At 44.0% G+C, this 142,360-nt stretch overlaps 3 protein-coding genes and 1 long non-coding RNA gene across 11 annotated transcripts; 2 read left to right on the top strand and 2 right to left on the bottom strand.

The window, feature by feature from the left end:
• Nucleotides 1-5,288: 5,288 nt before the first annotated feature.
• On the bottom strand, nt 5,289-10,019 carry LOC118944843 (acidic leucine-rich nuclear phosphoprotein 32 family member E-like). The gene is made up of 7 exons (XM_036966468.1): nt 9,792-10,019; nt 8,417-8,566; nt 8,054-8,176; nt 7,780-7,939; nt 7,634-7,669; nt 7,399-7,514; nt 5,289-7,012 (listed from the first exon to the last, which is right to left on the bottom strand). Exons 1-7 carry the CDS (start codon nt 9,843-9,845, stop codon nt 6,890-6,892), a joined length of 762 nt encoding a protein of 253 aa, XP_036822363.1. The 5' UTR covers nt 9,846-10,019; the 3' UTR covers nt 5,289-6,889.
• A 60,562-nt stretch (nt 10,020-70,581) lies between these two features.
• Nucleotides 70,582-75,264, bottom strand: LOC118936613 (chromatin target of PRMT1 protein-like). 7 transcript variants are annotated; one of them, XM_036966463.1, is made up of 9 exons: nt 75,127-75,264; nt 74,741-74,825; nt 73,692-73,839; nt 72,799-72,988; nt 72,579-72,719; nt 72,296-72,498; nt 71,182-71,222; nt 70,998-71,083; nt 70,823-70,902 (listed from the first exon to the last, which is right to left on the bottom strand). In XM_036966463.1, the coding sequence occupies exons 2-6, from the start codon at nt 74,821-74,823 to the stop codon at nt 72,314-72,316; spliced, it is 747 nt and encodes a 248-aa protein (XP_036822358.1). In that variant the 5' UTR covers nt 74,824-74,825; nt 75,127-75,264; the 3' UTR covers nt 70,823-70,902; nt 70,998-71,083; nt 71,182-71,222; nt 72,296-72,313. The 7 variants fall into 7 exon arrangements, with proteins under 7 accessions (XP_036822337.1, XP_036822358.1, XP_036822351.1 ...); XM_036966456.1 differs by having other exon boundaries at nt 72,817-72,988; nt 74,741-74,836; nt 75,127-75,235; XM_036966429.1 differs by having other exon boundaries at nt 74,741-74,836; nt 75,127-75,230.
• Nucleotides 75,265-76,739: 1,475 nt separating this feature from the next.
• Nucleotides 76,740-135,338, top strand: LOC110507598 (SNF-related serine/threonine-protein kinase). 2 transcript variants are annotated; one of them, XM_036966418.1, is made up of 6 exons: nt 76,740-76,965; nt 78,441-79,115; nt 103,934-104,075; nt 123,250-123,462; nt 130,445-130,579; nt 132,953-135,338. In XM_036966418.1, the coding sequence occupies exons 2-6, from the start codon at nt 78,527-78,529 to the stop codon at nt 134,346-134,348; spliced, it is 2,475 nt and encodes an 824-aa protein (XP_036822313.1). In that variant the 5' UTR covers nt 76,740-76,965; nt 78,441-78,526; the 3' UTR covers nt 134,349-135,338. The 2 variants fall into 2 exon arrangements, with proteins under 2 accessions (XP_036822313.1, XP_036822304.1); XM_036966409.1 differs by having other exon boundaries at nt 76,755-77,109.
• On the top strand, nt 81,094-82,330 carry LOC110507662. Its single transcript, XR_005040212.1, has 2 exons — nt 81,094-81,726; nt 81,772-82,330. It is a non-coding gene; the product is annotated as an uncharacterized LOC110507662 (long non-coding RNA).
• Nucleotides 135,339-142,360: the final 7,022 nt, after the last annotated feature.

Genomic DNA, 142,360 nt, shown 5'->3' with positions numbered 1-142,360 from the left:
CCTATGGCCTGGGTATTAGGCCCCATGACCTAGCTTTTGTTGTACTGGGGTGGATGTACAGTATTAACAGATGTTGAGACGGATCACAGAACACCACCATTATCGGACTATGGAGGGGCCAGGGATGATGATTGCAGATAGCTACACAGCATTACACAAACAGGGCTAATCAGTCATATGCTTTTAACTAATGAAATCCTGCTGATTTAGTATTTAGAGGCAGTGGGAACTCTTCCTGGTGTTCAAACAGGAAACAACACAACAAATAAAATACATAGTTTAAAGTGTTCAACTATACTACTATAAACTCCCCTTTCAACAAGTGTTGGGGTGACATATTCTGATATACAATGAGCGTACAAAAGATAAAGATATTGAGTTGCACCCCTCCCCCTTTTGCCCTCAGAACAGCCTCAATTCTTTGGGGCATGGACTCTACAAGGTTTTCAAAAAGTGTTCCGCAAGGATGCTGGCCCATGTTGACTCCAATGCTTCCCACAGTTGTGTAAAGTTGGCTGTTAGTCCATTCTAAATACACACGGGAAACTGTTGAGCGTGAAAAACCCAGCAGTGTGGCAGTTCTTCACACAAACCGGTGCGCCTGGCACCTACAACCATACCCGGTTCAAAGGCACTTCAATCTTTTGTCTTGCCCATTCATCCTCTGAATGGCACACATATGCAATCTATGTCTCAATTGTCTCAATAATTAAAAATGATTCTTAACCTGTCTCATCCCCTTCATCTACACTGATTGAAGTGGATATAACAAGTTGCATCAATAAGGGATAATATCTTTCACCTGGCTACACCTGATCAGTCTACGTCTGGAAGAGCAGGTGTTCTTAATGTTTTGTATACTCAGTGTATATGATATTATATACAGTACCAGTCAAAGGTTTGGACACACCTACTCATTCAAGGGTTTTTCTTTATTTTTACTATTTTCTACATTGTAGAATAATAGTGAAGACATCAAAACGATGAAATAACACATATGGAATCATGTAGTAAGCAAAAAAGTATTTTAGATTCGTCTAAGTAGCATTTTCTCAACAAGCTTCACCTGGAATTATTTTCCAACAGTTTTGAAGGAGTTCCCACATATGCTGAGCACTTGTTGGCTGCTTTTCCTTCACTCTGCAGTCCAACTCATCTCAAACCGTCTCAATTGGGTTGAGGTCGGGTGATTGTGGAGGCCAGGTCATCTGATGCAGCACTCCATCACTCTCCTTATTGGTCAAATAGCCCTTACACAGCCTTGAGGTGTGTTGGGTCATTGTCCTGTTGAAAAACAAATTATAGTCTGACTAACTGCAAACCAGAAGGGATGGCTTATCGCTGCAGAATGCTGTAGTAGCCATGCTGGTTAAGTGTGCCTTGAACTCTAAATAAATCAGACAGTGTCACCAGCAAAGCACCCCCACACCACAACACCTCCTCCTCCATGCTTCACGGTGGGAACCCCACATGCGGAGATCTTCCATTCACCTACTCTTCGTCTCACAAAGACATGGCGGTTGGAACCAAAAATCTCAAATTTAGACTCATCAGACCAAAGGACAGATTTCCACCGGTCTAATGTCAATTGCTTGTGTTTCTTGGCCCAAACAAGTCTCTTATTCTTATCCTTTAGTAGTGGTTTCTTTGCAGCAATTCAACCAACAAATCAAAAACTGAAAAATTGGGCGTGCAAAATTATTCAGCCCCCTTAAGTTAATACTTTGTAGCGCCACCTTTTGCTGCGATTACAGCTGTAAGTCGCTTGGGGTATGTCTCTATCAGTTTTGCACATCGAGAGACTGACATTTTTTCCCATTCCTCCTTGCAAAACAGCTCGAGCTCAGTGAGGTTGGATGGAGAGCATTTGTGAACAGCAGTTTTCAGTTCTTTCCACAGATTCTCGATTGGATTCAGGTCTGGACTTTGACTTGGCGATTCTAACACCTGGATATGTTTATTTTTGAACCATTCCATTGTAGATTTTGCTTTATGTTTTGGATCATTGTCTTGTTGGAAGACAAATCTCCGTCCCAGTCTCAGGTCTTTTGCAGACTCCATCAGGTTTTCTTCCAGAATGGTCCTGTATTTGGCTCCATCCATCTTCCCATCAATTTTAACCATCTTCCCTGTCCCTGCTGAAGAAAAGCAGGCCCAAACCATGATGCTGCCACCACCATGTTTGACAGTGGGGATGGTGTGTTCAGCTGTGTTGCTTTTACGTCAAACATACATTACCATGCATTGTTGCCAAAAAGTACAATTTTGGTTTCATCTGACCAGAGCACCTTCTTCCACATGTTTGGTGTGTCTCCCAGGTGGCTTGTGGCAAACTTTAAACGACACTTTTTATGGATATCTTTAAGAAATGGCTTTCTTCTTGCCACTCTTCCATAAAGGCCAGATTTGTGCAATATACGACTGATTGTTGTCCTGTGGACAGAGTCTCCCACCTCAGCTGTAGATCTCTGCAGTTCATCCAGAGTGATCATGGGCCTCTTGGCTGCATCTCTGATCAGTCTTCTCCTTGTATGAGCTGAAAGTTTAGAGGGACGGCCAGATCTTGATAGATTTGCAGTGGTCTGATACTCCTTCCATTTCAATATTATCGCTTGCACAGTGCTCCTTGGGATGTTTAAAGCTTGGGAAATCTTTTTGTATCCAAATCCGGCTTTAAACTTCTTCACAACAGTATCTCGGACCTGCCTGGTGTGTTCCTTGTTCTTCATGATGCTCTCTGCGCTTTTAACGGACCTCTGAGACTATCACAGTGCAGGTGCATTCATACGGAGACTTGATTACACACAGGTGGATTGTATTTATCATCATTAGTCATTTAGGTCAACATTGGATCATTCAGAGATCCTCACTGAACTTCTGGAGAGAGTTTGCTGCACTGAAAGTAAAGAGGCTGAATAATTTTGCACGCCCAATTTTTCAGTTTTTGATTTGTTAAAAAAGTTTGAAATATCCAATAAATGTCGTTCCACTTCATGATTGTGTCCCACTTGTTGTTGATTCTTCACAAAAAAATACAGTTTTATATCTTTATGTTTGAAGCCTGAAATGTGGCAAAAGGTCACAAAGTTCAAGGGGGCCAAATACTTTCGCAAGGCACTGTATATAGCCCTTCGTACATCAGCTGATATCTCAAAGTGCTGTACAGAAACCCAGCCTAAAACCCCAAACAGCAAGCAATGCAGGTATAGAAGCACGGTGGCTAGGAAAAACTCCCAAGAAAGGCCAAAACCTAGGAAGAAACCTAGAGAGGAACCAGGCTATGTGGGGTGGCCAGTCCTCTTCTGGCTGTGCCGGGTGGAGATTATAACAGAACATGGCCAAGATGTTCAAATATTCATAAATGACCAGCAAGGTCGAATAATAATAAGGCAGAAGAGTTGAAACTGGAGCAGCAGCACGGTACTTGAACTCCGTGAAGCATTTATTTGGGCTGCAATTTCTGAGGTTGGTAACTCTAATGAACTTATACTTTGCAGCAGAGGTAACTTTGAGGTACAGGTGAACTTGTAGCCATATTACTTCAACAGCATTTGACATGAGCTCCTCTCTAGGCTTTATAGGAATATGACTCTGAATATCAATAGCAATACCTCTCTTGCCATTTCTGTCTCTTCTGTAGATGTTATAACCATGTATTGCTTGCTACCACTGTATCATCAAAGGAATTATCTAAGTGAGTTTCAGATATAGTCAGTATATGAATGCTTTCTGTTGTTAGCAAGTTGATTTCATTAACCTTGTTTCTTAGGATACATATGTTAATGTATTTTTTGCACTTTTCTGAGAATCTTGATTGTTTGCATTGCTTTACTGGGATTCTTATCAGAGGAAGACATGACAGCGATATTTATATTAGAACTGATAGCGCAGGGTTCACTGTTCAGTGGGCTTTTTGCTATGGCAAAATGTCTCAGTGCTAACAGTATAACTCAGGTTCATAGGCACATGATTACTGCTGACAATAGCTGTCGGATTGACAGAAGCATTTAGAGTAACATACATTTGGTTACTTACATTGTGACTGCCAACACCCCTGGGAAAATGTACATTTGCAGCAGCACTACGACAACTCAGCAACACAATAGTAGGGATAATCTGAGCAGGGCTTCGGTCACTGATAAGTCACTGTCTCAACGCGGCCTTAAAATGCGAGAGAAAGGGCCCAGGCACCAAGATGACATGGATGGACTCTAACGTTCCTGTAGAGCATCTTCTGTCTCCAAAAGTTGTGTATAAAAGTTATGCCAACAAAGCTTTTATACTGTAATGCCAGTAGCCTGCTGAATCGTTTGCTGCTGTAGCCCAGCGATGGCACTGGGCCTGGAATAACCGCACTTTTGCAGTCTTTCGGTTGAAATTAGTTCCTTTAAAATCCAGTTTCGGCAGTTCCAAGCTAGCCCTCCTAATGTTTGACCCCCCCATATGATTGTTTAAACACAAAATCTGATTTTATCAAAAACACATCTGTGCTGTGCAACATGAAAACAATTGAACAATCTTCCTGTGGTTTGGTAAAAAGATGACACCTGTTTCAGAATGTACTTTTTTTACTGCTCTAATTACTTTGTTAACCAGTTTATAATAGCAATAAGGTACCTCCACGTTGCATCACACCTAACAGCCCTTAGAGGTATATTGGCCATATACCATAACTCTGGCCTTATTGCTTAAATATAACTTATGACTCATGAGCTTAGTTCAACTGTCGTACCCATCGGAACCCAAAATAGCTTGTTTTTCAATGCTTATTAACAAAACTATATTAGGATATTATGGATGATGCTTAGCTTTGTATGAACTTGAGGTGTGACATTTCTCCAACCCCTTCCCTCAGCTTTTTACCAAAACAAGGGGAGTGCGTTGTTAGCTTCAAATGCTGATTGCCACTTAAAACGTAAAACCTAATTTAAAAAAAAAATGACCTGATTAAAATTACAGCTAGCTATGTTCTTTAAAAAAATATATATATATATTGGGGGCTTTTAGGTTTCATTCAGCACCCAAATCCAATGCAAAACATAATGAATGTTGCCAGGATTGAGGTTTCTGGGCCTTCAATGTTAAACTGCGGGCTATAGCACCACCACCTGGTTCATGTCTTCAACTGGCCTCTCTTCAGAGTTCAGACCTACTGGTGGGTTACACATCCATTAGATATCAGAATAAAACTGACCCGTGCCCCAGAAACACTGTTATTCATCTGGAGGGTCAAAGTTAGTACTACGCCCATTAAATAACTTGATGGAAAAAAATTAACATAAGAATTAACAGAATTAATTTTATTTAAAAACACTTCAGAAGATTAATTAACATAAATTCCAAAACATGACTTTCTCAACAGCTGAGGCCAAAAAAATAAACCAATGTTGAGCGTCGGGGTCTGAAGCTTTACATCCTGACATGTGCTTTGTGTTTATTAAAAATTAAAAAAGGACAGATATTGCATGTTTAAAAAAAAACACAAAAAAACAAGCAAATACTACACAGAAAAGATAAAAGGTCTATTTACATAGTCATACAAGTTTAAAATCCTTGCACAGTAAAACCATAAAACTGCAAACAAACAAAAAGGAGACAGAAAAGTCTTTTTTTCCATTGGGATATGACAGAAGTCCAGGGTACCAAGTTGGATTCAGGACAGAAGAGACCATTAACTGTGTTCCTGCTTATCACCAGGTCCTTCTGAGAGATTGGGTCCACCTGAGCTTTAGAATGTGACTAAACTGGTCCAAAATTACCTCCGTGTAGCCTGAATACGAATTAGCTCTTTAAACCCACCTCTAGGGCTTCTTTGATGACGATCAGAGCTAGAGTAAGAGACCTGAAAACTACATTACCCAGAGATGTGAAAACTACATCACCCAGAGTCATCTGCAGCCCTAGCACAATACATTAAAAAAAATAAAACTTACAAATCGGCTGTTTGTGGAATTAAAAGTGAATTGATGACACCGCGATCGGACAAAGTTTAAAGGTATCAAATCCCAGGTCCTAAACAAAGTACTTAGGAAACAGTCAGCAATCCCTACAATACAGCGGGTACATATAGTGTAGGTGAACAGATAGAAGGGGCTAACGACTCACTAAGGTTCTTTTTTGCCCGGGTCACTGTTAAACAGTACTCGTTGGCCACGTGTAAACCAGTGGAGGCTGGTGGGAGGAGCTACAGGAGGATTGTAATGGCTGAAATGGAACCGAGTCAAACGTGTGGTTTCCGTATGTTTGATGTGGTTGATACCCAAGTGGCACAGAGGTCTAAGGCACTGCATATCAGTGCTAGAGTCGTAACTACAGACTGTGGTTCAATTCCAGGCTGTATCACAACCGGCTACGATTGGGAGTCCCGTAGGGCGGCGCACAATTGGCCCAGCATTGTCCGGGTTAGGGGTTGGCCGTCATTGTAAATAAATATTTGTTCTTAACTGACTTGCCTAGTTAAATAAATGTTACATTTTAAGCCATAACAATGAGCCTGTCCTCCTATAGCTCCTCCCATATAAACCTTACTATGAGCCAACCAGACAGCACATGGAGCTTTTCGCTTGACAACTAAAGTCTTGGGAGAACATGGCATAGGAGACAATCACAACCAGATGGACTTGAAATGGGCCGCTACAACTTCTCACCAGAGTTAAACATCACCTTGTCTGAATGCTATAGCCCCTCCCCACATGTCATGTTTCAAAACCACATTCCATTTTATAATTCTAACCCGCTTTTCTTTTTATATGGAACATTTACAAAACAAATTAAAAACATTTAGATTCTACAGTAATATCTATGGTATACAAAAAAAAAAATTCACAAACTATTTCCTGTTCCTGTTGTTCTAGCCTAGTTGTGATCCCATGCTCGGTTACAGGAGGAGCTAGTCGTCATCTCCATCGCTGTCATCTCCCTCATCCTCTGCATCCCTCTTCCTTTTCTCTCCCTGGACTCCTACTCCATCCTCTTCCTCCTCTTCAACATAGTCATCATCATCTTCCTCATCCTAGGGCCAGAGAACATTTCAATCAACATGACTGGGAGTTCTCTTTTCCTGTAGGTCTTTTAGACCCAACATACCAACGGCTAGAAAGCAGCAGGCGGTAAGGCCGCGGTAATCCCCTAACCGAACGTAGCAGGTGTAGAAATATACCTGAGCGGAGTCCCTACTTCTATGTTAAGGGGAAACGGAACATAGATTGAAAATACTCCCATCCCCGAAGATCTGAAACATCCTCTTTCTGTCAACACCACCAATCAATAGCTTTCTATCAACGTGTAGAATCAAGAAATAAATGGTGTGTCTCCTCTAAGAGACTTGGACTATACACTGTCTCATGTGTATCCTCTAAGAGACACTGTTGGCTGCACACGGGTTTGATGAATGATTACCTGAATGCCATCCTTCATCAGGTAGGACAGTCCCACCTCTTCGCCTTCGGAACCCTCATCATCCTCATCATCGTCGTCATCCCCATCTCTGGTGGGGCCAGCTGTGTGCTCGTCATCTGTGGGGAGGATAACATTGGGTTAATTCTTTGTAATGGTCTAGGACAAAGGCACATGTCTTAAGTTTATCCTCCCAGCCTTTCCTCAGTCCGTCCCCTCCCAGCCCTGTGTTGCTCACCATCATCAGCCTCTGAGTCTAGCCCCTCGTTGTCATCTATGGGGAGGACAACATTGGGTTAATTCTTTGTAATGCTCTAGGACAAGGGCACACGTCTCAAGTCTTTCCTTCCACCCTCAGCACATCCCATCCCAGTCGTTGCTCACCATCGTCAGCCTCGGAGTCTGGCACCTCGTTGTCTTCGTGGTCATAGCCGTCCAGGAAGGTGACCTGGGGCAGCAGCTCAAAGACACTCTCCCTGTAGTCCTCCAGAGTGGTGATCTCACAGCTGTACAGGTCCAGACTCTTCAGGTTCTTCAGGTTTTTCTGCAATCACAATGTGATGCTGTTAAGATTCTGTAATAATGACTGTGATTGGAATCCATTAAGTGGAATGTACTTTGTTGGGTCTACCAGGTGTGTTTATGGAGGTTCCCTTACCAGAGGCTTCACAGTGCTGAGCTCCTTGATCTTGTTGCCGCTCAGGTTGAGATACGTCAGGTTGGGACACTTCTCAGACAGCTGGTCCAGACCTCCAACGATCATGTTATCACTGATCTCCAGCTGAAGAGGACAGATATTGATTCATCTGAAAAAATACTACGTTGGCAAGTATCATATAGTACATAGACAAAAAAATGCTTAATATCTTATGCGTCGTCCACTTGTCTACTATAGTATGTGGCTAGACGGATTAATACATTTTTTACTTGCATTACATGTTTATTTTTTATGTGGGTGAACCATCTTGACCTCTCCATGACCAGTGGCAAAATAGGATCTTGGACCGAAGATGATGCTCACCTTGAGCAGTTTTGGCAGGGAGGGCAGCTTAGCCAGGGAGGTGAGCCCCACGTTGACCATGCTGAGGAACTCCAGCTCCTTGTAGTCATCTGACAGCCCTTCCACCTCTCCATCACTGGACCGACAGTTGTCCACCACCAGCTCAGCCACCTGTGGAACAATTTGAATTACTGGTAAATGATACAGAATCATTGAGTTTGTTTTTATGAACGTGTTGCTGCTATATTGTGCAAGAAATAGAGAATATGAATAAATGACGTAGCATACTAGTATTCGTTTTGAACTACGCTAGAGAATGTCAACATCCTTCCTGCCTGCAACTCCCCCTCATCATACTGAAGTTAGCTCATGATCAGAGTGCGCGCGGCCACTATCCCAAGCCAGATAAGTCATTAATTGTTACTGTCGCGGGAACTATAGCAAACTAACGTTACAAAGTAACACTAGCTACTAGCGGACGTAGTTAGCTAACCATAAAGTAACGTATCTTGGTGAGGTTCAAATTGATCATGTGCTATTCATACCCCTTACAAAGTCAACGGCTCAGCGTATAGCAATTGGCCAACACTTTCATAGAACTTCAAATCAACCGATGCAACATTTGATGCACGAAGAAGTGTTAAAGAACGCAAGGCTACAAAGTAATTATCCGCACGATGGGCGGCATTCTGCACAACTTTACCTTGCAAAACGCCACGCGGGCGCATAGGTTGCATGAAATGCATTCCAAAGACGGGTAGTTACAATATGTACCTATGTGATTGATAACCTTGTATTTGCGGAGAAGGCAAACTCAGTTAGCTCGCTGTTTAAAATACCAAACAAACACTACTTTCACACAAGCCACTTCTATTCAGTATGCGCAAACAACTCCATTGTGTTTTTCAAAACAACTCGTGGAGCTGGTCGGCTCTACGCTAGCAAATCCAAGGATAATTTATTATAGGGCATTGCTGGCTAACTAGCTAGGCTACTAAAGTCCATATAGGCTAGTGTTTGATAATTCTTAACATCGCCATTATTTGGGTTGGGAAAACTTGAACTCCATTAACTAACTAACGTTACCGGTTAGGAGTCTAGCTAGCCAGCATTGGCCTAGCTGATGTCCTTGGTAGCGCTAGCTCAGCCAGAGCAAGTCGCGCCACCATCAAGGTTCTGATTCCATTTTATTCCGAATCGATTTCTATCGCATCCTCGTTGTGGTAACCACCCATATGTGATTTATTATCAGATATTTTGTTGGCACATCAGTTGTATACTATAAATTAGCAAGCTAAAGAGTATCAAGCTTCGTCATTTCGCATCCACCATGGTTGAGTCGTCATCCTTCACAAAATGCATTGGGAAATAAATAAATAAAGACGTAATACTATACCTCGGCTGGGGTCTTGTTCCTCAACTCCAAACTGATCCTCTTCTCCATCTCCATTTTGAAGACAAACGAAAGCACAAAATCAAAGGAAAAATGAAAATAAAAAGCCGACCACTCAAGCGTTCAGTCACTCCAACCTTCTTCTGTCTATGGCTGATAGGCGATAACCAAACCACCATGTTACCTCGCACCCAGCCCCCTTTCTAAGACACGCCTTCGTCAACATGAATATTACGTTTTTCTGTTTTTAATCATGCTATTGGGCCAGCTATGCGCCATTCAACAGGGACCGCCCTACTTTACATAATATGGCTTGGTGGTAGTTGTAATTGGTCAAGATTGCGTGGTCATTTAATACACGTCAACCAATGAGATGATTAATACCGCACTTTTAAACTTAGGATACGCCCCCTCTTTGTTCTCATTGGCGCCATTATCAAGTATCGACAGTTGATATAATGCTGTGTTCATAACCAAGTGGGGAAAGGGGTCATTTCTAGTTGAGTAGTTTCAAATCAAATTGTATTTGTCACATGCGCCGAAATGCTTACTTACAAGCCCTAACCAACAATGCAGTTAAAAATAATAATAATTACAGAAAAAAAGAATGAGAATAAAAGTTACAAATAATTAAAGAGCAGCAGCAAAATAACAATAGCAAGTCTATATACAGGGGTACTGGTACAGAGTCAATGTGTGGGGGCACCGGTGAGTCAAGGTAATTGAGGTACTATGTACATGTAGGTAGAGTTATTAAAGTGACTATGCATAGATAATAACAGAGAGTAGCAGCAGTGCAATGAGTCTGAGTAGCTGAGTAGTCTGAGTAGCCATTTGATTAGATGTTCAGGAGTCTTATGGCTTGGGGGTAGAAGCTGTTTAGGAGCCTCTTGGACCAAGACTTGGCGTTCCGGTACCGCTTGCCATGCGTTAGCAGAAAGTACAGTCTATGACTAGGGTGGCTGGAGTCTTTGACCATTTTTAGGGCCTTCCTCTGACACCGCCTGGTCTAGAGGTCCTGGATGGCAGGAAGCTTGGCTCCAGTGATGTACTGGACCGTACGCACTACCCTCTGTAGTGCCTTGCTGTCGGAGGCTGAGCCAGGCCCAGACAATCAAAATACGTTTTTAGAAAAATGAGTTATTCAATTCTCTGGCAACAGCTCTGGTGGACATTCCTGCAGTCAGCATGCCGATTGCACCCTCCCTCAAAACTTGAGACATCTGCGGCATTGTGTTGCGTTTTATTGTCCCCAGCACAAGGTGTGCCTGTGTAATGATCATGCTGTTTAATCTGCTTCTTGATATGCCACATCTGTCAGGAGGAGAAATGTCCACTGTGTGACCAAATTTGTGCTCAAAATTTGAGAAATAAGCTTTTTGTGCATATGGAAAAATTCTGGGATCTTTTATTTCAGCTCATGAAATATGGGTTTATATTTTTGTTCACTATAGAGTTTTCCCAGTATGTGGTAAATACCACCTTCCAAATTGGTTAAAAACACAGCGTTAGAGTGTTCCGCTATAATAAATGTAATGTATAATCCACATTTTGACTCTATGAAAATGTTCAATATAAATACATTAGCATTTTGATAAGTTACCAGAAGCTCTTATCCACTTGACTTTACAGTCAGTGTATTCAAGGCAGGTCAGACAACCACACATCAAAGTCATTGCAAGTAAAACTTTTCTCGATAAAGCATCTATCAGCAAAGTCTGTGCTAGTAAGAAAAGACAAGTATTTTATATTATTACATTTTTTTAAATGTGGTCCTCTGTGGCTCAGTTGGTAGAGCATGGTGGTTCGATTCCCGGAACCAATCATATATAAAAAATGAATGCATACTGTAAATTACTTTGGATTAAAACGTTTGCTAAATGGCATATATTATATATATATATATATATATATATATTATATATATATATATATATATATATATATATATATATATATATATATATATATATATATTATATTATTAATGTAATTAAAAACTAAGTAATCAACCCAACTTTCAAAACAAAGTCATTGAATGCTAGGCTTGGCAAGCCAGGCTAGCCTGGTCCCAGACCTGTGTAGGCCATTGCCTATTCCATTCTTTCATGCATGACAATGAGTGGCAACTGCGAGGAGTGGCATGATGGCACAAAAAGACTGAAACACAGGCTAAAACCAAGCTTATTATGCTGATTTCCCTCCAGTGTGGCAAAAGTGTCTATTGAGCTTCACCATCTTCCTTCATAGTTCCCTGTGACGCCCCGCCCCATTTCAACACTAGCCTAGTTCCCAGTAGGAACCGATGCATATAAATTATAACTACACAATTTACTAGATGAGGTATGGCATCTCTTCCTTATATCAATACTGCTATTAGACAATATTCATTCCATTTTACAACATGTATCTCTATTTGATGATGTGTTGTACTGTGTTTATGTTGTAGTATCAGTGATGCTCACTAGCTGTCAGGCAACACAATGTAGTGGGCTGATGGACTAAACTGCCAGATGGTCATCTAGATATCAGGCAACAGATAATATTAATTACATTTTACACCATGAATCTCTATTTGATGATGTGTTGTATGGTGTTTATGTTGTAGTATCAGTGATGCACACTAGATGTCAGGCAACACAATGTAGTGGGCTGATGGACTAACCTGCCAGAAGGTCATCTAGATGTCAGGCAACACAATGTAGTGGGCTGATGGACTAACCTGCCAGAAGGACATCTAGATGTCAGGCAACACAATGTAGTGGGCTGATGGACTAACCTGCCAGAAGGTCATCTAGATGTCAGGCAACACAATGTAATGGGCTGATGGACTAACCTGCCGGACGGCCACGGTCTGCTGACCTTGAGTTCAATGGCTTGCCTCTAGAGGCCTCTGCTTACTCTTTTTTTCCACTCAGACAAACTTGCTGAAAGGTTCTATTAATCAGAAGAATCAGACAGAAGCTCAGACGGCCGAACATTTGATTCATCTCCCAAAAATCGGTTTGGGGCTACAGCTGTTGGTGAGTTTAGATGTCTCACTTTTCAAAATTCAAAAGGCACTCGCACATCTGAGCTATCTTTGTTGCAGGTGCCTGGTAACAGATGAATAAGATGAGAAAAAATAAGAAACCAACACACTGCTCCTGATAGTGTCACTGCTCTTTATTTAGCTTTACGTATATCGACCTCAAGGCTTTCATCAGAGCTTCATAAAGAGCAGTGATACTAGCAAGAGCAGTGAGCAGGTTTCTGATTTTTTCTCACTTTTGACATGCTTTACGTTTTGAACTGTTTCTATACATTTACAGCCTTGTGTTTACATCACTTTAAAATATCTGACAGCTTGCGACACCATCTCCCATCTATGACTGTGCCTTAGTCCCGATTCTCCACACTTTTCCGTGGGGGGTGTGTGTAAGTGCACACTTTGAGAAAAGTGTGGAGAATCAGGGACGCACAGAGCTTGACCCCTAAAGGGTCAACGACAGGTCATGGGTATGCCTGACGATGTAATGATAGGCTCTTGAAATACATTAGAAAGGGGAATCCCACTGTCTATGGACTGGAGTGGGAGGTTCTGTATGTAACATTTAGACAGCCCCGAGTCAAACCAGTCTTGAAACACGTCAGGCACATGAAGCAAGCTTCTCATGACCTGGCTTTGCCTGGTAATACCAAGCCAGGGAGGGGTTATTTTACAGCGTAGAGCTTTTTCAACACTTTTTTCCTGAAGATAACGTGTCTGTCCATAAATTGCTCTGTCTTGTATCTCACTCAGAGAGATGAGAGTGTCAGAGCCCTGGTTAACGCCACAGTGAATACAGTGCTGCATCCAGATCCCTTCTAGAATATACTTTATCACCCCTCCTTCGTAACACATAGCAGCCATTAGGAAATGAATAAGTAGCTGAAGTCATAACTTTGTTAAAAAACACAAAACACCATCAGAAAAATACAACAGGTACACACACGACACACACACGACACACACACATTTTCCTACTCAATTGATGTCTTGTTTTACTCCTCCCATAGAGACTGTTTCCCAGCACCTGGGTGTCAGTCGTTTATGCCATGACCCCTGCCCCTTTGACCCCCAGGCCATTTCCATCAGTGTGACTCCTTCCAGATGTGTGTTACAATGGCTGCGGTGGTTTTCATGGACTGTGGTTTTCATAGAGGGTGCTGAACACACTGCTCATGGTTTACTCACGGAACAAACAGCTTTGTCAACAGAAAATCCCACTGATGACAGGATTCAGTGTGAACTGTGCACTTTCCTTTGGGAGCATAGGGGATACCTGCGAGTGCAATGTTTTTCCATCGGATAGGGTCCATGGAACAGCAAGGTTTGATGGTTAATTGTGCAAAGCATTTTTTTGTTTCTGTTGCTGTGGTCCTTGCCTGAGACATGAGTGCAGATGTTAGCCATCAGTGCAAGTCGCTAGCCTTTAGCTTGACATGTTAACACTGTCTCCTTCTGAGCACACTGCACTGCTGAGCCGTGTTTGATTCCTGGTCAGTTACAGGATGAGCTTGAAGAGCACTGGGTCCAGTATGGGAGAGACATTGCATTGCAATTCCAAAGACACAAACTCCTATGTAATCCCAGGAACATTTGTATTTTTGTACTGTGGTTTCTGAGCCAAAGATGAACATTGAACACACAGTGCATGTTGGAGCACCGTTTATGTGCCCACTTGCTCCAGACGGCAGATTTAGAAACCTACAAATTCTGTCGTGGATTTGAGTGTTTTACCCCAAATCTTGGTCTCGGAGTCCACGGTCCATTAAGACCACATAGAAAGTGTTACATAGTCAAAGGCATATGTCTTTGGAATTGCAGTTAATGGGAAGACAAATACTCACGTCACTGTGCATCAACATAGACATGCATCTGAGGGGAGGCGTTCTCAGGGCTCAGATGTCAACATGTCCCACATCAACTGGTCTAGTAGGGAGTGAAGGTAACAGAACTCAGCCGTGCTTCAAGCAAGGGCAGAGGCTAAGGGGGAATGAGCCTATCTACACTGAGTGTACAAAACACATGCCTTTGAGTGGGGTATGGTAATAGGTGCTAGGCGCACCGGTTTGAGTGTGTCAAGAACTGCAATGCTGCTGGGTTTTTCATGCTCAACAGTTTCCCGTGTGTATCAATAATGGTCCACCACCCAAAGGACATCCAGTCAACTTGACACAACTGTGGGAAGCATTAGAGTCAACATGTTCCTAATGTTTTGTACACTCAGTGTATATTGTCAAGAGCTCCCTAATCATAGACATGTCCACAGGAGCTGCTGAAGACGGCAAATGACCCGAGCGCCATCACCCAATACCAGTGGAGGCTGAGGGGAGGACGGCTCATAATTATGGCTGGAATGGAGTGTAAGGGAGTGAATGAATGAAAACCATGTGTTTGATACCATTCCATTCACTCCATTCCGCTGTGACTGAGATAATAAACCTGTGGGATGTGGTAGTTGATGCTGTGTATTTTAGTGTGACATGTGTTCATTTATCAACGTAGAGACAGTAATAATGTACCTTCTGGGTTGATCATCTCTCCCCTTCATTCTGCACAGTGTTTGATACGGTACATGTGAGTAAGTAGAAGTATATGTAAACCACTTACATGCTAGGATATTGGAACTCAAATGGTGTCCATAGCAACATACAGTGTGTGTTCTTTGACCTCAGTAATGCTTCCCCTGTTCCCATTAGGCTGCATTGTCATTATTCATTTGCTAGATGCTGAACAGAGATGGTGAAGAGAGAGAGAGATGAAAAGCAAAGGCCCTGGGACAGAAAGATTTCCAGGACGGTGGAACAAGTCTTTCTCCAGTAAATCATACAATTAGATGTCTCACTGGGGGACTGGTGTGAATGTTTCTGCTGCAGCATTTAGGGCACTCCTTGTCCAGGGATGTGTGTGTTTAGTAGGGTGGTGATTTAGGTGGTTGGATATTAGCTGTAATGTGGGAGTATGTTGGCTCGCAGGTGTTTGCAAAGGGAAAGTCCATAATTCTCAAAAATCCACAAATCCACAAATCCTACAAATCCAAGTAGTAAAAATGCTGTAGATTTTATTTATCCTTTATTTTAGCAGGGTGTCCCATTGTCTTGGAGTCCCATTGTCTTGGAGTCCCATTGTCTTGGAGTCCCATTGTCTTGGAGTCCCATTGAGACCAAAGCCTCTTTTTCAAATGTATAAAATGCTCAACATTCAAACATATAACGTCATAAAAACATACAAAACAATGAGTAATTTAAGAAGCAAACAATAAAAAGATTGAAAGATGAATACGAACAGTAAGACCAATAGTCCATCATGAGGCGGTTTGGGATGGAGCAGTTTAGTACTTCCTGTTATATTTCAGATTCTATACTGGACTAAGACTAAGAGAGGTCCTGTATGGATATACAAATAATCATCAATGCACTATTGTCCCTCTGCCAAGTCAGAAAGCACTACAGACATACTTTTTCATAGGGTAGTCAATGAACAGGCTCAAGTTGGGAAAATTCCATCATATGACAGATTCTAAATGATTTAGGCTACCAAATCAGCCCCCCACCCTCTCTTAAATTCAATGCAGACAATCCATCAGTTTGTCAATAAGGTCTTTCATATTGCATGGCATGACCGATTCCTCACCATAGCCGCAGGCCTAGCTAACACCGTTTTGGCATAGATTCATCTGCCTTCAATGACTCATATTCCCCAACAACTAGCCCCGTAATGGCAGTACTGGCCCTCTTTGTAGAGAGTGACTTCAAAGACTTGTTGAGACAGAGCCCTGTTTGAATAACGAAACCATGTTGCCTGTTTGGCTGAGGCTTGTCAAATAGAGATTCAATGATAAAGCAGAGAGAACTACGGTCACCGATGGGTCTGCTAACCACCAAAGACTGAATCTGATCAAGTGGTTACGACCCTTATCACAAAAAGCCTACCAATAATGCAGTGACACAGAACATGGCATGGAATGTTATGGGAGGGGCAGGAGGGGAAGGAGGAGCAGGAGGAGCAGGAGGGGCAGGAGGGGCAGGAGGGGCAGGAGGAGCAGGAGGGGCAGGAGGGGCAGGAGGAGCAGGAGGGGCAGGAGGGGCAGGAGGGGCACTTAAGTAGTAACATAATTCAGAGCCTTTCCACATGTGTAACAAAAGGAAAGTCGTTTTTAAATGTACCCATTTGTGTTCTGTGTATCAGTATCTGTCAATTGTTTTTGAGACAGAGAGAAAGAGGAGAGACAATGTGTCCTAAGCTTACCAGTGATGTAATTTACCCAATGATCGCTTGGCTGGCTAGAGAGATGAATATGCCTTTATGCCACTGTTCACGCTTCAACGATCTCATGACAGATCACAATAGTAAGGTTGTCTTGGAGAAAAGAATAGAAAGAGAATGTGAGAAAGAGAAAAAGAAAGAGGGAGCAGAGTTCAAACATCAACCAGCTGTTAAATGTTACTTTGACTTGATGAGCAGTTTTCCACTCAGCAAGTGAGAGACAGATGTCTGGTCATACTGTATTTCTCTCTGTTATGACAATATCTTTATTGTCTCCAACCAAACCCATGAAATACCAACTCTCAACACTATTTGAATGAGATCATACCAAATTTGCCTCAGCCTGTAAGAATACATTTTGAGCAGGTTGACATTTATTGTCATGAGTCTTGCCCTGGAAGCAGAACTGAGCAATTTCCCGCTACATGGGGCAGCTGCAAAATTGTCTATATTGTGAAAAATGATGGAAACCAAAATTAGCTTTTAGCTCTTAATTTAAGATTAGGGTTAGAAGTGTGGTTAAGGTTAGGGTTAGTCATTAGGGTTAGAAGTGTGGTTAAGGTTAGGGTTAGTCATTAGGGTTAGAAGTGTGGTTAAGGTTAGGGTTAGTCATTAGGGTTAGAAGTGTGGTTAAGATTAGGGTTAGTCATTAGGGTTAGAAGTGTGGTTAAGGTTAGGGTTAGAAGTGTGGTTAAGGTTAGGGTTAGTCATTAGGGTTAGACGTGTGGTTAGGGTTAGTCATTAGGGTTAGAAGTGAGGTTAAGGTTAGGGTTAGTCATTAGGGTTAGAAGTGTGGTTAAGGTTAGGGTTAGTCATTAGGGTTAGAATTGTGGTTAAGGTTAGGGTTAGTCATTAGTGTTATAAGTGTGTTTAAGGTTAGGGTTAGGTTTCAAATCAGATTTTATGACTTTGTGGCTGTGCCAGCAAAGGACCACTCTGCAGAGCTGCCTCCAGGGCAAGATTCATGACAATAAATGCCGACCTACACATTTTGAGGGTGGAATGAATGTTGTGAATAATAAGAACCATAAACCAGGGCATCAAACGGATACATTTTGTACTGTTTTCTCTTTGTTATCAATGTGCCTTGTGTTAAAAACACAACAACAACATGCAGAAAAACGCAGACAAGTTGAGACTGTAACTCTGGTGTCATCACTTCTTACTGGAAACGGTTGGCACCAGTTTTGCAACCCAGCCTTGACATCCCCGGGACACCGAATTCTCCTCAACTACTCTTTATACCTTCCACGATGGCTGCCGTGTCAACGGTACAGATAGACATAGCACCCATGAGGCTTTTCCCTCAGCAGCTACACAGATTACATGAGATACATTTAGTAGTCACAGGGAGCTGCCAAGTGGTGGCTATTCAGCGGCTTGATGGTCTGGGGGTAGACGCTACTGGCCAGTCTGACAGGTTTTATCCATGATGCTCCTATACTGCCCACGTCTGAGTGATGGAAGCGGAGAGAAGGGTGGCTGAGGGTGGCTAAGGTCCTAGAGGATCTTCTTGGCCTTCCTGCGACACGTGGTGTTGTAGGTGTCCTGGAGGGCAGGCAGTGAGCCCCCAGTGGTGCGTCGGTCTGAGCGTACCACCCTCTGTAGAGCTTTGCGGTCAGCGGCGAGGAAGTTGCCGTACCAGGCTGTGATGCATCCCGGCAGTATGATGTCTATGGTGCTCCTGTAGAACACTGTGAAGGCCCTCGGGGACAGAACACATTTCTTCAGCCTCCTGAGGTTGAAGAGTGGCTGTTGTGGTTTCTTCACCAAAAACATCAGAACTGGCAGCGTCTTGGCTGAGGCAGCTTTATCATGGTCATTTTCCATAAGCAGAGATGACGTCTCGGTGGCTTATTGTTTTAGCTGTCAGTGGGGATTTTCTTTAGGATGGAATTTCAGCCGGGCTCGTTGAGCTGTAGCATGGCCAGCCCATGTGTCATAGAGCTGCAGGTCATGCTGGTGGTTTAAGCCTGCTGTTTAGCTATTAGCAGCAATTAGGCTGGCACAGTGAGGATTCAGGTTACCAGCCCCTCATGTCATACCACGCCACTCTGCATGGTCTTTCTCCCGTGATGAGGGTCCACACTGTTTGGTTAGTACTGCTGTCGGCCGGTGGTCTTATCTGTTCATAGTCTAACTGCATGAGAAGGATTTTGTCTCCCTGGGGCCTTGGATTTACCAGTTATAAAAATATAGATGGGTACAACAACAACAACAAAATATTCATCATCCTGTGCTGCAGAGGGCAGAGAGAGGAATTGAGATATTATTTCATATCAAGTGATAAACCATACCACCACCTCCCTGTGGAGATATAAACCATACCACCACCTCCCTGTAGAGATATAAACCATACCACCACCTCCCTGTGGAGATATAAACCATACCACCACCTCCCTGTAGAGATATAAACCATACCACCACCTCCCTGTAGAGATATAAACCATACCACCACCTCCCTGTAGAGATATAAACCATACCACCACCTCCCTGTAGAGAGATAAACCATACCACCACCTCCCTGTGGAGATATAAACCATACCACCACCTCCCTGTAAAGAGATAAACCATACCACCACCTCCCTGTGGAGATATAAACCATACCACCACCTCCCTGTAGAGATATAAACCATACCACCACCTCCCTGTAGAGATATAAACCATACCACCACCTCCCTGTAGAGATATAAACCATACCACCACCTCCCTGTAGAGAGATAAACCATACCACCACCTCCCTGCGGAGATATAAACCATACCACCACCTCCCTGTAAAGAGATAAACCATACCACCACCTCCCTGTGGAGATATAAACCATACCACCACCTCCCTGTAGATATAAACCATACCACCACCTCCCTGTAGAGATATAAACCATACCACCACCTCCCTGTAGAGATATAAACCATACCACCTCCCTGTAGAGATATAAACCATACCACCACCTCCCTGTAGAGATATAAACCATACAACCACCTCCCTGTAGAGATATAAACCATACCACCACCTCCCTGTAGAGATATAAACCATACCACCACCTCCCTGTAGAGATATAAACCATACCACCACCTCCCTGTAGATATAAACCATACCACCACCTCCCTGTGGAGATATAAACCATACCACCACCTCCCTGTGGAGAGATAAACCATACCACCACCTCCCTGTGGAGATATAAACCATACCACCACCTCCCTGTGGAGATATAAACCATACCACCACCTCCCTGTAGAGAGATAAACAATACCACCACCTCCCTGTGGAGATATAAACCATACCACCACCTCCCTGTAAAGAGATAAACAATACCACCACCTCCCTGTAGAGATATAAACCATACCACCACCTCCCTGTAGATATAAACCATACCACCACCTCCCTGTGGAGAGATAAACCATACCACCACCTCCCTGTGGAGATATAAACCATACCACCACCTCCCTGTAGAGATATAAACCATACCACCACCTCCCTGTAGAGATATAAACCATACCACCTCCCTGTAGAGAGATAAACCATACCACCACCTCCCTGTAGATATAAACCATACCACCACCTCCCTGTAGAGATATAAACCATACCACCACCTCCCTGTAGAGATATAAACCACACCACCACCTCCCTGTAGAGATAAACCATACCACCACCTCCCTGTAGAGATATAAACCACACCACCACCTCCCTGTGGATAGATAAACCATACCACCACCTCCCTGTAGAGATATAAACCACACCACCACCTCCCTGTAGAGATAAACCATACCACCACCTCCCTGTAGAGATATAAACCATACCACCACCTCCCTGTGGATAGATAAACCATACCACCACCTCCCTGTAGAGATAAACCATACCACCACCTCCCTGTAGAGATAAACCATACCACCACCTCCCTGTAGAGATATAAACCACACCACCACCTCCCTGTGGAGAGGTAGTTCTTGATAGAGAGATACATTTTGTCATGTACTGTCATGTTGTCTTGTCTCTGTCCTTTCCCTTCACCCTGTCTCCCTCTGCTGGTCGTGTTAGGTTACCTTTTCTCCCCCGCTTTCCCCCAGCTGTCCCTTGTCTCCTCTAACTACCCATTCACCCCGTTCCCCACCTGTTCCCTTTTTCCCTCTGATTAGGTCCCTATATCTCTCTCTGTTTCTGCTCCTGTCCTTGTCGGATTCTTGTTTGTTTGTGTCATTCATGCCTGAACCAGACTGTCGTCATGTTTGCTGTAATCTTGTCCTGTCCTGTCGGAATCTGCCGGTCCATCTGAGCCTACCTGTGTGTGGTAATTAAAGAAGCTCTGTTTAAGTTGATTCGCTTTTGGGTCCTCATTCACGCACCGTAACAGAAGAATCCGACCAAGAATGGACCCAGCGACTTCGGATCCTCTCCACTCAGCCGTCGAGATCCAGGGAGCGATGCTAGGCAGACACAAGCAGGAATTGTCTGCTGCTCGACATGCCGTTGAGACCCTGGCCACCCAAGTCTCCAACCTCACAGAACAGGTTCACCATCTCCGGCTCGTTCCACTTCACCATTGTCTTAGTCCGCCTTATTGTCCGCCTCCCTGGCTTACTCACCATGACCACCCCTCTCAATGACCCCACTGGACAGAGGGGCTGCTCGGGACAGAGGGGCAGCTCGGGACAGAGGTGAAGCAGCTGCTCGGGACAGAGGGGCGACAGCTGCTCTGGACAGAGGGGCAGCTGCTCGGGCGGCCCCTGGCTGACTGACGGCACTGGCGGCCCCTGGCTTACTTGCGGCCCCTGGCTGACTGGCGGCACTGGCGGCCCCTGGCTTACTGGCGGCCCCTGGCTTACTGGCGGCACTGGCGGCCCCTGGCTTACTGGCGGCACTGGCGGCCCCTGGCTGACTGGCGGCACTGGCGGCCCCTGGCTGACTGGCGGCACTGGCGGCCCCTGGCTGACTGGCGGCACTGGAGGCCCCTGGCTTACTGGCGGCACTGGCGGCCCCTGGCTGACTGGCGGCACTGGCGGCTCCTGGCAGACGGGCGGCGTTGGCGGCGCTGGGCAGACGGGCGGCGTTGGCGGCGCTGGGCAGACGGGCGGCGTTGGCGGCGCTGGGCAGACGGGAAGCTCAGCTGGCGCTGGGCAGACGGGAAGCTCCGGCAACGCTGGAGAAAAGGAAGGCCCTGGTAGCGCCGGAGCGGCGGGAGACTCCGGCAGCGGCGCCGGACAGGCGGGAGGCTCCGGCAGAGGCGCCGGACAGGCGGGAGGCTCCGGCAGAGGCGCCGGACAGGCGGGAGGCTCCGGCAGAGGCGCCGGACAGGCGGGAGGCTCCGGCAGAGGCGCCGGACAGGCGGGAGGCTCCGGCAGAGGCGCCGGACAGGCGGGAGGCTCCGGCAGAGGCGCCGGACAGGCGGGAGGCTCCGGCAGATGCGCCGGACAGGCGGGAGGCTCCGGCAGAGGCGCCGGACAGGCGGGAGGCTCCGGCAGAGGCGCCGGACAGGCGGGAGGCTCCGGCAGAGGCGCCGGACAGGCGGGAGGCTCCGGCAGAGGCGCCGGACAGGCGGGAGGCTCCGGCAGAGGCGCCGGACAGGCGGGAGGCTCCGGCAGAGGCGCCGGACAGGCGGGAGGCTCCGGCAGAGGCGCCGGACAGGCGGGAGGCTCCGGCAGCGCTGGAGAGGAGGAAGGCTCTGGTAGCGCCGGAGAGGCGAGAGCCCCTGCAAGGATGGGCCGGAGAGACAGCCTGGTACGGGGAGCTGCCACCGGAGGGCTGGTGCGTGGAGGTGGTGACGGATAGACCGGGCCGTGCAGGCGCACTGGAGCTCTTGAGCACCGAGCCTGCCCAACCTTACCCGGTTGAATGGTCCCGGTCGCCCTGCCAGTGCGGCGAGGTGGAATAGCCCGCACTGGGCTATGCAGGCGAACCGGGGACACCGTGCGCAAGGCTGGTGCCATGTAAGCCGGCCCAAGGAGACGCACTGGAGACCAGATGCGTAGAGCCGGCTTCATGGCACTTGGCTCGATGCCCACTCTAGCCCGGCCGATACGCGGAGCTGGAATGTACCGCACCGGGCTGTGCACCCGCACTGGGGACACTGTGCGCTCCACAGCATAACACGGTGCCTGCCCGGTCTCTCTAGCCCCCCGGTAACCACAGGAAGTTGGCTCAGGTCTCCTACCTGGCGTAGCCATACTCCCTGTTAGCCCCCCCCCAAGAAATTTTTGGGGCTGACTCCCGGGCTTCCTTGCCAACCGTGTTCCCTCATATCGCCGGCTCCTCTCTCCGGCTGCCTCTGCTCTCCTCGCTGCCTCCACCTGTTCCCATGGAAGGCGATCCTTTCCCGCCAGGATCTCCTCCCATGTGTAGCAACCCTTGCCGTCCAACACATCATCCCAAGTCCATTCCTCCTTGTGCCGCTGTTGCCCGTTACCACGCCGCTTGGTCCTGTTGCGGTGGGTGATTCTGTAAGGGCGTTCGTCTGTAGGAGGAAGAGAAGCGGACCAAAGCGCAGCGTGGTGGTTATTCATGTTTTAATAAATCCCTACACATGAACAAACTAACAAAAACAAGAAATGTGCAAACGCAAAACAGTCCTATCCTGTGACAACAAACACAGTGACAGGAACAATCACCCACAAACACACAGTGAAACCCAGGCTACCTAAATATGGTTCCCAATCAGAGACAATGACGAACACCTGCCTCTGATTGAGAACCATATCAGGCCGAACATAGAACTAGACCAAAACATAGAAAAACAAACATAGACTGCCCACCCAACTCACGCCCTGACCATACTAAATAAATACAAAAACAAAGGAAATAGAGGTCAGAACGTGACACATTTGCCAGGAATTCTTCCCTGCTGAGCGACCAACTGCAGATGGGGACAGTGAGGACAGGGAGAGGAGAGGGGGGCCATGTAAGATACATGTCTGCTTTGTGTTAGAGCAGAGGACTTACTGGGCCAGGCAGGAAGGACTTCCAGCCTGTCTGTACTGAAAAACACCAGGAAGGTTGGTGTGTCAGTGACTGCATATCTTATTACGACCTATGATTGACAGAAGGGAATTAGGTCCCTTTAAAATAAAAAAGGATATTCAAGGAGGATGAAGTTTTGTTTACTCCTCCAAGACATCTCTTTTGTCCCTCAATACTGGTCGGCAATAGATATATGAACATGTCCAGGCAGGCTTTAGTGTACTGCAGGTAGGGATTAGTGTACGCATTTGAAGCCTTGTCCTGTTTTCCCTTGGGTACACATGAACACCTGATTGAATAATACCAGCAGATTGAATCTGTTAAGATGGTAAATACAGGTACATGGTCACGTTGGCCACCCATGGTTTACAGTCTATGGTTATGATTGACAGGCAGCATAATGAGTAGCAGGTTTCCACTGGTAAAGGTGAAATAATGGACTGTTTATAGCTGGGAGGTAGAAGGAAGAAAACATAAGAAACCTTCTGGGAACTTTGACTCTCCTGGAATGAGGGATATTCTGAATATGTGTGTGTGTGTGTGTGTGTGTGTGTGTGTGTGTGTGTGTGTGTGTGTGTGTGTCCAGCACATCCTCCCTGACCGTCTCCCAACACCCACGGTCCAGCTCTCACACCCCCAGCACACAGCTGGGACTAGTTAGGACAAAGAGAGGCAAGTTAGAAGAGCTGGGGATACAGTACTGTCCCATATATCTGCCCTTGTTTATTCAGAACCCTGGGAAGTGGGAGTAGAGCGAGGGAGGGATAGGGAGTAGGGAAGAGGGAGTAGAGCGGGGGAGGAATAGGGAGTAGGGAAGACGGAGTAGAGCGGGGGAGGGATAGGGAGTAGGGATGAGGGAGTAGAGCGGGGGAGGAATAGGGAGTAGGGAAGAGGGAGTAGAGCGGGGGAGGGATAGGGAGTAGGGAAGAGGGAGTAGAGCGGGGGAGGGATAGGGAGTAGGGAAGAGGGAGTAGAGCGGGGGAGGGATAGGGAGTAGGGAAGAGGGAGTAGGGAAGAGGGAATAGGGAGTAGGGAAGAGGGAGTAGGGAAGAGGGAATAGGGAGTAGGGAAGGGGGAGTAGAGCGGGGGAGGGATAGGGAGTAGGGAAGAGGGAGTAGGGAAGAGGGAATAGGGAGTAGGGAAGGGGGAGTAGAGCGGGGGAGGGATAGGGAGTAGGGAAGGGGGAGTAGAGCGGGGGAGGGATAGGGAGTAGGGAAGGGGGAGTAGAGCGGGGGAGGGATAGGGAGTAGGGAAGGGGGAGTAGAGCGGGGGAGGGATAGGGAGTAGGGAAGGGGGAGTAGAGCGGGGGAGGGATAGGGAGTAGGGAAGAGGGAGTAGAGCGGGGGAGGAATAGGGAGTAGGGAAGAGGGAGTAGGGAAGAGGGAATAGGGAGTAGGGAAGGGGGAGTAGAGCGGGGGAGGGATAGGGAGTAGGGAAGGGGGAGTAGAGTGGGGGAGGGATAGGGAGTAGGGAAGGGGGAGTAGAGCGGGGGAGGGATAGGGAGTAGGGAAGAGGGAGTAGAGCGGGGGAGGAATAGGGAGTAGGGAAGAGGGAGTAGAGCGGGGGAGGAATAGGGAGTAGGGAAGGGGGAGTAGAGCGGGGGAGGGATAGGGAGTAGGGAAGGGGGAGTAGAGCGGGGGAGGAATAGGGAGTAGGGAAGGGGGAGTAGAGCGGGGGAGGGATAGGGAGTAGGGAAGAGGGAGTAGAGCGGGGGAGGAATAGGGAGTAGGGAAGAGGGAGTAGAGCGGGGGAGGGATAGGGAGTAGGGAAGAGGGAGTAGAGCGGGGGAGGAATAGGGAGTAGGGAAGGGGGAGTAGAGCGGGGGAGGAATAGGGAGTAGGGAAGGGGGAGTAGAGCGGGGGAGGAATAGGGAGTAGGGAAGGGGGAGTAGAGCGGGGGAGGGATAGGGAGTAGGGAAGGGGGAGTAGAGCGGGGGAGGAATAGGGAGTAGGGAAGAGGGAGTAGAGCGGGGGAGGAATAGGGAGTAGGGAAGAGGGAGTAGGGAAGAGGGAGTAGGGAAGAGGGAGTAGAGCGGGGGAGGAATAGGGAGTAGGGAAGGGGGAGTAGAGCGGGGGAGGGATAGGGAGTAGGGAAGGGGGAGTAGGGAAGAGGGAGTAGGGAAGAGGGAGTAGGGAAGAGGGAGTAGGGAAGAGGGAGTAGAGCGGGGGAGGAATAGGGAGTAGGGAAGGGGGAGTAGAGCGGGGGAGGAATAGGGAGTAGGGAAGGGGGAGTAGAGCGGGGGAGGGATAGGGAGTAGGGAAGGGGGAGTAGGGAAGAGGGAGTAGGGAAGAGGGAGTAGGGAAGAGGGAGTAGGGAAGAGGGAGTAGGGAAGAGGGAGTAGAGCGGGGGAGGAATAGGGAGTAGGGAAGGGGGAGTAGAGCGGGGGAGGGATAGGGAGTAGGGAAGAGGGAGTAGAGCGGGGGAGGGATAGGGAGTAGGGAAGGGGGAGTAGAGCGGGGGAGGGATAGGGAGTAGGGAAGAGGGAGTAGAGCGGGGGAGGGATAGGGAGTAGGGAAGGGGGAGTAGAGCGGGGGAGGGATAGGGAGTAGGGAAGGGGGAGTAGAGCGGGGGAGGGATAGGGAGTAGGGAAGGGGGAGTAGAGCGGGGGAGGAATAGGGAGTAGGGAAGGGGGAGTAGAGCGGTGGAGGAATAGGGAGTAGGGAAGGGGGAGTAGAGCGGGGGAGGGATAGGGAGTAGGGAAGAGGGAGTAGAGCGGGGGAGGAATAGGGAGTAGGGAAGGGGGAGTAGAGCGGGGGAGGGATAGGGAGTAGGGAAGGGGGAGTAGAGCGGGGGAGGGATAGGGATTAGGGAAGAGGGAGTAGAGCGGGGGAGGGATAGGGAGTAGGGAAGAGGGAGTAGAGCGGGGGAGGGATAGGGAGTAGGGAAGGGGGAGTAGAGCGGGGGAGGGATAGGGAGTAGGGAAGGGGGAGTAGAGCGGGGGAGGAATAGGGAGTAGGGAAGAGGGAGTAGAGCGGGGGAGGGATAGGGAGTAGGGAAGGGGGAGTAGAGCGGGGGAGGAATAGGGAGTAGGGAAGGGGGAGTAGAGCGGGGGAGGGATAGGGAGTAGGGAAGAGGGAGTAGAGCGGGGGAGGGATAGGGAGTAGGGAAGGGGGAGTAGAGCGGGGGAGGGATAGGGAGTAGGGAAGGGGGAGTAGAGCGGGGGAGGAATAGGGAGTAGGGAAGGGGGAGTAGAGCGGGGGAGGAATAGGGAGTAGGGAAGGGGGAGTAGAGCGGGGGAGGAATAGGGAGTAGGGAAGGGGGAGTAGAGCGGGGGAGGAATAGGGAGTAGGGAAGGGGGAGTAGAGCGGGGGAGGGATAGGGAGTAGGGAAGAGGGAGTAGAGCGGGGGAGGAATAGGGAGTAGGGAAGGGGGAGTGTGATCCGACCCCCTGGCTTTTTTCTTGACCTTTCTCTCCTCCTCCTCTCATCACTCTTTCTCTTTCTCTCCTCCTCCTCTCATCACTCTTTCTCTTTCTCTCCTTCTCCTCCTCTCATCACTCTTTCTCTTTCTCTCCCTCTCCTCCTCTGACCATTCGTCAGCACAGAAGGGATATCGTCAAAACAAGGCTGCCAGACACACACACACACACACACACACACACAGGCGATAATAAAATCAAGACAAAAATGTAAGACAAAATTCTTAAGTCGTCCTAGCCTCATTGTTCTGCAAACAATCAATCAAATGTATTTCTCAAGCCCTTTTTACATCAGCAGTTGTCACGAAGTGCTGTACAGAAACCCAGCCTGAAACCCCAGAGAGGAAGCAATGCAGATGCAGAAGCACAGTGGCTGGGGAAAACTCCCTAGACAGGCCGCAACCTAGGACGCAACATAGGTTCCTCTTCTGACTGTGCCTGTAACAGTGACCATACAGTACAACAAATCAAGAAACAAGATAATCAACTATCCAGTTGTCAGTTTAGTAATAGAGTAATTGTAATAATTTGTCTCATGATATGCGAGTCAAGTTGACATGTTGGGAAAATCCTGTCATTCCTTTCAGACAATGAGGGCCCCTGATAAAGATGAGAAGAGCACAAACAACACAAATCAACCGTTGCCTGTCAAGATCAAACTGTAGACTATACAACAGCCAACATTTCAGGATCTGTCGGCTGGAGTTGAGTGTCTTTGTTAGTTCCCTCTTACCTCTTAAATAAGAAGAACAAGATAGTGGGAGAAAGTATCCTATATGAAGGGAGTACTTCCCTCTGGGCTTTCTTTTAGCCTGCCCTCCCTGCCACAATAGCGTGCTCAAACTCACACTCACACACACACTCACACACACACGCATCCCTATTCACACACACTTACACACACCCCTACTCAGACACACTTACACACACCCCTACTCAGACACACTCACACACACCCCTACTCAGATACACACACACCCCTACTCACACACACCCCTACTGGCACACCACATTGTCTGCGTTCGGCTCTCCCTTCCCACTCTGCCTCCATCTCCCTTCCAGGATGCACAGACGACTGCTCTCTCTCTGGGTGACCGGGGCGCTGCTGCTACCCTTGTGCTGGGGTGAGTATTCACTGATCTTTGAACTAGAGCACTGGCGGACCTCAGGGTAATCTCTCAATGGTGGATCAAAGAGGGCACCACTTCCCCCATGCAGGGTGTTTATACAGGACACCAAAAGGGATTTTTGTTGTCATCTGAAGCCGGTGCCCAAAGTGAGGATGGCTGAACTGTCAGACAGGGTCAAGGTTAGGATGGGTACATTGTGCCCCGGGAATTCATAGAAACAATATCTAGTGCACTGTGGAGCAGTTTGAAATAGCCACGTACAGTGTTGTTGTAACCCTACTGTGGGCAGTGATTACTTTCTCAGGCACCAGCGGATAAGTTTTTCTAGAGAGAAAATAATCAAGGAGCTCTGTGGATCCCCTGTGGACTCGACCCGGCTGGTTTTTCTGTGGATGAACCTTTTTATCCAGCCAGAGAGTTTAGACTTACAATGCTGGGAAAGACCTCCTCACCAAACCACCTTCTGGTTGCTTTGTCTTATTATTTCTTGTTGTTTGTCTTGTTTTGGCTGCTGTCTCTGGGAGTCTGTCAGATGCAAACATTTGTCTTCATTGGTTTGTGGAGTTTGTGACAAGAACGCTCTAGCGCTGTGAGAGTTTCCTTCCATGCTGGTCGTTAACTGTTCTGTTGGGTGATTCCTACTGCTGTCAGAAACAGACCAGATGACAGTGCAGAGGAATTATTACATTTGCTAGCAATAGCTTACCATAGCTTTTAGCAGTGATGCATGTTTTACAGTCTGTAAATACCCCAGGAAGGGTAGTTTTATTGCTTGATATTAAAAAGCATGGTAGACAGGCCACTTGATTTTTTCTTTACTTCAATGAAAAGATCTCTACTGTAATATGATATATCAAGAGGACGTCCACCTGCTAGTCTCGCCGTTCTGTATCCTATCTGAGACACCGGCTCATGGAGCATAAAAGCACAATAAACAAAGTGAACCTGAGGAGATGCAAGTCCTCAGAGAGAGAGAGATACTGTACATGGGCAGGGGTCATTCAAAGGTCCACCGCACTCCATTCAGAATAGAGCCATAAGATGTTTTCTGGGAGTATATACGTTTTCCCCAAGCCTTGCTATTCAAGGAGACATGGGATGGGAGCCCTGTGAAGTAGGACCGAGGGGTGAAATTATTAGGTTGTGGAACCATCTTGTCAATATGCCAGAAGACTGAATAACAAAAAAGGTTTTCAATTGGGATAAAACACACAATTACCCTTGGACAAAGCATCATATTGAAGGAAGCTGATGTACAACACATATCTAGAATTAAGTAATGATGCAATGTCAACATGATCAAACACAAGTTAACCCTTAGCTACAAAGAAAAATGGTAGTAGTGAATAAAGCTTTACCTATGGGAGTAGTGAATAAAGCTCTACCTATGGGAGTAGTGAATAAAGCTGTACCTATGGGAGTAGTGAATAAAGCTCTACCTATGGGAGTAGTGAATAAAGCTCTACCTATGGGAGTAGTGAATAAAGCTCTACCTATGGGAGTAGTGAATAAAGCTGTACCTATGGGAGTAGTGAATAAAGCTGTACCTATGGGAGTAGTGAATAAAGCTCTACCTATGGGAGTAGTGAATAAAGCTCTACCTATGGGAGTAGTGAATAAAGCTGTACCTATGGGAGTAGTGAATAAAGCTCTACCTATGGGAGTAGTGAATAAAGCTCTACCTATGGGAGTAGTGAATAAAGCTCTACCTATGGGAGTAGTGAATAAAGCTCTACCTATGGGAGTAGTGAATAAAGCTGTACCTATGGGAGTAGTGAATAAAGCTCTACCTATGGGAGTAGTGAATAAAGCTCTACCTATGGGAGTAGTGAATAAAGCTCTACCTATGGGAGTAGTGAATAAAGCTCTACCTATGGGAGTAGTGAATAAAGCTCTACCTATGGGAGTAGTGAATAAAGCTCTACCTATGGGAGTAGTGAATACAGCTCTACCTATGGGAGTAGTGAATAAAGCTCTACCTATGGGAGTAGTGAATAAAGCTCTACCTATGGGAGTAGTGAATAAAGCTCTACCTATGGGAGTAGTGAATAAAGCTGTACCTATGGGAGTAGTGAATAAAGCTGTACCTATGGGAGTAGTGAATAAAGCTGTACCTATGGGAGTAGTGAATAAAGCTCTACCTATGGGAGTAGTGAATAAAGCTCTACCTATGGGAGTAGTGAATAAAGCTCTACCTATGGGAGTAGTGAATAAAGCTCTACCTATGGGAGTAGTGAATAAAGCTCTACCTATGGGAGTAGTGAATAAAGCTCTACCTATGGGAGTAGTGAATAAAGCTCTACCTATGGGAGTAGTGAATAAAGCTCTACCTATGGGAGTAGTGAATAAAGCTGTACCTATGGGAGTAGTGAATAAAGCTCTACCTATGGGAGTAGTGAATAAAGCTCTACCTATGGGAGTAGTGAATAAAGCTCTACCTATGGGAGTAGTGAATAAAGCTCTACCTATGGGAGTAGTGAATAAAGCTGTACCTATGGGAGTAGTGAATAAAGCTCTACCTATGGGAGTAGTGAATAAAGCTCTACCTATGGGAGTAGTGAATAAAGCTTTACCTATGGGAGTAGTGAATAAAGCTCTACCTATGGGAGTAGTGAATAAAGCTCTACCTATGGGAGTAGTGAATAAAGCTCTACCTATGGGAGTAGTGAATAAAGCTCTACCTATGGGAGTAGTGAATAAAGCTTTACCTATGGGAGTAGTGAATAAAGCTCTACCTATGGGAGTAGTGAATAAAGCTCTACCTATGGGAGTAGTGAATAAAGCTCTACCTATGGGAGTAGTGAATAAAGCTTTACCTATGGGAGTAGTGAATAAAGCTCTACCTATGGGAGTAGTGAATAAAGCTCTACCTATGGGAGTAGTGAATAAAGCTGTACCTATGGGAGTAGTGAATAAAGCTCTACCTATGGGAGTAGTGAATAAAGCTCTACCTATGGGAGTAGTGAATAAAGCTTTACCTATGGGAGTAGTGAATAAAGCTCTACCTATGGGAGTAGTGAATAAAGCTCTACCTATGGGAGTAGTGAATAAAGCTCTACCTATGGGAGTAGTGAATAAAGCTTTACCTATGGGAGTAGTGAATAAAGCTTTACCTATGGGAGTAGTGAATAAAGCTCTACCTATGGGAGTAGTGAATAAAGCTCTACCTATGGGAGTAGTGAATAAAGCTGTACCTATGGGAGTAGTGAATAAAGCTGTACCTATGGGAGTAGTGAATAAAGCTGTACCTATGGGAGTAGTGAATAAAGCTGTACCTATGGGAGTAGTGAATAAAGCTCTACCTATGGGAGTAGTGAATAAAGCTCTACCTATGGGAGTAGTGATTCTGGAGAACATGGGGTTTTCCAGATGTTTTAGCAGCCCATTTGAGCCCCATCCATTCTGACCAGAAGAAAAAACCCACTTCTCCCTATCATATCAGCGGATTAAAAGAAGTCACCCTAAATCATCCTTCCCATAGTCTGTGTGCAGAAACTGATGCAAGACTTGGCATGTTGCAGTCTGACTTCTTTGCCAAAGGGCTCTTCTATGGTTCTGGGAGGTTGTTGAAGAACCTGTAGTTGACTCATCACAGAGAGTGTAAATGTAAACACTCTCCAGTGCCAGGCTGCCGAAGTGTTATCAGACAGAGTGTGAGTTTCAACATGAACTGTTTCAGCTTGTTGTCGAGACAAGAGTATACAGGCTCCTCCTATCAAAACAAAATTGATCATCAGGGCCTCCCGAGTGGTGCAGCGGTCTAAGGCACTGCATTGCAGTGCTAGCTGTGCCACTAGAGATTCTGGGTTCGAGTCCAGGCTCCAGCTGCGACCGGGAGACCCATGGGGCGGTGCACAATTGGCCCAGTGTCGTCCGGGTTAGGGGAGGGTTTGGCCGGTGACACGGTCGCCAGGTGTTTCCTCCGACACGTTGGTGCGGCTGGCTTCCAGGTTAAGTGGGCATTGTGTCAAGAAGCAGTGCAGCTTGGTTGTGTTTCGGAGGACACATGGCTCTCGACCTTCGCCTCTCCCGAGTCCGTACGGGAGTTGCAGCGATGAGACAAGACTGTAACTACCAATTGGGGAGAGAAAAAAATAATAATAAAAAAATATGATCATCAGGTTCCTGGGATGAGTCAAAACCAACTTACCCACAGAGACAAAGCATTGAGTTATTATTATTATGCAAAAACGCTTTAATAGTACATGTATCAAAGGAGGTTGGTGGCAACTTAATTGGGGAAGATGGGCTTGTGGTAATGGCTGGAGCGGAATCAATGGAATGGATCCATACTTGCAGGACACTGCATGTATTGGACTTTTCCCGGAGACATGGTGACTGGATTAGAAGCTCATTATTATTAGATTGCTGGAACGTCCATTTTGTTTTTGTGTAGGGGCTGTCAGATTTCTGGAAAGAGCTGGTTTCTTTTATGTTACTCACTTGGAAAGTCCAATCATTGTAAGATTATTACTTTATCCCACTAAGGTTCCTTCCTAGCATTGGGATTGAGACCTGTGATCAAGAGAGAGAGAGGTCAGGAATTCCCCCTCACATACTTCACATGTGACTTTGTGAGAGTTCCTATCCCCAACTTTCAGCTAAACCCCCCTCTTTGCTACGTCCATATTGTGTATGTCTGGCATTGGTGACAGTAGCAGCAGCCATATCCACATTTCTCCCCTTCAGTTCCCCATCAGGACTGTCCCCACTTGACCCACCACTGGATATTTAGCTCTGAAGGGCAGACATGTCCTCTTTTACGTTCATTCAAGCTGTTTTCATGAAGGTTAGCCTATCATACAGGCCATGTGGTTGAATAAGATGGTGGTAAAGCCATACAGTGCGGTCAAATTCTCATTTCTTGACCATGTTTGTCAACCAACTCTCCATGAGCATTTTATTCCTCTGCAATTATTGAGAAATTGTTTGATATATCTCAAGCTAAATATGTGGCCCTAAATCAAATGACAGGAAAACGCTGTCTCTAGAACGCATCCAAAAGTTAATACGGTCATTCACATGTGGCCTTGCTCAACCAAGCATTTCACAAGACATGCGACGGTTCGTTTCGCTGGCTGAGGAGATTCCCCCAGGGAAACCTGATGCTCATTGTTTCAGTCCGCTCTGCATCGTGTCCCACTGTAGTTCACTGCTCTGCAGTTTACTCTTGGCTGTCCTCTACTGGTATAGAGTCTGATGGATAGAGTTCCAGATACTCTGTGTATTGTCCTGCTGCCAGCTCCATGACGTATCCCCCTGGGGGCCAGACAAGCTCCATGACGTATCCCCCTGGGGGCCAGACCAGCTCCATGATGTATCCCCCTGGGGGCCAGACCAGCTCCATGACGTATCCCCCTGGGGGCCAGACCAGCTCCATGATGTATCCCCCTGGGGGCCAGACCAGCTCCATGACGTATCCCCCTGGGGGCCAGACCAGCTCCATGACGTATCCCCCTGGGGGCCAGACCAGCTCCATGACGTATCCCCCTGGGGGCCAGACCAGCTCCATGATGTATCCCCCTGGGGGCCAGACCAGCTCCATGACGTATCCCCCTGGGGGCCAGACCAGCTCCATGACGTATCCCCCTGGGGGCCAGACCAGCTCCATGACGTATCCCCCTGGGGGCCAGACCAGCTCCATGACGTATCCCCCTGGGGGCCAGACCAGCTCCATGACGTATCCCCCTGGGGGCCAGACCAGCTCCATGACGTATCCCCCTGGGGGCCAGACCAGCTCCATGATGTATCCCCCTGGGGGCCAGACCAGCTCCATGACGTATCCCCCTGGGGGCCTGACCAGCTCCATGACGTATCCCCCTGGGGGCCAGACCAGCTCCATGACGTATCCCCCTGGGGGCCAGACCAGCTCCATGACGTATCCCCCTGGGGGCCAGACCAGCTCCATGACGTATCCCCCTGGGGGCCAGACCAGCTCCATGACGTATCTCCCTGGGGGCCAGACCAGCTCCATGACGTATCCCCCTGGGGGCCAGACCAGCTCCATGACGTATCCCCCTGGGGGCCAGACCAGCTCCATGATGTATCCCCCTGGGGGCCAGACCAGCTCCATGACGTATCCCCCTGGGGGCCAGACCAGCTCCATGACGTATCCCCCTGGGGGCCAGACCAGCTCCATGACGTATCCCCCTGGGGGCCAGACCAGCTCCATGACGTATCCCCCTGGGGGCCAGACCAGCTCCATGGCGTATCCCCCTGGGGGCCAGACCAGCTCCATGACGTATCCCCCTGGGGGCCAGACCAGCTCCATGACGTATCCCCCTGGGGGCCAGACCAGCTCCATGACGTATCCCCCTGGGGGCCAGACCAGCTCCATGACGTATCCCCCTGGGGGCCAGACCAGCTCCATGACGTATCCCCCTGGGGGCCAGACCAGCTCCATGACGTATCCCCCTGGGGGCCAGACCAGCTCCATGACGTATCCCCCTGGGGGCCAGACCAGCTCCATGACGTATCCCCCTGGGGGCCAGACCAGCTCCATGACGTATCCCCTGGGGGCCAGACCAGCTCCATAACGTATCCCCCTGGGGGCCAGACCAGCTCCATGACGTATCCCCCTGGGGGCCAGACCAGCTCCATGACGTATCCCCCTGGGGGCCAGACCAGCTCCATGACGTATCCCCCTGGGGGCCAGACCAGCTCCATGACGTATCCCCCTGGGGGCCAGACCAGCTCCATGACGTATCCCCCTGGGGGCCAGACCAGCTCCATGACGTATCCCCCTGGGGGCCAGACCAGCTCCATGACGTATCCCCCTGGGGGCCAGACCAGCTCCATGACGTATCCCCCTGGGGGCCAGAGCAGCTCCATGACGTATCCCCCTGGGGGCCAGACCAGCTCCATGACGTATCCCCCTGGGGGCCAGACCAGCTCCATGACGTATCCCCCTGGGGGCCAGACCAGCTCCATGACGTATCCCCCTGGGGGCCAGACCAGCTCCATGACGTATCCCCCTGGGGGCCAGACCAGCTCCATGACGTATCCCCCTGGGGGCCAGACCAGCTCCATGACGTATCCCCCTGGGGGCCAGACCAGCTCCATGACGTATCCCCCTGGGGGCCAGACCAGCTCCATGACGTATCCCCCTGGGGGCCAGACCAGCTCCATGACGTATCCCCCTGGGGGCCAGACCAGCTCCATGACGTATCCCCCTGGGGGCCAGACCAGCTCCATGACGTATCCCCCTGGGGGCCAGACCAGCTCCATGACGTATCCCCCTGGGGGCCAGACCAGCTCCATGACGTATCCCCCTGGGGGCCAGACCAGCTCCATGACGTATCCCCCTGGGGGCCAGACCAGCTCCATGACGTATCCCACTGGGGGCCTGACCTCCCTCCTGCCTCCATACGGTTAAATTGTTCTCCTCTGTTTGTCTCTGCTCCATAACTCATAGGAGAAGTCTCTGTTTATCTCTGCTCCATAACTCATAGGAGAAGTCTCTATTTGTCTCTGCTCCATAACTCATAGGAAAAGTCTCTATTTGTCTCTGCTCCATAACTCATAGGAGAGGTCTCTATTTGTCTCTGCTTCATAACTCATAGGAGAAGTCTGTGTGTGTCTCTGCTCCATAATTCATAGAAGTCTCTGTTTGTCTCTGCTCCATAACTCATAGGAGAAGTCTCTGTTTATCTCTGCTCCATAACTCATAGGAGAAGTCTCTGTTTATCTCTGCTCCATAACTCATAGGAGAAGTATCTGTGTGTCTCTGCTCCACAAGTCATAGAAGTCTCTGTTTATTTCTGCTCCATAACTCATAGGAAAATTATCTGTTTATCTCTGCTCCATAACTCATAGGATAAGTCTCTGTGTGTCTGTGCTCCACAAGTCATAGAAGTCTCTGTTTATCTCTGCTCCATAACTCATAGGAGAAGTCTCTGTTTATCTCTGCTCCATAACTCATATGAGAAGTCTCTGTGTTTGTCTCTGCTCCATAGCTCATAGGATAAGTCTCTGTGTTTGTCTCTGCTCCATAACTCATAGGAGAAGTCTCTGTGTTTGTCTCTGCTCCATAACTCATAGGAGAAGTCTCTGTGTTTGTCTCTGCTCCATAACTCATAGGAGAAGTCTCTGTTTATCTCTGCTCCATAACTCATAGGAGAAGTCTCTGTTTATCTCTGCTCCATAACTCATAGGATAAGTCTCTGTGTGTCTGTGCTCCACAAGTCATAGAAGTCTCTGTTTATCTCTGCTCCATAACTCATAGGAGAAGTCTCTGTTTATCTCTGCTCCATAACTCATATGAGAAGTCTCTGTGTTTGTCTCTGCTCCATAACTCATAGGATAAGTCTCTGTGTTTGTCTCTGCTCCATAACTCATAGGAGAAGTCTCTGTGTTTGTCTCTGCTCCATAACTCATAGGAGAAGTCTCTGTGTTTGTCTCTGCTCCATAACTCATAGGAGAAGTCTCTGTTTATCTCTGCTCCATAACTCATAGGAGAAGTCTCTGTTTATCTCTGCTCCATAACTCATAGGAGAAGTATCTGTGTGTCTCTGCTCCACAAGTCATAGAAGTCTCTGTTTATTTCTGCTCCATAACTCATAGGAAAATTATCTGTTTATCTCTGCTCCATAACTCATAGGATAAGTCTCTGTGCGTCTCTGCTCCACAAGTCATAGAAGTCTCTGTTTATCTCTGCTCCATAACTCATAGGAGAAGTCTCTGTGTGTCTCTGCTTCACAAGTCATAGAAGTCTCTGTTTATCTCTGCTCCATAACTCATAGGAGAAGTCTCTGTGTGTCTGTGCTCCACAAGTCATAGAAGTCTCTGTTTATCTCTGCTCCATAACTCATAGGAGAAGTCTCTGTTTATCTCTGCTCCATAACTCATATGAGAAGTCTCTGTGTTTGTCTCTGCTCCATAACTCATAGGATAAGTCTCTGTGTTTGTCTCTGCTCCATAACTCATAGGAGAAGTCTCTGTGTTTGTCTCTGCTCCATAACTCATATGAGAAGTCTCTGTGTTTGTCTCTGCTCCATAACTCATAGGAGAAGTCTCTGTTTATCTCTGCTCCATAACTCATAGGATAAGTCTCTGTGTTTGTCTCTGCTCCATAACTCATAGGATAAGTCTCTGTGTTTGTCTCTGCTCCATAACTCATAGGAGAAGTCTCTGTGTTTGTCTCTGCTCCATAACTCATAGGATAGGTCTCTGTTTATCTCTGCTCCATAACTCATAGGAAAAGTCTGTTTATCTCTGCTCCATAACCCATAGGAGAAGTCTCTGTGTGGCTCTGCTCCATAACTCATAGGATAAGTCTCTCTCTGTTTATCTCTGCTCCATAACTCATAGGAGAAGACTGTGTGTCTCTGCTCCATAACTCATATGAGAAGTCTCTGTGCGTCTCTGCTTCACAAGTCATAGAAGTCTCTGTTTATCTCTGCTCCATAACTCATAGGAGAAGTCTCTGTGTGTCTCTACCCCATAACTCATAGGAGAAGTCTCTATTTATCTCTGCTCCATAACTCATAGGATAAGTCTGTGTGTCTCTGCTCCATAACTCATAGGAGAAGTCTCTGTTTGTCTCTGCTCCATAACTTATAGGAGAAGTCTCTGTTTGTCTCTACCCCATAACTCATAGGAGAAGTCTCTATTTATCTCTGCTCCATAACTCATATGAGAAGTCTGTGTGTGTCTCTGCTTCACAAGTCATAGAAGTCTCATTTTATCTCTGCTCCATAACTCATAGGAGAAGTCTCTGTGTGTCTCTGCTCCATAACTCATAGAAGAAGTCTCTGTGTGTCTCTGCTCCATAACTCATAGGAGAAGTCTCTGTGTGTCTCTGCTTCACAAGTCATAGAAGTCTCTGTTTATCTCTGCTCCATAACTCATAGGAGAAGTCTCTGTGTGTCTCTGCTCCATAACTCATAGGAGAAGTCTCTGTGTGTCTCTGCTCCATAACTCATAGGAGAAGTCTCTGTGTGTCTCTACCCCATAACTCATAGGATAAGTCTCTATTTATCTCTGCTCCATAACTCATAGGATAAGTCTGTGTGTCTCTGCTCCATAACTCATAGGAGAAGTCTCTGTTTGTCTCTGCTCCATAACTCATAGGAGAAGTCTCTATTTGTCTCTGCTCCATAACTCATAGGAGAAGTCTCTATGTGTCTCTGCTCCATAACTCATATGAGAAGTCTCTATTTGTCTCTGCTTCATAACTCATATGAGAAGTCTCTGTGTGTCTCTGCTCCATAATTCATAGAAGTCTCTGTTTGTCTCTGCTCCATAACTCATAGGAGAAGTCTCTGTTTATCTCTGCTCCATAACTCATAGGAGAAGTATCTGTGTGTCTCTGCTCCACAAGTCATAGAAGTCTCTGTTTATTTCTGCTCCATAACTCATAGGAAAATTATCTGTTTATCTCTGCTCCATAACTCATAGGATAAGTCTCTGTGCGTCTCTGCTACACAAGTCATAGAAGTCTCTGTTTATCTCTGCTCCATAACTCATAGGAGAAGTCTCTGTGCGTCTCTGCTTCACAAGTCATAGAAGTCTCTGTTTATCTCTGCTCCATAACTCATAGGAGAAGTCTCTGTGTGTCTGTGCTCCACAAGTCATAGAAGTCTCTGTTTATCTCTGCTCCATAACTCATAGGAGAAGTCTCTGTTTATCTCTGCTCCATAACTCATATGAGAAGTCTCTGTGTTTGTCTCTGCTCCATAACTCATAGGATAAGTCTCTGTGTTTGTCTCTGCTCCATAACTCATAGGAGAAGTCTCTGTGTTTGTCTCTGCTCCATAACTCATAGGATAAGTCTCTGTGTTTGTCTCTGCTCCATAACTCATAGGAGAAGTCTCTGTTTATCTCTGCTCCATAACTCATAGGATAAGTCTCTGTGTTTGTCTCTGCTCCATAACTCATAGGATAAGTCTCTGTGTTTGTCTCTGCTCCATAACTCAGAGGAGAAGTCTCTGTGTTTGTCTCTGCTCCATAACTCATAGGATAAGTCTCTGTGTTTGTCTCTGCTCCATAACTCATAGGAGAAGTCTCTGTGTTTGTCTCTGCTCCATAACTCATAGGATAAGTCTCTGTGTTTGTCTCTGCTCCATAACTCATAGGAGAAGTCTCTGTGTTTGTCTCTGCTCCATAACTCATAGGATAAGTCTCTGTGTTTGTCTCTGCTCCATAACTCATAGGAGAAGTCTCTGTGTTTGTCTCTGCTCCATAACTCATAGGATAAGTCTCTGTGTTTGTCTCTGCTCCATAACTCATAGGAGAAGTCTCTGTTTATCTCTGCTCCATAACTCATAGGAGAAGTCTCTGTGTTTGTCTGTGCTCCATAACTCATAGGATAAGTCTCTGTGTTTGTCTCTGCTCCATAACTCATAGGAGAAGTCTCTGTTTGTCTCTGCTCCATAACTCATAGGAGAAGTCTCTGTGTTTGTCTCTGCTCCATAACTCATAGGAGAAGTCTCTGTGTTTGTCTCTGCTCCATAACTCATAGGATAAGTCTCTGTGTTTGTCTCTGCTCCATAACTCATAGGAAAATTATCTGTTTATCTCTGCTCCATAACTCATAGGATAAGTCTCTGTGTGTCTGTGCTCCACAAGTCATAGAAGTCTCTGTTTATCTCTGCTCCATAACTCATAGGAGAAGTCTCTGTTTATCTCTGCTCCATAACTCATATGAGAAGTCTCTGTGTTTGTCTCTGCTCCATAACTCATAGGATAAGTCTCTGTGTTTGTCTCTGCTCCATAACTCATAGGAGAAGTCTCTGTGTTTGTCTCTGCTCCATAACTCATAGGAGAAGTCTCTGTGTTTGTCTCTGCTCCATAACTCATAGGAGAAGTCTCTGTTTATCTCTGCTCCATAACTCATAGGAGAAGTCTCTGTTTATCTCTGCTCCATAACTCATAGGATAAGTCTCTGTGTGTCTGTGCTCCACAAGTCATAGAAGTCTCTGTTTATCTCTGCTCCATAACTCATAGGAGAATTCTCTGTTTATCTCTGCTCCATAACTCATATGAGAAGTCTCTGTGTTTGTCTCTGCTCCATAACTCATAGGATAAGTCTCTGTGTTTGTCTCTGCTCCATAACTCATAGGAGAAGTCTCTGTGTTTGTCTCTGCTCCATAACTCATAGGAGAAGTCTCTGTGTTTGTCTCTGCTCCATAACTCATAGGAGAAGTCTCTGTTTGTCTCTGCTCCATAACTCATAGGAGAAGTCTCTGTTTATCTCTGCTCCATAACTCATAGGAGAAGTATCTGTGTGTCTCTGCTCCACAAGTCATAGAAGTCTCTGTTTATTTCTGCTCCATAACTCATAGGAAAATTATCTGTTTATCTCTGCTCCATAACTCATAGGATAAGTCTCTGTGCGTCTCTGCTACACAAGTCATAGAAGTCTCTGTTTATCTCTGCTCCATAACTCATAGGAGAAGTCTCTGTTTATCTCTGCTCCATAACTCATAGGATAAGTCTCTGTGTTTGTCTCTGCTCCATAACTCATAGGATAAGTCTCTGTGTTTGTCTCTGCTCCATAACTCATAGGAGAAGTCTCTGTGTTTGTCTCTGCTCCATAACTCATAGGATAAGTCTCTGTTTATCTCTGCTCCATAACTCATAGGAAAAGTCTGTTTATCTCTGCTCCATAACCCATAGGAGAAGTCTCTGTGTGGCTCTGCTCCATAACTCATAGGATAAGTCTCTCTCTGTTTATCTCTGCTCCATAACTCATAGGAGAAGACTGTGTGTCTCTGCTCCATAACTCATATGAGAAGTCTCTGTGCGTCTCTGCTTCACAAGTCATAGAAGTCTCTGTTTATCTCTGCTCCATAACTCATAGGAGAAGTCTCTGTGTGTCTCTACCCCATAACTCATAGGAGAAGTCTCTATTTATCTCTGCTCCATAACTCATAGGATAAGTCTGTGTGTCTCTGCTCCATAACTCATAGGAGAAGTCTCTGTTTGTCTCTGCTCCATAACTTATAGGAGAAGTCTCTGTTTGTCTCTACCCCATAACTCATAGGAGAAGTCTCTATTTATCTCTGCTCCATAACTCATATGAGAAGTCTCTGTGTGTCTCTGCTTCACAAGTCATAGAAGTCTCTGTTTATCTCTGCTCCATAACTCATAGGAGAAGTCTCTGTGTGTCTCTGCTCCATAACTCATAGAAGAAGTCTCTGTGTGTCTCTGCTCCATAACTCATAGGAGAAGTCTCTGTGTGTCTCTGCTTCACAAGTCATAGAAGTCTCTGTTTATCTCTGCTCCATAACTCATAGGAGAAGTCTCTGTGTGTCTCTGCTCCATAACTCATAGGAGAAGTCTCTGTGTGTCTCTGCTCCATAACTCATAGGAGAAGTCTCTGTGTGTCTCTACCCCATAACTCATAGGAGAAGTCTCTATTTATCTCTGCTCCATAACTCATAGGATAAGTCTGTGTGTCTCTGCTCCATAACTCATAGGAGAAGTCTCTGTTTGTCTCTGCTCCATAACTCATAGGAGAAGTCTCTATTTGTCTCTGCTCCATAACTCATAGGAGAAGTCTCTATGTGTCTCTGCTTCATAACTCATATGAGAAGTCTCTGTGTGTCTCTGCTCCATAATTCATAGAAGTCTCTGTTTGTCTCTGCTCCATAACTCATAGGAGAAGTCTCTGTTTATCTCTGCTCCATAACTCATAGGAGAAGTATCTGTGTGTCTCTGCTCCACAAGTCATAGAAGTCTCTGTTTATTTCTGCTCCATAACTCATAGGAAAATTATCTGTTTATCTCTGCTCCATAACTCATAGGATAAGTCTCTGTGCGTCTCTGCTACACAAGTCATAGAAGTCTCTGTTTATCTCTGCTCCATAACTCATAGGAGAAGTCTCTGTGTGTCTCTGCTTCACAAGTCATAGAAGTCTCTGTTTATCTCTGCTCCATAACTCATAGGAGAAGTCTCTGTGTGTCTGTGCTCCACAAGTCATAGAAGTCTCTGTTTATCTCTGCTCCATAACTCATAGGAGAAGTCTCTGTTTATCTCTGCTCCATAACTCATATGAGAAGTCTCTGTGTTTGTCTCTGCTCCATAACTCATAGGATAAGTCTCTGTGTTTGTCTCTGCTCCATAACTCATAGGAGAAGTCTCTGTGTTTGTCTCTGCTCCATAACTCATAGGATAAGTCTCTGTGTTTGTCTCTGCTCCATAACTCATAGGAGAAGTCTCTGTTTATCTCTGCTCCATAACTCATAGGATAAGTCTCTGTGTTTGTCTCTGCTCCATAACTCATAGGATAAGTCTCTGTGTTTGTCTCTGCTCCATAACTCAGAGGAGAAGTCTCTGTGTTTGTCTCTGCTCCATAACTCATAGGATAAGTCTCTGTGTTTGTCTCTGCTCCATAACTCATAGGAGAAGTCTCTGTGTTTGTCTCTGCTCCATAACTCATAGGATAAGTCTCTGTGTTTGTCTCTGCTCCATAACTCATAGGAGAAGTCTCTGTTTATCTCTGCTCCATAACTCATAGGAGAAGTCTCTGTGTTTGTCTGTGCTCCATAACTCATAGGATAAGTCTCTGTGTTTGTCTCTGCTCCATAACTCATAGGAGAAGTCTCTGTTTGTCTCTGCTCCATAACTCATAGGAGAAGTCTCTGTGTTTGTCTCTGCTCCATAACTCATAGGAGAAGTCTCTGTGTTTGTCTCTGCTCCATAACTCATAGGATAAGTCTCTGTGTTTGTCTCTGCTCCATAACTCATAGGAAAATTATCTGTTTATCTCTGCTCCATAACTCATAGGATAAGTCTCTGTGTGTCTGTGCTCCACAAGTCATAGAAGTCTCTGTTTATCTCTGCTCCATAACTCATAGGAGAAGTCTCTGTTTATCTCTGCTCCATAACTCATATGAGAAGTCTCTGTGTTTGTCTCTGCTCCATAACTCATAGGATAAGTCTCTGTGTTTGTCTCTGCTCCATAACTCATAGGAGAAGTCTCTGTGTTTGTCTCTGCTCCATAACTCATAGGAGAAGTCTCTGTGTTTGTCTCTGCTCCATAACTCATAGGAGAAGTCTCTGTTTATCTCTGCTCCATAACTCATAGGAGAAGTCTCTGTTTATCTCTGCTCCATAACTCATAGGATAAGTCTCTGTGTGTCTGTGCTCCACAAGTCATAGAAGTCTCTGTTTATCTCTGCTCCATAACTCATAGGAGAAGTCTCTGTTTATCTCTGCTCCATAACTCATATGAGAAGTCTCTGTGTTTGTCTCTGCTCCATAACTCATAGGATAAGTCTCTGTGTTTGTCTCTGCTCCATAACTCATAGGAGAAGTCTCTGTGTTTGTCTCTGCTCCATAACTCATAGGAGAAGTCTCTGTGTTTGTCTCTGCTCCATAACTCATAGGAGAAGTCTCTGTTTGTCTCTGCTCCATAACTCATAGGAGAAGTCTCTGTTTATCTCTGCTCCATAACTCATAGGAGAAGTATCTGTGTGTCTCTGCTCCACAAGTCATAGAAGTCTCTGTTTATTTCTGCTCCATAACTCATAGGAAAATTATCTGTTTATCTCTGCTCCATAACTCATAGGATAAGTCTCTGTGCGTCTCTGCTACACAAGTCATAGAAGTCTCTGTTTATCTCTGCTCCATAACTCATAGGAGAAGTCTCTGTGTGTCTCTGCTTCACAAGTCATAGAAGTCTCTGTTTATCTCTGCTCCATAACTCATAGGAGAAGTCTCTGTGTGTCTGTGCTCCACAAGTCATAGAAGTCTCTGTTTATCTCTGCTCCATAACTCATAGGAGAAGTCTCTGTTTATCTCTGCTCCATAACTCATATGAGAAGTCTCTGTGTTTGTCTCTGCTCCATAACTCATAGGATAAGTCTCTGTGTTTGTCTCTGCTCCATAACTCATAGGAGAAGTCTCTGTGTTTGTCTCTGCTCCATAACTCATAGGATAAGTCTCTGTGTTTGTCTCTGCTCCATAACTCATAGGAGAAGTCTCTGTTTATCTCTGCTCCATAACTCATAGGATAAGTCTCTGTGTTTGTCTCTGCTCCATAACTCATAGGATAAGTCTCTGTGTTTGTCTCTGCTCCATAACTCAGAGGAGAAGTCTCTGTGTTTGTCTCTGCTCCATAACTCATAGGATAAGTCTCTGTGTTTGTCTCTGCTCCATAACTCATAGGAGAAGTCTCTGTGTTTGTCTCTGCTCCATAACTCATAGGATAAGTCTCTGTGTTTGTCTCTGCTCCATAACTCATAGGAGAAGTCTCTGTTTATCTCTGCTCCATAACTCATAGGAGAAGTCTCTGTGTTTGTCTGTGCTCCATAACTCATAGGATAAGTCTCTGTGTTTGTCTCTGCTCCATAACTCATAGGAGAAGTCTCTGTTTGTCTCTGCTCCATAACTCATAGGAGAAGTCTCTGTGTTTGTCTCTGCTCCATAACTCATAGGAGAAGTCTCTGTGTTTGTCTCTGCTCCATAACTCATAGGATAAGTCTCTGTGTTTGTCTCTGCTCCATAACTCATAGGAAAATTATCTGTTTATCTCTGCTCCATAACTCATAGGATAAGTCTCTGTGTGTCTGTGCTCCACAAGTCATAGAAGTCTCTGTTTATCTCTGCTCCATAACTCATAGGAGAAGTCTCTGTTTATCTCTGCTCCATAACTCATATGAGAAGTCTCTGTGTTTGTCTCTGCTCCATAACTCATAGGATAAGTCTCTGTGTTTGTCTCTGCTCCATAACTCATAGGAGAAGTCTCTGTGTTTGTCTCTGCTCCATAACTCATAGGAGAAGTCTCTGTGTTTGTCTCTGCTCCATAACTCATAGGAGAAGTCTCTGTTTATCTCTGCTCCATAACTCATAGGAGAAGTCTCTGTTTATCTCTGCTCCATAACTCATAGGATAAGTCTCTGTGTGTCTGTGCTCCACAAGTCATAGAAGTCTCTGTTTATCTCTGCTCCATAACTCATAGGAGAAGTCTCTGTTTATCTCTGCTCCATAACTCATATGAGAAGTCTCTGTGTTTGTCTCTGCTCCATAACTCATAGGATAAGTCTCTGTGTTTGTCTCTGCTCCATAACTCATAGGAGAAGTCTCTGTGTTTGTCTCTGCTCCATAACTCATAGGAGAAGTCTCTGTGTTTGTCTCTGCTCCATAACTCATAGGAGAAGTCTCTGTTTATCTCTGCTCCATAACTCATAGGAGAAGTCTCTGTTTATCTCTGCTCCATAACTCATAGGAGAAGTATCTGTGTGTCTCTGCTCCACAAGTCATAGAAGTCTCTGTTTATTTCTGCTCCATAACTCATAGGAAAATTATCTGTTTATCTCTGCTCCATAACTCATAGGATAAGTCTCTGTGCGTCTCTGCTCCACAAGTCATAGAAGTCTCTGTTTATCTCTGCTCCATAACTCATAGGAGAAGTCTCTGTGTGTCTCTGCTTCACAAGTCATAGAAGTCTCTGTTTATCTCTGCTCCATAACTCATAGGAGAAGTCTCTGTGTGTCTGTGCTCCACAAGTCATAGAAGTCTCTGTTTATCTCTGCTCCATAACTCATAGGAGAAGTCTCTGTTTATCTCTGCTCCATAACTCATATGAGAAGTCTCTGTGTTTGTCTCTGCTCCATAACTCATAGGATAAGTCTCTGTGTTTGTCTCTGCTCCATAACTCATAGGAGAAGTCTCTGTGTTTGTCTCTGCTCCATAACTCATATGAGAAGTCTCTGTGTTTGTCTCTGCTCCATAACTCATAGGAGAAGTCTCTGTTTATCTCTGCTCCATAACTCATAGGATAAGTCTCTGTGTTTGTCTCTGCTCCATAACTCATAGGATAAGTCTCTGTGTTTGTCTCTGCTCCATAACTCATAGGAGAAGTCTCTGTGTTTGTCTCTGCTCCATAACTCATAGGATAAGTCTCTGTTTATCTCTGCTCCATAACTCATAGGAAAAGTCTGTTTATCTCTGCTCCATAACCCATAGGAGAAGTCTCTGTGTGGCTCTGCTCCATAACTCATAGGATAAGTCTCTCTCTGTTTATCTCTGCTCCATAACTCATAGGAGAAGTCTCTGTGCGTCTCTGCTCCACAAGTCATAGAAGTCTCTGTTTATCTCTGCTCCATAACTCATAGGAGAAGTCTCTGTGTGTCTCTGCTTCACAAGTCATAGAAGTCTCTGTTTATCTCTGCTCCATAACTCATAGGATAAGTCTCTGTGTGTCTGTGCTCCACAAGTCATAGAAGTCTCTGTTTATCTCTGCTCCATAACTCATAGGAGAAGTCTCTGTTTATCTCTGCTCCATAACTCATATGAGAAGTCTCTGTGTTTGTCTCTGCTCCATAACTCATAGGATAAGTCTCTGTGTTTGTCTCTGCTCCATAACTCATAGGAGAAGTCTCTGTGTTTGTCTCTGCTCCATAACTCATATGAGAAGTCTCTGTGTTTGTCTCTGCTCCATAACTCATAGGAGAAGTCTATGTTTATCTCTGCTCCATAACTCATAGGATAAGTCTCTGTGTTTGTCTCTGCTCCATAACTCATAGGATAAGTCTCTGTGTTTGTCTCTGCTCCATAACTCATAGGAGAAGTCTCTGTGTTTGTCTCTGCTCCATAACTCATAGGATAAGTCTCTGTTTATCTCTGCTCCATAACTCATAGGAAAAGTCTGTTTATCTCTGCTCCATAACCCATAGGAGAAGTCTCTGTGTGGCTCTGCTCCATAACTCATAGGATAAGTCTCTCTCTGTTTATCTCTGCTCCATAACTCATAGGAGAAGACTGTGTGTCTCTGCTCCATAACTCATATGAGAAGTCTCTGTGCGTCTCTGCTTCACAAGTCATAGAAGTCTCTGTTTATCTCTGCTCCATAACTCATAGGAGAAGTCTCTGTGTGTCTCTACCCCATAACTCATAGGAGAAGTCTCTATTTATCTCTGCTCCATAACTCATAGGATAAGTCTGTGTGTCTCTGCTCCATAACTCATAGGAGAAGTCTCTGTTTGTCTCTGCTCCATAACTTATAGGAGAAGTCTCTGTTTGTCTCTACCCCATAACTCATAGGAGAAGTCTCTATTTATCTCTGCTCCATAACTCATATGAGAAGTCTCTGTGTGTCTCTGCTTCACAAGTCATAGAAGTCTCTGTTTATCTCTGCTCCATAACTCATAGGAGAAGTCTCTGTGTGTCTCTGCTCCATAACTCATAGAAGAAGTCTCTGTGTGTCTCTGCTCCATAACTCATAGGAGAAGTCTCTGTGTGTCTCTGCTTCACAAGTCATAGAAGTCTCTGTTTATCTCTGCTCCATAACTCATAGGAGAAGTCTCTGTGTGTCTCTGCTCCATAACTCATAGGAGAAGTCTCTGTGTGTCTCTGCTCCATAACTCATAGGAGAAGTCTCTGTGTGTCTCTACCCCATAACTCATAGGAGAAGTCTCTATTTATCTCTGCTCCATAACTCATAGGATAAGTCTGTGTGTCTCTGCTCCATAACTCATAGGAGAAGTCTCTGTTTGTCTCTGCTCCATAACTCATAGGAGAAGTCTCTATTTGTCTCTGCTCCATAACTCATAGGAGAAGTCTCTATGTGTCTCTGCTCCATAACTCATATGAGAAGTCTCTATTTGTCTCTGCTTCATAACTCATATGAGAAGTCTCTGTGTGTCTCTGCTCCATAATTCATAGAAGTCTCTGTTTGTCTCTGCTCCATAACTCATAGGAGAAGTCTCTGTTTATCTCTGCTCCATAACTCATAGGAGAAGTATCTGTGTGTCTCTGCTCCACAAGTCATAGAAGTCTCTGTTTATTTCTGCTCCATAACTCATAGGAAAATTATCTGTTTATCTCTGCTCCATAACTCATAGGATAAGTCTCTGTGCGTCTCTGCTACACAAGTCATAGAAGTCTCTGTTTATCTCTGCTCCATAACTCATAGGAGAAGTCTCTGTGTGTCTCTGCTTCACAAGTCATAGAAGTCTCTGTTTATCTCTGCTCCATAACTCATAGGAGAAGTCTCTGTGTGTCTGTGCTCCACAAGTCATAGAAGTCTCTGTTTATCTCTGCTCCATAACTCATAGGAGAAGTCTCTGTTTATCTCTGCTCCATAACTCATATGAGAAGTCTCTGTGTTTGTCTCTGCTCCATAACTCATAGGATAAGTCTCTGTGTTTGTCTCTGCTCCATAACTCATAGGAGAAGTCTCTGTGTTTGTCTCTGCTCCATAACTCATAGGATAAGTCTCTGTGTTTGTCTCTGCTCCATAACTCATAGGAGAAGTCTCTGTTTATCTCTGCTCCATAACTCATAGGATAAGTCTCTGTGTTTGTCTCTGCTCCATAACTCATAGGATAAGTCTCTGTGTTTGTCTCTGCTCCATAACTCAGAGGAGAAGTCTCTGTGTTTGTCTCTGCTCCATAACTCATAGGATAAGTCTCTGTGTTTGTCTCTGCTCCATAACTCATAGGAGAAGTCTCTGTGTTTGTCTCTGCTCCATAACTCATAGGATAAGTCTCTGTGTTTGTCTCTGCTCCATAACTCATAGGAGAAGTCTCTGTTTATCTCTGCTCCATAACTCATAGGAGAAGTCTCTGTGTTTGTCTGTGCTCCATAACTCATAGGATAAGTCTCTGTGTTTGTCTCTGCTCCATAACTCATAGGAGAAGTCTCTGTTTGTCTCTGCTCCATAACTCATAGGAGAAGTCTCTGTGTTTGTCTCTGCTCCATAACTCATAGGAGAAGTCTCTGTGTTTGTCTCTGCTCCATAACTCATAGGATAAGTCTCTGTGTTTGTCTCTGCTCCATAACTCATAGTAAAATTATCTGTTTATCTCTGCTCCATAACTCATAGGATAAGTCTCTGTGTGTCTGTGCTCCACAAGTCATAGAAGTCTCTGTTTATCTCTGCTCCATAACTCATAGGAGAAGTCTCTGTTTATCTCTGCTCCATAACTCATATGAGAAGTCTCTGTGTTTGTCTCTGCTCCATAACTCATAGGATAAGTCTCTGTGTTTGTCTCTGCTCCATAACTCATAGCAGAAGTCTCTGTGTTTGTCTCTGCTCCATAACTCATAGGAGAAGTCTCTGTGTTTGTCTCTGCTCCATAACTCATAGGATAAGTCTCTGTTTATCTCTGCTCCATAACTCATAGGAAAAGTCTGTTTATCTCTGCTCCATAACCCATAGGAGAAGTCTCTGTGTGGCTCTGCTCCATAACTCATAGGATAAGTCTCTCTCTGTTTATCTCTGCTCCATAACTCATAGGAGAAGACTGTGTGTCTCTGCTCCATAACTCATATGAGAAGTCTCTGTGCGTCTCTGCTTCACAAGTCATAGAAGTCTCTGTTTATCTCTGCTCCATAACTCATAGGAGAAGTCTCTGTGTGTCTCTACCCCATAACTCATAGGAGAAGTCTCTATTTATCTCTGCTCCATAACTCATAGGATAAGTCTGTGTGTCTCTGCTCCATAACTCATAGGAGAAGTCTCTGTTTGTCTCTGCTCCATAACTTATAGGAGAAGTCTCTGTTTGTCTCTACCCCATAACTCATAGGAGAAGTCTCTATTTATCTCTGCTCCATAACTCATATGAGAAGTCTCTGTGTGTCTCTGCTTCACAAGTCATAGAAGTCTCTGTTTATCTCTGCTCCATAACTCATAGGAGAAGTCTCTGTGTGTCTCTGCTCCATAACTCATAGAAGAAGTCTCTGTGTGTCTCTGCTCCATAACTCATAGGAGAAGTCTCTGTGTGTCTCTGCTTCACAAGTCATAGAAGTCTCTGTTTATCTCTGCTCCATAACTCATAGGAGAAGTCTCTGTGTGTCTCTGCTCCATAACTCATAGGAGAAGTCTCTGTGTGTCTCTGCTCCATAACTCATAGGAGAAGTCTCTGTGTGTCTCTACCCCATAACTCATAGGAGAAGTCTCTATTTATCTCTGCTCCATAACTCATAGGATAAGTCTGTGTGTCTCTGCTCCATAACTCATAGGAGAAGTCTCTGTTTGTCTCTGCTCCATAACTCATAGGAGAAGTCTCTATTTGTCTCTGCTCCATAACTCATAGGAGAAGTCTCTATGTGTCTCTGCTCCATAACTCATATGAGAAGTCTCTATTTGTCTCTGCTTCATAACTCATATGAGAAGTCTCTGTGTGTCTCTGCTCCATAATTCATAGAAGTCTCTGTTTGTCTCTGCTCCATAACTCATAGGAGAAGTCTCTGTTTATCTCTGCTCCATAACTCATAGGAGAAGTATCTGTGTGTCTCTGCTCCACAAGTCATAGAAGTCTCTGTTTATTTCTGCTCCATAACTCATAGGAAAATTATCTGTTTATCTCTGCTCCATAACTCATAGGATAAGTCTCTGTGCGTCTCTGCTACACAAGTCATAGAAGTCTCTGTTTATCTCTGCTCCATAACTCATAGGAGAAGTCTCTGTGTGTCTCTGCTTCACAAGTCATAGAAGTCTCTGTTTATCTCTGCTCCATAACTCATAGGAGAAGTCTCTGTGTGTCTGTGCTCCACAAGTCATAGAAGTCTCTGTTTATCTCTGCTCCATAACTCATAGGAGAAGTCTCTGTTTATCTCTGCTCCATAACTCATATGAGAAGTCTCTGTGTTTGTCTCTGCTCCATAACTCATAGGATAAGTCTCTGTGTTTGTCTCTGCTCCATAACTCATAGGAGAAGTCTCTGTGTTTGTCTCTGCTCCATAACTCATAGGATAAGTCTCTGTGTTTGTCTCTGCTCCATAACTCATAGGAGAAGTCTCTGTTTATCTCTGCTCCATAACTCATAGGATAAGTCTCTGTGTTTGTCTCTGCTCCATAACTCATAGGATAAGTCTCTGTGTTTGTCTCTGCTCCATAACTCAGAGGAGAAGTCTCTGTGTTTGTCTCTGCTCCATAACTCATAGGATAAGTCTCTGTGTTTGTCTCTGCTCCATAACTCATAGGAGAAGTCTCTGTGTTTGTCTCTGCTCCATAACTCATAGGATAAGTCTCTGTGTTTGTCTCTGCTCCATAACTCATAGGAGAAGTCTCTGTTTATCTCTGCTCCATAACTCATAGGAGAAGTCTCTGTGTTTGTCTGTGCTCCATAACTCATAGGATAAGTCTCTGTGTTTGTCTCTGCTCCATAACTCATAGGAGAAGTCTCTGTTTGTCTCTGCTCCATAACTCATAGGAGAAGTCTCTGTGTTTGTCTCTGCTCCATAACTCATAGGAGAAGTCTCTGTGTTTGTCTCTGCTCCATAACTCATAGGATAAGTCTCTGTGTTTGTCTCTGCTCCATAACTCATAGTAAAATTATCTGTTTATCTCTGCTCCATAACTCATAGGATAAGTCTCTGTGTGTCTGTGCTCCACAAGTCATAGAAGTCTCTGTTTATCTCTGCTCCATAACTCATAGGAGAAGTCTCTGTTTATCTCTGCTCCATAACTCATATGAGAAGTCTCTGTGTTTGTCTCTGCTCCATAACTCATAGGATAAGTCTCTGTGTTTGTCTCTGCTCCATAACTCATAGCAGAAGTCTCTGTGTTTGTCTCTGCTCCATAACTCATAGGAGAAGTCTCTGTGTTTGTCTCTGCTCCATAACTCATAGGAGAAGTCTCTGTTTATCTCTGCTCCATAACTCATAGGAGAAGTCTCTGTTTATCTCTGCTCCATAACTCATAGGATAAGTCTCTGTGTGTCTGTGCTCCACAAGTCATAGAAGTCTCTGTTTATCTCTGCTCCATAACTCATAGGAGAAGTCTCTGTTTATCTCTGCTCCATAACTCATATGAGAAGTCTCTGTGTTTGTCTCTGCTCCATAACTCATAGGATAAGTCTCTGTGTTTGTCTCTGCGCCATAACTCATAGGAGAAGTCTCTGTGTTTGTCTCTGCTCCATAACTCATAGGAGAAGTCTCTGTGTTTGTCTCTGCTCCATAACTCATAGGAGAAGTCTCTGTTTATCTCTGCTCCATAACTCATAGGAGAAGTCTCTGTTTATCTCTGCTCCATAACTCATAGGAGAAGTATCTGTGTGTCTCTGCTCCACAAGTCATAGAAGTCTCTGTTTATTTCTGCTCCATAACTCATAGGAAAATTATCTGTTTATCTCTGCTCCATAACTCATAGGATAAGTCTCTGTGCGTCTCTGCTCCACAAGTCATAGAAGTCTCTGTTTATCTCTGCTCCATAACTCATAGGAGAAGTCTCTGTGTGTCTCTGCTTCACAAGTCATAGAAGTCTCTGTTTATCTCTGCTCCATAACTCATAGGAGAAGTCTCTGTGTGTCTGTGCTCCACAAGTCATAGAAGTCTCTGTTTATCTCTGCTCCATAACTCATAGGAGAAGTCTCTGTTTATCTCTGCTCCATAACTCATATGAGAAGTCTCTGTGTTTGTCTCTGCTCCATAACTCATAGGATAAGTCTCTGTGTTTGTCTCTGCTCCATAACTCATAGGAGAAGTCTCTGTGTTTGTCTCTGCTCCATAACTCATATGAGAAGTCTCTGTGTTTGTCTCTGCTCCATAACTCATAGGAGAAGTCTCTGTTTATCTCTGCTCCATAACTCATAGGATAAGTCTCTGTGTTTGTCTCTGCTCCATAACTCATAGGATAAGTCTCTGTGTTTGTCTCTGCTCCATAACTCATAGGAGAAGTCTCTGTGTTTGTCTCTGCTCCATAACTCATAGGATAAGTCTCTGTTTATCTCTGCTCCATAACTCATAGGAAAAGTCTGTTTATCTCTGCTCCATAACCCATAGGAGAAGTCTCTGTGTGGCTCTGCTCCATAACTCATAGGATAAGTCTCTCTCTGTTTATCTCTGCTCCATAACTCATAGGAGAAGACTGTGTGTCTCTGCTCCATAACTCATATGAGAAGTCTCTGTGCGTCTCTGCTTCACAAGTCATAGAAGTCTCTGTTTATCTCTGCTCCATAACTCATAGGAGAAGTCTCTGTGTGTCTCTACCCCATAACTCATAGGAGAAGTCTCTATTTATCTCTGCTCCATAACTCATAGGATAAGTCTGTGTGTCTCTGCTCCATAACTCATAGGAGAAGTCTCTGTTTGTCTCTGCTCCATAACTTATAGGAGAAGTCTCTGTTTGTCTCTACCCCATAACTCATAGGAGAAGTCTCTATTTATCTCTGCTCCATAACTCATATGAGAAGTCTCTGTGTGTCTCTGCTTCACAAGTCATAGAAGTCTCTGTTTATCTCTGCTCCATAACTCATAGGAGAAGTCTCTGTGTGTCTCTGCTCCATAACTCATAGAAGAAGTCTCTGTGTGTCTCTGCTCCATAACTCATAGGAGAAGTCTCTGTGTGTCTCTGCTTCACAAGTCATAGAAGTCTCTGTTTATCTCTGCTCCATAACTCATAGGAGAAGTCTCTGTGTGTCTCTGCTCCATAACTCATAGGAGAAGTCTCTGTGTGTCTCTGCTCCATAACTCATAGGAGAAGTCTCTGTGTGTCTCTACCCCATAACTCATAGGAGAAGTCTCTATTTATCTCTGCTCCATAACTCATAGGATAAGTCTGTGTGTCTCTGCTCCATAACTCATAGGAGAAGTCTCTGTTTGTCTCTGCTCCATAACTCATAGGAGAAGTCTCTATTTGTCTCTGCTCCATAACTCATAGGAGAAGTCTCTATGTGTCTCTGCTCCATAACTCATATGAGAAGTCTCTATTTGTCTCTGCTTCATAACTCATATGAGAAGTCTCTGTGTGTCTCTGCTCCATAATTCATAGAAGTCTCTGTTTGTCTCTGCTCCATAACTCATAGGAGAAGTCTCTGTTTATCTCTGCTCCATAACTCATAGGATAAGTCTCTGTGCGTCTCTGCTACACAAGTCATAGAAGTCTCTGTTTATCTCTGCTCCATAACTCATAGGAGAAGTCTCTGTGTGTCTCTGCTTCACAAGTCATAGAAGTCTCTGTTTATCTCTGCTCCATAACTCATAGGAGAAGTCTCTGTGTGTCTGTGCTCCACAAGTCATAGAAGTCTCTGTTTATCTCTGCTCCATAACTCATAGGAGAAGTCTCTGTTTATCTCTGCTCCATAACTCATATGAGAAGTCTCTGTGTTTGTCTCTGCTCCATAACTCATAGGATAAGTCTCTGTGTTTGTCTCTGCTCCATAACTCATAGGAGAAGTCTCTGTGTTTGTCTCTGCTCCATAACTCATAGGATAAGTCTCTGTGTTTGTCTCTGCTCCATAACTCATAGGAGAAGTCTCTGTTTATCTCTGCTCCATAACTCATAGGATAAGTCTCTGTGTTTGTCTCTGCTCCATAACTCATAGGATAAGTCTCTGTGTTTGTCTCTGCTCCATAACTCAGAGGAGAAGTCTCTGTGTTTGTCTCTGCTCCATAACTCATAGGATAAGTCTCTGTGTTTGTCTCTGCTCCATAACTCATAGGAGAAGTCTCTGTGTTTGTCTCTGCTCCATAACTCATAGGATAAGTCTCTGTGTTTGTCTCTGCTCCATAACTCATAGGAGAAGTCTCTGTTTATCTCTGCTCCATAACTCATAGGAGAAGTCTCTGTGTTTGTCTGTGCTCCATAACGCATAGGATAAGTCTCTGTGTTTGTCTCTGCTCCATAACTCATAGGAGAAGTCTCTGTTTGTCTCTGCTCCATAACTCATAGGAGAAGTCTCTGTGTTTGTCTCTGCTCCATAACTCATAGGAGAAGTCTCTGTGTTTGTCTCTGCTCCATAACTCATAGGATAAGTCTCTGTGTTTGTCTCTGCTTCATAACTCATAGGATAAGTCTCTGTTTATCTCTGCTCCATAACTCATAGGAGAAGTCTCTGTGTGTCTCTGCTCCACAAGTCATAGAAGTCTCGGTTTATCTCTGCTCCATAACTCATAGGAAAAGTCTGTTTATCTCTGCTCCATAACCCATAGGAGAAGTCTCTGTGTGGCTCTGCTCCATAACTCATAGGAGAAGTCTCTCTCTGTTTATCTCTGCTCCATAACTCATAGGAGAAGACTGTGTGTCTCTGCTCCATAACTCATATGAGAAGTCTCTGTGCGTCTCTGCTCCATAACTCATAGGAGAAGTCTCTATTTGTCTCTGCTCCATAACTCATATGAGAAGTCTCTATTTGTCTCTGCTCCATAACTCATATGAGAAGTCTCTGTTTGTCTCTGCTCCATAACTCATATGAGAAGTCTCTGTGCGTCTCTGCTCCATAACTCATAGGAGAAGTCTCTGTTTGTCTCTGCTCCATAACTCATAGGAGAAGTCTCTGTGTGTCTCTGCTCCATAACTCATAGGAGAAGTCTCTGTTTGTCTCTGCTTCATAACTCATAGGAGAAGTCTCTATGTGTCTCTGCTCCACAACTCATATGAGAAGTCTCTGTTTGTCTCTGCTCCATAACTCATAGGAGAAGTCTCTGTTTGTCTCTGCTCCATAACTCATAGGAGAAGTCTCTGTGTGTCTCTGCTCCATAACTCATAGGAGAAGTGTCTGTGTGTCTCTCCTCCATAACTCATAGGAGATGTCTCTGTTGGTCCTGGGCAGGGAAGATAAGGTGCAACACCTGAGAGTTTATTTCTCCCCTGAGGCATACCAAACAAATGAGGTGGGGCTCTCCAAACCCAGAATCCACATTTAATGGAACAATGGCTTTTGTTTGCTTGCAAATAACACACTGCGTAATCCTCATGTTGGGTGTATCTGATAGGTTTGTAATAGGATATGTTGAGGAGCACAATGACTTGGAGTGTAGTTCAGTGAAAGACATGATGGGATATGAGGTATGATATAGATAGATGGCTTTTAGTTTCAGGGCTGACCAGGTTTTTGGTCATAGCATTTCTTTCTCTTCCCTTTTTCCACAGCAAACAAAGAGGACTATGAGGAGGAATATGATGACTATTCTACACAAACACCAGACTATGACTACACCGCCACCTTCGATTACACCTATTTCAGTAAGCCACTTAACCAGATATGTTAGTTCAAGTGTTAGTGTGGTCTCACTTTGTGGTTCTCCTCACCAACATCGTTGATGTCTGTCATCTTTTAAGGTAACACCACTGGCCATGAGGACTATAGTTTGTATGTAACTCTAGGAGAGAAGAAGAATGTGGAGGAGAAGGATCTTGAGAATAAGGTACAGTATGTTTGGCGTTACGGCTGCTTCCTATATCAGCACACACCACTAATTGACAGCCTGGCTTCATACATCTCCCCATCAATGTATAAAATGAAGGAAACCCTGTGTTTTGGACAAGGTTATGTTTATTTGTCAGTATGTCCGGTTCTGTCTAATGTCCCTGATGCGTCTCATCTAATATGGCAGCTTCTTCATGTCATACAGTGGTGTATTACTGTATTTTAAATGTGATGATGTCATACAGGGGTGTATTACTGTATTTTAAATGTTATGATGTCATACAGTGGTGTATTACTGTATTTTAAATGTGATGATGTCATACAGTGGTGTATTATTGTATTTTAAATGTGATGATGTCATACAATGGTGTATTACTGTATTTTAAATGTGATGATGTCATACAATGGTGTATTACTGTATTTTAAATGTGATGATGTCATACAGTGGTGTATTACTGTATTTTAAATGTGATGATGTCATACAGTGGTGTATTACTGTATTTTAAATGTGATGATGTCATACAGTGGTGTATTACTGTATTTTAGATGTGACGATGTCATACAGTGGTGTATTGCTGTATTTTAAATGTGATGATGTCATACAGTGGTGTATTACTGTATTTTAAATGTGATGATGTCATACAGTGGCGTATTACTGTATTTTAAAGGTGATGATGTCATACAGTGGTGTATTACTGTATTTTAAAGGTGATGTTGTATAACCAAGTGTAATCGTTAACGTCCATGGACTCCCTCATCCTGTGTCACACCCTATACATCCTATACACATCCTGGATCAGTTTTGGGTCTTGTCATGCCTCCACGACATGAAAAATTGTGTTTGACCAAATGCAATGCTATTTCTCTGTAAACAAATTGACAACAGACTTTCAGCATGCTTATAGGGAAGGGCACTCAACATGACACAAATGACTGATTGACTGGTTGAAAGAAATTGACTGGTTGAAAGAAATTGATAAGAAGAAGATTGTGGGAGCTGTACTGTTAGATTTCAGTGCAACCTTTGATTTTATTGACCATAACATTTTACTAGGCAAGTCAGTTAAGAACAAATTCTTATTTTCAATGACGGCCTCGGAACAGTGGGTTAACTGCTTTGTTCAGGGGCAGAACGACAGATTTGTACCTTGGCAGCTCAAGGATTCAATCTTGCAACCTTTCAGTTAATAGTCCAAGGATCTAACCACTAGGCTACGCTGCCACCCCATGATGTTGAGAAAACTTTTTGAATGGATTTTCAACCTGTGCCGTATCGTGGATTCAGAGCTATCTATCTAATATAACTCAGAGGGTTTTCTTCAATGGAGGCTTCTCTGATGTCAAACATGTAGGGTGTGTCACACCCTGATCTGTTTCACCTGTCTTTCTGATTGTCTCCACCCCCCTTCAGGTGTCACCCATCCTCCCCATTATCCCCTGTGTATGTATACCTGTGTTCTCTGTTTGTCTGTTGCCAGTTCATCAAGCCAACCAGTGTTTTTGTGTCAGCTCCTGCTTTTCCCCAACCTCACTTTTCCCACCCTCCTGGTTTTTGAACCTTGCCGGTCCTGACCCTGTACCCACCAGCCAGACCCTGAGCCTGCCTGCACCTTTGCCCCACCTCTGGATTACCGACCTCTGCCTGAGCCTGCCTGCCCCTATTGCTGTAATAAAAATTGTTACTTCGACACGGTCTGCATCTGGGTCTTACCTTGATACCTGGTGCACCACATGGCAGTTTCCTGGCCCTCTACTTGTTTCTATTTTTACCATGACCTGCCACTGGCATTTATTTTTTTATTTTACCTTTATTTAACCAGGCAAGTCAGTTAAGAACAAATTCTTATTTTCAATGATGGCCTAGGAACTGTGGGTTAACTGCCTGTTCAGGGGCAGAACGACAGATTTGTACCTTGTCAGCTCGGGGGTTTGAACTTGCAACCTTCCGGTTACTAGTCCAACGCTGTGGCAGCAACCACAGCTAATGAACTCACTGAAACCCTTGTCCTGATCATCTCTAAAACTAAGAGCATTGTATTTGGTACAAATCATTCCCTAAGCTCAGCTGAATCTGGTAATGAATGGTGTGGCTGTTGAACAAGTTGAGGAGACTAAATTACTTGCCGTTACCTTAGGTTGTAAACTGTCATGGCCAAAACATATAGATTCAACGGTTGTAAAGATGGGGAGAGGTCTGTCTGCAATAAAGATGTTCTGCTTTTTTGACACCACACTCCACAGGCTCTAGTTTTGTCTTATCTTGATTATTGTCCAGTCATATGGTCAAGTTCTGCAAAGAAAGACCTAGTTAAGCTGCAGCTGGCCCAGAACAGAGCGGCACGTCTTGCTCTTCATTGTAATCAGAGGGCTAATATAAATACTATGCATGCCAGTTGTTACATCTGCTCCTGCCACGCCCTCTACTTCTCATCCTGTGTCTCCCTAACCTGCCGCCACTCCCCCAGTGCTCTCTCCCTCTCTGTGCGTGTGTGATTTTGTGGGTGGAGACAGGTGTGCTGCAGGCAGAGCAGATCCCCACCAGCTGCAACCTGTTCCATAATCAAGACCTCTACAAATGCTGCCTGTCCTTGAGCTGTTCTTGTCTATTAATGTTCTGTATTATGTCATGTTTCATGTTCTGTGTGGACCCCAGGTAGAGTAGCTCCGGCTTTCGCAACAGCTAATGGGGATCCTAATAAAATACCAAAAATACCATGATCATTGTAATCCCTCAACGAACACAAACGTGTCTTTTGGGCCTCCGTATTTTAGATTTGTCACGTTTGAGCAGGAAAAATGTATTTCAGTAAACACAAGGGGTAAATAATGCTGAAGTGTCACATACTGTAGTTCCAGCATTCACAGAGACAGGAGGTCTCTGCATGAGGAGCAAACTTGCCAAGACAGGAATGAAACATGCAAACACTAACCCCAGTGAAGAATGTTCTTATAACACTTCCATTCTGCAGCTTATCATGTTCTAATGACCTTTTACCGACCCCTATTCAGGCTTTAGCGATTGGCTCCCCATGCCCAGTGCTACTCCTCGGATTGGCTGCTCACCAACTCCATCGATTACTGTGAATGAAACCGAGCACTGCAGAACATACACAGGTACATCTACTTATTGACCAAAACTTTCTTTAACATGTCTTTGTCTTTCTTTCTCCCTTCTCCTATTCCTCCTCAATACTTTACAGGTGGCAGGACATAATGAATGTGGAAAAGTGCCATGCATTGATAGCACACAGTGGTACACAAGTACATACTAGGACTAGGAAGTTAACCCAGGACCTTGAGGTCAAAGGTTAAGTACCCTGACCACTTTATTTACGACTCCCATCATTCATAGGCTCATAGCCATAAAGATATCTCTCTCTAGACATTCATGTGAAGGCCCCAAATGGCATGAACGCCGAAGGGCACCTAAGTAACCATCATTTTTCACCCCGTCTAGAATTGAAGGGTCTTAAAAATAAACAAAGTTAATTGCTGACAATGTCCTGTGAAATGGCTTTTTTAATGATTTGGAGACAGGGTCATAAACCTCTTGTTTATTTTCTCCACTAATATGTGTTTCTCAATTCTCACAGATATACAGGACCCTGAATTGAGCAGAAAGTTACCAAATATTCTGGAATTGGACTGAGGAGAAAGCTACCCAATATTCTGGAATTGAACTGAGGAGAAAGTTACCCAATATTCTGGAATTGAACTGAGGAGAAAGTTACCCAATATTCTGGAATTGGACCTTTTTAAGGATCAAATGGACACAGCATGTGATTCTCCACCACTGACTTTCTATACTATAGTTGGAAAAACCCATAGTGACTCCTGAATCCTAACTTATGAAAGAAGCCCACAACTTTCATAAACTTTCATAAACTCATAAATTCATAAACATCTCCCATAATAATATTTGCATTGTATGCACGTCTCAAGTTGTAAGATCAAATCAAAATCAAAATCAAATGTATTTATAAAACCCTTCTTACATCAGCTGATGCCACAAAGTGCTGTACAGAAACCCAGCCTAAAACCTCAAACAGCTAGCAATGCAGGTGTAGAAGCACGGTGGCTAGGAAAAACTCCCTAGAAAGGCCAGAACCTAGGAAGAAACCTAGAGAGGAACCAGGCTATGAGGGGTGGCCACTCCTCTTCTGGCTGTGATGTGTCCCTTAGAGTAATAATAGCACAAAGCCAATATACCCCACGTATTCCATCTTGTTTTGACTTCATACAAACTAATATGTATATTATACATGCTGTTTATCTTTTAACACATCTTTTCCAAGTATGTTTTGTTTCTGTTTGATATTCTGTTATGAAAATATAATGCTTTCTACAACCGTAGTACATTTTTTCTCTTCTTTATGGTCAATGGTTAATAGTCTATGGTTTAACGACATGCAGGTGTGAAATGAGGTAACCCACGTATTAGTTAAAGGGTTCTAATTTTCTTCCCTGCCCTAGAAAAGCATTTAAAAGATAATTATATGTTAACAATAAAACAGAGAAATCCCCAATGAGGTGCAAGGAGGCTTTAGAGCCATTTACAGAGGGGTAGAGGGATGGGACTGGGCCTGTACAGGGGTAGGGGGATGGGTCTTACTGAGATTTACTGTCAGGGTCCAGGTCTGGTAGAATCTGTGCAGAAGATCTAGGTACTGCTGTAGGCCCTCCTTGGTTGGAGACAGAAGCACCAGATCATCAGCAAACAGTAGACATTTGACTTCAGATTTTAGTAGGATGAGGCCAGGTGCTGCAGACTATTCTAGTACCCACGCCAATTCGTTGAAATATATGTTGAAGAGGGTGGGGCTTAATTAAGCTGCATGTCTGTCTCAACCCACAGCCCTCTGGAAAGAAACTTCTTGTTTGTGTACATGGATTTTATAACATTGTATGTTTTTCTCCCAACACCACTTTCCATCAATTTGTATAGCAGACCCTCATGCCAAATTGAGTCAAAGGCTTTTTTGAAATCAACAAAGCATGAGAAGACTTTGCCTTTGTTTTGGTTTGTTTGTTTCAATTAGGGTGCGCAGGGTGAATATGTGGTCTGTCGTATGGTCATTTGGTAAAAAGCCCATTTGACATTTGCTCAGTACCTTGTTTTCACTGAGGTAATGTACGAGTCTGCTATTAATGATAATGCAGAGGATTTTCCCAAAGTTGCTGTTGATGCATATCCCACGGTTGTTATTGAGGTCAAATTTATCTCCACTTTTGTGGATTGGGGTGATCAGTCCTTGGTTCCAGATATTGGGGAAGATGCAAGAGCTAAGGATAATGTTAAAGAGTTTAAGTATAGCCAATTGGTATTTGTTGTCTGTATATTTTATCATTTCATTTAGGATACCATCAACACCACAGGCCTTTTTGGGTTGGAGGGTTTGCATTTTGTCCTGTAGTTCATTCAATGTAATTGGAAAAACCAGTGGGTTCTGGTAGTCTTTAATAGTTGATTCTAAGATTCGTATTTGATCAGGTATATGTTTAGCTGTTTGTTCTTTGTTATAGGGCCAAAAAGATTGGAGAAGTGTTTTGTCCATCTCCATTTTGGATAGATAACTCTTTGTGTTGTTGTTTGTTTAGTGTTTTCCATTCTTTCCCAAAGTGGTGTTCTATGGATTCTTCAATTACTTTGAGCTGATTTCTGACATGCTTTCCCTTCTTTTTCATTAGTGTATTTCCATATTGTTTTAGTGATTCACCACAGTGAAGGCTCAGGTTTTCTGGGTCTCTATTTTTTGGGTTTGATAGGTTCCTCAATTTATTTCTTAGGTTTTTGCATTCTTGATCAAACCATTTTCAGCTTCCCTATTAGATTTGATAGGGAAGCTGAGAGGTCAAATATACTATTTAGGTTTTCTACAGCCAAGTTTACACCTTCAGTTTTACAATGAAACATTTTGTCCAGGAAGTTGTCTAGAAGGGATTTAATGTTCCTTCCATTTACAGTATTTCGACTTTATTAATGACCAAAGGCTCGTATTTCGGTGTGTTATTATGTTATAATTATGTCTATGATTTGATATTTGATAGAGCAGTCTGACTGAGCGATGGTAGGCAGCAGCATGCTCGTAAGCATTCATTCAAACAGCACTTTCGTGCGTTTTGCCAGCAGCTCTTCGCAAGCATAGCGCTGTTTATGACTTCAAGCCTATCAGCCCAATGGCTGGTGTAACCCATGTGAAATGGCTAACTAGTTAGCGGGGTGCGCGCTAATAGCGTTTCAAACGTCACTCACTCTGAGACTTGGAGTAGTTATTCCCCTTGCTCTGCAAGGGCCGCGGCTTTTGTGGAGCGATGGGTAACGCTGCTTCGAGTGTGGCTGTTGTCGATGTGTTCCTGGTTCGAGCCCAGGTAGGGACGAGGAGAGGAATGGAAGCTATACTGTTACACTGGCAATACTAAAGTGCCTAAAAGAACATCCAATAGTCAAAGGTTAATGAAATACAAATGGTATAGAGAGAAATAGTCCTATAAATACTATATTAACTACAACCTAAAACCTCTTACCTTGGAATATTGAAGTCTCATGTTAAAAGGAACCACCAACTTTCATATATTCTCATGTTCTGAGTAAGGAACTGAAATGTTTGCTTTTTTACATGGTACATATTGCACTTTCACTTCTCCAACACTTTGTTTTTGCATTATTTAAACCAAATTGAACATGTTTAATTATTTATTTGAGGCTAAATGGATTTTTATTGACGTATTATATTAAGTTAAAATAAGTGTTAATTTAGTATTGTTGCAATTGTCATTATTACAAATACATTTAAAAAATCTGCCGATTGATCAGTATCGGATTTTTTTGGTCCTCCAATAATCGGTTTCAGTATCGGCATTGGAAAATCATAATCGGTCGACCTCTAGCTTGAACTATAATATTAGTGCGGAATTTCTTACAACTTCTGAATAGACAAAAACTTCCAGATGCATGTGGTACGATACTGTTGTGTTCTGCCCAAAGCCGTCCCTCTAGAAAATGTGTGGGTTAAATTAGTGTTCCGCGTTGCCACTGTCTAATAACAGATGTAAAAAAAGAACGATAGCAAAAATGAGTTATGTAAAAATTATTTCATACTTCACATTTAGGGGGGTCACAAGGGGGTCCAAAATTGTTGTCACAGGGGCACTGGCCCCCGCCCCCCCCCCAGAACCGCTAGTGCAACACGGATATAAAATGTCCGATGTGAAGTGGTGTCGTATGTATGATATATTTCCAAGCCATGAGAGAAATAAGGCACACAGAGACTGCTACTTGAAGTGGAAGAATTTGCAACAACCTGTAATGGCAGTTAGTGGCATTGACTGTCATTTGCAGAAGCAGATACAAACAGAAACTGAGAAAAATAGAGCTCTCTTGCAGAGAATCGTAGATGTAAACACTGCACTTGGCATCAAGGAACTTACTTTTCAGGGGTAAAACCAAAGTCCCAGATGACATCCACAATGGTAATTTCCTAGGCACACTAGAGCTCGTCTCATTACGATCCACTGCTGAATCAGCACTTACAAAATATCAGGGACAAAAAAAAATAAGAACCAGGCTGACACGTTATCTGAGCTCTGACATTCAAAATGAGTTCATTGAATTATGTGGCAGAGGAGTTTTGAAAATAATTCTAAAGGAAAGGGAGGATGCTATTTATTATTCAGTCATATGTGATGCTACACCAGACATTTCCCAAACTGAGCAGAATGTTGTGCTCATAAGATATGAGTTATAACAAAGAAACAGAACACTGGGAGATCACTGAACCGTTTCTTGAATTCAAGGACTTTCACAAAAAGACAGGAAGTGAGATAGCAGAGATGATTGAAAATGTGCTTCATGACCAAGGGATTGACATTGGAGATGGCAGAGGGCAGGGATATGACAACGGGGCAACCTTGTCAGGGAAAGTCAAGGGAGTCCAAGCCCAAATATTAAAGAAAAATCCTCTGGCTCCATTTTCACCTGGTGCCTCCCACACCTTAAATGTTGTAGGTGGGCAGGCTGCAGAGTCAAGCCCAGAAGTATCAACATTTTTTGGCTGCAACAATCGCCTTTACACACCTGTTAGTGCCAGCCCAGAGCGATGGGCCATCTACAAAGAGAAAACAGGCTGCTCTTTGTATCACCTCTCTGATACCTGCTGGAGTGCAGGGATCGATGCTGTTAAACCTGTAGTAAAACACCTACCTTGTGTCATCAAGACCCTTGATAGCGTATCCAGGAACATGCAGTCTCACCAGTGAGGCCAGATCAGAAGCTAGTGGTCGGAAAGAACTACTTCATGTCATTCAACGCTATTGTCCTCCTCTGGCTGAAAGTACTGCAATGCATTGAGGACAGGAATGTGATTCTCCAGTCAGTAAAAATCTCACTTGACACAGAGGCAGCCAATATCAGAGCCTTAAAGGAAGAGATGCAGGCTCTTAGAGATGGATGGGAGTCTCTCCTGTCTGTGGAAACACTGACTGCTACGCAAATGGATGTTGCACCTCAATTTAGCAAGGAACACAGCTGCCAGAGGAAAAGGAAGAGATTCCATGATGAGACCTCTCAAGAGGAGACAGCTCAGGACAGTATAAAACCTGAGTTTCAACATGAAGTATTCCAGAGATCTTACACCTGAGTTTCAACATGAAGTATTCCAGAGATCTGACACCTGAATTTCAACATGAAGTAAGACAGAGATCTGACACCTGAGTTTCAACATGAACTATTCCAGAGATCTGACACCTGAGTTTCAACATGAAGTATTCCAGAGATCTTACACCTGAGTTTCAACATGAAGTATTCCAGAGATCTGACACCTGAATTTCAACATGAAGTAAGACAGAGATCTGACACCTGAGTTTCAACATGAACTATTCCAGAGATCTGACACCTGAGTTTCAACATGAAGTATTCCAGAGATCTGACACCTGAGTTTCAACATGAAGTATTCCAGAGATCTTACACCTGAGTTTCAACATGAAGTAAGACAGATGAACACTGTATATGCTGACACTTACCCCCCCTAACTTCTCTTAGTCTCCTGACACCTGAACACTGTATATGCTGACACTTACCCCCCCTAACTTCTCTTGGTCTCCTGACACCTGAACAATGTATACGCTGCCACTTGTTCCCTCTTGGTCTCCTGAATGCAATTTGTCAGATGCAGCTGCAAAGCATTTTTGGAAAAGTGTGCATTGCTTTACGTATATTTTGCACACTGCCTGTGACTGTTGCTGGTGGCGAGAGAGCTTTCAGTAAGCTAAAACTGATTTAAACAACTATTTGAGGTCCACTATGTCCCAGGACAGGCTTTGCAGTCTTGCCATGCTGTCCATTTAAAGTCAGTTAGCTAGAAAGCTGGACTTCAAAGACTTGATCAGGGACTTTGCTAGTAAGAAGGCTTGGCGCTGGGCTCTTGGTGAGTAAGGCATGGCTATAGATATTGGATCACAATACAAATGATGCCCACAGGCTGATAACAAGACTGAGAACAGACTGAGAACAAGATATATCTCAAAGTAATGGCTGGATTGCCATACAATTTGTTGTGCACAATCAAGACCCCAAGTGGAAAAAAACCTATTGATTTGGTGACCTCTTGACCTTTCCTCTAGGGCCACCATCAGGCCTTTTCATTCCCATTTGCATTTTCCATTTCCACTTTTCCAACTGCTTATTTTCTAGTTGGTATGTATACTTAGTTCAAAAATCTGCTGCTGATTTTATCATTTTGTCTGTTATATCATTCTATAGATGATAATGTTAATTTATTTTAATTGAAGAGGTTGATGTATATTTAAGTTATATTTATTTTAAGTTATTCATTCATGTTAATGAATGAATTTTCCATTCAAGATTTTTACCATTAAAATTACATTTAGACTGTAAAAGATGGCCTTTAGCACATTTCTTATAGAGGGGATCAGTCTGGCATCAAATAGTGAATTCCACTGTATGCAGAATGTTGCATGCATGTCTGTACAGTGTTATATTTTCACAGCTCACTGTCAGGAAATATCGGACAGTAAATATTGGACTACAAGAGAGTTGCAAGCCTGCAAAGGTAGAGTTATTTAAAGCTTTGAGTGGATCGATTGGGTTTTGGAGGTGTGTGGTTACAGCAATTGCGCAGGGTTGGCATGGCCTGTGGTGGTGGTGGTGGAGCCCAATGTGATATCTTTTCATGGGGCCCAAAATCCCTGGCGGTGCTCCTGGGTGGGGGTGTGGATGTGGCTGGTGGAGCTGTGGTCTGGATGAATGTGCTCTCTTTCTTTGCTCTCTCTCTCTCTCTCTCTCTCTCTCTCGCTCTCTCTCTCTCTCTCTCCCAACCCTATAGAGATTTTACCTGGAATTTTATGACGTCATGACATGGAAATCCTTGGATGATACATGTACGAGATCCTCGCCCTCTGACGTTACCGAGGTATTTAATCCATCTAAATAAGGAAAAGATTACATCAGGTGAGTCAAGAGATTAACTGGGGTGTCTTTTTGTCATATTATGTAACAGGACTACAGCATAGGCGGACTGGCCATCTAGCATTTCGGGCAAATGCCAGATGGGCTGGTCCATTTTTAGCCCAGTGGATCTGTCTAACATGTTGTTGTTTTTTGCGTAAAGTTATCATTATCTGGCTAATAATAGGGGCCGATGTGGGGGACTAAAGGAAGAGAATGGAACAATGTGGGGGGCTCGAGGAAGAGAATGGAACAATGTGGGGGGCTCAAGGAAAATATTGGAACAATGTGGGGGGCTCAAGGAAGAGAATGGAACAATGTGGGGGGCTCAAGGAAAAGAATGGAACAATGTGGGGGGCTCGAGGAAGAGAATGGAACAATGTGGGGGGCTCACGGAAAATAATGGAACAATGTGGGGGGCTCAAGGAAGAGAATGGAACAATGTGGGGGGCTCAAGGAAAAGAATGGGCCGATGTTGGGGGCTCAAGGAAGAGAATGGGCCAGTGTGTTAGAAATTCCAGGGACGATTTTTGGTCCCAATCTGCCCCTGGCCTGCAGCAATAATAAGGTGATATGCTATATTTAGAAGGACGAATTCAATGTCATCTCATTCACAAAATTGTGCCACTTTCCCACGGTCACAGTGGGGTTGGACCACAAAGAGCCAAAAAGTCTCTGTCAACACGTTTAAAAACATGCCTTTCAGCTCACATGTATGCTTATTCTCATTAGGAGTTTACCTTTGGGAAATCCATGCAATCCAATTAACTCAAACAACTAAGACACAGAATGAAAACAAACATGTTGTCCTCGCATCTTCCTCGTGGTATGTTTCTGTAGCCTACTAGTCTGCTATATGGGGATTAATGACACAAAGGGACGTGTGTGTGTGTGTATGACTTCTTTATTAGATGGGTGTCTGATAAAGAAGCTAAACCCAGATGACTAAATCAACCCAGGGGTTTCTGTTCAGCACCTTGGACAGCACCTTCCACTACAAGCGCAGTACATAGGTTATCTGCCTCTCTCTTGACCGAACAGTAGATTATCCGTTCCGCCTAGCCCTAGGTGGAAAACACAACAATTAGAAACAGACATGGCAAAATCAGCAGCTATCTTGCTGGTGTTCATTTCCTTTTTGTACATCCTATCTCAATCAGCCCATGTGGTTGCAGGATGGACAGACGAAAGGCTACCAAAGGCTGAAGTTATAGAGGACTCTAGGGAACTGGTGAGTAACCTGCTATAGTGATAAGTATTAGTTGAGGTTACGATACAATTAAAGAATGCTATTGACACTATTTGATCATATAGGCCAAATGTACTGTACATTCATAGTGAGTCATTGCAATTAACCAATAAACATGGTCTATTGTGAGGCGACAGATTTGATGTAGGGCCATTTCAATACAGAAGGATTTTTCTCTGTGTGTTGCAGCTGGGTGTCCTTCATAACGTCCTGGAGAAACTCCAAAACAGAAGAATGGCTGTGTGGGAAAGAAGACAAAGCCACCTTCCTAGTGTAAGCAAGCTATTTCAGACACCACAGGTGAATAGTTGAATAGGTGATCGATTTCCCAAATGTGTGGGTCAGACCCTCTGGTGGGTTGTGGGTGGCACCTTTTGGATTGCGGGTCAAGACTACATTCTTGCTAGAGCATGTTCTGGGGAAAATAAATCAACACTCCAAAAGCTAATGCTGTGTCCTTTTTTTGAAGACGACTGATAGCTACTAAAGAAACAAAGTCTCAAAGGATTCTATTCAGAACTGATGTAGATTATACACAGCCTTTGGAGTAACTAATGGGTACATTTAACCCCACGAATAGATGGGTTTTCCCACTGAATGAATACTATTCTGTAGAAAAAAACTATAAAATGAGGAATAAAACATAAATGTAATAAACAGACGGAACTTTGAGCTTTGTTTATGTTATGCAAAAGACAGACCATCTTGTAGAAGGTTTGTGATGGGAAAAGTACTGTCTTATGGCGACATCTAGTGGTCAAGGTACTTAAAAGTACTGTCAACTTTTCCTTCCTTGTGAATATCTCATTTGTAAAATTCTACCATAACATTTTTGTTCTATTTTCTTTCCAGTGTATTGTCGGTGACTACTGCACAGTGAAAAAGGGACCACGGTACGGCCAACTATGTGACTGTCCAAGAGGATCAAAGTGCAACCTCTTCTTCCTAAAGTGTTTGTGATTTATTTTTGTTATGGTATTAGTTCATTTATTTATGTCTGAAATATAGTAGGATTTTGAAATTTCGCTTCGCTACCTTCTAATATATATCCTTCTTCTGACCTGTTCCATCCATGTGTTCTTTAATTTGCCTCTCATTCTACCATTCTGGTTGTTGTGCATTCAGCACAGATATGAAGGTAAGCTCTGTAAATATGAAAAAGAGAGGCTCTTTTTTAAATAAAAATGTTGATTAATAAACTGTCCAATTCCTTTCACAACTTAAGCAGAAAAAAAAGCAGAACTATATTTACTAACAAAAAACTACATTGTGCACATACCCTAACAGTTTATTTTTATTGGTCATAAATAGAAAGTGCAATAAACTGTACAATTTGCTACACACTTACAGCAATGTAATAATTAGGAATAGTGTTAAGTGCTGTAAAATACACAAATACTGTAAGAAATCAGAGGAAACATGGTTTTACAAATAGTGTGTAACCAAAATTGAAAAGGCACTCACACATCTGAGCCATCTTTGTTGCAGGTGCCTGGTAACAGATGAATAAGATCAGAAAAATGAAGAAACCAGCACACTGCTCTTGATAGTGTCACTGCTCTTTATTAAGCTAGTGTGTAACCAAAAGGAAACGCTTGTCAAACGACACCATAAATAAATCGATATGTATAGTTTAGAGAGACCTGAATTTCACACAAACGTGATTGACCAATCATTGGTAAATACACCCTAAGCACATTGATCACAGCCCAAAAAATGTAATCTATGTAGCTGGTAAAACCCCTTTTTCAGAAATCAATCTTTAAAAGGAAAATAGGGTACATATTCAAAAATAACACATAGACCTAGATATTTGTAGTATTCATCTCTCTGGCTGGACCAACTCCGTTATTATGGTGACAATGCAGACAATGTCAGGAAGTGAGACCAAGTTGACATGTTCAAATCCCCAAAACTGACACATGGAATAGTTAGGCAGGACTATACTCTAATCACAGACACAGAAAAGATATCAACTATGACAACATAAAGACATGCTGTGCTGCAATATTATTAACTATAGTGCAGTAATGACTTGGAACATATTGTAAGATTAGTTCAAACCAATAACTATTGTGCAGTGTATGGGTCATACTTACACATAGACATTTCACAAATAAGGCCACAACAAAACATGGGATCAAAATGGAAATAGTGATACCAATGTGCAAGTTTTGCCATTCAAGTCCTTCAAACATTTGATTGGTCAAGCGCCGGACAACAGCACCCAGTCTCTATATGGACAGGATCTGCCTGCGGACCTTTTCAGAAGCCAGGTGGTCCAGGGTTCTCTGACGAGCTATAACCACCAGGACCAAGACTACCGTCAGGCACATCATGATCCCCTCAAACCTCCAGAATAGGCGCTCATCCATCCAAGAGGAACGGCAGCTGAGAAAAGAGAAAGATATAATTGTAGTCGGACCTGAATTGGCGGTTGCATCAATTTAGGAAAATACTATAATAAAAATATACAAAAAAGGGGGTAGGCTACCTCTTGTATTCAACTTTGTTGGTTTTTGCACAGTTGATCTTTTCTATGAATCCAGTTCGGGCGCAAGGTGCCCATGATTTCTAGAGGAGACAGACACGTGAGGGGATGCCATAATTAAGATGTTATTGATCAGTATTACGGTGTTCAAGAAAATAGGAATTATTTTAACCCTCACCATCTGAAAGGGGTTGCACCTTGCACACTCTGTCAAAATCGAAAACTCATCCTCTTGCCAGCAATGAAGGGATGTTGTGCTTATCGCTACAAAATAAAGAGATTACAATAGCTAGAAACTTCAATTTTAGGGTCTACAGCTACCCGATCTGTATTTAAGTGTTATTTAACTAGCTAGGGTCTACCTGTAGTAGAGTATTCCTCTCCTGAAATAGCACCATGGACACTAGAAGAAAATGATAGAATGGTTTGGTTTACACATTCACAAGAGTCAGAGGTTTGACGACAGCTCAGTCAGTGACATAGCACACTCACCTAATTGACGCAGGTACTACCAGGAGCAGTGTTAAGATCGAGAACGTTCGGGAATCGCTCATTGTGCTGGTAAGGGGGGCACGAACTCTAGACTGTCAGTAACTTCTAATGAGACGGCTAAATAACGTAGCTTCTGTACGGTTTGGCTTCTAGCTAGCTACATAGTAGCTAAGGTTAGTTATCGTTTGAGTTCCAGAAGTATATTTACAGCAGCTAACACACTACGGAATACTCAAGTGTCACTGTAAGCATCTTTAAATGTTAGTTATTCCATTATAAAATGTTTTGTCTTGGCAGAATTGTAGCCATCTTGAATCCTCGAAGTTCCTCCCCATGTCACCTGACCTGAGTAACATGCTTGAAGTGCTCTCCCCAGCTCTCTACCACTACAAATGGTGGCAATTTCTCTCAGCTAAACTAAAATCAACATTTCTATATAAATCCACAATGCAGCCAAACCTGGCTAGCTGAGGTACATACAATACAAGCTGTCACAAATAAATGACACAAAATAAAAAAATAAACTCAGTTTTGAAAGTAACATAACATTGTAGCAAACACATGACATCTATAGTGTGAAGTGTCTTGGACAAACCCACAATGTACCTGAGCAAAGAATTGGTTGGCTTGTGATTTTACTGAACAAGTCATTATTTTCTTAGACAAGTCCTGCAGACCTTCATACTTCTTTCTTAGGCAATGTTTTAGCCCACCCTGCTCAGCACTGAGCTAAGCTTATAAATGAATAAATGATGAAAATAACATAAGTTTAAGTATGACTAGAGAGCTCCAATTCAGCCACATAACACAGGCTTCTGGGCTTGTGTGTGTACCACCATATATTTGTTCACAAATAGTGCTTCTAACAATAGTTCTGAGTAAGCCAGAGACCCTGGTTGTCACATCCATCTGTTTCCAGTGAGGGGTAGTTCTACTAATGAATCACCCCTGGACAGCCTCAGTGCATTTGTTGATGCTGCCTACCCGTCTTCCAGCAGGGTTCTACTCCATGTAGTCGGAGCCTGCCATGGCCATGTAGGAATCCAGCTCTGCGTCTAGGTGGCTCTTGGTCATTGACATGTAGTTGTCTAGTTGGTTGTCCAGCTCCTCTTTGGTGGGGATTTTTTCAGGTTTGCCCATGCCTCGGAACCATCCCCGGCCCCGCAAGCCCAGACCAGCTCCTCTGCCTGGTAGGGATGACAAGATATGAGCGAGGGCAGTGGGAGAAGGGAGGGCAGAGTACACACAGTTAAGAGAGTACTCTCACCTCTTCCTCTCGGGCCCAGTTCATTCCTGGCTCCGCAGGTAACCAGCACTCCAGCATCGTTCAGCTGGCCACCTTGCAACCTCAAGCCCTGACGAAACCTAAGCTTAGTCACCCCTCCCTGGGCACGCATCTGATTCACACCTGAACGAGAGAGGGATACAAAGTTAAACTGGCTCCAACTGGCTCCAACTGTGTTACAGTTGAAAAACAGTACACCCACCTCTGAAAGCATAGCCACCTCTAAAAAAGCCCCTTCTGTTGTTTCCACACACTCCGAAACCTCCTCGATGCATTCCTCGCAGTCCCCGTACAGCAAACCCTTGGCTTCTGGTGGCCCCCCGCATCAGGGTCCCCATGGGCCGACCTAGCCTTGCCAGGACATCGCCCTTCCCCAGGCGCTGCTTCAGGCTCTGTGGGACATTGGAACGTACCAACAGAGTTTGGGTGTATTCCATTTAAATTCAATAGATGAACTGAAAGTCAAGATATGACATGCCCGGGAGGTGGCGCCCTTGGTTTCAAAATTCGCTTCTAATCTAGTCCACTTCTTAATTTCTCTGATGAAAAAGGAAAATAAATAGTGATACTGGGGTAGTTCTGATCTGGGGTGCGTCAGCTTTTAATTCAATGGAAACGACAAGTTGAAGAACAGTGTGATTATGGTGGCGCAGAGGGAGATAACTCTACAGACATGTACATATTACCTCAACTAACCGGTACCGGTACCCCCCCTGTATATAGTCTATTGTTATTTTACTGCTGCTCTTTAATTACTTGTTACTTTTATTTCTTATTCTATTTGTTTATAATTAAACTGCATTGTTGGTTAGGAGCTCATAAGTAAGCATTTCAGCACATGTGACTGATACAATCAAATCAAATTGTATGGTCAGATGGTATGGTCTATGCTGCACCCGTTTTGTGATTTCAAAATGGCCACACCCATATTGATCATGCCACACCCACCAAAGTGGTGCACACCATTTTGGGGAAACGTGCCCTTCAGTACAAACTGTCATGGAATGTTGCACTGAACTGAATGCAGCCCTGGACTAGTGACACTTAAACTAACTAACCTAGAGAGGTTGAAAAGCGGATGGTTAGGTCCCTCACCTTGGGCTGCAGGGCAGCCTGCACAGAGGTCCTGTTCTCCATCTGCAGAGCCAGTCTCCTGTTGCGGACACTGGCCACTTGCTGCTGCTGCATGTTGACTCGTACAGCCACTGGCTCCAGCTGCTTGTTGTTCAGCATGGTCGTGAAGCTTGGAGGAGCAGGGGTTGAGGGATAAAGGAGGACAGAATGGGGCAGGGGTGTCAAACTCATTCCATGGAGGGCCGAGTGTCAGCTGGTTTGTACCTTACCTTTGAAATATGTCCAATTAAGACCTAGACAACCAGGTGATGGGAGTTCCTAAATGATCTGTGACTTTACTTGATCAAGTACATGGGAGTGAACCTGCATACACTTGGCCCTCAGTCGAATAGGGTGATATAGGATAGGAGATGGGAGGGTTTAAGAACCACAGGAGGCTGGTGGCAGCGTAATTGGGGAGAGCGGGCTTATGGTAATGACTGGAGTGACATTAGTGAAATGTTACTAAATACAGCAAACACCTGGTTTCAAGGCATTTGATGCCATTTGCTCCGTTCCAGCCATTGTTATGAGCCGTCCTCCCAGCAGCAGACTCCTGTGTTAATTAAGAACATACTGCTTAGCATACTACTGTATCCATTGTAGTTGCGTTACCCTGCCCTTACTGCCTATACCAGGGGTGGGCTATTCCAGTCGAGGGCCTGATTGGTGTCACTTTCTCCATCCCTAGCAAACACAGCTGATTAAATCAAATGTCATTCTAAACTGAAGACCACGATCCGGTGATTATTGAAGTCAGGTGTGTTAGCTGGGGCAAAACTGACACCAATCAGGCCCTCCATATACAATGCACATGTGTACATGGGTGAAGTCCCCCAATTATCCAGCTGTAGCTAGTAGTCTAGCAAGCAGACCAGTTTGGCCTTGGACTCTGGATGTTGTATCAAGGGGGAAGAAAGACTGATAAGAGAAAAATACACTTATTGCAAACCCTGTTATGACTGAGCAAGATATGGAGTACAGGAGGTGGCCTCTGCAAACTCATCACCACTGGCTAATGGTAGTCTCACCGATCGTTGAGGGAAACTGTTGAGGTGCTTTTCAGCACGATTTTCTCTGTTGGTGATGTCATTGCGTCTGTTTGCCGAAACATTCCTGTGGAGACACTCAATAGGGAGACCGATATATTGCAATGGAACAAAAGCACAACGTTAGTTGGTAGTTATAGTGACAATCTAAGAATGACCTAATGTTAAGATAGGAAACTACCTTGTAACATAAGTTTCAAACAACGTTAGTAGCTACTAACTAGCTGTTCATTCGTTTGACATGCTGGCTTGGTCGGTAAACTTTTGCTAATTTGCTGCCATGTGAGATGGTAGCAAAACCTCAAACTAGATAAACCTACTAACTTGCTTTTAATCAAGTTGACCACGCTAACGTTAGTCTTACTCACTTTAAAGAACAGCACTGGCAGATGGGGAAGATGCTAGCAAAAAAAAATTGGTTAGCCTCCCGCTCTTGACTGTCCACACCAAAAATACACCTGCACACCATAAAAATGTTTTATTCTCAACTAAGGACAGCCTCAAGTTTCATACTGTAGTTACCGCCCAAAATATAGACGCAAGAATTCAATCAAACTCGCACATTGATTCGAACACATGCGGAAAACTTCAAATGCACGTTTACAAATCAAGAACGAATGAAAAGTTGAATTTTTGCAGTATATAGATAATTAATTTGACTAAGACCCCAAATACACAATCACTTTTTGAAAAGTCGGTAAAAAAAAAAAAAAAAAAAGTTTAAGCCAAGTAAGATTTCAAAACGGTACCCATATATTTTGCTGCATGACAGTGGAATTGAGGAACAGAGGGCTAAGCAGCAATGGAGCTACCGGAGCTTTGTACAAACATGTGTGTGTAAAGTATCACATGTGCAGAAGGTACGGATGTATTATGCTATCGGGTAGAGGTGTCCAGAGAGTATGGTAATGAAGCGACTCCGTTCCCTATTTAGTGCACGTATTTTTTTTACCAGAGAGCCATTTGTGACTCAAATTCAATCCATGTAGTAGTGTGTGCCCGAATAGCCTAGCTGGGAGAGACAGAGGTACAATTTACAAGAAACACCCCTTTTCCTGGTAAAGTACCTGATAAACTATCCACCTACTGCTATCTTAATATTCTAGCCTGGTGTATTTATTGTACATTCAACACTACCCTTCTGAGTTCCCATAAGGTAAATGCAACACATACTTGAAACAAATCATCCACTTTGTGTAGAGAGCAGATTATCTAGAACACCATTAGTCTATAAAACACAAGCTGTGGATTTTTTTTATATATACTAATGAGAAAAAAGTGACAATATACTATTCTATGCAAAGCCTAACTGGCTTTTGTGTAGCCTACCAAAAATAATACATTACAGTAAAAAACGGTCAGCCACTAGAGGGCAGCACAGTCTCATATTTAACAGTCATGGAAATCTACCGTTATTTGCGGTATTGTCAGATTTCTTTTGCAGAAATGTCACTGACCAAGAAATGCACAAGACAATGGTCATACGATGTGTATTAGATGTGTATGTTTGTATGCATGCTTGTTTTGGACTATAGCTAGCTATAACAAGGGCAGAATATCCAAGCCATACATACAGCCTCATGATGATGTTGGCTATTGTGCTTTTTTTCCTGGTTATTTTCATGACATTTGAGGTCCATTATTGCGTCAGTATTGATGTGTTTAACTACTAATGTGTATTATTTCACATATTGCCTTGGTGAAATACACTTATTATTGCGGACCTCTTCATTGGTATGGACCATTGTGGGATTATTTCCAGCTAGCTACGTTTCATTGACGTCAGAAATTAATGCGGTTGATGCCCAACCATAGAGAATGATAGAGGCCTAGTAGTGGCCAAAATGCTTTATTAGCATGGGCAGCGCCATTGAGGGCTTCCACCACTTTAATGTAGTCTACTGGGTGGGACTTCTAACTTCATGGACATGATTCCAACAGGGTCACCAGGAGGGATCAGTCAATCGTAAAGAAGAAACTGACTACTTTAAAATGGAGAGAGTCTCAATGGTGCTGCCCATGCTGTCACATACCCTACAATGGCACAGATACAAACATTAGTCTTCCATCTATCTCTATGCGCCGAACACTTACGGCGCCGCCGCAACAGTTTCTGGGAGGAGAATGATTTCGACGAGAGATGCAATTCAATCCCAGGAACGTTGCAATGCCTTGTTTCACTGATGAGGTTTGGGCATAGGCACCGTGTAAGTGTCATTGGTAATCGCAACAGAGGAGGATACAATTAGCTAATAATAAACTTTATCGGGGGTAGAACGAAGGACATTATTTATCATCCAGTGTACTAGCTAGCTGAAGATTTCGGCTTGATGTTTACTGGAGAGAGAGTGGTAAGTCCGACCAGCCGTTGTTAGCTTGCTAGCTTGTAGCTAGGGTTAGTTAGTTATCAGTATATTTGAGGTTACGTTAGCTAAACTCACGTTAACCAACGTTCGTTCATACAATTATTTGAGAAAATTACAATTAAATCGGAGCCGCAAGATGAGTTTATCCAACGACAAAATATGTTGTTACCCAGTAATACCTAGCTAGTTAAGTAACTAACGTTTGCTAGCTACTGTTGTTAGATAGCTAACGCGTTACTCGGTGAATGAACGAGGCACTAGTGCGGTAACGTAGCTAACACAGGCCTATCAAGCTGTTTCTCTGTCTCATGTGATGGAAGTTTACGCGTTAGCTAACTAGCCAACTGCTTTCATGGACTAACTAACTTAAACATTAGCTAGCCAAGTATAATCATGTCAAATAGCTAGTTAACTAACTTTTAGCCACTTGAAATTGGCTAACTAGCTAGCTAAATTAGTGAGCTAGCTACTGTACTGTATCTTGTCATGACAACCAAATCACCTGACCTGATCCCATTTAGCAATTGTGTGGTAGTTAAAATAATGTTACATCACTAAATACTTTCCTATATGTAACTAGTAGTCATGTTCCCTGTATGCATGCATTAGTAGTACAGTATTGGCTTCAATTCACAGCTACATTGTCATTGTAGCTAGTTAGGTATTTAGTAATATTATGGCTAGTATGTTATGGCTACATGTTCAAGAAGGAAATACTGTAGCGTCCATTGATTATGAATGATGGAACGTCTTTGACTATAATAACCCACGTGGGGTTAATGGCTACATTAACTAAATCCTACCAGTTGAACCTGAAAATAAGCTCAACACAATTCTCCTGTCAGTCCAAATTCCTTGCAACTTTGAAACTCAGTGGGTCTGTAAGGCTAAACGTTACATATATTAAATCAACCCTTTTGTAAGTTAATTTTGAGTTTTTCTTCATGTATCTACGAGCTTCACTGCTAGACCCTTGGCTTTGTTTTTGTTGAACAACAGAAACTGAGGGGTGTAATCATTACTCCAAACAGTCGCAAAATGTTATGTTTTTGCAATGAAAACTAGTGTTTCTACTGGACAGATCTACTGGACAGGTAGGGCCCTAACTGTATGCTGAACCTTCCCAATAGAAATGGTCATTTCTGTTGCAAAACAGAATGTTTGTCAACTGTTTGAAGTAATGATCAGAACCCACTACAAATCTGTGAGATGTTCCGCAATGAAGGTTTGAGTCAGGCGGTAGGCCTCATTTCCTTCAAGTCACTTTTAAGTGAAGATTTGTTCTGTTGAAATTCTGATGTAATTTTCTCTCTTAGGAAGTGGACATCATGGGCACGAAATTAACATCCAACGTGTTGAAGTAAAGTGGACCCACAAGACTGCTTAAAACCCATCCCCAGCCATGGCAGGCTTCAAACGAGGGTATGATGGCAAGATTGCAGGGCTCTATGACCTGGACAAGACGCTGGGCCGGGGCCACTTCGCCGTGGTCAAACTGGCGCGCCACGTCTTCACGGGGGAGAAGGTGGCGGTCAAGGTCATCGACAAGACCAAGTTGGACACAGTTGCCACGGGTCACCTGTTCCAGGAAGTGCGTTGTATGAAGCTGGTACAGCACCCCAACATTGTCCGGCTCTACGAAGTCATCGACACGCAGACCAAGCTCTACCTGATCCTGGAGCTGGGCGACGGAGGAGACATGTTCGATTACATCATGAAGCACGAGGAGGGCCTCAGCGAGGAGCTGGCCAAGAAGTACTTTGCCCAGATCGTCCATGCCATCTCCTACTGCCACCGGCTGCATGTGGTGCACCGTGACCTCAAGCCGGAGAATGTGGTGTTCTTTGAGAAGCAGGGAGTGGTGAAGCTCACTGACTTTGGCTTCAGCAACAAGTTTCAGCCAGGGAAGAAGCTCACTACTAGCTGTGGCTCGCTGGCCTACTCTGCCCCAGAGATCCTGCTGGGAGATGAGTACGATGCTCCGGCCGTAGGTAAGACATCTAATCTAAGCTTGTAGGCCTGGATACACTAGATGGATGACATTTGACGCTGTCTGCCGTAGATGTTTTATTTTATTTAACCTTTATTTAACTAGTCAAGTTGGTTAAGAACAAATTCTTATTTACAATGACGGTCTAAGAACATTGGGTTAACTGCCTTGTTCAGTGGTACAATGACAGATTTTTACCTTGTCAACTTAGGGATTCGATCTAGCAACCTTTCAGTTACTGGCCCAACGCTCTAACCACTAGGCTATTTGTTGCCCCAGATAGCCTCTTCTCTTAGAGTCATAGTTTGATTGTATTGACCTGGGCTGGCTGTAATCTTTGGCACTTAGTCTAATAGGCATGTGTTGAAACGCCTTCAAGGTAATGGCCTCATATCAGCAAGCTCACAACCCTGTGTAATGGGGCCGTGGTGATTCTGTGAGATTGTTGCATGGACTTGAGGGCTAAGGATCGCAGAGTCTAAAAAAATGGAGTTGTATGCTGACCTTTGACATTGCCTTACTGTAGCCTATAAATTACTTATATGTATGTATGACGATTTAGTCTGATTTTGAACTTGCAATTTCAGAAGTGCAAGGTTATGTTGTAGCTAGGGAAGCAAGTTACTGCTATGTGTTGCTATGATACACAAGGCCAGTTCTCCTGGTGTTGGTGCCTAGAGTGTTTCATTGCACTTAATTAACTGGCTCATTGATTTCCTGTGTGGACTGACTGACTGTAGTGCATACAGCAGCAGCACTGACTTCTCCAATAACCTCCTGTGTGCCAAACCAGGCATTTACATATCAGATCATTTGTAAGTTGATTACTTATATTCTATGATACAACCTATTTCTTTAACATTTCACTGTCCCAGACATTTGAAAGGAGAGTCTGCAATACTCCAATGTTATAATGTCTTTCGATAAGCATTTGTGTTAGCCATTATTGCTTCCCCTATTTGACTATGCCTGTCACACTTGTAGGGTGTAACTGTAACCTGAGGAAACTGTGGTCACTCTCTCTCACATACACACACACACTGTTTATTTGCAAAGAATGACAGAGCATCTTACAGTAATGGGTCTGGGGCTGTGTGCAGCCTGTGTTGTAATTGTCATGGTTGTGCATCAGATGAAGGGCTCTAGAGAGGAGAAGAGAGAAGGCTGACTGCTGTTAATTGCAGACCGGTTACAATCGCCGGCTCTAGGCAGAACAGTTAATCCATCCTTTGTTTGTACTGAACATCTAGTGCTGAAGCCCTGATTAAATATTTTACTATTGACATTGTGGGGTTGATTAAAATACATTTCTACAAGATAGCCAGTGGAAGCCTCGCACACAATTTATATGGTTTCCAGCATAGCCCTGCCAAATCAATATTCCATCCTGCAGCCTCTCTGTCCAGAGCTGTGTCACAGGCCATCTCACTGCCTCTAATCCATCAATTCACCCTTACTGAACAAACATTGAGCCAGCAGCAGTGTTGCCTGGCCCTGGACTGGTGGGATGGATGAGCACTCCGAGTGTGAGAGAGTAGAGCTTACCTATGATCCAGGGCTCTGCTCTCTCAGGGCTCTGCTCTGCTCTCTCAGGGCTCTGCTCTGCTGTCTCAGGGCTCTGCTGTCTCGGGGCTCTGCTCTGCTGTCTCGGGGCTCTGCTCTGCTGTCTCGGGGCTCTGCTCTGCTGTCTCGGGGCTCTGCTCTGCTGTCTCGGGGCTCTGCTCTGCTGTCTCGGGGCTCTGCTCTGCTGTCTCGGGGCTCTGCTCTGCTGTCTCGGGGCTCTGCTCTGCTGTCTCGGGGCTCTGCTCTGCTGTCTCGGGGCTCTGCTCTGCTGTCTCGGGGCTCTGCTCTGCTGTCTCGGGGCTCTGCTCTGCTGTCTCGGGGCTCTGCTCTGCTGTCTCGGGGCTCTGCTCTGCTGTCTCGGGGCTCTGCTCTGCTGTCTCGGGGCTCTGCTCTGCTGTCTCGGGGCTCTGCTCCGCTGTCTCGGGGCTCTGCTCCGCTGTCTCGGGGCTCTGCTCCGCTGTCTCGGGGCTCTGCTCCGCTGTCTCGGGGCTCTGCTCCGCTGTCTCGGGGCTCTGCTCCGCTGTCTCAGGGCTCTTGGCTTGCGTACTGTTACGTTTTGGTGACTCTTGTCTGGGGACAATTAGTCAGAACTCCTGGGATAGAGCCTGGCAAAAAAAATAAAAAGCATCTCTTCTCTCACCCCCTCGCCCTCCATTGCCTATGATTGGTGACGGAGGGCCAGGCAGAGTGAAGACCCTAAATGGCATCCTATTCCCTATATTGTGCACTACTTTTGATCAGAATCCCATAGGGCTCTATGCACAATATAGGGAACAGGTTGCTGTTTGAGACGCAGCCAGTGTGCAACAGATGTTTCTGTAACTGCTCAGAGAACACCAGAGGTAGCATGAGGCCAGGAATGTGAATGAGCAAGAGTCATTGTACAAAAAGAGGAAACTGTTGGGCATGTGGGTGTATGTTATGATGAACACTTTTCTTGGAATGTGACCAATGAGAGAGAGACACTACAGTCTACTGCCAGCCCTGTGGCTGTTTGTTGTCACTCTGCCATGTTTGTTCCTATGTAACGAGAGAACATGGTGCTGGAGGTGTCAAGGAGGATTAGGTCAGTCTGACAGAACAGGGTGCTGGAGGTGTCAAGGAGGATTAGGTCAGTCTGACAGAACAGGGTGCTGGAGGTGTCAAGGAGGATTAGGTCAGTCTGACAGAACAGGGTGCTGGGGGTGTCAAGGAGGATTAGGTCAGTCTGACAGAACAGGGTGCTGGAGGTGTCAAGGAGGATTAGGTCAGTCTGACAGAACAGGGTATTGTATGGGCTGTGGTGCTGGAGGTGTCAGGGAGGCCCAGTCTGAGGATGATACCACATGGTAGGGGCTATAGTAGGGTGGGATTTGGCCCAGGCATCTGATGGAACAGTTAGACTGGTGTTGGTGACCTTGTACCACTCACTCATGGTTAGACAATGTTCCTCAGAAATAACCTGTTGCATAAAAATGTTGAAAGAAAATAAAATGAGACATTTACTGTGACTATCAGCTGAGAGTATTTATATTCAACCTCTCTTTGAAAGGCAACACACTGCAAATATTGTCTCCTGAAAAATCCGCTAAATGTTGTGAGAATGCTTACTATGCAATGAATGTGCAGAGCCCAGTTACAGTGAAGTGGAGGAACAGGCTTGTTTAATTTTATGGCTGAAGAGGGACAAATCGTGTGAGTGATAATCAGAATGTTTATGGTCCCTCCCTGACGCACACTCAGCATGTTTTCAGCCTGTTCTATTCCCATTAATGCAGGTTCCACTAATGCTGTGAGGAACTTTCAGGTCTGGTGTATTCTAGCAGCTCTGCTCAGGATGATCTGGAAAGCCCAGCAGTATAGAACGAGACGAAGGTGTGTCAATAGGTTCTTGACATTGAGCTTCCCAGTTACCACTGCGTCAAGTCATACAAGTGACTTACCCTTCATACAAGCTATTTTCAGGTCCGTGGGTCTGTACCCTCTTTGCTTTGGCCCCTTGGATCTAAGTAGAGCCTTGATTTATGTCAGTGTCTCAGGTTCAATGGTATTTCTCACCTCTTAAAACCTTAACAGTAACCTTTCTCTCTGAGACCCTGAGCAGCAACCCCTCTCTCCATTCTGCCTGTCTGTGTGGCCAAGTTGGCAGGTTGTACTGTATACACGTCATGTCTTGATGGATATAGACCTACAACTGACCAGCCACCAGACCAGCCATCTATAAAACTCTATTGGTCAGAGAGCAGCCATGCCAGAACTCAGAAAGAACAGAGCTCTTTGATCGCTCTCGCTCTCTCTTTTTTTTGTGTGTAGTGTTACTGTTGAACGCCAGCCGGTGTGGATGTTCCCAGCTTCTCTCTCCCCGTGATCCGTTCAGCAGGCAGCTCAGGTTCACATTGCCTGCCGGTGTGAATGTTCCCAGCTTCTCTCTCCCCGTGATCCGTTCAGCAGGCAGCTCAGGTTCACATTGCCTGCCTGTGTGAATGTTCCCAGCTTCTCTCTCCCCGTGATCCGTTCAGCAGGCAGCTCAGGTTCACATTGCCTGCCGGTGTGAATGTTCCCAGCTTCTCTCTCCCCGTGATCCGTTCAACAGGCAGCTCAGGTTCACATTGCCTGCCGGTGTGAATGTTCCCAGCTTCTCTCTCCCCATGATCCGTTCAGCAGGCAGCTCAGGTTCACATTGCCTGCCTGTGTGAATGTTCCCAGCTTCTCTCTCCCCGTGATCCGCTCAGCAGGCAGCTCAGGTTCACATTGCCTGCCTGTGTGAATGTTCCCAGCTTCTCTCTCCCCGTGATCCGTTCAGCAGGCAGCTCAGGTTCACATTGCCTGCCTGTGTGAATGTTCCCAGCTTCTCTCTCCCCGTGATCCGCTCAGCAGGCAGCTCAGGTTCACATTGCCTGCCGGTGTGAATGTTCCCAGCTTCTCTCTCCCCGTGATCCGCTCAGCAGGCAGCTCAGGTTCACATTGCCTGCCGGTGTGAATGTTCCCAGCTTCTCTCTCCCCGTGATCCGTTCAGCAGGCAGCTCCACTTGACAGCTCAGGTTCACATTGCCTGCCGCTGTGGATGTGACACTTCTGCTATTAATACAGGTGTGGGACTTTTTCCAAAAGTTCAGCCTTTCTACTTTGGGCCCTGTGTCTACTGTACCAACCACATAGCTACTCAATGAATATCCTCATTAAATGAAGTCCTCCACCACTTCATCTTATAGGCTACGCATTAAAATGCAATGTATTACTACTTTGATTCAATCAGGACTAGGGCTGGGAATTGCCAGGGACATACCGATACTGTCAAGATACTTCGGTGGCGATACGATATTTATTGCGACTCTCACGGTTCTATATGTATTGCGATTCGATACTGCTTTTAATATATATATTTATGATTTGATATTCCAGACATATTGCTCACTATTTGTCTAAGCCGAGAGCATTAGAAAAGTCATGGAAATTAAAGTGCTGAAAAGATGTTTGCTCACTTTAAAAAGATGGATTTATGATTTATATATTTGTATTTTACAAATGGATAGTTGTAAGTCAAAGTACTGATGATATAGTATTGTCCATTTTTTTATATTTCGATATGTAACTGGATCCATTTCCCCATCACTAATCACGACTGACCTTACATCATGATTCCCAGCTCTTCCATATTTTCATACATTAATGATTATCACTAATGAAACACATTTCAGTGTATAGTGTTGAAAATGACCCTCTCTCTCGCTCTGTGTTATTAACTGAGGAAGAAGGCTGTCCTGGTGTGACCAGAAGAATACCCAGCTGACTGAGTGAACCAGTTCCACACTGTGATTGCACAGGGAGGGAGGGAGGGAGGGGAAGAGTGAGGGATGGAGGGAGGGATACAGATGATTAACAGTAATTATTATTTTCACTGACCTGAGCGAAATGATGGGGAATGACTTTATGTGCATCCCAAATGGTACCCTATTCCCTATTTAGTGCACTACTTTTGACCATGACCCATAGGATTCTGGTCATAAGTAGTGCACTATTCAAGAGAATAGGGTTTCATTTGGGATGCACGCGTTGAAGATCGAAGCACACGTTGAAGACCGAAGCACGTGTTGAAGATCGAAGCACGCGTTGAAGACCGAAGCACGCGTTGAAGACCGAAGCACGCGTTGAAGACCGAAGCACGCGTTGAAGACCGAAGCACGCGTTGAAGAACGAAGCACGGCAGCAACCCTTTCCAATCGCCACCTGTCCATCTGCTTCCATGGATTTTTTTCCATCAGTGGTGAATCCCACATTTGACCTCCAGATGAACCTTCTGTTGAATCTGTGTTTAGCACTGTGTGATGTGTCATGGGCAATGTGAAATGAGCCTTACGTTGGGGGCATTCAGAATGTTATAGGCTACACTGATTATGCTATTACTTCAGCATTCTGTAGTGGGAAACCAATAAATGTTTTTGTTTACACTATCTCACGTTAAGACATTCCTCTGTGTCTGTAGTATTATCAGCCTGCATACCAGACCTGTTTGCTATCATTCCACTCCTTGCCACTCCTTGTCATATGCCAAACAAAAATGTCCAAACTAATTCATTGCCTACTTCAAGTAACTTGTGATGCATAAACTTTTTAAAATAAGTCCTGTAAAATGTAGGCTAATGGGGACCATTGACTGAAGTACACAATATATACAAAAGTAAGTGGACACCCCTTCAAATTTGTGGATACGGCTATTTCAGCCACACCCGTTAGTGGCAGATGTATAAAACCGAGCACATCTCCATAGACAAACATTTGCAGTAAAAGGGCCTTACTGAAGAGCTCAGTGACTTTCAACATGGCATCGTCATAGGATGCTGCCTTTCCAACAAGTTAGTTCGTCAAATGTATACCCTGCTAGAGCTGCCCTGGTCAACTGTAATAGATGTTATTGTGAAGTGGAAATATCTATTCATAACAGCGTCTCAGTCGTGAATTGGTAGGCCGCACAAGCTTACAGAACGGGACTGCTGAGGGTTGGGCGGAAAATAAATAAATAAATATGTCCTCGGTTGCAACACTCCCTACCAAGTTCCAAACTCCCTCTGGAAGCATCGTCAGCACAAGAAATGTTAGTTGGGGAGTTTCATGACGTGGGTTTTCATAGCCGAACAGCCGCACACAATCCTAATATCACCATGCGCAATGCCAAGCATCGGCTGGAGTGGTCTAAAGCTCACCGCCGTTGGACTCTGGAGCAGTGGAAACGCGTTCTCTGGAGTGACGAATTACGCTTCACCATCTGGCAGTCCGACTGACGAATCTGGGTTTGGCGGATGCCAGGAGAACGCTACCTGCCCCAACGCATAGGCCCCCTTGCTTCCAGTGAAGGGATTTCTAGACGATTCTGTGCTTCCAACTTTGTGGCAATGGTTTGGTGAAGACCCTTTCCTGTTTCAGCATGACAGTGCCCCCGTGTACAAAGTGAGTTTCAGACAGAAATGGTTTGTTGAGATCGGCGTGGAAGAACTTGACTGGCCTGCACAGAGCTCTAACCTCAACCCCATTGAACAGCTTTAGGATGAATTGGTTCGCCAACTACGAGCCAGGCTTAATCGCCGAACATCAGTTCCCTGAACTCACTAATGCTCTTGGGGCTGAATGGAAGCAAGTCCCCGCAGCAATGTTCCAACATCTAGTGGAATGCCTTCCCAGAAGAGTGGTGGCTGTTATAGAATCAAAGGGGGGACCAACTCCATATTAATGCCCTCGGTTTTGGAATGCGATGTTTGACGAGCAGGTGTCCGCATACTTTTGGTCATGTAGTGTAGCATGCGTTGTTCCTAAACCAGGCTTTATCTCCATCAGGAACAGCGTTGCTCCTTGCCATTGCAATAGCAGTGACCATAATATCAGGGTCGTTCCATGTCATTTCAGCAAGCCATGTCAACAGCTCAGATTGTTCTGAGATCATCTCTGTAGTTAGAAACATAAGATTAGCATTCCCGCAACATTATTTTGTTGAAATATCATCTTTGATCTCTGAGATTAATATCCATTAAAAACTTCATAGCAAAGGATTGCCTTTGATTTGACGGGTGCATGTGCATGTGCACCCAATCACAAAGCTGCACTGTCACTTAATTGACATTTGCCTGCAAACACTAAAGCTGCTAACTCTACAGCTGGAAGGGCAGCAAACGCTAAATTAGTATTTTCAGAGCTTTTTATTCACATTTGAATTGGCTATATCCATGATGCTGATAATATTGTATGATTTTGCCTGGATCAGAAAAGTTTGTCGTTCATGCACAGCATTCTCTGCACAGGGGCAAGATACAAGTTTTGGTACAGTGCTTGGAATACAAGTGTGAATCCTTAGCCCAGGGCTAAAGCTTAGCCTAGGGTTAAGAAAGGCTTGTGTGAACACAGGCTAAGCTAGCCCAGGACCAGTCTTGTCATAACATAGCCTGGTGCTAAGAACAATGCAGTTTGAAAAGGCCTCTTGTGAACCTGTCCAGAGAGGCTTGGATACCAAGCTGAACTCCTGGGTAGCTGCCCTTCTGCAGCAGTTTGTTAGTTCACTAATCTACCACAATATAACTCCTGATGCGCTCAACTGCACCTCAGGACCTTGTTTGGCTGAATCAGCTGTAAAGGCTGTGGAAATCTCCATCAACGGAGGGGTCACCATTTATAGAGGAGTACATTTCCCAACCATTATGTTGAATATAATAATAAACTGCATTCATCAATCTGACTCCCAATACTATGTGAATAAATGCAACATGCCCTGTATGCCTCTGGAGGAATCTAGTCAATGTAGCAAGCCTTACATCACCTCTCAGTATGACTATAATCAGCATGTGTCCAACTTGCACCGTTTATACAATTAATTAATAGACTAGATACAAACAGCTAATCCTGGTGACCAGTGTTCTAGTGTAATTTATAGAGGCAAGCCGATCAGAGACGTCAAGGTGGTACCCAAGCATGTGCTATGCATAGTGTATATAACTACCAATATATCTAAATTATATAGTCAAATAATTACCCTGTTAAACGAGGAATGTGTTTACTCAATTCAACTAATATAATTTATTAGTCACAAAATAATTAACACTCAAACAATTGGTGTACTTGAGATACCTGGCACATTACAGAATGAGACGGAGTAAATGACTATCACCAATAAGATAAGACTTCACATGGTTACAGCTGTCTTCAGTTCAGAATCATCTCTAAGAGAATCTCTGTCTGATACGCACAGGAGTTTGGTAGCAAGTTGTCAAAGTATAAACAGTCCCTGCCCAAATTCACTGCTTATACTTGCATAACTTTATGAGCTGGATTTAGCCTGTTTTGTCATTTAGTTTATTTTCTTTTCCGCTCATTAGCATATTTAGCTATCAGCCTCTATTGAAATTTGCTATTAGTTTATGCTAGATTTGTTAGCATTCTTATAATAGGTGACCAATGGGATTTTTTTCTGTGTTTTTAGCTCCCCTTGTGTACCAAGATGGGAATACCGTTCATCCCTGGATGAGAGAAGGACATGAAGGTTGTGAGGATTCTCGATACCATCCTGTCTAGCGCAAACCATGTGGTGTGATTTGTTAACGTAACTAGAACAAACTGGCTCAAAGCAGCCTCCTAAATGTTTTCAGTCAGACATTCACACTTGCCATACAGACTTCAAATATCTAGCCAATACATTTTGAATCGAATAACATTGCTTGTGAACTTCAGAGCTGTAATGATTTGATGCTTTGGTCCTTGGCAAATACAAACGCATATTAGTAGTATTCATCGCTCCTGCTTGAGTCTATACATTCTGGGTGATGCGATACGTCTTCATTGGCTTTTTCTCTGGCAAGCTCTCATTTGGCTATTGCTGATTGTTCTAAAAACTAGTTGTTGCACATCTCACTACAAGAGCATTGCAGATTTTGTTCAGATAAAAACCAACGTGTTTGAAAATATTGGGACGTCTGGTACTGCTCAAAGACTGGATCGGTAGCTCGCATTAAACGAGGGTCAGTGACGTCTGCGCACCCGAGTAGGCAACAACGTGCGGATTTTGTCTCCGATCTCAACTTGTCTGGGACAGCTAAATCAGGAAGAAAATTGTGCAGTGTGCGCCCGGCTTTAGGGTTGGCCGCCTCTGGCTAATATACGAACTATGGGGTTAGAGGTCCGTGCTCTGTCTCCTCCTGTGAAGACCTTATTTACAGTCAGATTCCCATGGTGTGGCACCATATTTCCTGTATAATACACTTAACAGGGAATCGGGTGCCGTTTTGGGATGCATGTGTTCTAATGGCTCAGACCTCAGGTCAAACTGACTGACGTGCCCTGGCGTGGGGAGGTCTTCCTTGACCCTCAGTCAGTCTGGGGGGGTCAGTGTTTTACAAGCGTTCCATCCCGAGAATAAATCATTTATTCTCCTGATTTAACCTGGTATTTCCTGCCCTAACCTAAAAAAGTGTCATTCAATAGCATTATAAAGCATATATATATATATATATAAAATTGCCTTTACCTCCCTTATCTCACCTCATTTGCTCACATTGTATATAGATGTATGTTTGTTTTACTCCTTGTGTAACTCTGTGTCGTTGTATGTGTCGAACTGCTTTGCTTTATCTTGACCAAGTCGCAATTGTAAATGAGAACTTGTTCTCAACTAGCCTACCAGGTTAAATAAAGGTGCAATAAAAAATATACATAGGCCTATGTCGGCATTTGATTAGAGCTTTGTTTGAAAATGAAAGCCTGACGCTACCTGAGCCTGATGAGCCCTACATTAAATACATTTTGAGCCCTACATTAAAGACTTTCATGAGCCCTAGCCCAAAAACGCCCAAATGATTGTACCGTTAGCCTATATCATATATGTATTGGATATCTATACTGCACACTACAGAAAAACATAAAAGCCTATAGATGTAGCTAGCTATATGATCTGTTGGGTAAATAAATGGAGCTAGCTCCAGTAGGCTAATCTTTTAGTGTGAACTGTTACAATAGAGTACAGTATTTTATGACCTGGAATTACGCACATCGTTTAAACCATGATAACGCAGAAAGGAACATGCGGTTCTGGTGCAGCACAATGTGGCCTACAAAGTTACAAGTATAGGCCAGTGAATTAGATTTGAATTTATAAATATAATCGAGCCTATTTGTATAATTTGTAGGCTGATGCATAATACCTGTTATTAGCCTGTCTCTTTTTCTAGAGTTGCTTCATTCCTTCCTTGGTTTCAACAGTTCAATTAAATACGCTTTGTTGTCCTTATCTTCATCATTCTAATGATATTTGTATAACACAGGACTAGTATTAGATGCAGAAGGCTTTCACTTCTCTTCATGAAGATTGAGTGGTTATGGGTCTGAATAAATAACTGCTATAGCCTATCGCCATCACGCGTTCGCTCTTCTTTCAAACTACCCATGAGTTCTATTTGATGCTGTGTTTAACATTCACCAAACGAGCTTGTGTTCCTCTTCCTTCAAATTGCCTATTGGTATAAGAAATGCTAAAAATATATGTCCAGCAAGCTATTCTAGTCTGGTTTTTCCTGCATGGGACTCCCAAGAGCTGAGGAGCGTTTTTAAGGAGAGAGGCCAGGGGAGCCCAGGTACGTGAGTATTGTGCGAGCAACAGACAAAGGCTATAAATTAGAAGCTTATTATGCATAACCCATCATTAATTAGCTAAATATAAGCCTAATACTGCATTGAATGTATTACCTGAAATAGGTAAGCCAGGACATCTAGACAATCTGGAACAGGATTATCTATTTTGGATGCAATTTGAACAGGGAGAGAGACTGCGAGAGAGTGCTAGCGCGTGCACTGATTTTAAAGCAACAATATTTGAGTGATAGGCTGTTTTTAAAACTCTGCAGCTGCAATTAAAAAAAAGTATAATCTTTACACACCAAAAAAAATAAGTTGACCCCTGAAAGTTGGATGGGTAAATTAGACAGTCTTTCCACTGCTGTAGCATAGACAATGCTGCAGCAAATGTAGGGCTACCTGTGACAAAAGAAGTTACCATGATGAGGTCTACATGCATTGTGAACTGCACTCCATACTGAGATGGGCTGTCTGTCCCCATCCGGAGCGTTGATGAGTCATCATGCGGAGGCCGCAGAGAAGACACATTTAGTCACCGCATATCATTTAACAGATCCATTTCACACCATGCTGTTCATATACACTTCTCTTATATACACCTGTTATTTATCCCGGGAAAAGGGAGTTGTTTTGGGCGGTAAATCTCAGTAACTGGTCAGTGTTGCCCCTAGGCTTGATTCACCGACCTCACTGTCCACGAGCTGCAGCTCCTATTCTGGTGATGGGCCTGGTTGGTTGGTTGGACTTGCTTGACAGGGGATGAGGTGGGGAGAGAAGTTCCGTCATGGCTGCCAATAGTGGCTGTTCACATCTTCTGTGTGCTTCTTACACTTGGGCAGTATCCAGATTGTCATACCTTCATTCCAACCTCTGCCATACTCTGATATTTGGTATCCTATTCAGTAATACCGCCACTGAACACAAGGGGAGCTGTTTTCAAATCCCACTGATACTAATCTGAAGGTTAGCAATGCTAACAAGTACATGTAAAATCCCATGTAGAATACTAACTAAATGCTAACCAGCACATTGCGAACATTTTAGTAGTTTCTGACCTAAACTATACAAGTAACAAAAAAAATGCTTCTCAGTTTGCTGCACAAAACAAATATTAGACATCAAGGCTCTTGATCCAGGAGGGGATTCTCTGCTGTTACCAAGCGAATGCTTGATTTTTTTGTTGTTGGAAGAAGCTAACTAGCTAATAAATTAACAAACCAAATGCACAACTGCAGAGCATTTAGCACATTTTAGACCGTTAACTTAATAGCTGTAAGATATCTATCTGGCAAACACTTTAGTGGTGGAACTCCATAATGTAATTAAATCACCTGGCGCATGCTGCACAACAGTGAGTGATTCCCAAGGCTCTCACCGCCAAAGCCTAATTCTTCTACTCACTGCCAGTGATGACTTGCCAATTTTGTCGTCTTTATGCCAACTCAGTTGGATGCACTTAAACACCAACCACCACGTTATACACCAGGAACATTTGTGCTCAAGATAAGTGGTGCTCTCCACATCTCCTGGGGTCTCTGCTCTCTCTCATCAAGACAAGTGATCTCCACATGTCCTGGGGTCTCTGCTCTCTCTCATCAAGACAAGTGATCTCCACATGTCCTGGGGTCTCTGCTCTCTCTCATCAAGACAAGTGATCTCCACGTCTCCTGGGGTCTCTGCGCTCTCATCATACTCATTATCTACATGTTTAACAGAGATTGAGCTCTACTGATGCATAAGTGTCTCTCGTGTGTGTGTGTGTGTGTGTGTGTGTGTGTGTGTGTGAGATACATGGCTGTCTGCATTAATCAGGTTACTCTGTTTTTTTGCCTCGCTCCTCTCAACATCTGTTACTCTTCATGTCACTCGCAGGAGGCAAACTACACACCCCAATGCCCCTATTAACATTGGCACAGAAATCCTCTCCATAATCACTGCCTGCTGCTGTTTCTGTGCCTTGTTTTGAGTGCTTGTCAATCATCCTGTTGAAAAGAGGAGCCAGGAAGATGTACAGTACATTTAAGTATTCATCCCCTTTGGATTTCTTCACAAAAAGAATGTTACAAAGTGGAATTAAAATGGATTTAATTGTCATTTGTTTTGTAAACAATCTACATGAAATACTCTGATGTAAAAGTGGAAGACATTCTAATATATGAAAAATTAAACACTAAACTAATATAGCTTGATTAGTTAAGTATTCACCCCCCCTGAGTCAATACATCTTAAACACCTTTTGGCAGGTATTACAGCTGTGCATCTTTTGGGTTAAGTCTCTCTTAGAGCTCTGCATACCTGGATTGTACAATATTTAGACTTCAATTCTTCAAGCTCTGTCAAGTTGGTTGTTGATCATTACTAGACAGGTATTTTCAAGTCTTGACATAGATTTTAAAGCAGATTTAAGTCAACTGTAATTGGGCCACGTATTAACATTCACTGTCTTGGTAAGAAACAGCAGTGTAAATTTGTCCTTGTGTTTTAGGTTATTTTCCTGCTGAAAGGTGAATTAATCTCCCACTGTCTGGTGGAAAGCAGTCTGAACCAGGTTTCCTCTTAGTTTCCTCTTAGTTTCATTCTGCTGGGTTTTATTCTTGAAAAATCCCTAGTCCTTGCCAATGACAATCATACTCATAACATGATGCAGCCACCACCATGTTTGAAATATATAGAGAGTAATAATCAGGAATGTGTTGGATTTGCCCCAAACAACATGTTGTATTTAAAACAAAAAGTAAATTCCTTTTTGGCAAATGTTTTGCATTATTACTTGTTTAGTGCCTTGTTGCAAACTGGATGCTTTTGATTCTGTACAGACTTCCTCCTTTTCACTCAATCATTTAGGTTAGTATTGTGGAGTAAATACAATGCTGTTGATCCATCCTCAGTTTTCTACCATTCACAGCCATCTGTTAATGTTTTAAAATCACCACTGGCCTCATTGTGAAATCCCTAAGGGGTTTCCTTCCTCTGCTGGCTTCTCTGTTAGGAAGGACGCCTGTGTGTTTGTAGTGACTGGGTGTATTGATACACCATCTACAGTGTAGTTAATAACTTCACCATGCTCAAATGGATGTTCAATGTCTGCTTTTTTGCCCATCTACCAATAAGTGCCCTTTGCGAGGCACTGGGTGGGGAAAAAATGGTCTTTGGTTGAATCTGTGTTTTGAAATGCACTACTCAACTGAGGGACCTTTACAGATAATTGTGTGTGTGTGGGGTACAGAGATGAGGTAGTCAAATCATGTTAAATACTATTATTGCACACAGTGAGTCCATGCAACTTATGTGATTTGTCAAGCAACTTTGGACTCCTGTACTTATTTAGGCTTGTCATAAAAGTGGTGAATACCTTTTATATAACACACATTTTTACAAAAATAACTTTATTTTCTTTTCACTTTGACATTGAGGTAATTTGTGTTGATCAGTGACAAACAAAAATCACTATTATATACCTTTTCAATTCCACTATAATGCATCAAAATGTGGAAAAACCCAGGTGGTGGGAGCTCTTATGTTATCCATTGTATATAGTCTCTCTGAAGACTGAGTAGTGGGGTTCTGTTCCAGGGCATGTCTTTTTACTCCACAACTGTGTGTAAGTGTGCACACATCCATACAGTAACTGAACAACAAAACATTTGAGTATTATCTTAGATCCAGTGTGCTCTGTTACTTCATGTATCTTGTAAAGGTTGACCGATTTATGATTTTTCAATACCGATTATTGGAGGACCAAAAAAGCCGATACCGATTTAATCGGACGATTTAAAAAAAATTAAGAAAAAAGAAGAAAATAATAATAAAATATATATATATATATATATATACATACATACATACATACATACATACATACATACACACACACACACACACACACACACACATACATATACATATACACACACACACACACAGTGGGGCAAAAAAGTATTTAGTCAGCCACCAATTGTGCAAGTTCTCCCACTTAAAAAGATGAGAGGCCTGTAATTTTCATCATAGGTACACTTCAACTATGACAGACAAAATGAGAAAAAAAAATCCAGAAAATCACATTGTAGGATTTTTAATGAATTTATTTGCAAATGGTGGTGGAAAATAAGTATTTGGTCAATAACAAAAGTTTATCTCAATACTTTATTATATACCCTTTGTTGGCAATGACAGAGGTCAAACGTTTTCTGTAAGTCTTTCTGTAAGTCTTCACAATGTTTTCACACACTGTTGCTGGTATTTTGGCCCATTCCTCCATGCAGATCTCCTCTAGAGCAGTGATGTTTTGGGGCTGTTGCTGGGCAACACGGACTTTCAACTCCCTCCAAAGATTTTCTATGGGGTTGAGATCTGGAGACTGGCTAGGCCACTCCAGGACCTTGAAATGCTTCTTACGAAGCCACTCCTTCGTTGCCCAGGCAGTGTGTTTGGGATCATTTGTCATGCTGAAAGACCCAGCCATGTTTCATCTTCAATGCCCTTGCTGATGGAAGGAGGTTTTCACTCAAAATCTCACGATACATGGCCCCATTCATTCGTTCCTTTACACAGATCAGTCACCCTGGTCCCTTTGCAGAAAAACAGCCCCAAAGCATGATGTTTCCACCCCCATGCTTCACAGTAAGTATAGTGTTCTTTGGATGCAACTCAGCATTCTTTGTCCTCCAAACACGACGAGTTGAGTTTTTACCAAAAAGACCGGCCTGGACATGTACTGGCTTAAGCATGGGGACACGTCTGGTACTGCAGGATTTGAGTCCCTGGCGGTGTAGTGTGCTACTGATGGTAGGCTTTGTTACTTTGGTCCCAGCTCTCTGCAGGTCATTCACTAGGTATGGTTCTGGGATTTTTGCTCACCGTTCTTGTCATCATTTTGACCCCACGGGGTGAGATCTTGCGTGGAGCCCCAGATCGAGGGAGATTATCAGTGGTCTTGTATGTCTTCCATTTCCTAATAATTGCTCCCACAGTTGATTTCTTCAAACCAAGGTGCTTATCTATTGCAGATTCAGTCTTCCCAGCCTGGTGCAGGTCTACAATTTTGTTTCAGGTGTCCTTTGACAGCTCTTTGGTCTTGGCCGTAGTGGAGTTTGGAGTGTGACTGTTTGAGGTTGTGGACAGGTGTCTTTTATACTGATAACAAGTTCAAACAGGTGCCATTAATACAGGTAACGAGTAGAGGACAGAGGAGCCTCTTAAAGAAGAAGTTACAGGTCTGTGAGAGCCAGAAATCTTGCTTGTTTGTAGGTGCCAAATACTTATTTTCCACCATAATTTGCAAATAAATTCATTAAAAATCCTACAATGTGACTTTCTGGATTTTTTTTCTTCTCATTTTGTCTGTCATAGTTGAAGTGTACCTATGATGAAAATTAGCCCCTCATCTTTTTAAGTGGGAGAACTTGCACAATTGGTGGCTGACTAAATACTTTTTTGCCCCACTGTGTGTGTGTGTGTGTGGTGTGTGTGTGTGTGTGTGTGTGTGTGTGTGTGTGTGTGTGTGTGTGTGTGTGTGTGTGTGTGTGTGTGTGTGTGTGTGTATGTATGTATGTATATATACATTTTGTAATAATGACAATTACAACAATACTGAATTAACACTTGTTTTAACTTAATATAATACATACATAAAATCAATTTAGCCTCAAGTAGATAATGAAACATGTTCAATTTGGTTTAAATAATGTAAAAACAAAGTGTTGGAGAAGAAAGTAAAAGTGCAATATGTGCTATGTAAGAAAGCTAACGTTTCAGTTCCTTGCTCAGAACATGAGAACAGATGAAAGCTGGTGGTTCCTTTTAACATGAGTCTTCAACATTCCCAGTTAAGAAGTTTTAGATTGTAGTTATTATAGGACTATTTCCCTCTATACCATTTGTATTTCATTAACCTTTGACCATTGGATGTTCTTATGGGCACTTTAGTATTGCCAGTGTAACAGTATAGCTTCCGTCCCTCTCCTCGCTCCTCCCTGGGCTCGAACCAGCAACACAACGACAACTGCCACCACATCGAAGCAGCGTTACCCATGCAGAGCAAGGGAAACAACCACCCCAAGGCTCAGAGCGAGTGAAGTTTGAAACGCTATTTGCGTTGGACTAGTTAACTGTAAGGTTGCAAGATTGTCAGCTCGGGGGATTCAATGTGAAAATCTGTCTTTCTGCCCCTGAACAGGCAGTTAACCCACCGTTCCTATGCCGTCATTGAAAATAAGAATGTGTTCTTAACTGACTTGCCTGGTTAAATAAAGATTAAATAAAGGTGTAAAAAAAAAAAAGGGGGGCAAATCGACGCCTAAAGGAAACACCCCATGGAACTCAGCCTATTTCATTTCTACATTTTTAAAGATGTCACATCACGTTTTGCAATCCTGTCTCTCTGCATGCACATATGACCCTGGGATAAACAAGTTGAGTTGTGAGCACCGAGGAGAATGTGTTGGTGTTCTACTTTAGTGGTTCCCAACCAATGTTCCCTGTGAGTGTGCACGCAGCAGTCAGAGCGCGCTGAAGATATATCAGCCCACAGTGACAAGCACGAGATTGAACTTCACTCAACTTTCTAGAGTTTTCCCTGTTAACGCTATCAATGTTTCTCTTTTACTGTTAACACTGTCAACTTTTCCCTTGACTGTGGCAATCAACGTTTCCCTTGACTGTGGCAATCAACGTTTCCCTTGACTGTGGCAATCAACGTTTCCCTTGACTGTGGCAATCAACGTTTCCCTTGACTGTGACAATTGTGATTTGAATCAGCCAATATTAGCCACTTTCAATGCAACAAAACAAAGTATCCTACTCCTACCTACCTTTGTTGTAGGTAGGAGTAGGATTCTATTGGGTACAACTCCGCTTGTACTCTACACAGACCGGTGTGGCATAACCAATCACATCTGCAGTAGGCCTTTATGCAAATAGACCATTTCCATATATGGATCTGTTTTTACGACTGTTGTCGTGAGTAGATGTGTTTGTATTGACATCAAAGCGAGAGCTGCATATAGCCACGTGTGCACATTTTGTTCATATCTTTTGCTAGTTAGTGAGTTATTAGCCCAGTTAGAGAATTTGTAGTCTGCAATAGGGGAGTGATTTGCTTCCTACAAGAGCACAGAACGTGTACATTTCTAGACATCTTTAATAACAAGTCGGATTTAAAGTTTGAGTTTGAGTTATTCTTTTATTTTGTCTATTTTATTTAACTAGGCAAGTCAGTTAAGAACAAATTTCTTATTTACAATGACGGCCTAACCCGGCCAAACCCTAACCCGGACGACGCTGTGCCAATTGTGCGCCACCCTATGGGACTCTCAATCACGGCCAGTTGTGATACAGCTGGAATCGAACCAGGGTCTGTAGTGACATCTAGCACTGAGATGCAGTGCCTTAGACTGCTGTGCCACACTGTACAACTCATAGTTGTATTTTGAGACATGCTTGAATAAGCTAAGTAGCCAATAGGCAGAGGGGAGCATCATTTGTCTGATTCTCTGTAATAATGGTAATGGAATAATAATACATTTTATTTTGTTAACTGGTTTCTTGCAACAAACTACATTTTCAGTCACCTCCTTTTGTCTGAAGGATAAACAGGTTAATATCAAGCCCGTCATGTTTTTTCAAAAGCCTCATGGAATGTAGGTCTACATTGAACACCACACTGGCTGCTACTGTAGGCTGAATGATAGAACAGCTATTTCCATGTAAAAATTTAATGGGATACACTTTCTCCGTCGTTTCTGATGGTAGTCCACTCTGAGGCCTACATTATGATCACATAACCACAGTGGCCTACTTGGCCACTGTTAGAACTGTAACTTAAAGCGGAGACAGCCTCAGTGTCACAGTTAACGCGTGCTGGAAGTTGCACAGAATTTTCACAATGTTCAAGTTTGCGCTCAGAAGACCTGAAATTTGCTCAGGACCAGAAAATATTTGAGGGTTATTCCCAACCCCGGGTCCTCCAGTACCCCCAACAGTACACATTTGTTATTGTAGCCCCGGACAAACACACCTGATTCAACTTGTCAACTAATCATCAAGCCCTCAATGAGTTGAACCAGGTGAGTTTGTCCAGGGCTACAATGTGTTCTGTGGGGGTACTGGAGGACCGGAGTTGGAACCACTGCTCTACTTGAATAAAGCATTGATAAGGAGCTTCACAATACACCAGCACTGTATCCTATTTCAGTCTTAAAGGACAGGTCCACATACCTTGCTGGCACTATAAACACGAGCCACTTGTCAACACTGAATGATTGTCTGTCTGACTGGGGATATTTGCACAATTCTCAAGGTTATTGATTGACAATACTTAGGCTAAGACCAGATGCAAATACTGAAAATCCCACTGCCTCTTCAGACCGCCTACATTTAACTAGGCCTGTTCTTTAGAGTTTAATGTCAACAGTCCCCTTAGACAGGGCTGTGTTAGAATGGTTATGAGACCGAAGCCTGATATGGAAACACGCTGGAGATGACAAGGAGAGGTATTGTGGCAGGGACAGGCTAGCAGGCTGTGGTTGACTTCAAGTGTCTCAGTAAGAGACCTGGGCCAGCAACAGCTCTGGATTTGTCACCAACAGGTCCATTTCTAGCAGGGTCACTGGTCTTGAAGGGGTAATACTGAAACCAAAGTGTTCTTCCAGTTGACACCTTGTGTGCATGTGTAGCAGACAGACAGTAAATGCTGACTTGGGGAAGTTAATACACAACCTTCTACCTGACTCCATTCAGTTGAACCCGCATTGCAGTATTTCTGCAATAGTGTGTAGCCTAAACATAGAACTAGCTTTTTCCCCCCATGGTCAAAATACATTCACAGAAGGGTTTTGGTTACTGTGGAAATACCAGGTACTCTTCCTACAGGTACTGATACCCACAGTTTTTGGTAAAATAATGTGTGCGCCTTCCTGCGGGACCCAGCTAGTTTGTAGACAGGCAGTATAAACAGTGGCACGGCAGGTTGGATTGAATCTGGCGCTCCTCCACGGTCAGAGATGGGAGAGTTGCAGGGAGTTATTTCTGGGCTCAGTCTGGGCTCAGGATGTCTGATCTGGGTCACAGCATGGAAATATTCTCTTTGTGATGATGGGGAAAATACAGTTGACTGCATGTGTGATTGACATGATGTGAAGCCAAGCACGGCTTTAGAGCGCTGTGTTCTATTTGCTGTAATGAAGCAATGGGCCTCCTGATTGCAATGCATGGCTTTCCTGCAAATCCCATTGGAGCTCATCACTGTTGCCACTGTTCTCGCATCTCACGACTAATATATATATATATATATATATATATATATATACATACATACATACATACACACACACACACACACACACACACACACACACACACACACACACACACACACACAGAAATAAACATTGCAGAGGCATCAAGGCCCCCCAGAAGGTTCAGGGTTGTTTTTTCTCTCTCACTATACAGTAAATGTAACCACAGGCTAGTGGGTTGCATGCAGAATGACAGATATGCTGAAGCTAGGTTAGCATATAGGCTATTGTTTGATTTTTAATCTGAAAAACAATATCCTTGGTAAAAAAAGTTTGAGCAAAAACATTTTACTGCACTCAAACTAGCAGCCTGGTTTGCTGGGACGGGGTCTTTAAACTGGCCCGCTAGTGAGTCTTGGTGACATACAGAGAGCCTGCGCTGGTTCACAGAGAAAAGAAGGACAGAGTGTAGTACACCAGCCTATTAGAGGAGGGGGAGCCAACACCACCACCGTCTAGGCTCCGCCCAGTCCACAACGACTAGATGTTCTGCAGTTCAGGGGAAGTAGAAAAGACAGCCAGCGACTTCCGTCCATCTTAACTCCTCCACATTTTACTAGATTGGTTGAACAGTGCAGAAGATAACCTCTCAGCAGTTTAAAAATATATATATTGTATTTGTCAGTACCAGTATGTAGGGGATCAGGTGTTTATTTTACGCCTGCTACATTAGGTTACCTCTGTCTAATAAAGCACACTAGCTGCCATGTAGAAAATCCTCCTTGTTGTGAGAACCCCAAAGCAGCGTTTGATTTAGGATTTGTTGACACGGGATGCCATTGAAACACTGAGTACTCATTGACATCGTGGGAACCTTCCCCTTAAAACACCATGGTAATATTTCATCAGCCAGTCTCGTGGCAGAGCTGCAAGTGGTGGGGATGGAGGTGTGATGTGCATCATGGCTACTGCAGACTGTATCCCTCGTCTCCGACCGTCCGTACATACGTCGGTCTCCTCCGTCCGTCCTTCCCTCCATCCTGCTGCAGACTGTATCCCTCGTCTCCGACCGTCCGTACATACGTCGGTCTCCTCCGTCCTTCCCTCCTTCCATCCCACTGCAGACTGTATCCCTCGTCTCCGACTGTCCGTACATACGTCGGTCTCCTCCGTCCGTCCTTCCCTCCCTCCATCCCACTGCAGACTGTATCCCTCGTCTCCGACCGTCCGTACATACGTCGGTCTCCTCCGTCCGTCCTTCCCTCCCTCCATCCTGCTGCAGACTGTATCCCTCCCTCGTCTCCGACCGTCCGTACATACGTCGGTCTCCTCCGTCCGTCCTTCTCTCCCTCCATCCTGCTGCAGACTGTATCCCTCCCTCGTCTCCGACCGTCCGTACATACGTCGGTCTCCTCCGTCCGTCCTTCCCTCCCTCCATCCTGGAGCTGCTGGCATCAGACATCAACAGGAGATGTGAATGATACAGCACATCACAGAAGACCCAGCAGATACACAACTACAAGCGGCCTCTGACATCTTTTATTGTTGGGCAGTCAACCCTCCTCAGTGACACATGGACCTCTGCAACATTCCTACATCCTGTGACCTAGTTAACAGTTCCATTACATGACACTTTCAAATCCTCCGATGAACAGGTTGTTGGACCCCAGGAGGATTTGAAAGTGTTTTGTGGGCTAGCTACAGTTATTTTTCTTCTTGTATCTTTAACTGCCACTGTTTGTGCAATGAGTGTTAAGCTATAAGCTGCGACTTAGTTCAGTTTTTGAGGGCATCTAGGCTTAATGAGAATTATTTAAAATCCTCACTGTAATTGTAATCTGTGTTTTAAGTGCTTTTTGCAAGTTTCTGACTGACTAATTCTGAGACAAGCAGGGCATTAAAGATAGTATGTGTTTATGTAATAATGAATTCCTTATTCTGAGTCGGGCTGAATCACAGCAGCACTTAAATAACTGACTTCAGTATGACAGGCGGATTTCAGAAGTCCCTATGGGCCCAAGTCAAAAGTAGTACACTATATAGGGACTAGGGCTCTGGTCAAAAGTAGTGCACTATATAGGGACTAGTGTCATTTGGAAAGCCATCTCTACGTTTACTGCTGCCTAGCAGAGCTGACGATACATCTCTACGTTTACTGCTGCCTAACAGAGCTGACGATACATCTCTATGTTTACTGCTGCCTAGCAGAGCTGACGATACATCTCTACGTTTACTGCTGCCTAGCAGAGCTGACGATACATCTCTACGTTTACTGCTGCCTAACAGAGCTGACGATACATCTCTACGTTTACTGCTGCCTAGCAGAGCTGACGATACATCTCTACGTTTACTGCTGCCTAGCAGAGCTGACGATACATCTCTACGTTTACTGCTGCCTAGCAGAGCTGACGATACATCTCTACGTTTACTGCTGCCTAGCAGAGCTGACGATACATCTCTACGTTTACTGCTGCCTAGCAGAGCTGACGATACATCTCTACGTTTACTGCTGCCTAGCAGAGCTGACGATACATCTCTACGTTTACTGCTGCCTAGCAGAGCTGACGATACATCTCTACGTTTACTGCTGCCTAACAGAGCTGACGATACATCTCTACGTTTACTGCTGCCTAACAGAGCTGACGACACATCTCTATGTTTACTGCTGCCTAACAGAGCTGACGATACATCTCTAAGTTTACTGCTGCCTAGCAGAGCTGACGATACATCTCTACGTTTACTGCTGCCTAGCAGAGCTGACGATACATCTTTACGTTTACTGCTGCCTAACAGAGCTGACGATACATCTCTACGTTTACTGCTGCCTAACAGAGCTGACGATACATCTCTACGTTTACTGCTGCCTAGCAGAGCTGACGATACATCTCTACGTTTACTGCTGCCTAGCAGAGCTGACGATACATCTCTACGTTTACTGCTGCCTAGCAGAGCTGACGATACATCTGGAACTCTAGTTCAGGTTTATTTAGCTAGTGATCAAATCTAATTTTATTAGTCATATGCGCCGAATACCATAGGTGTAGACCTTACAGTGAAATACTTACTAACGAGCCCCTAACCAACAATGCAGATAAAAAAAATAAAAAAAGAATAAGAGATACAAGTAATTAAAGAGCAGTGAAATAACAATAGTGAGACTATATACAGGGGTACTAGTACAGTCAATGTGTGTGTGGGCACCGGTTATTTGAGGTAGTATGTACATGTAGGTAGAGTTATTAAAGTGACTCTGCATAGATGACAACAGAGTAGGGGTGGGGGGGGGGGGGGGTGCACTGCAAATAGTCTGGGTAGCCATTTGACTAGATGTTCAGGAGTCTTATGGCTTGGGTGTGGAAGCTGTTTAGAAGCCTCTTGGACCTAGACTTGGCGCTCCGGTACCGCTTGCCGTGGGGTAGCAGAGCGAACAGTTTTGAGGATCTGGGACCCATGCCAAATCTTTTCAGTCTCCTGAGGGGGAATAGGTTTTGTCGTGCCCGCTTCACGACTGTCTTGGTATGTTTGGACCATGTTAGTTTGTTGGTGATGTGGACACCAAGGAACTTGAAGCTCTCAACCCGCTCCACTGCAGCCCCGCCGATGAGAATGGGGACATGCTCTTTCCTCTTTTTCCTGTAGTCCACAATCATCTCCTTTTGTATTAATCAAGTTGAGGGAGAGGTTGTTGTCCTGGCACGACACGTCCAGGTCTCTGACCTCCTTCCTATAGGCTGTGTCATCGTTGTCGGTGATCAGGCGATACATTTACTGTTGTCATCGGAAAATGGAATGATGGTGTTGGAGTCGTGCGCCGCCACGCAGTCATGAGTGAACAGGGAGTACAGGAGGGGGCTGAGCACGCACCCCTGAGGGGCCCCCGTGTTGAGGATCAGCATGGCGGATGTGTTGTTACCTACCCTTACCACCTGGGGGCGGCCAGTCAGGAAGTCCAGGATCCAGTTGCAGAGGGAGGTGTTTAGTCCCAGGGTCCTTAGCTTATTGATTAACTTTGAGGGCACTATGGTGTTGAACGCTGAGCTGTTGTCAATGAATTAGCATTCTCACATAGATGTTCCTTTTGTCCAGGTGGGGAACGGCAGTGTGGAGTGCAATAGATTTGCATCATCTGTGGATCTGTTGGGGCGGTATGAAAATTGGATTGGGTAACCACAGTGGTGTGATGTGAAGGTTGAGCTGGGGTGTTTGGGGTCTGCGTGGTTAATTCCTCCCCACACACACACTACAATTTGATTTTGTATCACCAAGGTAGTTGCAGCAGGGGAAATCCAGACTGTGTTTAAAACAGGCTAGCAGAATCCCAGGGCTGACAGAACAGTGCTCTGAACCTACAGATGGTTCTACAGTACCCAGCCAGGTTATAGTGTAGCAGAATGATCCATTCACCTTCTCTCTCTCTCTCTCCTCTTCCTCCTGTTAGATATCTGGAGTCTTGGTGTGATCCTGTTCATGCTGGTGTGTGGACAGCCCCCCTTCCAGGAGGCCAACGACAGCGAGACCCTCACCATGATCATGGACTGTAAATACACTGTACCCACCCACGTCTCCAACGCCTGCAAAGAGTGAGTCCCGCATACACACACGCAGACATTTACACGCATCCTAATTAACAAGTGTTCTCCAGAACAGATGCTGACCTCTGTCTTTCAGCCTTGGTTATGTAACAGATGAGCTGTAAACATGTGAATAGGAGCCAGACCTCTGACTACCACATCTCTCCTTTGTGTTAAGCCTGAACGTCTGTCTGGACGCCAGTCAACACTCCGTGGTCTGGAAGGTTGCCAGTCAGATCTGTGCACATCCAATCATTGGCAGTTCACTTTTCTTCAGGCACTTCTCTGAGCTTCCTGAATCAGGATGGTCCTGACAGATAAATATGTCTGCTGCTATTCCCATAGCTTTGGATTGACCCCGGGGTTGATGCTTATCGCTCTAGATTGAGTTCTAGTTGAGTTCAGGGAGGGGGGTAATAAATAGAGCCAGTGTTTGACTCCAGTAAAAGGTCATGTCTCTACTAGCTACTCTCATTGTTTATCTTTCCATCTCAGTATTTTTAGACTCAGGAAATGTGCTGCTGCTGCTATCTTTTTTATTTGAACAAATGATCTACTGTGATTTATACTGTGGGCTAAATAAGGATTGCACAGCCACATAGAATATAGGCCTGACAGCCCTCCATTTACTCTCTGAATTTGCTGTCTCTTTCTAGCAGGGCATGACAGCAGTTTATTTGTCATATGCACATAACAGTGTAGGGGACAGTCCATCTGCTCCGTTTGAACTAGACCGCAGTCTGTAAAGACCAGGCCTGGTTCTATGTTCCCCAGCAGAACAGACAGTCTGTAAAGACCAGGCCTGGTTACTGTGTTTCCCAGCAGAACAGACAGTCTGTAAAAACCAGGCTTGGTTCTATGTTCCCCAGCAGAACAGGCGGTCTGTAAAGACCAGGCCTGGTTTCTGTGTTTCCCAGCAGAACCGACAGTCTGTGAAGACCAGGCCTGGTTACTGTGTTTCCCAGCAGAACAGACAGTCTGTAAAGACCAGGCCTGGTTCTATGTTTCCCAGCAGAACAGACAGTCTGTAAAGACCAGGCCTGGTTACTGTGTTTCCCAGCAGAACAGACAGTCTGTAAAAACCAGGCCTGGTTCTATGTTCCCCAGCAGAACAGGCGGTCTGTAAAGACCAGGCCTGGTTTCTGTGTTTCCCAGCAGAACCGACAGTCTGTGAAGACCAGGCCTGGTTACTGTGTTTCCCAGCAGAACAGACAGTCTGTAAAGACCAGGCCTGGTTCTATGTTTCCCAGCAGAACAGACAGTCTGTAAAGACCAGGCCTGGTTACTGTGTTTCCCAGCAGAACAGACAGTCTGTAAAGACCAGGCCTGGTTCTATGTTTCCCAGCAGAACAGACTGTCTGTAAAGACCAGGCCTGGTTCTATGTTTCCCAGCAGAACAGACAGTCTGTAAAGACCAGGCCTGGTTACTGTGTTTCCCAGCAGAACAGACAGTCTGTAAAGACCAGGCCTGGTTACTGTGTTTCCCAGCAGAACAGACAGTCTGTAGAACCAGGCCTGGTCTTTATGTTCCCCAGCAGAACAGACAGTCTGTAAAGACCAGGCCTGGTTTCTGTGTTTCCCAGCAGAACAGACAGTCTGTAAAGACCAGGCCTGGTTACTGTGTTCTCCAGCAGAACAGACAGTCTGTAAAGACCAGACCTGGTCACTGTGTTTCCCAGCAGAACAGACAGTCTGTAAAGACCAGGCCTGGTTTCTGTGTTTCCCAGCAGAACAGACAGTCTGTAAAGACCAGGCCTGGTTCTATGTTCCCCAGCAGAACAGACAGTCTGTAAAGACCAGGCCTGGTTTCTGTGTTCCCCAGCAGAACAGACAGTCTGTAAAGACCAGACCTGGTCACTGTGTTTCCCAGCAGAACAGACAGTCTGTAAAGACCAGGCCTGGTTTCTGTGTTTCCCAGCAGAACAGACAGTCTGTAAAGACCAGGCCTGGTTACTGTGTTTCCCAGCAGAACAGACTGTGTGTTTTGTCAAGCCGTGACTGATGATGATATTTTGGCTCCTTGAACATCCAGTTCCTTTCCTCCCGGCTCTGCTGTACTAAATGTGTATATGAGTGTCCTCCTTCCTTGATTGTTCAGATGTCTGCCTTGATTCAATCTTCACAGTCAAATGAAATGAACAGAGAGGGGGGAAATAACGCTCACAAGCCCCAAATCGAGTTGAATATGGAACATGTTGTGTTACCCATCATTAGACTTTAATATGGAACATGTTGTGTTACCTATCATTAGAATTGAATATGGAACATGTTGTGTTACCTATCATTAGAATTGAATATGGAACATGTTGTGTTACCCATCATTAGACTTTAATATGGAACATGTTGTGTTACCTATCATTAGAATTGAATATGGAACATGTTGTGTTACCTATCATTAGAATTGAATATGGAACATGTTGTGTTACCCATCATTAGACTTTAATATGGAACATGTTGTGTTACCTATCATTAGAATTGAATATGGAACATGTTGTGTTACCTATCATTAGAATTGAATATGGAACATGTTGTGTTACCTATCATTAGAATTGAATATGGAACATGTTGTGTTACCCATCATTAGACTTTAATATGGAACATGTTGTGTTACCTATCATTAGAATTGAATATGGAACATGTTGTCTATAGAGTTGTGTTACCTATCATTAGAGTTGAATATGGAACATGTTGTGTTACCTATCATTAGAATTGAATATGGAACATGTTGTGTTACCCATCATTAGAGTTGAATATGGAACATGTTGTGTTACCTATCATTAGAGTTGAATATGGAACATGTTGTGTTACCTATCATTAGAGTTGAATATGGAACATGTTGTGTTACCTATCATTAGAGTTGAATATGGAACATGTTGTGTTACCTATCATTAGAATTGAATATGGAACATGTTGTGTTACCTATCATTAGAATTGAATATGGAACATGTTGTGTTACCTATCATTAGAGTTGAATATGGAACATGTTGTGTTACCTATCATTAGAATTGAATATGGAACATGTTGTGTTACCTATCATTAGAGTTGAATATGGAACATGTTGTCTATAGAGTTGTGTTACCTATCATTAGAGTTGAATATGGAACATGTTGTCTATAGAGTTGTGTTACCTATCATTAGACTTGAATATGGAACATGTTGTGTTACCTATCATTAGACTTGAATATGGAACATGTTGTCTATAGAGTTGTGTTACCTATCATTAGAATTGAATATGGAACATGTTGTGTTACCTATCATTAGAATTGAATATGGAACATGTTGTGTTACCTATCATTAGAATTGAATATGGAACATGTTGTCTATAGAGTTGTGTTACCCATCATTAGAGTTGAATATGGAACATGTTGTGTTACCTATCATTAGAATTGAATATGGAACATGTTGTCTATAGAGTTGTGTTACCTATCATTAGAGTTGAATATGGAACATGTTGTGTTACCTATCATTAGAATTGAATATGGAACATGTTGTCTATAGAGTTGTGTTACCTATCATTAGAGTTGAATATGGAACATGTTGTGTTACCCATCATTAGAATTGAATATGGAACATGTTGTGTTACCTATCATTAGAGTTGAATATGGAACATGTTGTCTATAGAGTTGTGTTACCTATCATTAGAGTTGAATATGGAACATGTTGTCTATAGAGTTGTGTTACCCATCATTAGAATTGAATATGGAACATGTTGTGTTACCTATCATTAGACTTTAATATGGAACATGTTGTGTTACCCATCATTAGAATTGAATATGGAACATGTTGTGTTACCTATCATTAGAGTTGAATATGGAACATGTTGTCTATAGAGTTGTGTTACCCATCATTAGAATTGAATATGGAACATGTTGTCTATAGAGTTGTGTTACCCATCATTAGAGTTGAATATGGAACATGTTGTGTTACCTATCATTAGAATTGAATATGGAACATGTTGTCTATAGAGTTGTGTTACCCATCATTAGAGTTGAATATGGGACATGTTGTGTTACCTATCATTAGACTTGAATATGGAACATGTTGTCTATAGAGTTGTGTTACCCATCATTAGAATTGAATATGGAACATGTTGTGTTACCTATCATTAGAGTTGAATATGGAACATGTTGTCTATAGAGTTGTGTTACCCATCATTAGAATTGAATATGGAACATGTTGTGTTACCTATCATTAGAGTTGAATATGGAACATGTTGTGTTACCTATCATTAGAGTTGAATATGGAACATGTTGTCTATAGAGTTGTGTTACCTATCATTAGACTTGAATATGGAACATGTTGTCTATAGAGTTGTGTTACCTATCATTAGAATTGAATATGGAACATGTTGTGTTACCTATCATTAGAATTGAATATGGAACATGTTGTGTTACCCATCATTAGAGTTGAATATGGAACATGTTGTGTTACCTATCATTAGAGTTGAATATGGAACATGTTGTCTATAGAGTTGTGTTACCCATCATTAGAATTGAATATGGAACATGTTGTGTTACCTATCATTAGAATTGAATATGGAACATGTTGTCTATAGAGTTGTGTTACCTATCATTAGACTTGAATATGGAACATGTTGTGTTACCTATCATTAGAATTGAATATGGAACATGTTGTCTATAGAGTTGTGTTACCTATCATTAGAGTTGAATATGGAACATGTTGTCTATAGAGTTGTGTTACCTATCATTAGACTTTAATATGGAACATGTTGTCTATAGAGTTGTGTTACCTATCATTAGAATTGAATATGGAACATGTTGTGTTACCTATCATTAGACTTGAATATGGAACATGTTGTCTATAGAGTTGTGTTACCTATCATTAGAATTGAATATGGAACATGTTGTGTTACCTATCATTAGACTTGAATATGGAACATGTTGTCTATAGAGTTGTGTTACCTATCATTAGAGTTGAATATGGAACATGTTGTCTATAGAGTTGTGTTACCTATCATTAGAGTTGAATATGGAACATGTTGTGTTACCTATCATTAGAATTGAATATGGAACATGTTGTCTATAGAGTTGTGTTACCTATCATTAGACTTTAATATGGAACATGTTGTCTATAGAGTTGTGTTACCTATCATTAGAATTGAATATGGAACATGTTGTGTTACCCATCATTAGACTTTAATATGGAACATGTTGTGTTACCTATCATTAGAATTGAATATGGAACATGTTGTGTTACCTATCATTAGACTTGAATATGGAACATGTTGTGTTACCTATCATTAGAATTGAATATGGAACATGTTGTGTTACCTATCATTAGAATTGAATATGGAACATGTTGTCTATAGAGTTGTGTTACCCATCATTAGAGTTGAATATGGAACATGTTGTGTTACCTATCATTAGAATTGAATATGGAACATGTTGTGTTACCTATCATTAGACTTTAATATGGAACATGTTGTGTTACCCATCATTAGAATTGAATATGGAACATGTTGTCTATAGAGTTGTGTTACCCATCATTAGAATTGAATATGGAACATGTTGTGTTACCCATCATTAGACTTGAATATGGAACATGTTGTGTTACCTATCATTAGACTTGAATATGGAACATGTTGTCTATAGAGTTGTGTTACCTATCATTAGAGTTGAATATGGAACATGTTGTGTTACCTATCATTAGAATTGAATATGGAACATGTTGTGTTACCTATCATTAGAATTGAATATGGAACATGTTGTCTATAGAGTTGTGTTACCTATCATTAGAATTGAATATGGAACATGTTGTGTTACCCATCATTAGAATTGAATATGGAACATGTTGTGTTACCTATCATTAGACTTTAATATGGAACATGTTGTGTTACCTATCATTAGACTTTAATATGGAACATGTTGTGTTACCTATCATTAGAATTGAATATGGAACATGTTGTGTTACCTATCATTAGAGTTGAATATGGAACATGTTGTCTATAGAGTTGTGTTACCTATCATTAGAGTTGAATATGGAACATGTTGTCTATAGAGTTGTGTTACCCATCATTAGAATTGAATATGGAACATGTTGTGTTACCTATCATTAGAATTGAATATGGAACATGTTGTCTATAGAGTTGTGTTACCTATCATTAGAGTTGAATATGGAACATGTTGTGTTACCTATCATTAGAATTGAATATGGAACATGTTGTGTTACCTATCATTAGAGTTGAATATGGAACATGTTGTCTATAGAGTTGTGTTACCTATCATTAGAGTTGAATATGGAACATGTTGTGTTACCTATCATTAGACTTGAATATGGAACATGTTGTGTTACCTATCATTAGAATTGAATATGGAACATGTTGTGTTACCTATCATTAGAATTGAATATGGAACATGTTGTCTATAGAGTTGTGTTACCTATCATTAGAGTTGAATATGGAACATGTTGTGTTACCTATCATTAGACTTGAATATGGAACATGTTGTGTTACCTATCATTAGAATTGAATATGGAACATGTTGTGTTACCCATCATTAGAATTGAATATGGAACATGTTGTGTTACCCATCATTAGAATTGAATATGGAACATGTTGTGTTACCTATCATTAGAATTGAATATGGAACATGTTGTCTATAGAGTTGTGTTACCCATCATTAGAATTGAATATGGAACATGTTGTGTTACCTATCATTAGAATTGAATATGGAACATGTTGTCTATAGAGTTGTGTTACATATCATTAGAGTTGAATATGGAACATGTTGTGTTACCTATCATTAGAATTGAATATGGAACATGTTGTCTATAGAGTTGTGTTACCTATCATTAGACTTGAATATGGAACATGTTGTCTATAAAGTTGTGTTACCTATCATTAGAGTTGAATATGGAACATGTTGTGTTACCTATCATTAGAATTGAATATGGAACATGTTGTCTATAGAGTTGTGTTACCTATCATTAGACTTGAATATGGAACATGTTGTCTATAGAGTTGTGTTACCTATCATTAGACTTGAATATGGAACATGTTGTCTATAGAGTTGTGTTACCTATCATTAGAATTGAATATGGAACATGTTGTGTTACCCATCATTAGAATTGAATATGGAACATGTTGTGTTACCTATCATTAGACTTGAATATGGAACATGTTGTCTATAGAGTTGTGTTACCTATCATTAGAATTGAATATGGAACATGTTGTGTTACCTATCATTAGAGTTGAATATGGAACATGTTGTCTATAGAGTTGTGTTACCTATCATTAGAGTTGAATATGGAACATGTTGTGTTACCCATCATTAGACTTGAATATGGAACATGTTGTCTATAGAGTTGTGTTACCTATCATTAGAATTGAATATGGAACATGTTGTGTTACCTATCATTAGACTTGAATATGGAACATGTTGTCTATAGAGTTGTGTTACCTATCATTAGAGTTGAATATGGAACATGTTGTGTTACCTATCATTAGACTTGAATATGGAACATGTTGTCTATAGAGTTGTGTTACCTATCATTAGAATTGAATATGGAACATGTTGTGTTACCTATCATTAGAATTGAATATGGAACATGTTGTCTATAGAGTTGTGTTACCCATCATTAGAATTGAATATGGAACATGTTGTGTTACCTATCATTAGAATTGAATATGGAACATGTTGTCTATAGAGTTGTGTTACCTATCATTAGAGTTGAATATGGAACATGTTGTGTTACCTATCATTAGACTTGAATATGGAACATGTTGTGTTACCTATCATTAGACTTGAATATGGAACATGTTGTCTATAGAGTTGTGTTACCTATCATTAGAGTTGAATATGGAACATGTTGTGTTACCTATCATTAGAATTGAATATGGAACATGTTGTGTTACCTATCATTAGAGTTGAATATGGAACATGTTGTCTATAGAGTTGTGTTACCTATCATTAGAGTTGAATATGGAACATGTTGTGTTACCTATCATTAGAATTGAATATGGAACATGTTGTCTATAGAGTTGTGTTACCTATCATTAGAGTTGAATATGGAACATGTTGTGTTACCTATCATTAGACTTGAATATGGAACATGTTGTGTTACCTATCATTAGAATTGAATATGGAACATGTTGTGTTACCCATCATTAGAATTGAATATGGAACATGTTGTGTTACCCATCATTAGAATTGAATATGGAACATGTTGTGTTACCTATCATTAGAATTGAATATGGAACATGTTGTCTATAGAGTTGTGTTACCCATCATTAGAATTGAATATGGAACATGTTGTGTTACCTATCATTAGAATTGAATATGGAACATGTTGTCTATAGAGTTGTGTTACATATCATTAGAGTTGAATATGGAACATGTTGTGTTACCTATCATTAGAATTGAATATGGAACATGTTGTCTATAGAGTTGTGTTACCTATCATTAGACTTGAATATGGAACATGTTGTCTATAAAGTTGTGTTACCTATCATTAGAGTTGAATATGGAACATGTTGTGTTACCTATCATTAGAATTGAATATGGAACATGTTGTCTATAGAGTTGTGTTACCTATCATTAGACTTGAATATGGAACATGTTGTCTATAGAGTTGTGTTACCTATCATTAGAATTGAATATGGAACATGTTGTCTATAGAGTTGTGTTACCTATCATTAGAATTGAATATGGAACATGTTGTGTTACCTATCATTAGAATTGAATATGGAACATGTTGTCTATAGAGTTGTGTTACCTATCATTAGAGTTGAATATGGAACATGTTGTCTATAGAGTTGTGTTACCCATCATTAGACTTGAATATGGAACATGTTGTCTATAGAGTTGTGTTACCTATCATTAGACTTGAATATGGAACATGTTGTCTATAGAGTTGTGTTACCTATCATTAGAATTGAATATGGAACATGTTGTGTTACCCATCATTAGAATTGAATATGGAACATGTTGTGTTACCTATCATTAGACTTGAATATGGAACATGTTGTCTATAGAGTTGTGTTACCTATCATTAGAATTGAATATGGAACATGTTGTGTTACCTATCATTAGAGTTGAATATGGAACATGTTGTCTATAGAGTTGTGTTACCTATCATTAGAGTTGAATATGGAACATGTTGTGTTACCCATCATTAGACTTGAATATGGAACATGTTGTCTATAGAGTTGTGTTACCTATCATTAGAATTGAATATGGAACATGTTGTGTTACCTATCATTAGACTTGAATATGGAACATGTTGTCTATAGAGTTGTGTTACCTATCATTAGAGTTGAATATGGAACATGTTGTGTTACCTATCATTAGACTTGAATATGGAACATGTTGTCTATAGAGTTGTGTTACCTATCATTAGAATTGAATATGGAACATGTTGTGTTACCTATCATTAGAGTTGAATATGGAACATGTTGTCTATAGAGTTGTGTTACCTATCATTAGACTTGAATATGGAACATGTTGTGTTACCTATCATTAGACTTGAATATGGAACATGTTGTCTATAGAGTTGTGTTACCTATCATTAGAATTGAATATGGAACATGTTGTGTTACCTATCATTAGACTTGAATATGGAACATGTTGTCTATAGAGTTGTGTTACCTATCATTAGAGTTGAATATGGAACATGTTGTGTTACCTATCATTAGAATTGAATATGGAACATGTTGTGTTACCTATCATTAGAGTTGAATATGGAACATGTTGTGTTACCTATCATTAGACTTGAATATGGAACATGTTGTCTATAGAGTTGTGTTACCCATCATTAGAATTGAATATGGAACATGTTGTGTTACCTATCATTAGAATTGAATATGGAACATGTTGTCTATAGAGTTGTGTTACCCATCATTAGAATTGAATATGGAACATGTTGTGTTACCTATCATTAGAGTTGAATATGGAACATGTTGTGTTACCTATCATTAGACTTGAATATGGAACATGTTGTCTATAGAGTTGTGTTACCCATCATTAGAATTGAATATGGAACATGTTGTGTTACCTATCATTAGAATTGAATATGGAACATGTTGTGTTACCTATCATTAGAGTTGAATATGGAACATGTTGTGTTACCTATCATTAGAATTGAATATGGAACATGTTGTGTTACCCATCATTAGAATTGAATATGGAACATGTTGTCTATAGAGTTGTGTTACCTATCATTAGACTTGAATATGGAACATGTTGTGTTACCTATCATTAGAATTGAATATGGAACATGTTGTGTTACCCATCATTAGAATTGAATATGGAACATGTTGTCTATAGAGTTGTGTTACCTATCATTAGAGTTGAATATGGAACATGTTGTGTTACCTATCATTAGACTTGAATATGGAACATGTTGTGTTACCTATCATTAGACTTGAATATGGAACATGTTGTCTATAGAGTTGTGTTACCTATCATTAGAGTTGAATATGGAACATGTTGTGTTACCTATCATTAGACTTGAATATGGAACATGTTGTCTATAGAGTTGTGTTACCTATCATTAGAGTTGAATATGGAACATGTTGTCTATAGAGTTGTGTTACCCATCATTAGAGTTGAATATGGAACATGTTGTGTTACCTATCATTAGAGTTGAATATGGAACATGTTGTCTATAGAGTTGTGTTACCTATCATTAGAGTTGAATATGGAACATGTTGTCTATAGAGTTGTGTTACCCATCATTAGAATTGAATATGGAACATGTTGTGTTACCCATCATTAGAATTGAATATGGAACATGTTGTGTTACCTATCATTAGAGTTGAATATGGAACATGTTGTCTATAGAGTTGTGTTACCTATCATTAGAGTTGAATATGGAACATGTTGTGTTACCTATCATTAGACTTGAATATGGAACATGTTGTGTTACCCATCATTAGAGTTGAATATGGAACATGTTGTGTTACCTATCATTAGAGTTGAATATGGAACATGTTGTCTATAGAGTTGTGTTACCTATCATTAGAATTGAATATGGAACATGTTGTCTATAGAGTTGTGCTGCCTATTGTCATGTCTTTACTATCATTAAATTGAAGACTTAGTTTTTATCAAAGATTCTCTGTAATTATTATTACACGATCAACTGATTAATCATGTAACTGTAATTAACTAGGAAGTCGGGGCACCAAGGAAAAATATTCAGATTACAAGGTTATAATTTCCTAATATAACCTTTCAGATATTTTCATATCTGATCCATAGTCTTCTGATTAATGAATTATTTACTTTACCTCACGTTAGTCTCATTCCAAACGTCATAAATGGTTGGTTATCTGCACGAACCCCGTCTTCACTGAGTCATCCAAACATCAATCGTCTTAAATCATTTATTTATTACTAACTAAGTAATTCACAGAAATACATAAACAAACCAAAAAGGTAAATGTGGTTACGAGAAATGATAGGAGAATGTGCCCTAGTGGGCTAAACCGGCATCGTGGCTTGTTAGACAAAAGGGAAGTGGGGTTCGACTGAGAAGACAACGTACAGTTGATAATTCTAACAATTGAAATGCTAATCCTTTGCACATGAACGCTCACTCATTCGGGAACAATTACAATCAATACATATATTTACACTCAGTGTGTCTTCTTGATCGCTGGTCAAAAGTTGTTTATTTTGTAGAATTGTCCGTCTCTCTCCCTCGCTCTCTCTGTCGCGGTTATAGTGGATAGTTCAGAGTGACATTCATTTGTTTTGTTATAGTATGGATGTTTTGGCAGTTGTCATTCTTCGCGTTCAATGATACCGAATTCCTAGCTGCAGACTAGTAATTAATATCAAAGACTTGTTCTTATTCTGTCAGTATCGATAGTCTAAGAGTTTAACCACGTGGTATGGTTAAAAGATTCAGCAATGGTCTACAATCTTTGTCCTCCTAATGGAGTAAAACATGGTCTGGTGATAATTTCCTAAAGTTGGGTTTTATTCGGAATTGCAGAAAAGGGGCTATTTTGGAAGATATTATATCGATACTTAGACTTCTTTTTTTTGCTAGGTGGCGTTAGCTAGTGCTAGTCGGCTGTACTTGCGTCAAAACTCAGGTATTTTTCAACCTATAGCTTGTTCTCCTTTTTAAACAGTGAGCCAACAAGTTTTCAATACTTTTATTTCCATGTCTGATCAAAACTTATTTTATCAGCCTCTCTCATCTCTCTACAACAGACATAGTGAGCAATATGTTTAGAATCGCAATATCGGATCGTAATACAATAGAATTATGAGAATCGCAATACATATGGTATCGGCCCGTAAGCATCATAATTATATTGTATCAAGAGGTCCCTGGCGGTTACCAGCCCTAATGTATCATCTATTGCATTCACATGTTTATCTAAACAAACCGTTGTTTGTTACAACTTGTCACAATTTGACTAATGTGTTTTGATATTCAGTGTCTTTGACTGTTTTACCAAGGAATGAATGTATCTCATGTCAGAGCAGACATCTATCTAACCAGGGCCATTCATACAGCTCTCACTATGCACAGTCACACATACCAAATCTGCATGTTGACATTAGCCGTTCTGTGTGTCAAATCTCATTTTGTCACATGCTTCGTAAACAACAGGTATAGACTAACAGTGAAATGCTGAACTTACGGGCCCTTTCCAAATACACAGAGAGAACATTTTAAAACATTATAGAAAGATAATACCACAAGGAATGAATAAATGCACAATGAGTTGTATACACGTGTTACCAGTACAGTGTGTTGTCCTCATTCTACATACCAGAGAGTTTATTATGATGATGAATAGGCCTGTATTGCATTTATCTTTGGTCTCTACAGAAAACAACTACAAGCCACAACTCATTTTAATGGACTAAAGCCGATTTAGGTAGCCTAGTGGTTAGAGTGTTGGACTAGTAACCGAATGGTTGCAAGATCGAATCCCCTAGCTGACAAGGTAAAAATCTGTCGTTCTGCTCCTGAACAAGGCAGTTAACCCACTGTTTCTAGGCTGCCATTGTAAATAAGAATTTGTTCTTAACTGACTTGCCTGGTAAAATAAAATAATAATCTAGGTCTAACTTTCTGGGGTCAAGGATTGAGATAATGAGGTCAACAAAATAAGTTAGTCAGTGTTGGCTGATTTTAATGAATAGACCTGTACTGTGAGGTGAGTCAGGCTGTTAGCATTATGCGAATTAGCCGTTGGCAAGTGAACTTTCTGTGAGTTGCCGCCCCTATGGAGGATGAGAGGAGAGTGAAGAGATTGGACTGGGGAGGCTGGTTGCTTCAGGGCTCAGCACAGCAGACTACACCACGTTGACCCTGCCTGACTCAGTCACAGAGGGGGAGCAGGTGTTGTCCGGGAAGAGAGACTGAAACCACCAAAACAGCCTTTAGCCCATTTTAGGCTCAGCCAGTCAGTCCCCTATCTCTCTCCTCTATCTCACTCCTCTCTCCTCTCTCTCACTACTCTCTCCTCTCTCTCACTCCTCTCTCTCTCCTCTCTCTTGCTCTCTCCTCTCTCTCCTCTCTGTGTTGCTCTACCCTCTCTCTCACTCCCGTCTCCTCTCCCCTCTCTCTCACTCCCGTCTCCTCTCCCCTCTCTCTCACTCCCGTCTCCTCTCTCACTCCCGTCTCATCTCCCCTCTCTCTCACTCCCGTCTCCCCTCTCTCTCACTCCTGTCTCCTCTCCCCTCTCTCTCACTCCCGTCTCCCCTCCTCTCTCTCACTCCCGTCTCCCCTCTCTCTCACTCCCGTCTCCCCTCTCTCTCACTCCCTTCTCTCTCTCTCCCGTCTCCTGATGGAAAGAGATCACTAAGAGGCTTTCAGTTTAAGATGGGGCCTGGGCAGTGTTGTGTTTTTCGTCCTAGATAAGCAGGTCCACCTGGGATAGGGCTGTACTGCCAAGCTGCTAGATTCCTGTTTTTTTTCTTCTTCCTCATTAGCATATTTCTTGTCTCTGTTCCATTCTTTCGCCCATGCTTTGCCAAAATGTGTTTACTTGCCACAATTAATAATTCAGGAAGTCTTTTGCATTTTATCCCCTTGAGTTGTTTGATTTTGTCATTCCTGGTTTTAATAAATATGCAGGGGATTAGATTTTAAAACGCTGAGTTTCTCAGCATGACGTGGAAATGCTCTTCATATTGAGCCAATCACAGAGGATGAAACACTGTACTTTTCAGTTGTGTTGTTCATTGATCATGTGCATTGTCTGTTTGTCTGGAATCCATTTCACTCAGTCTTTGATTGCTGTCCTCGTCAACTCCTATTATCTGTTGTACCTTCCTACTCCGAAGTAGTTGACGTTGTGTCTCTGGAACGGTCTTCTGGGGAGCTGAAATCATGACCATTTTCTAGAAATATGGAGTAACGTGCCATCTCTTTTCTATGGCAACGTTATCATTTTATTCAATAGACTAGGCCTAGCCTTTGTTGCGTGTGATGTCACATTATATATGCTATAAAGTGTCTTCATATGCAGAGGAATGTGCAATGAATTAAATGACATACCAGCACATTACTCCTTTCTCTCTTCTCTCTCTCTGTTGCTCTATCACAGGTCTTCCTCTTCCCCCCTTTCTCTCTTCTCTCTCTCTGTTGCTCTCACAGGTCCTCCTCTTCCCCCCTTTCTCTCTTCTCTCTCTCTGTTGCTCTATCACAGGTCCTCCTTCCCCCCTTTCTCTCTTCTCTCTCTCTGTTGCTCTCACAGGTCCTCCTCTTCCCCCCTTTCTCTCTTCTCTCTCTCTGTTGCTCTCACAGGTCCTCCTCTTCCCCCCTTTCTCCTCTCTCTCCATGCCTGCCTGCTGTTAGAGTACGGTAGCCAAGCCTCCATTCTCCAGGAGAGCGGAGATACTGCATGCATGACTAGGAGGTTACTATAAATATCCCCATAGCAGTTTCCTGTCTTCTTCCCCTGAGAGAAGAGTGAGGCTGGAATGGGTAGAGACAGGAGGACTGAGTGAGGTTGGAATGGGTAGAGACAGGAGGACTGAGTGAGGCTGGAATGGGTAGAGACCGGAGGACTGAGTGAGGTTGGAATGTGTAGAGAACAGAGGGCTGAGTGAGGTTGGAATGGGTAGAGACAGGAGGACTGAGTGAGGTTGGAATGGGTAGAGACAGGAGGACTGAGTGAGGCTGGAATGGGTAGAGACCGGAGGACTGAGTAAGGAATGAGTAGAGATCGAGAGAGACAGGAGGGGTGAGACTGGAATGGTTAGAGGCTGGAATGGTTAGAGTCTGGAATGGTTAGAGGCTGGAGGGGTGAGACTGGAATGGTTAGAGGCTGGAATGGTTAGAGGCTGGAATGGTTAGAGGCTGGAATGGTTAGAGGCTGGAATGGTTAGAGGCTGGAGGGGTGAGGCTGGAGGGGTGAGTCTGGAATGGGTAGAGGCAGGAGGGGTGAGGCTGGAATGGGTAGAGGCAGGAGGGGTGAGTCTGGAATGGGTAGAGACAGGAGGGGTGAGCCTGGAATGGTTAGAGTCTGGAATGGTTTGAGTCTGGAGGGGTGAGTCTGGAATGGGTAGAGGCTGTAGGGGTGAGTCTGGAATGGGTAGAGACTGGAGGGGTGAGTCTGGAATGGGTAGAGGCTGGAGGGGTGAGCCTGGAGGGGTGAGTCTGGAATGGGTAGAGGCTGGAGGGGTGAGACTGGAATGGGTAGAGGCTGGAGGGGTGAGCTGGAATGGGTAGAGGCTGGAGGGGTGAGGCTGAAGGTGTGAAGCTGGAGGGGTGAGGCAGGAATGGGTAGAGGTTGGAGGGGTGAGTCTGGAATGGGTAGAGGCAGGAGGGGTGAGTCTGGAATGGGTAGAGGCAGGAGGGGTGAGTCTGGAATGGGTAGAGGCAGGTGGGGTGAGTCTGGAATGGGTAGAGGCAGGAGGGGTGAGGCTGGAATGGGTAGAGGCAGGAGGGGTGAGTCTGGAATGGGTAGAGGCAGGAGGGGTGAGTCTGGAATGGGTAGAGGCAGGAGGGGTGAATCTGGAATGGGTAGAGGCAGGATGGGTGAGTCTGGAATGGGTAGAGGCAGGAGGGGTGAGGCTGGAATGGGTAGAGGCAGGAGGGGTGAGGCTGGAATGGGTAGAGGCAGGAGGGGTGAGGCTGGAATGGGTAGAGGCAGAAGGGGTGAGGCTGGAATGGGTAGAGGCAGAAGGGGTGAGGCTGGAATGGGTAGAGGCAGGAGGGGTGAGTCTGGAATGGGTAGAGGCAGGAGGGGTGAGTCTGAAATGGGTAGAGGCAGGAGGGGTGAGTCTGAAATGGGTAGAGGCAGGAGGGGTGAGTCTGGAATGGGTAGAGGCAGGAGGGGTGAGGCTGGAATGGGTAGAGGCAGGAGGGGTGAGTCTGGAATGGGTAGAGGCAGGAGGGGTGAGTCTGGAATGGGTAGAGGCAGGAGGGGTGAGTCTGGAATGGGTAGAGGCAGGAGGGGTGAGTCTGGAATGGGTAGAGGCAGGAGGGGTGAGTCTGGAATGGGTAGAGGCAGGGGTGAGGCTGGAATGGGGAGTGAAATAATACATGTAGGTATGCATCAGACTCTTAACGTGCTCAGACAGAAGTAAAGCTTATGTTTAGATAAATATTGTACAGAAAGTTGAACCTTTGACGGATAGAATTATGATGGATAGGCCTAGTCTTGGGCCTAGTCAGAAGCTCTCCTATCATGTGTGTGTGCGTGCGTTTGCCATGCTCATGCATTTCTGTGGTTTGGTCACGCAGTCTGCGTCACAGCTGGCAGAGGGAAATGGAAGCGGACAGAGGTTATTAAACAACGGGTTGGATTCTTCTTATCAGGGGTCTGCCTGGCCTGCCACTCTTTAGATAGGCATACTGCTCCGCTCCGGGTCTACAGGAGCCCAGAGCTGACCAATCCCTGGCCAGACAGACAGACTGCACACCGACTGGGCTGAGACACCATGCACAAGATGGCACAGCTCACAGGAGGAGTACAGCACACAAAACTCTGCTTCTCTCTGTGTAGGCTGTAGCTAGTCTGTGAGTGTAGGCTGTAGCTAGTCTGTGAGTGTAGGCTGTAGCTAGTCTGTGAGTGTAGGCTGTAGCTAGTCTGTGAGTGTAGGCTGTAGCTAGTCTGTGAGTGTAGGCTGTAGCTAGTCTGTGAATGTAGGCTGTAGCTAGTCTGTGAGTGTAGGCTGTAGCTAGTCTGTGAGTGTAGGCTGTAGCTAGTGTGTGTGTGTGTAGGCTGTAGCTTAAACTGCTGTTTTAGGTCTCGTTCTGACAGTCTTTTGGTTTTCCAGCATCTAAGAGAAAGGAAGGGGCAGAGACAGGATGTTGTGTTGATTACATGGTCATTGTCCACTGTACAATATGTCATTTAGCAGACGCTTTCATCAAAAGCGACCTACAGTCATGCATACATTTATACAGTGGGGCAAAAAAGTATTTAGTCAGCCACCAATTGTGCAAGTTCTCCCACTTAAAAAGATGAGAGGCCTGTAATTTTCATCATAGGTACACTTCAACTATGACAGACAAAATGAGAAAAAAAAATCCAGGATTTTTAATTAATTTATTTGCAAATTGTCGTGGAAAATAAGTATTTGGTCACCTACAAACAAGCTAGATTTCTGGCTCTCACAGACCTGTAACTTATTCTTTAAGAGGCTCCTCTGTCCTCCACTCGTTACCTGTATTAATGGCACCTGTTTGAACTTGTTATCAGTATAAAAGACACCTGTCCACAACCTCAAACAGTCACACTCCAAACTCCACTATGGCCAAGACCAAAGAGCTGTCAAAGGACACCAGAAACAAAATTGTAGACGCACCGGGCTGGGAAGACTGAATCTGCAATAGATAAGCAACTTGGTTTGAAATCAACTGTGGGAGCAATTATTAGGAAATGGAAGACATACAAGACCACTGATAATCTCCCTTGATCTGGGGCTCCACGCAAGATCTCACCCCGTGGGGTCAAAATGATGACAAGAACGGTGAGCAAAAATCCCAGAACCATACGGGGGGACCTAGTGAATGACCTGCAGAGAGCTGGGACCAAAGTAACAAAGCCCTACCATCAGTAACACACTACGCCGCCAGGGACTCAAATCCTGCAGTGCCAGACGTGTCCCCCTGCTTAAGCCAGTACATGTCCAGGGCCGTCTGAAGTTTGCTAGAGAGCATTTGGATGATCCAGAAGAAGATTTGGAGAATGTCATATGGTCAGATGAAACCAAAATATAACTTTTTGGTAAAAACTCAACTCGTTGTGTTTGGAGGACAAAGAATGCTGAGTTGCATCCAAAGAACACCATACCTACTGTGAATCATGGGGGTGGAAACATCATGCTTTGGGGCTGTTTTTCTGCAAAGGGACCAGGACGACTGATCCGTGTAAAGGAAAGAATGAATTGGGCCATGTATCGTGAGATTTTGAGTGGAAACCTCCTTCCATCAGAAAGGGCATTTAAGATGAAACGTGGCTGGGTCTTTCAGCATGACAATGATCCCAAACACACCGCCCGGGCAATGAAGGAGTGGCTTCGTAAGAAGCATTTCAAGGTCCTGGAGTGGCCTAGCCAATCTCCAGATCTCAACCCCATAGAAAATCTTTGGGGGGAGTTGAAAGTCCGTGTTGCCCAGCAACAGCCCCAAAACATCACTGCTCTAGAGGAGATCTGCTTGGAGGAATGGGCCAAAATACCAGCAACAGTGTGTGAAAACCTTGTGAAGACTTACAGAAAACGTTGCCAACAAAGGGTATATAACAAAGTATTGAGATAAACTTTTGTTATTGACCAAATACTTATTTTCCACCATAATTTGCAAATAAATTCATAAAAAATCCTACAATGTGATTTTCTGGATTTTTTTTCTTCTCATTTTGTCTGTCATAGTTGAAGTGTACCTATGATGAAAATTATTACTTTATTACTTTTTAAGTGGGAGAACTTGCACAATTGGTGGCTGACTAAATACTTTTTTTTTAGGAAGGTGTCCTGAATGTTTTGTAAACTGTCTTCATCCATAACTGTTGGTTATATGGTAGTTGTGCCAACACAGGGGATGATGTGGTCATTTGCAATGTGACTAACATGGTGCCCTCTCTTTTCTGCCTCTCTTTTTGCCTCTGTTTCTCTCTCTCTCAGTGCAATTCAATGAGCTTTATTGGCATGATAAAACATCTTACATTACCAGAGCAAACCTATAAGAGCAATTTCAATCAGTGATGACAAAAACAATGAGTAGTTTTTTCTCTCTCTAGTCTGGTAGGCCGGATGCTGCAGCGGGACCCAAAGGGCCGTGCGTCTCTGGAGGAGATAGAGAGCCATGCCTGGCTGCAGGGGGTGGACCCGTCCCCAGCCACCAAGTTCAACACCCCCCTGGTGTCTCATAAGAGCCTGTCTGAGGATGAGCACAACGGGATCATACAGCGCATGGTGCTGGGGGACATCGCAGACCGAGAGCCCATAGTAGAGTAAGTCAACACACATACATAGACATAAACTCAGCAAAAAAAGAAATGTCCTCACTGTCAACTGCTTTTATTGCCAGCAAACTTAATATATGGAAATATTTGTAAGAGCATAACAAGATTCAACAACTGAGATATAAACTGAACATAAATTGAATAATGTGTCCCTGAACAAAGGGGGGGTCAAAAGGGGGGTCCAGTTCTTGCTGTGAGACGTTACCCCACTCTTCCACCAAGGCACCTGCAAGTTCCCAGTCATTTCTGGGGGGAAATGGCCCTAGCCCTCACCCTCTGATCCAACAGGTCCCAGACGTGCTCAATGGGATTGAGATCCGGGCTCTTCGCTGGCCATGGCAGAACACTGACATTCCAGTCTTGCAGGAAATTACGCACAGAACAAGCAGTATGGCTGGTGGCATTGTCATGCTGGAGGGTCATGTCAGGAAGGGTACCACATGAGGGAGGAGGATGGCTTCCCTGTAACGCACAGCGTTGAGATTGCAGGCAATGACAACAAGCACAGTCCGATGATGCTGTGACACACCGCCCCAGACCACGACGGACCCTCCACCTCCAAATCGATCCCGCTCCAGAGTACAGGCCTCGGTGTAATGCTCATTCCTTTGACAATAAAACCAGAATCCAACCATCACCCCTGGTGAGACAAAACCGCGACTCGTCAGTGAAGAGCACTTTTTGCCAGTCCTGTTTTAGGTGTCTAACAGTACGGACATTGCAATTTATTGCCCTGGCCACATCTGCAGTCCTCATGCCTCCTTGCAGCATGCCTAAGGCACTTTCACGCAGATGAGCAGGGACCCTGGGCATCTTTCTTTTGGTGTTTTTCAGAGTCCATAGAAAGGCCTCTTTAGTGTCCTAAGTTTTCATAACTGTGACCTTAATTGCCTACAGTCTGTAAGCTGTTAGTGTCTTAACGACCGTTCCACAGGTGCATGTTCATTAATTGTTTATGGTTCATTGAACAAGCATGGGAAACAGGGTTTAAACCCTTTACAATGAAGATCCTGTAAAGTTATTTGGATTTTTACGAATTATCTTTGAAAGACAGGGTCCTGAAAAGGGCAGTTTCTTTCTTTATGTATAGGTATACAAACATGTACCTATACTAGGGCTGTTATGGTGATCGTATTACCACCACACCGACGGTCACAAGTCGTGACTGCAGTCAAATTCCACATGACCGTTGAGTCTCAGGAACTAGGCTTTTCTAAAACTGTGCTCTGATGCTGTTGATGGTCATTAGTAGCCTACCAAACTTGCTAATGGCCTGATACTCAGGGCTCTACAGTCCCTCCATCAGGTCCTAATGGCCTGGTACTCAGGGCTCTACAGTCCCTCCAAACAGGTCCTAATGGCCTGGTACTCAGGGCTCTGCAGTCCCCCCATCAGGTCCTAATGGCCTGGTACTCAGGGCTCTACGGTCCCTCCATCAGGTCCTAATGGCCTGGTACTCAGGGCTCTGCAGTCCCCCCATCAGGTCCTAATGGCCTGGTACTCAGGGCTCTACGGTCCCTCCATCAGGTCCTAATGGCCTGGTACTCAGGGCTCTACGGTCCCTCCATCAGGTCCTAATGGCCTGGTACTCAGGGCTCTACAGTCCCTCCATCAGGTCCTAATGGCCTGGTACTCAGGGCTCTACAGTCCCTCCAACAGGTCCTAATGGCCTGGTACTCAGGGCTCTGCAGTCCCCCCATCAGGTCCTAATGGCCTGGTACTCAGGGCTCTACTGTCCCTCCAGGTCCTAATGGCCTGGTACTCAGGGCTCTACGGTCCCTCCATCAGGTCCTAATGGCCTGATACTCAGGGCTCTACGGTCCCTCCATCAGGTCCTAATGGCCTGATACTCAGGGCTCTACGGTCCCTCCATCAGGTCCTAATGGCCTGATACTCAGGGCTCTATGGTCCCTCCAGGTCCTAATGGCCTGGTACTCAGGGTTATACGGTCCCTCCAGGTCCTAATGGCCTGGTACTCAGGGCTCTACGGTCCCTCCAGGTCCTAATGGCCTGGTACTCAAGGCTCTACGGTCGATCCAGGTCCTAATGGCCTGGTACTCAGGGCTCTACGGTCCCTCCATCAGGTCCTAATGGCCTGGTACTCAGGGCTCTACGGTCCCTCCAGGTCCTAATGGCCTGGTACTCAGGGCTCTACGGTCCCTCCAGGTCCTAATGGCCTGGTACTCAAGGCTCTACGGTCGATCCAGGTCCTAATGGCCTGGTACTCAGGGCTCTACGGTCCCTCCATCAGGTCCAAATGGCCTGGTACTCAGGGTTCTATTGTCCCTCTATCCACTCTGACATCAATGCAAATGCAATAGAAAATCATGAGCTCGTGTTGCGCGACATTTCTATAGGCTATTCAAATTGAGATTTAATGGCCTCTTAAGAGGATCCCATCAGCTTTCTATAGGCTTACTATATTTAATTCTCAACTTCCCTGATATTAAGCACATTGCTTCTCTTTACAACAGGAGTAGCCTACCTGGCTCGCATGAAAATGGACCGTGGGAAAAGCATCCTCCATTCACTATTGATGTGATGACATGTATTTTCCCCCCCGTCTTTAGACAGGTGCATGATAATGGTCCATTCTAAATCTGAATGAATTTCCTACTTATATTATTTAAAATATGTAAAGACAAGATTCAATTGAGAATAGTCTAATGGGTGACAATATTATCACTTGTGAATGATACCCAGTGGGTGCCGTCTAAGGCAAGAAATAGCACATGCCTTTTTGCAACTTTTTCAAATCCCATATGTTTTGATAAAGCTTTTATCACAACTAACGTAGAAATAACTCTAAGCCTAGTCTATAGGAGCCCTGCAACACGGTTGGTGAGCACATAGCCTATTCTATAGGAGCCCTGCAACACGGTTGGTGAGCACATAGCCTATTCTATAGGAGCCCTGCAACACGGTTGGTGAGCACTACGGCCTACAGAGCCTGCAGAGCCTGCAGGGCCTACAGAGTACAGAGCACAGAGCCTACAGAGCCTACAGAGCACAGAGCCTACAGAGCACAGAACCTAGTGAAACATGTTCTTATAAGCTCAGTCATTGCGCAATCTTGTGTGTGAAAACAGTTTTGACTGGCCACTATTTAAAAGAAGATCCCAGCTTTCTCCTGCTGCTAGGTTTATTGCTCAGTTCTTAAAATGAAGTACATTAATCCTCTTTCCAACCGGTGTAGTCTACCTGGTATACATAGGCTTTGTGTGAGTAGCACATTAATCCTCTTTCCAACCTGTGTAGTCTACCTGGTATACATAGGCTTGGTGTGAGTAGCACATTAATCCTCTTTCCAACCTGTGTAGTCTACCTGGTATACATAGGAGTGGTGTGAGTAGCACATTAATCCTCTTTCCAACCTGTGTAGTCTACCTGGTATACATAGGAGTGGTGTGAGTAGTACATTAATCCTCTTTCCAACCGATGTAGTCTACCTGGTATACATAGGCGTGGTGTGAGTAGTACATTAATCCTCTTTCCAACCGGTGTAGTCTACCTGGTATACATAGGTGTGGTGTGAGTAGCACATTAATCCTCTTTCCAACCGGTGTAGTCTACCTGGTATACATAGGCGTGGTGTGAGTAGCACATTAATCCTCTTTCCAACCGGTGTAGTCTACCTGGTATACATAGGAGTGGTGTGAGTAGCACATTAATCCTCTTTCCAACCGGTGTAGTCTACCTGGTATACATAGGCGTGGTGTGAGTAGCACATTAATCCTCTTTCCAACCGATGTAGTCTACCTGGTATACATAGGAGTGGTGTGAGTAGCACATTAATCCTCTTTCCAACCTGTGTAGTCTACCTGGTATACATAGGAGTGGTGTGAGTAGCACATTTTCACCATAAAAGTGCACCTCTATAATAAAGCATCATTGCATTTGCAGACTGATGTAAGAGGCCTATTATTCATAATGTGATGAGTGGATTGGACAGTCATAGGCTAATAATATAACTCCATCACTGTTTGCCAAAAAGACAGGTTAAATGCATGGCTGAGTGCATATAGTGTAGAGTAGACCTAGGCTCTATCAGATAGGTTTATTCTTTGTATGGGAAAAATGTGGTCTTTTATAAACACATTTTATGCAGTTTTATTACACTTTATATGACTGGAGACATTAGCAGAATATTTTTTAATGACAAATTACAATTACTGAGGAACAATCCATTAAAACGTCGTTGTCCATATAATGATCCTACTATCAGGGGAGACAAATAGAATATGACGTCCATCTAAAGTGGAGCAGGAAACTGTTGTCCAATAACTAACTTTAAAGTAGCACTGACCCGACAATGATAAATAGTCAATCTGCACAATGTGCACTCACCAGACATATTGCTCTGTCTCTGCTGGTGCCAATAGAATAGGCTCTACTGTTGTTCGCTCAGTTAAGTTGAGGATGTGATAACTAAAGGACAAATGAGTATTTTCCTCGTCTTCTCTTTACAGCAACAACAATTTGTTTTTCCAATCTGTTTTCCCGCGATTGTATTTTGAATGTTGCGATATGCCTGGCTTGGCCTCTCTACTTTTCAGACAGTCGCAACTCAACAATAATCTGCCCAAATTGCACACGCTGCCTTTCCTTCCAACTGTAGGTAATGCGATTTAGAACAATCCATCTTTTTATTTTTTAGCTAATGATCCTCTTTGGCCAAATCATGATTTTTTTTATACCTTTATCTAACCAGGTAGGCCAGTTGAGAACAAGTTCTCATTTACAACTACGACCTGGCCAAGATAAAGCAAAGCAGTGTGACAGTAGCCTATTTTGAATGATTTGATTTATTTCTCTATAGACGAGGTAAGGCTAATTAGGCTATGTAGTTTTGGCCATTTTATTTACTTTAGAGAAAGCTTCCCCGAGCCTTATGGACGCGCCACACCTAACCTCCATTCCACTGTTCCAGTGCAGGCTACGGATTTCATTTAGGTTTTTTGTGTGCCATTCCAAATCAAAAAGAATATTAGTAGGCTGTATGTAAAGACCGGATTAAATTGAGAATAGTCAATATTATCAAGAGCTTGTAAAATTGTGAATGAGAGACTGATGAAGTGTGTGCAGCCTGTGCAAGAAACAGAACAGAGTTCATGCCTTTCATGCAACTTTTTTCAAATCCTTAGTCGCATCATGTAGTCTTTAAAATGTACCAACATTAGGCTCTATGTTTAGATGTTTTATATCACAGCTAAAGTCTCATAAATAACTCTAAATGAAGCACATAGCAGGACCAGTTTCTTTGTTGACCGCTCAACACAGAACAGCAGCATGAGCACACACCCTTGGAAAGGTTTGGAGAAAATATCCTTTATATTTTATTCAGCTAAACATGTTTATGTTAATTAACGGTCAGTTACCATGAGACCAACAGTTATTTGCATGACAATCACCAGATGACAAAATTGAATGACCGCCACAGACCTAACCTACACACACACACAATTGCAGATGGCCGTTAATCTTGTGCAAGTGACGAGGTATTTGACAGAATGCATTTTGCCTTGACCGACTGTGCCATTTGCTGTGGAGGCATGAATGATGTTCCTTAGTCTGCTCTTCATTTGTCCTTTTCATATTGCGGGTTCTGCAACCCACCAAACCTGTTTCTGTGTCACGCTCACCACTGACATCAGTACTACTAACGCATATAACTGAACCTGAACATCTGAGGGGACTCAGTCAGCAGATAAGAGACCAGAGTGTTGAACTGTAGCATGTGAACCCAACAGCAGCCCTCCCTTAGCCTCCTACCCTGAACATGAATCATGGATGTGATTTGAAACACACATACTGGCTCCACTTTAAAGCAGCAGGCCTGCTGCCAGCCGTCTTTCACAGACACACACTGGCCTTCTTTATTAACCCTGTCTGAAGGAAGGGCTTTACTGATGATGAGGAGAGAGCAGAGGGATGTTAACCCTGTCTGAAGGAAGGGCTTTACTGATGATGAGGAGAGAGCAGAGGGATATTAACCCTGTCTGAAGGAAGGGCTTTACTGATGATGAGGAGAGAGCAGAGGGATATTAACCCTGTCTGAAGGAAGGGCTTTACTGATGATGAGGAGAGAGCAGAGGGATATTAACCCTGTCTGAAGGAAGGGCTTTACTGATGATAAGGAGAGAGCAGAGAGATATTAACCCTGTCTGAAGGAAGGGCTTTACTGATGATGAGAGAGCAGAGGGATATTAACCCTGTCTGAAGGAAGGGCTTTACTGATGATGAGGAGAGAGCAGAGGGATATTAACCCTGTCTGAAGGAAGGGCTTTACTGATGATGAGGAGAGAGCAGAGAGATATTAACCCTGTCTGAAGGAAGGGCTTTACTGATGATGAGGAGAGAGCAGAGGGATATTAACCCTGTCTGAAGGAAGGGCTTTACTGATGATGAGGAGAGAGCAGAGGGATATTAACCCTGTCTGAAGGAAGGGCTTTACTGATGATAAGGAGAGAGCAGAGAGATATTAACCCTGTCTGAAGGGCTTTACTGATGATGAGGAGAGAGCAGAGGGATACAGGGAGTCTTGAGTAAACGCCAGAGGATTTATCCCCACTTCCCAGGCATTCAAGAGATTGTCCCACTGAAGCCCCCACCTCCCACCTGACAGACAGACATTTACATTCTCACACACACACACCACAGCACTTGGCTGAGGATTTCACTTGATTGTTCATTAGCACAGCGTAGAGGAATCCCAGAGGCTGTTGAGGGACGTGAATCAGCCACCTACTGTCATTGACTCCAGAGGGGTTAGAGGGCAACGAAGGGTTAGAACCTGTGATGTTGCTTTGTTACATTTTAGATATGTCAAATGCCGACGTGATTGGGTTTGCTCTGCGGTGACTTGCCTGTTGACATACCGTACTTGTCTCTCGTGTGTGGGTGTGTAACCCTCTCTTGGCCTTCTCTCCCAGCCTGTCCTAACATGTTCTGTCCATGGTGTTTGTTCCAGAGCCCTGGAGACCAACAAGTACAACCACATCACTGCCACCTACTTCCTGCTGGCTGAGAGGATCCTGAGAGAGAAACAGGAGAAGGAGGTCCAGACACGCTCCTCCAGCCCCAGCAACATCAAGGCCCAGTTCAGGTGACACACACACATGCAACACATACAGTTGAAGTCGGAGGTTTACATACACTTAGGTTGGTGTCATTAAAACTTGTTTTTCAACCACTCCACAAATGTCTTGTTAACAAACTATAGTTTTGGCAAGTCGGTTAGGACATCTACTTTGTGCATGACGCAAGGAATTTTTCCAATTGTTTACAGATTATTTCACTTATAATTCACTGTATCACAATTCCAGTGGGTCAGAAGTTTGCATACACTAAGTTGACTGTGCCTTTAAACAGATTGGAAAATTCCAGAAAATGATGTCATGGCTTTAGAAGCATCTGATAGGCTAGTTGACATCATTTGAGTCAAGTGGAGGTGTAGCTATGGATGTATTTCAAGGCCTACCTTCAAACTCAGTCCCTCTTTGCTTGACATCATGGGAAAATCAAAAGAAATCAGCTAAGACCTCAGAAAAAAAATTGAAGACCTCCACAAGTCTGGTTCATCCTTGGGAGCAATTTCCAAACGCCTGAAGGTACCACGTTCATCTGTACAAACAATAGTACGCAAGTATAAACACCATGGGACCACGCAGCCGTCATAACGCTCAGGAAGGAGACGCGTTCTGTCTCCTAGAGATTAACGTACTTTGGTGCTAAAAGTGCCAATCAATCCCAGAACAACAGCAAAGGACCTTGTGAAGATGCTGGAGGAAACAGGTGCAAAAATATCTATATCCACAGTAAAACGAGTCCTATATCAACATAACCTGAAAGGCTGCTCAGCAAGGAAGAAGCCACTGCTCCAAAACCTCCATAACAAATGCAGACTACTTCCGAATTTAACTGTTCATACATGCAACACACACACGCATGTGACGCATACACACAACACCAAAACTATCCCCTCCAGATGAAACCCACCAGATCCAACCACTCTAACTGCAATACCAATGCCTGTTTAATAGCCTGCTACACACACACTCATCCATTTATTGGGGCCATTCAGATTGTCATAATGACGCCGACTCAATGACTAGGAGGAAGAAGCAGCCAAGGCTCTGACGGTAATTGACCTCTTGGGTGCAGCTCTGCTTGGTGTCGTTGACCGTGCATTAGGAGGAGAACCCATGCTGTCCTTTCCTCATGGTCTGGTTCCCCTCCCGCCCCCTCTGGTCATGTGATCCCTCAACGTGGTGACATGTGTTGTTAAGGCTGACTGCAGTAAATGCTTTGGAGTGACCTAGAAAGGGGAAGTCTGGCTTTGATATTCCGAGAGAGAAGCAGAGAGAGGGAGCCACTCCTTTTGGAGGAAGAGGAGAGATCAAACGCATGCAGGCTAAAGCTGCTCCCTCCTGGCCTGCTTGCTGTAACCCATTTGGCCAGAAACCCATTGCCAAACAGGTGCTCGGAGGGAAAAGGCCCAATTTTTATCTGCTGGGTCGTGGCCCCCTGGGTGCAGGAGCAGAATGTGAGTCAAATCCACTGTCATGTATAGTGCAGCAGTACAGGTCTCTACATCTACTGTTTCTACTGGCCTGCGCTCCTCCATTCACCACATAGTTTTTCAGGGTTGTTCTGTATTTTAACACAAACACTGTCAGCGTCTGGCATCAGGCAACATGGCATCATAACAGAAATAACATTCTGATAGTGGTTCAATTATTTTTAGGAATAACAACAGTCTACTGTGTATCATGCATGCCAGTTTATATATGCCCAAAACAGTGACCTGGACAAGAGGGCGAATACTAAGTGTGTTAGCATAGTGCCCCCGCGCTCTCTCGCTCTCTGTGCCATCGTGGGCTGAAGCTGAGCTTCATCAGGTAGTTCAGGGATTGTCTGTAGAGTCTGTCAGGGTCGTCTGAGGTTGAGAGTGAATGGAGTCTGAGCAGTGTCACACAGCTGAGGTGTGTGTCTGAGAGATTCTACTGTAGTTACGCCTTTTGAAAGCCTGGCTGAATTAACTAGGATGGTGTCAGAGCAGCACTAAGGGCCCTGTGGTGACCCGACCCAGCCTCCACCGCCATGCAGCAGCGTGGAGGGTCACACATGCACCCGGCAGGCAGGACTACCATGGGATTAATTGTGTTAGATTGCGTGCCGCTGGGACATGCCCGGGCTCCGTCGAGAGAGATCCCCAGTGCTCTGTTCTGTTTGTTTTCTCACTCTGCCATGTCAACAAGGACCTTCTACATTAGAAGAATGTTGACTCACTGAGCTGTTCAGTCAGGTTCAGCAGTTCAGGACTGGATTACACAGGAATCATCTGACCTCATTCTAAGATCATACTGTTTATTTTATCTTAGTTTATTTTCTCCTCTGACTCTATATAAAGTCATTCCAGCGTATACTAACCAGGGGAATAGTTTGGGTAACTCTGGTCTGCTCTCTGCCCCTCCAGGCAGTCCTGGCCGACGAAGATTGACATGCATCAGGACATCGAGGACAGTCTGGCAGCCTCCTCCATCTGCCACGCTGGTGGTCCCCAGTCCCCCGCCCGCAGCGCTGAGAGCCTTCTCAACGGACATCGCACCAAAGGCCTGCTGGAGCTCCGCAGGGACGAGAGCAACGCAGGGGCCTCCGGTGCCCCTGCCCCCGTTTCTGGGCCCCCTAGAGCTGGGGCCACGGCCCCCACACCCTCCACCTCCTCAGCCAAGCAGCGCAGCTGCCTGTTCAGAGTGGAGGAGGATGAAGAGGAGGAAGAGGACCCGTCCCCTCTGTCCACACAAGTGATCCTGCGTCGCAAGGCTCCATCTATCACCAACCGGCTGACCTCCAGGAAGAGTGCCCCAGTCCTCAACCAGATCTTTGAGGAGGAGGGTGAGTCAGACGACGACTTCGACATGGACGAGGGCCTGCCACCCAAACTCAGCCGGCTAAAGATGAACATCGCTGCTGCAGCGGCCGGGTCGCCGGGCACCACTCAGAAACGCTATCACCGCCGCAAGAGCCAAGGCCGCGGCTCGTCCTGCTCCAGCTCAGAGACCAGCGACGACGACTCCGAGAGCCACCGCCGGCGTCTGGACAAGGACACAGGCTTCACCTACAGCTGGAACCGCAGGGACAGCAGTGAGGGCCCGCCTGGAAACTCAGGGGGAAATGGTGGAGGGAGCAGTGGAGGGCAGAGTAAACCCCCCGGGGAGGGGGGCAGTCCTCCTGGAGGGGGAGGTGGGGGGAGTAATGACAATGGAGGGAGTGGTAGTAGTGGGGGGGGAGGTGGTAAGGGACAGGGTTCCCCCTCAAGTTGTTCTAACGGCAGCAGTAACCACTCGTCTTCAGGCTCAGGGTCCACGCGGAGACACTGTGCCTCCCGCAGCCCCGGGGCAGCAGAGCTGGTGGAGAGCCTGAAGCTCCTGAGCCTGTGTCTCAGCTCCCAGTTACAGCACAGGGGGAGAAGTGGAGGCCCCGGCCTGGCAGGGGGGATGGGCCAGTTCATCATAGACCCTCAGAACCTGTCCAATAGTCTGTCCAGCAGCCTGTCAGCTGGCAGCGTCAAGACACAGGAGAGGTCCTCTTGGAAGATGTGCATCGGCTCCAACGGCAGCTTGGACCTGGAGTTAGACACCATCGCTCTGCCCACCACTGCTGTCAACACTCCACGGTCATACACAGACCAAACGGCAGCAGCACTTAGCGAACTGGCCCTGGCCACCAAGGAGAATAACAAGCTGAACAACCTGAAAAAGAATGTTCTCCAGCTACCTCTGTGTGAAAAGAGCATCTCTGTGAACATCCAGCGCAGCCCTAGAGAAGGGCTCCTGTGCACCTCTCAGGCCAGCTGCTGCCAGGTCATATGACACACACTCCCTGGCGCCCTCTGACACCACTCTGCCAGTCCAATCTGTCCAACCACAGTCACCGCTGTAGCATACGTCTGACCTCAGAACACCTCCCCATCACAACCTGCCTTCTGCTGTTGTCTTAAAAGATGCCACTTGTTATTGTTTTTGTTTGTTCACTAGGACCTATGAGCTGCATGCTGCAGGGGGTTCTTTTGTTTCTGCTACATCACTAGCTCCCCCTGGAATGAGCCGAGGTAACACAACTTAGTTGGGGTGTTGATGGAAACATAAATATGGATGTTGGTTTGATTTTAGATCAACTATATTTTGGGGTACAAAATACCAAACTTTTAACAGTGGGTAAGTAGTAGCACGTGATAGTTAAAGGGTAAGCACTTAAATTTGATTATTCGTCTACTGTCTACTATGTAAAGGGTATGTTAGGAGAGGTAGAGGAGGACAGGACAGAGATGCCATACAGCTGGGAGAGATAAGAGGACAGGACAGAGATACCATACAGCTGGGAGAGATAGGAGGACAGGACAAAGATACCAGTCACCATACAGCTGGGAGAGATGGGAGGACAGGACAAAGATACCAGTCACCATACAGCTGGGAGAGATAGGAGGACAGGACAAAGATACCAGTCACCATACAGCTGGGAGAGATGGGAGGACAGGACAGAGATACCATACAGCTGGGAGAGATAGGAGGACAGGACAGAGATATCATACAGCTGGGAGAGATAGGAGGACAGGACAGAGATACCAGTCACCATACAGCTGGGAGAGGTAGAGTTGGACAGGACAGAGATACCAGTCACCATACAGCTGGGAGAGGTAGAGGAGAGCAGGACAGAGATACCAGTCACCATACAGCTGGGAGAGGTAGAGGAGGACAGGACAGAGATACTAGTCACCATACAGCTGGGAGAGGTAGACGAGAGCAGGACAGAGATACCAGTCACCATACAGCTGGGAGAGGTAGAAGAGAACAGGACAGAGATACCAGTCACCATACAGTTGGGAGAGGTAGAGGAGGACAGGACAGAGATACCAGTCACCATACAGCTGGGAGAGGTAGAGGAGGACAGGACAGAGATACCAGTCACCATACAGCTGGGAGAGGTAGAGGAGGACAGGACAGGACAGGACAGAGATACCAGTCACCATACAGCTGGGAGAGGTAGAGGAGGACAGGACAGGACAGGACAGAGATACCAGTCACCATACAGCTGGGAGAGGTAGAGGAGGACAGGACAGAGATACCAGTCACCATACAGCTGGGAGAGGTAGAGGAGGACAGGACAGGACAGAGATACCAGTCACCACACAGCTGGGAGAGGTAGAGGAGGACAGGACAGGACAGGACAGAGATACCAGTCACCATACAGCTGGGAGAGGTAGAGGAGGACAGGACAGGACAGGACAGGACAGAGATACCAGTCACCATACATGGTCCTGGAGGGAAGTAACCTGTAACCTTCATGTTGATATAAGCTCCTGCCATGCAGTCACATGGCAACGACCAACTGAGACAGAAACTTGGTAACCTCTAGAGATGTTTTAATTTGATTCATTGATTAACCTCATTTTACAGTGACCTACTGTCTGAAACGTTATTTCACTTGGATATTGCACACAGACAATCTGTTTTATGTTTGTATTTGTTAAGTGTATGGAATTAAAGAGGCATTTTAGATGGCGATACAGCTCACTGAATTGATTTTGAAGGTAACATGAATGATTGTTTCCAAACCCCTGTTTAACAAGTGCTACTTCAACACATCTGGTTTACTGTGGTGTTCCTGAGAGCCAGGAACCTGGAAAATAAGGCTTCAGCTTCCTCTTTATTCCCATCTCAATGCACTCGTCTTCAGGCACAATACATTCACCTATTTGGGTCAAATACTACTATACTTACTATTGTATAGTGAATACAGGTAGGAGCTGCAATCTTTTAGACACTATTCTAACAGAAAGGGTCATTCATCTGTAATTAGAACTACTGCTATTCATTTGCAAATTGGGCAAAACTCCTGAAATGATTCAAAGTTCATGACAACGTGTCAAACTGAATGTAAAGTACACTGATAGACGAGTCGTGTGTTTTTCTCCTGTGCTGGGCCTCAAGGTAGCAGGCAAGCAGACCCACACAGATTTGATGTGGTCCCGTTCACATGTTGGTCATGGCCTTGGTTGACCACCTGCCATGTTGACGTACCATCTTAGAAAATGCATTTTAAGATCAATAGAAGAGCATGAGAATTGAAAAGAAAAACGTACTAATGAATTGGAAACTGCATTGGGTCTCTGTATTCCAGTGGACCCACACACGTCTTTGCTTTGTTAGACTGTTTCACTTTCTGTTACTGTAACTGACTGGTCTTCTGACTGGCCTGGCAGGCTGGTCTTCTGACTGGCCTGGCAGGCTGGTCTTCTGACTGGCCTGGCAGGCTGGTCTTCTGACTGGCCTGGCAGGCTGATCTTCTGACTGCTCTGGCAGGCTGGTCTTCTGACTGGCCTGGCAGGCTGGTCTTCTGACTGGCCTGGCAGGCTGGTCTTCTGACTGCTCTGGCAGGCTGGTCTTCTGACTGCTCTGGCAGGCTGGTCTTCTGACTGCTCTGGCAGGCTGGTCTTCTGACTGGCCTGGCAGGCTGGTCTTCTGACTGGCCTGGCAGGCTGATCTTCTGACTGCTCTGGCAGGCTGGTCTTCTGACTGGCCTGGCAGGCTGGTCTTCTGACTGGTCTGGCAGGCTGATCTTCTGACTGGTCTGGCAGGCTGGTCTTCTGACTGGTCTGGCAGGCTGATCTTCTGACTGGCCTGGCAGGCTGATCTTCTGACTGGCCTGGCAGGCTGGTCTTCTGACTGGCCTGGCAGGCTGATCTTCTGACTGCTCTGGCAGGCTGGTCTTCTGACTGGTCTGGCAGGCTGATCTTCTGACTGGCCTGGCAGGCTGATCTTCTGACTGGCCTGGCAGGCTGATCTTCTGACTGGTCTGGCAGGCTGATCTTCTGACTGGCCTGGCAGGCTGATCTTCTGACTGGCCTGGCAGGCTGATCTTCTGACTGGTCTGGCAGGCTGATCTTCTGACTGGCCTGGCAGGCTGGTTGGTTTGTTTGTTTTTAAAGGGTATATGTTGAGTATGTATATATGTTTTAAAAAGTTATATTTTTGAACGATCTGCTGTTTTAAAAATTATTCTGTGTTGAATTGGGCCCGTGAGTCTTTCGTTGGGGACTAACATCGCAGTGTGTGTCACACACACCCACACCTTACTGGACACTGCAGGGTGAAGGTTTTACATTCAGGATTAGTGGTTCAGTAGAGCACCTTTCAGGAGAGATTCCTGTCTGTAAGCTTTAAAGGACTGGGCTTAGTAAAGAAGGAAAGAAATGGGGTTGTAGGGAGATGTGGGGATATATTTTAAGGGCATTGGCAATAAGCTACATGTTGCAGCTATCTGTAAATCAACATATTTTTGTTTTATATTTCAACCCTGTACAGCCTTAGATTGAAAGGCACCTCGGACTAAAAACGAACAGAGAAAGATATCTTGAGTATTTTTTTTCTTTTGAAACAAAATGTCTGTAAATAGAGATGTAAATATGGTGCTCTATATTTAGAGTCGGCAGAGTGAACCTCTTGGTGCAGAGCTGTAAGTATAGCCTTATTAGGAATGGGTGTCTCCAAGAAAAGAACATGACTTTATTCATGTCGGCCAGTCTGACCGTTGTCTTACCCAGATGTAAACAGCTGAATGACATGTGCATGTGTTATATGTTTAACATTATCCATCCAAGGACATCGAGAGAGGAAGAACCATCCACTGAATGTTACTGGACCAAACCATGTACTGGCTAAATGAAAATATGAAATGGCAGAATTATTCAATGTATTATTCTGTAGTTGATACCTGTTGTGAACAGTAACATATAGCTATGGTGATATCCTAAATAAAATGTTGTGGGAAATGACGTCTTACAAACGAGTCTAGTCTTTTCTGTGCTCGCGATGCATTGATGACACGCCTGTCTCCCAAGTGGGTCTGTGTTCTGTCAGATGCAACTTCGATCACTTGTTGCTAAAGGAATTGACAGAAAAGAATCCATTACACTGTACAGTGTCGATCCCCAATGTTACACCATAACTTTATCTTGTCAACTATTTACCTCAGAGCTTCATCCAAGAGGTGGATCACTGATCGGTGTGCTGGTAGTTTACCTGGTGGCCTTGCTTTTAAGATCAACCATCAGCCTAATCTCTGTTAATGTCCCAAATGGCACCCTATTCCCTATATAGTGCACTAGTTTTCATGGTCAAAAGTAATGCACAATGTAGGGAGTAGGGTGCCAGTTGGGGCACATGACTTAGGAGAACTCTAATTAGAACAATCTTGGTGCATCACCATGATCAGACTCCAGAGACTATTCCCTCCAGGGTAGAGACCAGTTAAATATGCAGGCCACAGAGCCCCTCTGCTGAAAGGTATTCTGCCAGGATTTACAACTCCTTATGCTGCTGCCAAAAGACACCAGTAACCCCTGAAGAGCAACTTATATAGAGCCTTCACCTCCAGTGCCTTCAGAAAGTATTCAGAACCATTTTGTGTTGCAGCCTGAATTCAAAATGTAGTCAATATTTTTTCTGTCACTCATCGACATAATACCCCATAATTTTATTCAATGGTAGCAAATGTATTAAATGAAATGCAGAATTTGGTCTGTATCAGCTTTGAGTCGTCTTGGCTAGGTCTGTATCAGTTTGCACAACTAGATTTGGGGATTTTCTCCTATTCTTCCTTGCAGATTTTCTCAAGCTGTGTTAAGTTAGATGGAGAGCGGCGGTGAACAGCAGTCTTCAAGTCTTTCCACAGATTTTCAATGGTATTCAAGTTTGGACTTTGGTTGGATCACTCAGACTTCCACATTGTTCTGAAGCCATTCCAGTGTTGCTTTGGCTTTATGCTTGGGGTCATTGTCCTGTTGGGACGTAAATCTTTGCTCCAGTCTAAGGTCGTTTGCGTTCTGATAAAGAATTTGCCTGTATTTGGCGCCATTCATTGTTCCCTCCATCCTTAACAGTCTCCCAGTCCCCTACTGCTGAAAAGCATCCCCATAGCATGATGCTGCCACCACCATGCTTCACAATGGGGATGGAGTTAGACTGGTGATGAGCTGTGCCTGATTTTATCCAGACAGAGCTTTGCATTCAGGCCAAATAGTTTTTAAAAATGTACCTTTTTGAAAACTCCTGGCATGCTGTCATGTGCCTTTTTCTCAGGAGTGGCTTCCTTCTGGCCACTCTCCCATAAAGCCCAGATTGAAGTGCTGTAGAGACTTGTCCTTCTGGCAGGTTCTCCCATCTCAGCCAAGGACAACTCTCTAGTTCTGAGTGGTCATTGGGTTCTTGGTCCCTTCCCTGACCAAGGTCCTTCTTGCCTGTTTGGTTGGCAGACAGCTCTTGGCAGAGTCTGGGTAGTTCCATTTTATTATTTCCCAATGATGGAGACCACTGTGCTCTTGGAAACTTTCAATACTCTAGAACTTTTTCATGCTCTTCCCCAGATATATGCCTCATCACAGTTCTCTCTCTCTGAGAGTTACGGACAGTTCCTGGGACTTCATGGTATAGTTTCTGCACTGTCAACTGTGGGACCTTATATAGACACGTGTTTCTTTCTAAATCAATTGAATTGGTCACAGGTGTCACTACAACTTGGAGTCCATCTCAAGATCAAAAGAGATTGGATGCACTGGAAGTCAATTTGGAGTGTCAAAGCATAGGGGTTGGATACTCATACACATTATTGTAGATTTCTCTATTTCGTTGTCAATAAATGTGCAAACATTTCTAAAAACATGTTTTAACTTTGTCATTATGGCGTGAAAGGTGAGATTTTTCATATTTTAACATTTTGAATTCCGGTTGTAACAACAAAATGTGTAATAAGGCAAGAGGTATGAATACTTTCTGAAGGCACTGTACCTCTGTCCTTAGAGGTAGAGCATGTAGACGGGACACACCAGAGGGATCATCAACTAGATTCAGACACAGGCTGAGTGGATGGTCAGGGGACCGGAACATAATTACAGATCTGTCCTTACAGAGGTAGAGCATGTAGACGGGACACACTAGAGGGATCATCAACTAGATTCAGCCGAGGGACAAATGTTCTGGAGTGGATGGTCAGGGGGCCAGAACATAATTACAGATCTGTCCTTACAGAGGTAGAGCATGTAGACGGGACACACTAGAGGGATCATCAACTAGATTCAGCCGAGGGACAAATGTTCTGGAGTGGATGGTCAGGGGACCGGAACATAATTACAAATCATTTGTAGACTGCAAATTTACCGCTAGAAGCCAAAACAGATATTTGACTAAACGATAATTTCAAACCTTGTTTACAGTTGATAAACGATAATGTCTCTACTATGCTTGGGAATAGTTGGGAACAGATTTCCTAATGTTTTTACTGTCTTGTGAACAACAAAAAAGATAGTTCCATATTTTTTTCCATTTCCCAATGATGGAGATCACTGTGCTCTTGGAAACGTTGAATACTTTCTGAAGGCCCTATTGGAACTGCCTAGAGCTGACCACCTGACCAAACTGAGCTACTGGGCAGGAAAGACCTTGGTCAGGGACGTGACCAAGAACCCAATGAACACTGACAGAACTTCAGAGTTCCTTGGCTGAGATGGGAAAACCTGCCAGAAGGACAACAGTATGGGGTATTGTGTGTAGATGGGTGGGGGAAACCTGAACTAGAGAATGGAGACACTTTGTCATTATGGGGTATTGTGTGTAGATGGGTGGGGGAACCTGAACTAGAGAATGGAGACACTTTGTCATTATGGGGTATTGTGTGTAGATGGGTGGGGAGAACCTGAACTAGAGAATGGACATTATGGGGTATTGTGTGTCATTATGGGGTATTGTGTGTAGATGGGTGGGGAAAACCTGAACTAGAGAATGGGGACACTTTGTCATTATGGGGTATTGTGTGTAGATGGGTGGGGAAAACCTGAACTAGAGAATGGGGACACTTTGTCATTATGGGGTATTGTGTGTAGATGGGTGGGGAAACCTGAACTAGAGAATGGAGACACTTTGTCATTATGGGGTATTGTGTGTCATTATGGGGTATTGTGTGTAGATGGGTGGAGAAAACCTGAACTAGAGAATGGACACACTTTGTCATTATGGGGTATTGTGTGTCATTATGGGGTATAGTGTGTAGATGGGTGGGGAAAACCTGAACTAGAGAATGGAGACACTTTGTCATTATGGGGTATTGTGTGTAGATGGGTGGGGAAACCTGAACTAGAGAATGGAGACACTTTGTCATTATGGGGTATTGTGTGTCATTATGGGGTATAGTGTGTAGATGGGTGGGGAAAACCTGAACTAGAGAATGGGGACACTTTGTCATTATGGGGTATTGTGTGTAGATGGGTGGGGAAAACCTGAACTAGAGAATGGAGACACTTTGTCATTATGGGGTATTGTGTGTAGATGGGTGGGGAAAACCTGAACTAGAGAATGGGGACACTTTGTCATTATGGGGTATTGTGTGTAGATGGGTGGGGAAAACCTGAACTAGAGAATGGAGACACTTTGTCATTATGGGGTATTGTGTGTAGATGGGTGGGGAAAACCTGAACTAGAGAATGGAGACACTTTGTCATTATGGGGTATTGTGTGTAGATGGGTGGGGAAACCTGAACTAGAGAATGGAGACACTTTGTCATTATGGGGTATTGTGTGTCATTATGGGGTATAGTGTGTAGATGGGTGGGGAAAACCTGAACTAGAGAATGGGGACACTTTGTCATTATGGGGTATTGTGTGTAGATGGGTGGGGAAAACCTGAACTAGAGAATGGAGACACTTTGTCATTATGGGGTATTGTGTGTAGATGGGTGGGGAAAACCTGAACTAGAGAATGGAGACACTTTGTCATTATGGGGTATTGTGTGTCATTATGGGGTATTGTGTGTCATTATGGGGTATTGTGTGTC

This window comes from Oncorhynchus mykiss, chromosome 3, assembly GCF_013265735.2.
Source record: "Oncorhynchus mykiss isolate Arlee chromosome 3, USDA_OmykA_1.1, whole genome shotgun sequence".
NCBI classification, from domain to species: Eukaryota; Metazoa; Chordata; class Actinopteri; order Salmoniformes; family Salmonidae; genus Oncorhynchus; species Oncorhynchus mykiss.
This window is presented reverse-complemented; position numbering and strand designations above follow the sequence as displayed.

Coding starts and splice junctions, on each gene's coding strand:
- LOC110507598 (XM_036966418.1), top strand. CDS start 78,527: ATGGCAGGCTTCAAACGAGGGTATGATGGCAAGATTGCAGGGCTCTAT. Junction 79,116..103,933: donor GTACGATGCTCCGGCCGTAG/GTAAGACATCTA, acceptor TCCTCCTGTTAG/ATATCTGGAGTCTTGGTGTG. Junction 123,463..130,444: donor GACCGAGAGCCCATAGTAGA/GTAAGTCAACAC, acceptor TGTTTGTTCCAG/AGCCCTGGAGACCAACAAGT.
- LOC118944843 (XM_036966468.1), bottom strand. CDS start 9,845: ATGGAGATGGAGAAGAGGATCAGTTTGGAGTTGAGGAACAAGACCCCA. Junction 7,940..8,053: donor TCAGCACTGTGAAGCCTCTG/GTAAGGGAACCT, acceptor TTGTGATTGCAG/AAAAACCTGAAGAACCTGAA. Junction 7,013..7,398: donor TGATGAAGGATGGCATTCAG/GTAATCATTCAT, acceptor CTCTGGCCCTAG/GATGAGGAAGATGATGATGA.
- LOC118936613 (XM_036966447.1), bottom strand. CDS start 75,227: ATGGTGTGCAGGTGTATTTTTGGTGTGGACAGTCAAGAGCGGGAGGCT. Junction 74,837..75,126: donor TGCCAGTGCTGTTCTTTAAA/GTGAGTAAGACT, acceptor CTCCCTATTGAG/TGTCTCCACAGGAATGTTTC. Junction 72,720..72,798: donor AGGTGGCTATGCTTTCAGAG/GTGGGTGTACTG, acceptor TCTCTCGTTCAG/GTGTGAATCAGATGCGTGCC.